We start from the raw sequence: 136,002 nt of genomic DNA, 5'->3' as shown, positions 1-136,002 counted from the left end.
GCTGAGGGATCCTGAGGGGCTGAGGGGTCCTGAGGGGCAGCTGAGGGGTCCTGAGGGGGCTTGAGGGGTCCTGAGGGGCAGCTGAGGGGTCCTGAGGGGCAGCTGAGGGGTCCTAAGGGAGCTGAGGCGTCCTGAGGGAGCTGTGGACACTGTGCCCTTCTGGGCCCCACCACCCTTTCCACAGGAGCCCACGTGGGCCATGTTTCCTGCAGGGAAGGCCAGGCCTCTGCTCCAGGACAGAGGGCAGCCTCCCTCCTCTGGGGCCTCCACCCTGCCCCTCGGTGCCCATGGTCACCCTTTGCCCTGCAGAGATCTGGCCACCAGAGGTCTGATGCCTCCCTGCCCTCGGGGCAGAACCTTCCCAGAGACCACAGCACAGCAGGCCTGATCCCTGGCCCTGGCCGCAGCTCACTCACCCCTGGACAGCTCCTGTGGCCTGCTGCAGCGGCCTCCCAGAAGTGTGGCTGGCCTCAGGCTGCCTGCCGGGAACCCCAGCTGCGCAGGCTCAGGCGCTGCCTCCCCCTTCTCTGCCTCTAGCCGCTCCCCCGCTCCAGCCTCCTTCCCCTTTCGAGGCTGAGGTTTTCTCTGACTGGAAGGCTGGCTGCTGGCCCCCAGCCAGCCCCATCCTGGGAAGGGTGCCTTCTTCCTCAGCCCTTCACCGCCAGCCACCGCCCTGGTCGCCGGGTCCTTTCCCAGCAGAGAGCAGTCCACCTCGAGCCCCTCTCCAGGGCCACTCCCCTGCTTCGGAACCTGCAGGCCCCCCGCAGGCTGGGCTGCCAGCAGGAGCTTGAAGGCACAGCTCAGTCTGGTGGGAGGAGGGTGGCAGCCTGCTGGCCCTGCTTCACACATGGCAGTGACCATCCAGCAGCTGGAGTCCAGGTCTCTGTGAGGGACTCACCTGCTCCTCACCAGGACAGTGGCCTCCTGCTGGCCGGCCCCAGGTGGGCTGCCTAGGGTGGCCTGGAAGTGGCACATCTACCCAGTGCCCAGGACACGCTGAGGCAGGTGGTCCTCAGTCCCTGGGAAACAGTGCCGGGTCCTTGCGTCCCCCTGCCATCCGGAACCACCCGCCCTGGAGACATGTCCCCTGAGGCTGGGCAAGATGCAGGCTGAGAGTTGTGGGCACTGACAGCTCAGGGAAGAGGAGCCAGTGAGATGGGAGAGAGCACCCTCAGAGAGGCGCTGGCCCTGACCAGCCAGGCCGGGAGCCCAGCAGGGTCGCTCAGAGAAGCCTCCTCGGGTGCAGCTCAAGGACCCCCGAGACCCTTCAAGCCCCCACGCAGGCCACTGGTCCCATTGCCTGTGTCCAGAGTCTATGCAGATAGTGGGGGGACGGGGCTTGCTGTCCAGTGGTCCCAAGGGCAGGGGGAAGTGCCCAGCAGGCAGGGGAGAAGGGCAGAGTGTCCACCTGCCCAGGCCTCCCCAGGGCACGTCCCCAGCACCTACGCCAGGCAGGAGCACGGGGACTGTAAAGGTCTCAAGGAGCCAGCAGCTGTGTTTTCACAAATGGAAGGATCAGCCATGGCATTTGTTTCTGATTAGACCATTACCCGGAGGAGGCGGCGGAAGGGGGCGCAGGGATGGGTGGAAGCTTCGGTGGCGCCTTGGTTTGTAGATCTGGCTTTACGACCATGTAAATATTTGTGTAGTCACCAAATTAAACTAAATTTGAAGAGGAATTCGTAACATCAAAAGCAAACTGAGGCCCGTTGATTTGCACTGTGTTGACAAGGTGACTTAACAACCTTGTTATAAAACCAGTCACCTGGCTGTGTTCATATCAGCCTCCCACAAAAATAACAGCAAAAAATGTTATTTTCAACAATAATTTTCCAAGTAAGCTAACACACGGTTTTAATTCTGTAACTATTTAACCCGAGGTCCTTGAAAATCATTGAACAAATCTTAAACTCTCTTCAGAAATCATGCTGTTGACAGTGGTGTTATGTTAGTACTGCGTGTCTTGATTTTTTAAAAAAAGACAGTTCTATCCTCTAACAAGACCTAAACAGTGTGATTGTTGGTTTTTGCATTGATGTGACAACATACCTGAGAAAAAGGAGGAGAGATTTTTCTTGTCTCCTGCCTCCAGAGATTGGTTGCCCAGCTCACTCACTGCTTTGGGTTTGAGGGGAGCAGAACATCATGGTGGAAGGACAAGGTCAAGAGCGCTGCTTAGCTCACGGCAGCCAGGAAGCAGAGGGTGGGAGAAGGGACCTGGGACAAGATATAGCCCCCAAGGTCATGCCCCCAGTGACCCACTTTCTCCACCTATAGGTTCCATCCCCCACAGTTCTCACCACCTCTCAATAATGCCATTGAATTGTGAATCCATCAATGGATTAATCCACTAACAAACTGGGAGCCCTCAGGATCCAGTCAATTCCCAGGCGCTCTGCCTATAAACACTGCTGTACTGGGACCAAGCTTCGGATCTGGGGCAGTCCAGATCCAGAGCAGGACACAGTGACGAGTGCAGTCAGTCAAAACCCTGGCCTCCGGATGTGTCTGCACGCTACTTCTCCTGCAGAGGGAGCAGGGCCCTGAGAAGAGGGCGCTGTGAGCCAGGCAAGGGAGAGTGAGAAAGGAGCCCGGAATGTCTGCTTGCTACAGGATGAAGCGGCCATTCAATGGTGAGGCCACATCACAGGGACTCAGACGTCCACTTGAACAGGCCCTCACTGGACAAAGGGTGCCTTGGACATCAGCAAGGATATTTGAATCCGTGGATCTGTGGAAGATGCTTGCCAGGAAAACAGCTCACTGTTTACAGACTTGTAAATAAAGGGAAGGGATCGAGACTCTGTCCAGCTTTCCTATATAAACCATCCTCCATGTGACCACATGGTCTGACGCCTCCTACCCAGGAGCTTCAGCTGCGAAGGGTGAAGAGGAGAGAACGCAGGTATGCCCTCCTGTCCACCACAGAGATGCTGGACCAGGACCAGCCATCCCTGCCTTCAGCTGTGCACTGTCTGTTGTCTATCACTAAGCAAAAAATCACCCCGAACAAGCAGCAGCTTGAAACAGCAGAGAGGCCCACTACCCGCGTCTGTGGTCAGGGGTCCAGGCCCGCACATCTGCCAAGCCCTCGGCCAGGGCTGCCGCGCCTTCTGAAGGCCCAGCCAGGAGAGGGCCTGCTTCCAGCTCACCCTGACTCTGCTCCTGATGGGCCGCTGGATGCTCCTGAGCTCCCCACCACCTGCACCCTCAGAGGTCAGTCAGCTCAGACGAGGCAACTCACTCCCTCAGTGTGACACAGGCTGCCCTCTCCAACCCTACCTCAGAAGGGACCATGCGTCCCTTTCTTTTTCAGGTATTCTATTTATAAGGGGTCCAGTAAGTCCACCTCATCCTCAAGGCGGGGAGGGGGATACATAAAAACTAGGGGCAGGGATCACAGAAGTTCTGCTTGTGGCTGCTGACCAGTCATGGTCATCAGTGGCTCCTGGTGGAAGGACAGGTCCCACTTATACTTGCCAAGAAGCCAAAGTCACACCAGAATCTGACAAGAGATCGATGAGTGATTGGCAGGCGTAAGTGTGCCAAGCTGAAAGCACAGAAGAAAGGCACTGGCTGCAGAGCCAGTCCCCAGCGATGACGCCAGGCCAAGCACGAGGGACGGCCCCACTCTGAGAGGCTGGGCCGCCTCCGGGGCCTGCTGGTGAGCACACGCAGATGCCAGAGCTGCAACATCACACCGTGGCAGCCCAGGGACCCGTCTGCCTTGCTGCTTTCAGGAGACCAACCGTCTCCTGAAACCTCAAGCGGGAACCTCAAGGGTGCGGGCCTACGGACCCAGAAGGCACGTGCCTTCTTTGGCAAGGATGTGGACGTGGTTGTGGGAGACCTGTATTTTTGAAAGTCCTTATCTTGGCTTCACACTAGGGTTTTTGTAGATAGAATAATATGATGTCTGGCATTTGTTTCCAGGTATTCTGGGCCATAGATGGAGAGTGGAGGAGCAGCACTGTCGTGATCTGGTCCTTGCCAAGGATAGGACAGCAGGCATGTGGCCTTACCCTGCCTCTGTTCATCTGTGCATGTTGGGAAATTCTTCAAACCCTCTGCTGCAAAGCCACAGAAGGTCTGGGAAGTGCATGGGACCTGCTCAGCAGCAGCAGTGCCGGAGACAGGGCTTCTCCAGGGTCTGGGGACAAGTGGTCCCTGAGCTTCAAAGGCAGGGGAGCAGCTGGAGAAGGGAATCATGGGCGAAGGGAGCCAGGAGTCACCAGCAAATGGGGTGGTTCCCTGCTGCACAGGAGGGCAGCTGCCAGGCCAGATGTGGCTGCTTGGGCCTGACTGGTCCAGAATGGGGTGTAATATGGCTTCCCCACATGTACACATGCACAGAGGCACATGCATGCACTGCACACAAGCACAAGATACAGTACACATACCCACGAGTGCACACCCATGCGCATGCAGACATGCACACATGCACACGAGGATTACATGGATACTCACGTCCACATGCATGCATACATGCATATACACATAAGGATATGCTGAGCAATAACCATGCAAACATACATGCACATACAGAAGCACACACATGCACACACTTGACAAGCTAACCCAGGGCAAGGGCCCTGAGTGGAGAGGCAGGGTTGCTGGCTCATGCGAGCTTGAGCCAAGAGGGCAGAGCCACCTCCCTGATTGCTCCCACCTGGGCTAACCCCAGGGCACTTACCTGCTGAGGAGGACTTGGAACAGGAGCTGATCAATGCCTGGGAGATACAGCCTGTTCCATGTAGGGCTCGGGGCGCTGGGGCAGCAGAGACCTGGTGGCTTCCCCCAGCTCATTTGGGTTCCAGCCTCTGCACCCCAGCCCCAACCCCATGGTGTATAGGTCAGGAAACCATGGCCCAGGAGGGCGAGCACCAGACTCACGTCCCAGGGAATGACCAGCTCAGGCCCTTAGACTGGGGCAGTAGCAGCCTGAACCATGAACCTGATGGGTCGTAGAGCCACGGACAGAAGCAGGGAGACGGGGCCTGGTGGGAACTGGGTGGGAGTGAAAGTCAGAGCAGGGAGGCTCAGCAATGCCTGTGAGGTTAGGGTTGGAGTGGAGGCTGGGGTCGGGGTCGGGGTCGGGGTCAGGGTCAGGGTCAGGGTCAGGGTCAGGCTGAGTCAGGTCAGCTTGGGCAGGAGGCTTCAGGAAACAGGTGGACTCTCACTGGAGCTTGCTCAGTCTAGCGAGTCTAAGACCCCTTCCCTGGATCTGTGCACGCACGCACACGCACACATCATGCACACGCGGATAACTCAGGGCCTATTTCACAGGCTGCAGGCTCCTGTCTGTTCAACCTCATTGGAACTCCCAGGCCTGCTCCGCATTCCAAGCCTGTGCGCCTCGTGGGCCCGCCTGCCTCGATGGACACAGCACTCCCAGCCCCGCAGACCTCCGACCGCGCAGACCTCCGTCCTCACAGGCCTCCTCCTCTCTGAGGTCAACGGGGCGTGAGGTTTGTGTCCAGGATTGGGTGCGGCTCCAGGAAGCTGGTGTGGTGGGGCAGACCTGCAGCTGAATGACAGACTGCAGACTGGGAGTCCTCCCTGTGCACGGCAGCTGCGTGTCGCAGCTCCCAGGGCAGGACTCGGGAGCGGCCACAGAGAGCCCTGCCGGTGGGGCGGGAGCCCACCGTGGCCACTGACCCAGCCAATGGACCGACTTCCCCTTTCAGCTCACCTGTGGAATTTCTGGGTTTGGCCTGGGCAGACCCTGTTTGCCTCCTTCAAAGTCCCAGCCGTGGAGGGTCAAGCAGGTATCAACGCCCCTGACGCCTCTCCTGGCAGTGCTCGCCCCACTGAGATCCCGCCCCACTGTCTCAGTCAGAGAAACAGCTCCTGAGGTCCCTGTGGACTCCGTTGCTGGCCCACAGTGCACACCTGGTCAGCACCGTCTCACCCGCCTGACTGCATCATGCCGACCGCACGTTCTTTCCTGAGTGGTTTTGATATGTTGACCAGATAGGGATGACACCCCTTCCTTCCTCAGGGGAGGGTCTGCAACTCGAGCTGACCCTCGACTTCCCCTTGCACTCCGTCTGCACTCAGCACCCACTAAGCCACTTCCTTCTGCAGCTGCATGACACACACTCACCTTGCTCAGCTCCCTCTTTGGTCTCCCTCTCACACCCCGACTGTCCTCCTAAATGTTGGGATTTGTCAGGACTGGGTCCTAGACTCTTTCCTTGTCCCACCGCACACTCACCTTGAGCAGAGTCCCCCTGCCCATTGATCCAACAACCAGCCCTAGGCATGACCCCAAACGGCCAGCTCATCTGGCCTGAGCTTGGACCACGCACAGGTCTGCCTCCCAGGCAACTCTCTTGATGCTTCAGAAGCTCTTTAAATGTAGCACATCCCACACCAACTACATCCCCTGGCTTCTCATCCCCTGCCCCAGCTGCCATCTCCCTGCAAAGCCTCCCCCCCAGGAGTGACACTCTGTGGCCCAGGTCAGCTGTGTCAGTCCTGACTCCTCCTTCCACCTGCTGCCTACTTCCAACTAAACCTTAATAAGATAGATCTACACGTGGAAAACCCTATAACAGTGACCAAAATGATAAGCAAAGAGGTATAATAAATAAACAAAAGACAGATCAAATGTAAAAGTATTCAATTGAATCCAAAAGAAGATGAGAAAAAGGGTGGTCAAACAACAAATAAGATGAATAGAAAACAAATATAGCAAGATGATAGACTTAAACCCAATCATACCGATAACTGCATTAAATATAACTGGTACACACAATTCCACTTCAAAGGTAAGGATTGTCAAAGATCATCAAACTGGATTAAAAAGCAAGATGTGACAATAAGCTGTCACCTCATACACAGCTTAGGTACCAAGAAAAGTTAAAAGAAATAGTGTAAAAGAAGAGGAAGTTTGTAAAACACAGCACTAATCCTAAGAAGCTGGCACATCTCACCAAAGTAGATGTCAGTTCAGGGAAAATTCCCAGAGATAAAAAGGAATATTGATAAAAGGTGTATTCATTAAGAATGTCAAACAACTCTAGAAGTACATGTATCTACTCACAAAGGTTTTTAAGTGAACTTAAGAGCTAGGAAGAACAATCTTTGATTGTGCTGGCATCGTGACACCCTCCTCTCAGTAGCTCAGAGCACACTGGACATCAATAATGACCATCTGTCCAGCTGGCCTACGCAGGACAGATGCCTGACTGCAGTGGACATGTGCTCTGTCCACGTGCACACGGAGCCTTCTCCAGAGCCTGTGCCCTGCCAGGCCCCGAGACAGCCCCACATGGTCAGCGTCAGAGCACGCTCTCTAAACACCATGCACGTAAGAAGAAGCCAGGAACAAGGCATGAGGCAGCCAGAGATGCTGACCAGCTGGAAGTCAGACACGCTAAGATCAAATAAGTGATTGAAGGGATTTTAGAAATAATTTAAACTAAAAACAATAAAAATAAAAGTAAATGAACTTGCAAATTTAAAAAAAAGAATATTTTGAACCAAATGATGATGAAAACAAAGCTTGTCAAACTGTAAGAATAGAACTGATGCTGACCTGGAAGAGATCACAGCTCCCAGGTTTGCTGTGCTGAAGCAGGGAGCCACAGCCAGTGAGCTCAGGTCGTACTCCAGGAAGCTAGGGAACCAACAGCTACAGCAACAAATCAAGCCCAAGTGACCAGAAGAAAGACACAAGAAAGAGTGGAACTTAACGTACCAGAAAAATCACAGAGCAAATTAATAAAATGAAAATTGGTTCTTTAAAAAGATCAGTAAAATTGATAATCCTCTGGCCAGACCAATCAAGGGAAATGCAGACGACTACCTGGAGGACTGAATGATAAGACTGCAGAGCCGACCATCCCTAGAAGACTAACAAAGGAACATTCTAATGACTTACGTGAACACACTTGCCAACTTAGATGAAATGGACACTTTTGAAAGTTTCAATTTGCCGAGATTGATACAGAGTACAAAATTTGAAAAACTTAGGTCTATTACAGTTGTTGCGTTTGTGAATTTACACCTTTTACAAGGCAAACCCTTGGACAGTGTCCCTGGAGAGACATGGAGGCGGCTCTGAACTTCAGGGCTCCGCGGGGCACCCAGGCTCCTGCAGCGCCTCCTGTGGTCACACCCATAAGGGCCACGGGCCACAGGCAGGCGGGGCTGCAGATCTGCTCTCCACCCTCTGCCCGCTGACCCCAGCTGGAGAAGGAGCACCCCTGCTGCCACCCCTCTGTCCATTCGTCACCTTGGTATCAGGTTCTCTGATCACCGGAGCAGAAGGCCCTCCCTAAGGGTCGTGAGCACCAGGGGCACAGGGGCACACTCACAGCTATGGTCAGGAACACACGCCTGCTGGGGGCCTTCGGAACGGACAGAGGGTGGGCAGTGAGTCCCAGGAGGTGGTGTGCCTCCCCCTCAGGGCCCTTGCTAGGCCTGGAGCATGAAGAGTGGTCCTCGGTCAACTGGAGCATAGTGACACGCCATCCCACCACCCAGGCACCGGAGGACAGAGCCTGAGGACTGGGCCCCGAAATATCAGCCACCACCCAGCCCAAGCCAGGCTGCTCCTTTCCTGCAGCAGGCCTCCTGGCCCACTGGGACAGCGTGTCCAGGCAGCTCCCGGGGCCCAACCAGAGCCCTGTCCTGACTGGGGGAAACTGCCCGTCTCCCGGACCCTGAGCCAAGAGACCTTGCATTCCCAGCCTGGATAGGAGGTGGTGCCATCTAAGTGGACACTGCCTGAACTTGCCAGGGATCAAGGAAAGACCCAGGGGGTCCTAGCTTTGACCAGATGGCCAACAGCCTGTGGTCAGAACCCTGCAGACCCTGCAGAGAGCTGCGGGCTGCTGAGTGGCAAGCCCAGCCTTCCCCTCGAGTGCCTTTCCTTCAAACCAGGAAAGACCTTTGCAGATGAAGGGGCTGCATCCAGGGCTCCGGGTCAGATCAAAAGACTTCAAGGTATCCCTGGGAATAAAATGGCTTTTCCATTAGTCTCAAATGGCAGCAAAGCTGGCTTAAATCTAGGGAACATTAGGGGAGAACCCCCCATAAAACCAAGGGAGGCATACACAGGACACCAGCAAGGCACAATTATGAACAGAGAGGTATCCGGGCACATCTGAGCACCGGGCCGACCCTGTGCTGCCCTCGGGGCGCTGCCCAGCCCCCCACCCTGCTGTGCCTCTTGCCTGTGAAGCCCTGCTCTGGCCAGGCCCGTCAAGATCACCTGCTCTCAAGGGCCCAGGACCCCAAACTCACCTCAGGAACTCTGTGGCCCCAAGGCTGTCCTGGGCCTGGGGGAGGGAGGGGAGTAAGGGCAGAGAAGAGGCCAGAGCCAGCACCGGGCAGGGCATGGCTCCCGGAGAAGAGGCCAGAGCCAGCACCGGGCAGGGCATGGCTCACGGAGAAGAGGCGAGAGCCAGCACCGGGCAGGGCATGGCTCCCGGAGGAGAAGAGGCCAGAGCCAGGCACTGCTCAGCAGCCCCAGAGCAGGAAGCAGCACACGGAAGGAGCCAGGCCAGCAGTATGGACCAAAGTCTGCCGGGAAGGCTGGGAGGAGGTGTGCTCAAGCACACACCCAGCCGGCTGGTCCGGATCTGCCAGGGCTGCCATCCCTTCCCTTCACCAGGAGACGGTCGTACCCACCACGTGGCGGCAGACCCTGGTCTGGGCCTGGCCCTGGACACAGCCCTGACACCACGGAAGGGCCGGACCCTGCCTTCCAGCGTCTGGAGAGCTCTGGGTGTCCTACTCGTGGCAGGGCTGGGGAACGGCCTCCAGGTTTGGCTTTCTCAGGGAAGCCCTGTTTGGTGGGCACAGGCCCTGAGGAGTCTGAGGGCTTGTCAGGGGGCAGGTGGGAGGGAGAAGCTCTCAGGCCACAGGGATGCTGCTAGGGTCTGCGTGCTTGTGTCCCCCAGGTATATGCCTTGAAACCCTCACCCCAAGGAGGCGATGTGAGAAGGCGGGTCTTAGGGGGTGACAGGACCACGCAGGTGGGGCCCTCGAGGGGGAGGTGAGCATCCATGCAGGAGACCCCAGAGAGTCCCCTCACAGTGCTGCAGGACACCCAGAAGACAGCCAGGAGGACGCAGCCCTCAGCAGGCTGAGCCTCCACTGTACACAGCACCCGAGGCGTCACAGGGTTTGGCCACCCAGAGTGGTGGGGTCCAGAGGCCTAAGCAAGTGAAGACCCTGAACACCAGACCAGGCTAAGAGTGGCAAGGCTGAGGGGTGCCAGGGACACCACAGGAGCCATGGGGTGTCGGCAGGAACAGCACAAGTCGCCACTCAGGCCCCACTTGGCGGAGTCAGTCAGGGACAGCAAGGGCAGCCTCTGTACCTCAGCCAGCTTTTCAGACCCAGAAATCCATGGGTGGAGGCAGCTTCCCGCGAGGAAGTACTGTCCCCACAGCAGGTGGAGCAGGACCACTCAGGACTCTGCCTCTCTCAATGGCTGTGTACTGGGAAGGGGACATCCAGACATTTTGAGAGCCATGGGGCACATAGGTCCCACCTGGGTGGACGCTCATGGCCCTTCAGAGTGGGACACAAGGGGCAGCTTACAGTACTGCCAGGATGAGCCTGCATAACCACGGACCCACCAGGTTCGCCATCTGGTCTCCAAACGTCTACCGGGTTGGCAAATGGGAATGACCTGCACCTTCGCTGCACATCTGTGGTCAAATGGCAGTCAGGAAGGAGGAGCGGGACACGGAAGCGGCCCCACACCAAGATAGCAAGTGAAAACTGGTGTCGGGAGGCTGGGGTCAGGGCCCCCAGCGGCTCCTAAGATACAGGGGGAGGTTGGCGCCATCACACCCCAAGATTCCGCATGGCCCTTGGACAACTGGACTCTCAGCTAGGGGGCAGCTGATCCTCTCAGGTCATGGTGTGCTGTCACCATTAGGGCAAATGTGCAGCAGAGGTCAGAATCAGCCCTGCCATCTTCCTGAGCAGAGTGACTGGCTCTGCTGTGGCCACCCAGGAGGCCAACTGGAATCTTTAAATGGATGGTCTCCATCCCACTGGATCCACACTGCTGGCTGTGCAGAGGCAGGTGTGGCAGGAGGCCACTCCTCCTCCTGTGCACTGGCTCAGGAAGTGGGGCAGCGGAGCTGGGTTCTAGGCCAGGACTTGCCTCATGGGGCCCTGGTCATCCCTGAGAGGATGCCGAGAGGGACAGGTGCTGTGCCAGGCCACCTCACCCCCATCCCGGCTGGGCCCCTCTGGCAGGCTGCCTTCCCGTCGCCTGGTGTACCTGCTGGAATTGTGTCCCCTGCTGGGAGCCCAGAAGGCTCCAGTCTGGCTCTGCACAGCTCAGGCATGCAGGCTGCCACCATGGCGTGGCTTGCTTTCCAGCTGCATCAGAACAATGTCCTCAGCGTGACCAACTAGCAGGACACCCTTCAGGGCCTTCTTTGGTTGTCAGCTCCTCACTCCTGGCCCTGAGTGCCAGCACCCCAGTTGCCCCAGCTCATCAAGGTCAGTGTAGAAGGCAGGGGACTTAGGAGAGCAAAGGAAAGGGCCTGAGTCAGTTCATGGTCACGGAGCAGGGAGAGCCATCTGCAGCTGGAGGGAAAGGGCGGGGCAGGGGGTTGACAGGAGGCCAGGACAAGGGCCATTTCTGCAGGCTGGGCCAGTGGTGGTCAGGACCAGCAGGAATGGAGGGGAGGCAGTGGACACAGGTCCATCCCTAGGCAGCCTCTACTGAACCACCAGGACTGCAGGGATGGCACCAGACTCTCAGGGCCTTCCAGTCACTGAGGGACACGGGCAGAAGAACTGGAGGGACTGGGGACAGCCAACCCCACCCAGCACATGAACAGCAACACCCCTCAGTCCTCCCTGGACATCTGGTGTGTGTAGCAGGGAGATGGGGATTGAGCCCGTGAGTCATCCAAACAACTGCAAGTGTGTTCTGTCGGACAGCACAGGTGCGTCCAGACCCACAGGGGCACCTGGACCTCAGTCCTCCTGCAGAGCCCTGTCTTGATGTCTGCTGCCAATGTCTGAGCCGGCGGCTACCCTTAGGCAGCACCTTCACCCTGGCTCCTCTCGCTGCCTCGTCCATCGGCCTCTGTGTTCCCTCAGGAGGCTTCACCCTGCTTGGGCCCCTCTCCTCCATAGGAGCCCTCCTGCCTCCTGTCCTGGGGCCCACCCTGTACCTGCCCCTCCAGACTCCTCTCCTCCTACACCCCAGCTCCAGGCCAGACTTGCCCAGCACCCCAGAGCCCATGTGGTCCTCACCCCACCTCAGCACCCATTCATGCCCCTTCCTGTAGCCTGCTCAGTCTTGAGCCTCATGGAAGAAGACCAACCCACAAATTGCTCACGTTTATTTACAAAGTCATGTCCTAAAAATATTTCAAGTAATAGAGTTCTCAGCAACGGCTGGCACAACACACTTGCCTGGTACCAGGCCTCTGCTTGGAGTTGGCAAGACCAGGTGGGAGGGACGCTGGGTCCCGGAATCTCCTGGTCTTGGGCACAGGAGTTCCTGCCCTCCTGCAGCACCTGCGCGACCCCAGGACTCCCTCTCTCCAGGACAGAGCACCTTGCTTGAGAGCAGCTGCCCTGCAGAGCTGAGCGGCAGTTGGAGGTTCAGTGCCGGCTCCAGCCATCTAGCTGGCTCGGGGGAGCCCCGGCTAGGCCTTCATCACTGCAGTAAGGGAGACCTGCAAGGGAGGGAGAGGCCCGGCTCGGGGCTGCTCCTGCCGCCTCCCCGAATACCCCCAGGGACTGTGACAGCCCAGCCCCTAGGTCCCTGGAATCTCTGCCCTGTGGCTCTCAGGCAGCTGGGAGGGGCTGGAGGGACTGGGACATGAGGCACCAAAGAGCTACAGGCAGACACACCGCACCAGGCAGGGGCGTCACGAACCTCCTGGAGGACCTGGCCCAGCGTCTCCTGGCTATGAATGGACCGCCTGTGGACAGAATGCGGGTCAGCCCCAGGCCTCGCCTGGCACAAAGGCCACCGCCCACCAGACCCTCCTCCCAGGCTTGGGCACGCAGTCCCAGGGCACCCCTGCCTGCCTCAGGTCCCCCCATGACAGGAAGTAGCCTGTGCGCGGGGCAGGCACAGCGGACCACAGGGAAGGCTGAGTGCAAAGGTGCCGAGACCCCTTGTTGGTCACCCCCAAGACCCAGAGCCCACCTGTCCACTCTGGTTGCTATGGTCACTGTGAAGGAGCCCTCTGTGTCAGGCAGGTAGGTGGAGGGCACAACCCTGTAGGTCCCTGCAGACAGCAGGCAGAGTCGGCTCACTTCCTGGGCGTAGCGATGAGGCACACAGCTCAGCAGCGGTTCCTGGAGCAGCAGGGGGCCTGCGCCCTGCCTCTCACCAGCTGCAGGAACCTGGAGGGTGCAGGGCTCGGCCTGGGGAGGCTGTGGGGCACTGAACAGCCTCCATTCATGTGGCCCAGGGAGGCAGTCTGCTTGTGTCATGAGATACTGATGCCTGGCCCCGCTAAGTCACGTGCGTCCCTTTTCAGGAGAGGAGCTGCCAGGCCCACCCACTGGACTTACCTCCTGCTGAGGCTGGGTTACCCTTGCCAGAAGGCCCTGGCAGTGGCACCCAAGCCCAAGGAACATCAGATCGGTTTTGCTGTAGACACCTACCACTGCCCAAACCCCACCCCAGAATGCTGACAGGCGGCCCCTGGGCACTGGTCCTTTGGTCTGAGCTCCTTCCTGGTGGCCTAAGCAGTGTGTAGCATGGGGCAAGATTCCAGAAGTCTTCGTCCAGTTCTCTGGGCTGCAGTGGTTCCCCAGAGAGGAGGGCATAGACCTTCTTAACCAGAAATCCCACTCTCTTCCCCAGGTCACCTGCAATACAGGCCCATGTGTCCCCACCCCCACGGCCCAGGATATCCTCCGCCATCGTCCTCCCTGAACAGGCACGGCCTGGGCTGGGAGCTTGGAACTGTTCCCACAGAACGCAGGGCCTGTGACGCCTGAGAAACGACCTCTCCTTCCCCCTCCAACTACAGATCTACAGGTGTGCCTCCCCGGCTCAGCAGGAGGGGTAAGAGAGAGCAAGGCGAGGAAGGCACCTGGGTGAGGTTTAAGACCCAGTCATCCCTGGCAGGAGCTGAGCCAGCTCCGCCTGCAGGTGAGAGCAGCTGGTAGAGCAGCCACTCGAGCAGCAGGGCCACCAGAGTGGCCCATGGAGAGGTCTCTCAGCGTGACCTCTGCTTCTGACCCTACCCCCTCTCACAGCTCACCTGGACTGATGCCCCCACTCCAGAAGGACGCTGGGGCAACTGTCACTTTCCAGGTCTCCCTCCTTCCTGTCTCACCGGGCAGGGCTGAGCCCCATTGCAGGCTGCTGCAGCTTCAGGTGCTGCCTCCAGCTGCCAGCCTGAGTGCACCCCCACCTGGTTTTGCATCCGCCTGGAAATCCTCTGCCTGCTGATCATAGTAGCAGCACCAAGCCAGCAGGTAAACTGTCATGGCGGTCGCCTTGTCTCAGCGAGGGCCTCTCCACTGCCTTCCTCTGGCCCCATACACCCCTTCTACCAGACCAGGCCATGGCCTCTCCAACCTCCACTGGCACCCACTGGGGTACAGCCTCTTGCCGGTCCCACCCAGAGCAATCAGTGACATGGGAGGGGCAGGTGGTGTGACCTGCGGTGACTCCTGGGCGTGTCTTTACTCCCGGGGGGCATGAGTACGTCCGGCCTCTGCCCAGAATCCTGAGCAGCCTCCAGGGCCTGGGGTCCTGGGGTGGGAGCCAGGCTCTAGGGAGAACTGACCCCAGGACACAAGAAGTTCTCAACCAAGGTGAGTGGCCAAGGGCCACCTGGGCTGACCCCAGCAAATACAGCCTAGGAAACCCAGAGGCAAGCCTCCTGTGAGACCAGACAGCTGGGTCGATGTGCCCAAGCGATGTAGCCCAGGCTCTGCCTCCCAGGCAGCTGGCTGCTGGGACAACATGGGACAGACGCAGGTTCTCTGGGGCCTCCCCTGTACCCGTCCCCTGCTGAGGAGCTCACCTGGAAAACATGGAAGCCAATGGGGTGCAGCTGGCTGTCACTGAGCTGGCAGTGCTGGTGCAGGGTGATTCGGATGCAGCGGGGACCAGAGCCCGCAGGGACGGAGAAAGGGAGGCAGGGGTTGCAGAGGTAGGAGGCAAAGTTCCTGCTGCCCCCTGCTGTCTGGCCTGCTCTCCAGCAGCCCCGCAGCTGCAAGGTCTCCCACTCGCCAGCAGGCAGGGCTGCCCCAGGGGAAGCGCCCTTGGCCACTGGCCTGACAGCACTGTTGAGGGACAAGCACAGAAGGGTGCTGGCAGCTGTCTGAGGAACGTGCCCGACCCAAGTAAGCTGCCAGAGTCCCACCCCTGGATGAGCCCTTGTTCCTAGTTGCTACTCGCTCCTCACCTGAGGGAGATCTTGCCTGTGGAGAAGACTCGGAGCAGGAACTGCCCTGGCATGTCCTTCAGGAAGGTGCTGGGGACAGCCAGGTAGTACCCAGGGGAGAGCTCACAGTGTAGATGGACCTCACGGTCATATGCATGACACACGGTGCCGGCCACAGGGGGGGTAGACAGGATTCTGGGCAGGCTGACCCGCCGTTTCTCCACCTACAAGAGGGCAGGCAGAAGCACAGTATGAGAGCCCAGTGCCCAACTCCTGCTTCCCTGCTCAGACAGAAAGGTCTCCGGGGCTAACAGGTGACAGTCCGCCAGCACCTGCACCCTCTCAGGCCAGCTGGAAATGTCAGACCCAGGGCTTCCCTGAGCCCTGGCACAAGAAAACAAATCTACATGGGTCTGTGCTCAAAAAGGTCCCTGGCCAGCAATGCTTGGGGACTATGGGAAAAGGCTCATTCCTTTCTTTGCAAGAGGAAAGGACTATAATGCAGCCATGCCCACAAAGGGCCAGGGAACAGAGGTGTGAGCTGTCACACCCTATGGCAAGCAGAGAGGCAGCAGCTCCTGGCCCAGCCAGTCTTCCAGGAAACAGTTTTATGATCTAGTAGCTGAGTGTGACAGAGCCTCAGAGCAGTCCACAAGGCTAAAGATCAGTGTCACCATCCCCGTGATGCAGGGAAGGGACTGAGGGAGGAGGCAGAGGCAGAGGGGCCGCTGGCGGGCTGCAGAGCTCCTCTACTGGAAAGCAGAGCCCAGCAGGCACTGTGGACAGCTCCTACAGCCTCTCCCCCTGGTTGCTGTCCTGCTCTTCTCTGGCCATTGAGGCACAGGGGTAGAGCTGGAGGGCCTCAGCTCAGCTGGGCTGTGGAAGACCAGAGTGTGAAAGCCCACAACAGCCAAGCAGGTGCGAGACAGGGCCCTGGGCAGAGTGCCAGCGTGCAGGCCTGTCCCCACAGCATTCACCTTCCAGATGTGCAGGCCCACGGCCTGGTAGTCCTTGGCCTGGTAGTCCTTGGCCAGGAGGCTTGATGGGGCAGGGCCACGGCCCACCAGTGCCCGGGCCCTGCCTGCTGGGTGCTTCCTGGGTCTCTGCAGAACAGCCACACACAGCTCACTGGGTTCCGAGAGCCTCAGCCAGTACTTGGGGTTGCAGGGAAAGCAGCTGTTGTTGCGGCAACCTCCAGCTGACTGCCCCACGACCCAGGCACCAGGCAGCGCCTGTGCGTGGCACAGCGTCTTCTCTGGCAGGAAAGAACCCATGTCAGCTCTGGGACAGCCCTGCTGTACCCACAGGCCATGGTGGGAGGCCCTCCCAGGATGAGTCAGTTAGTGGGGCCTGGGCAAGGGAGGTGCCCACGTGGGACTCACCCCCCTGCTTGCCCTACCTGTGTAAAGACTCTGTAGGTGGCCGGCCTCTGTGACTGGGTAGCCAATGGTGACCTCCTCAAACTCCCTGAGGAATTCCTCTTCCTCCACCCAGAACTCCCCGTCCTGGAGCTGAGACAGCAGCTCAGACTCCTCAGCTGGTCCCACCTGGCTCCACCCTTCACCCCTGCAAGGAGCCTCATTTCAGGGAAGAGCTGGCAGCATCAGCTGGGGGTCTGAGAGTCCCCCATTTCTGGCAGCCCCCATGATCCCACTTCTTGGGCCCCTCCTGTGTCGAGATGCCTCCTGAAGTGAGGGGCCCTCCCTCCAGCAGCACTCCCGGGAGCCGCTCCCCTTCCCCAGAGGAGCTTCCTGCCTCTGAACTGTCTTCCTGGACAGAACAACCCAGAAGGACATGTGCCCTGTGGTCTCAGGTGGAGCTGCTACGTGCACCTGGCTGTGAGGGCCACCATCATCTGGAGCTCCAGGTCTCAAGGGCTTCCTGGCTTAACTGGGTCTTTAAACCAAGTTCCTGCTCGTGGGTCTGCGGGTTCCCCCAGACCTAAGTCGCTGTGGTGCCACACCTCCCAAGAACTCCCTGAGGCCCTGAGCACAGTGGGAGAGGAGGGGCCAAGCAGGCCTTGCCAGACACAAGCACTGTACTGACAGCTGGACCCCCAAGGAACCCACAGGGTCTCACGGCCCCTCCTCCTGGCACTCACCCTTCTCTCCAGAGTCCCTGCCAGCAGTGCCGGCCCCAGGGGTTCAGAATCCGCAGCAGCAGGATGCCCTGGCCAGCTCGACTCTGGAGCTCCCGCAGATCTGAGACAATGAAGGCGTGGAACTCCCCCAGATCCCTGGCCCCTGCGTGAGGCAGAGCCAGGTACAGGAACAGCAACACACAGTCCCCACAGAGAGAACACATGGGTCCCTGCCTCCCTGTTGGAGACGTTCCAGCCCACCAGCCAAGGCTACCGGGAAGGCCCAGGACCACGGGAGATTCACTCCTAACTGCAGGCCAGTTAGCTCAGGAGTCTTCAGCAGCAGGCTGTGCTGTGTGAAGAGCCAGGTGGGCACTGGCTCCCTGTGCAAGCCACTCCTGTCCCAGACCTCAGCTGTCACCACACATCAGGGAAGGACCCCACTGCTACCACTACACCACCACTGACCGGCCTGCAATTGCCAGAACAGTTGCAGAGTCAGCTGGAAGCAGGGCCATTTGGACCGAGACAGCAGGGAGGACTGGAAGCCCAGACGTGGCTCTACCTGGTGAGACCACGGGACACATGGAAGCTGCATGGAGGAGTCAGGGTAGTTGTCCAGAGAGGGGAAAGGACTGCTGGAATGACTTCAGGGCTTGGCTTAGAAGGTACTGCAGCTGCCACTCTTGGGCTCCCTGTGCCCCAGCCCCTGCCACTTCAGGGGGCTCCAGCAGTTCTTTGCAGGGGCTGGGGCAGAGCCAGAAGTGCCAGGAATCAGCCCTACCACACTGGGGTGGTCCCAAGCTAACAACTCCAGGGAGCTGATGTCTCAGAGGGAGTCTCAGGGGCCAGACCAGCACCTCACAACCCTCAGACACTGGCTGGAGCAACATGACTGCCAACATGTTTCGGTCTATGCTGATGTTCATATTTTAAACCAAAATCATTATGAAAAATAATTCCACACCTAAATAAGAATCATAAAGATGCTCACTGCTCACTGAAGTATTGTTTATGATAAACAACAAGACCTTAAACATCCAAAATTAAAGGGAGGATTAAGAAAACCTTGTCAAGTCCATTAACAAAATAAAACATTGACCACATTCATATAACAGCACAGCAAAGGCATACAAGAAAAACAGAACAGAAGCTGGGCACAATGGTGCACACCTATAATCCTAGCAGCTTGGGAGGCTGAGGCAGGAGGATCAAGAGTTCAAAGCCAGCCTCAGCAACGCAAGGCGCTAAGCAGCTCAGGAAGACCCCATCTCTAAATAAAATACAAAACAGAGCTGGGGAGGTGGTTCAGTGGTTGAGTGCCCCTGAGCTCCATCCCTGTACAAAAAAACCCAGAAAACATGCATGTTTATGAAAAAAAAAAAAAAGTACCTGGAGAACTCACAGGCGGTTAGTTACACGTAGGTGACTTTTCTATAAACAAATGCCCCTTAAAGAGCCTTAATAAATTTCATTAAAATGGAAAACAGTTTGGATTTTGCAGGGTCACTAGTTGGGCGGATGGTGAAGGTGATCAGCCTCAGCTTTGCAGGACACAACCATGTAGGTTCTGCCTTGCTCTAGCTGAATAGACTGGCTGAGGGAAGAGGGACCTCTCTCTGGAGAAGGGACAGTAGGCGATGGGCATGTGCTCGGGACATCGAGGTAGGCAGTGAGGGGCCTGCAGCCACTCGCCTTACCAGCTCGGGGGCTGAGCACTGAGCAGCTGATCAGACACCGGTCCTTCAGGCGGAGCAGCTGCCGACATGTCCTCTGTTCCCAGTCACGACCAGGTCTGTCCTGCTGGCCACTGGTTCCTGCTAAGTCCTTCAGGCTCCACCTTTCTGCCAGGCCGCCAGTTAAGTCCACGAGGGCATCTGCCACCTGCCCTGCCCACAGGTGTTCATAGGACCCACAGACCCTAGGGGACCACAGCATCATGGAGTGGAGTCCACCATGAGTGGACCTTGCACTCCCCACTCCCTTGCATCTCGAGTCCCGCCTCTGCTTCCTACTGCAGTCTTCACCAAGTCTAGACTTGGTCTCGTCTGCACATGCCAATCAACTTTCTCAGGGGTCCTCTGCCCATGTGCAGAAACCTTCTGGCCTCCAGTGAGGGCAGAGTGTAAAGCAAGAGGAGGTGCAGAAACCCCAGTGCCCTCATCCAAGGAGCTCATCCACGCCCACCAACATCAATGACTCTCCTGGCCAGTCTTTCCCAGTATCTCTCTCTCAAATGCCTCTGGGTCAGTTCCTTCAGCAAGTTGCTAACCATCATGATCTAAGAGAAGCTATGCAGTCAGGACTCGCAAGGAGGACTGTGACAAGCAAGTGCTGCCACACTCAGGTGGCTCGCTCCTCCCCAACAGCTGTGCAGAGGCCACCTGTCCTGGGTGTTCAAGGACAAGGATGCGAAAGCACTTTCCAGCCAAGTTTGAGAGAGTGAAAGGCATATCTCCCTTTCTCCCTGCAGAGTGAAGCCTCCCCCTGGCCTGAGACGAGGGGAGGGAAGAGAGAACAGGACCAGGGACAGCCACGGGCCCCGGGCAGAACCTGCCCCTTGGCCCCCAGGCCTGGCTGCCAGACCCTGAGGGCTGCAAAGTGCTCTGTGGCCCTGAGTGGCACAGAGGGGCCTCTGGGGCAGCCCAGGCCCCACAGCTGTCCAGCCTGGGCCTGAGGCTCAGTACGACCCACGTACTTGGCATAGACCTTTTCCAGCAAGGGAAGCCAGAACACATCCTCTCTCTGGCAGCGGGAGAAGCAGAGTCTCCCTGCAAGACAAGGCAGACGGTCATCAATGGTCACCTCCTCCCATTGTCCAAACTGCCAAATTCGACAGGTGAAGAGGCCACAGTACGTCTGGTCAGACCAGCTTGGCTGTCCTGGAGGGAAGACCTACCGTGCACAGAGGAAGGAAGAGCAGAACATGAGAGACAAGCAGCACTGAGCCCCAGCATCCTGACCACAGGGTGCCCAGCAAGCACAGGTGCCTGCAAAGTGCAAGGGCTCAGTGATCTGCACCTGTGTCCACCCCTGCTCACTGCAAACTCAACCACCAGAAGAAACATGCATAGACTTTCCATCTGAATATTTTAGGACTGCATGCAGGAACACAGCATCCTCCAAAGTGGTTTTTTTTTTTTTTTTTTTTAAAATCAACCATTATGTTTTATGGTCAACTGTAAAACCTGAATCCAAACCAACTGACTTTGGCAAGTACAAGTGACTCAACTCTCAACAGAACTAGCTGTAAATAGCAGGTCCCAAGGGCCTAGTGGCCCTGCTGCAGCTAAACCCACTGTGCCCACTCCTGGTTCTTGGGACTTCAAAATCTGACACAGTGCTAGAAGGTGCGGGATCTGCACCGGCAGACTTGGTAAGGCACTGGCTCCACCACTCAGGGGCCAGAATGTGATGACCAGAGGACCAGCACCTGTCCTGAAGGAAGGGTCAAAGCCAGCAGGGCTGCACAGAGGAGAGGCATGAGAGGTATGAGCGCCAAAACACACCTGAAGCAGCAAGGGCAGGGAAAATCTGCACGGGCGTCAGTGTTGTGGCATCTGCCAGAACAGTTTTACCTCTCACGCTTTCACATTTAAAACTGTTAAAAACATCAGCTGGGCGTTGCAGCACAGGTCTATAACCCCAATGACTCAGGAGGCTAAGGCGGAAGGGCAGGAAGTTCAAGGCCAGCCTGGTCAACTCAGCAAGGCCCTGTCTCTAACAGAAAAATAAGGGCAGAGGTGTAGCTCAGTGGCAGAGCATTTTGGGGTTCGATCCCCAGTACAGGGGTCAATGAGTTACAGAAAAAGATGCCAAACCAGTCACACAGGACCCTCCTTCTGACCCTGGCCTAGCTAGGCTGGTGTGGTGTGGGTATGACGTGTTCCTCAGAGCCTCACATGTTGAAGGCTGGTCACCCGTGCAGCCGTGTTCAGAGGTGACTGGACCATGAGAGCACTGACCTGGTCAGCATGCTTATCCACTGAGATCCATATCTGATGGCAATACTGGGAGGTGGTGTTCTCCCCTGCCCACTTCCTGGCTGCACCAAGGAAGGTTTGCTTTGCCATACCCTTGCATGGGATGTTCTGCCTCGCCTCAGGCCCAGAGCAAGAGAGCCAGCTAACTGTGGGCTGAAACCTCTGAAACGTGAGCCAAAATAAATCTTTCTTTCTCTAAGGTTGATGAAAACAGCCAGTACGTGTCTTTTTATCCCAAGTGTGTGGCTCTGGCCAAATGGAGAACCCAGGACTCAGGAGATCTCAGAGCAGGGCAGAGACTCCAGATCTGGTTCACTCCTGCATGATGGGGACAGGCAGGTTGTCACTCGTGGCCTTGGAGCCCTCGAGTGTCCCACTAATCCTGCTGCGCAGCCACAGAGCCCCTGCAGCAGGGTCATGCTCCTGAAGGAGCTTCCTGTGTTTGGCAGGCAGGACAAGGAAGCCTGCACGGTCACGATCCTGGGCTAGGCGCCCCATACCTGGTCTAAGAGGTGCCGACTCTTCTGTAGGACAGCACAGGCACACAGGAACCAGCAGTCGCCCAGCAGCCCCTGCTTCACCTGTCCTTCCCATGCGTTATCTGGGAATAGCCGGGGCGCAGCACAAATGTCCTGAAGTGAAGAAGATATCCAATGTTAGCATAAGCCTGATACCTGTAGTCAAGGGCGGAGCACAAGGACCCAGGTGATGGGCTAGGAGGGGCTTTCGGACCATCTGAGTTTCCCCACCCAACATGAGGATCTGGGGGGGACGGCTGGCTTCTCCAGCCATTATCCTTTAAGACCTCCTATCTTCTATCAAATTCAAGGGTCCAGTTCAGACTCAGGAGTGTCTATCTCTACCCACCTTATCTATTGGCAAAACCCCAACTCCAGCTGAACCCAACCATACCCTTTCTCCAAATAACTAAGAACGGGTTTAGAAAACAGTTCCACTTCATAAATTAACAATAGCAAGCCTCCACAGGGTCCTCCAGACTGGTGGGAACCTTACCATTTCCCCAAAAGGCTCAATTTCCCACACCCCAAGACCATCTCACACCTGTCCTTTCTCCCTCAGGTCACAAAATGTTTATGCTGCCCTTGTTCATGCTCCTGAGCTGCTGACCTCCCTCCTGCTTCATTGGAAGCCACTAGTCAGATCCCTCCTGCCATTTACTCCTAGGCATAAGGTGGGGGCACTGTCTTTAAAACGTTGTCCCTCAGCATCACAGTCCCTTCCCCAATGACCTCCTCAGGAGCACTGCTGTCCCTGTGTCCTTCCTCCCTCATGCTCAACACAGGCCCTGCTAGGCTGTCAATCATGCCCCTAATGTCTCCATCAAGTCACCTCCATGGTGTCACTTCTGACAGCACCTACCACAGCCGGCTGTCCCCCATCCCCTGAAGAGCTGCAAGTCCTCTTGGTTCCCATGATCTACATGCTCCTCCAGCCCTCTCCCCTCACAGCCTGCTGCTTCTCATGCCTGTCAGGCACCTGCTTGCCCCACATACAACACCTTCGGTCTCCTTGGGCTCAGCCTCAGCCCCCTTCACTACCCAAACTCCCTCTTGAGATGCTCTTCCAGGCATTGGACCAGAGGCAAATCACCCATTTTGCTCCAATATCCAGAAAGAGGCCTCTAGCCCAGTTCTTCCTGATAGCTCCACCTGAACATGGGAGGTAAACCCAATTCCAGAGCACCCTAGTCTCTCCCCTGGACCACCACCAACCAGTTTCTCAGGTCAGATGATTCCTCCATCATCTACTTCATCAGTCACTACAGCCTGTCTAGCCCCCTCCTCCTTCTACTCCCAAGCCTTGCTACTGCTGCACCTTCACCAGAGCCTCCTGCAAGAGCCGCATGCACTACTGCCCTGGCAACCAGCCTCCTGCCCTGGAGCACCACTGAGCTTCTTTCTTTCCCAGTTCTGCTTCTTTCTTGTTGACTACTGTTATCATTATGAATAGATGACGGACTCAATACAGTTATGATATTTTAAAATCTGCCATAAAAGAATAAAAAGCTATTAAACACCTTTTAATGCCACCCTGTCATACTCTGCTCCAGTGCCCAACAAATGAACTTCTAAAAACGTAAGTCCATAGAATCACTCCTCTATCAAAAACTCTCTACTGGTGCTCATTGCACCTAAACTGCATTTTAATAAACCCCAAATTCCAAGGGCATGATTTACATGGTTCTTCATGATCTGGCCCTTGCCTCTTCCCAGACCTGCTCAGTGTTGTCCAAGAAAACTAGGCTGCTTGTTAAAGCCACCTCAGTCGCCAGTCAAGAAGTCCCCACTCTAAGGGCTGGTGACCATCCAGATGTCTCCACTAGGAATACATCCACGTGGGGAAGTTTGTTCCCCAGGCCCTCAATGGATAAACCACTTCTAAACATATCAATAAAGCCTAGGCTGTAGCTTCGAGTTGCTACGTAAAAATGTTTAAAATAAAATGCATAAGCACAAAATCCAAAACTGAACTTCTACCGCAGTGTTGCTTTATAGGCTTAGCCTGGCTCTTCCAGGAGGGCACAAGGGACCCTCACCGCCTGTGAGTAGCAGTCACAAAAGCAACAGAACAGGAAGGTTTGCAGCCAAAAGCGGCATGCAGACTGGAAGCCGGAGAAAGAAGCCCCTCCAGAGAAAACAAGGAGGGGCTGGGTTTTTCATCTGTTAAAACACCTCACCTCTTCTTGTGCCTTGAGCCTCCAGATCAATCAAACAACCTGCACCTGTAGGGCAAGTTCTTCAACTGAACTGAGACAAATTTTTCAACTGATTTGGAAACTCTAGCTGACCCGAACTTTTCTGCGCACTTTGCAATGGTTCTACGTTCACCAGAGTCCTGGGATGTGCATGACAACGGCCACGCGGTCCGTGGCTGTTCCAACATGCTCTGGTTAACCACAACGATCCAACTTCTGCTGTGCATCACCTCTGGGCATGGGTGTCTAGAATGCCGAGTCTGTGGGAGCAAAGGCAGGTTGATCCCTGTGGGGGATCACGAGGGGACCCGGCGGCGATATGCGGCGCTTACACTGCCCGTGTGTACGTGGTGGAATCGAACTGCAAACCATGCTTTCCACTCTCTTCTCCTGCATACCGGAACGACGTCCTCTAACTAAAGCCTCCTCTTGGTACGAACGCCCCGGGGCCAAGTCCCACTGGACGCCTCTGAGAAGCGCTCTGCTGGACTGGCTCCAGCTTCGCCGGAGCAGAGGTCCGCAGGTGGGGCGGCACCCCGCCTGGCTCTCTGGGGACCTAGCTCGTCCCCGGCCCACCGGAGGGGTGCTAGGCGCGCGCCGGCCGCCCGCCGCACCCGCCCGAGCCCTGCCCCGGCCGGGCCCCACCTGGGGCCGCCTCCACGTGATGTCCTCCCGGAACTGGGCCAGCGGCGTGGACAAGTTGAAAAAGAGCGACGAGTCGGAGGCGGGGAACGCGGCGTCCCGGAAGAGCTCCCGCGCCGGCGCCTCGCCCCGGCCCGCCAGCATCTTCAGCGCCCTGGGCTCCCATCTGCAGCCCGCGGGCCGGGCCGCCGCCGCCGCAGCTACCCACCGCCTGCCGCGCCCGCGGGACCTGCAGGTGCCAACCCCGCCGCGCAGCCCTCCCGCTCCGTCGCCAGGTAACGGCTGCAGCCAATCAGGCGCGTCGCTCAGGTCAGATGACGCCGCCCCCCAATCGCGCGCGAGCGTTGGCAAGTGCGAGCCGTACTTCCGAGCGCGGCGGGGGGAACTTCCGGGCTCGGGTCTCGCGAGGCTGCGCCGTCGCTCCTGCTGTCATTCTCCCGGAGCCAGCGGGAGCTGGAACCGCGCTGACCGAGGCTCAGCCACCCAGGGCCGGCGGGAATTTTGCCCTCGCGACGGTGAGCCCGGCTTCTCGAACTCGAGCTCTTGGAGTTATTGGTCGAGGTAGAGCCGCGGACTACAAATCCCAGCATACAACACTGCTCCCAGAATGCGCCTCTCCTTCCCAGAATGCGCCTCTCCTTCCGCAGCTATTGCGGCTGCGCCTGTCGGGGCTTCCGCTTGTTGGGAGAAATCAAAGAGAACTTACCTGGGCGGGTTGTGTACCCTCGACCGCAAAACTGGTGTCCAAAACTGCTGGGGCTGTGCCTAGGGGTCCTGGCGGACGAGCGCGCTGAGGGGCTTGGCGTTTGTCTCTAGGCAGTTGGGGTCGGACCCTCTGGGGTCTAGAGGGGCAGGGAATGCGGCCGCAGTGTTCTCTGGGTACGCAGATGGCCGGGCGTCTGGTCTTGGTGGCTGCATAGTGATGGGAACGTGCAGTTACAGCTCATGCCAGCTCCCTGCCACGGGGAAGCGAGGGCAGACACCTCACGACCGTCTCGAGGATTCCCCCTTGCTGCAGTTCCAGTCTGCCCATTGCCAGGAAGGAAGCCCGCTTCGTGGAAGCTGAAGCATAGGGTCAGGCAGTGGAGAAGAAGAGGGCCCCCATTCTAGTGACAACCGTCTGCTCCTGGTAGTGCGGCTCAGATTTTGCCTTTTCAGGCTACTTTATTCGGGCTTGGAATCTGAAAGGTAGTCAGAACAGTTTTCCTGCAGCGAGATAAGAAAAGTCCCTAGTGCTGGAAGAGAAACTGAACCTGGCCCAGGGCCCCTGCCCTTAACTTCTGTCTGCCTTGGAGTCCCAGATTCCCGCGACAGCTGCAACTTCCCAGTGAGAGACGGAGCAGGACCTGCATTGGCAACAGTGTTCCATGTGCCATGAGGCTGTGCTACCTTGACCTCGCCAGTCTCCCCGTGGTTTGGGACCCAGCATACTCATCTCCTTGTGGAGGTTCTAGAAGAGGTAGTGACCACATAGCCCAGTCCCTCTCTGGGATGCTTTTTGCTCCTTCAGCACTTATGATGCTGACTCTTGTCTGGCTGGTGGCTGCAGCAGACCTGAAAGGAATCAGGAAGGACCTGGGCTCTGTCTCACTTGGGGATCCTAGAGGAGTAAAAGACAAATCTCTTCCCTATCCTAAGTGCTGAGCAACTGGTTTACCCTGAGTAGTCAACAGAACTGAGGCTAACCTGGATCCAGACTCATCTGAGGCTTGCTGTGCCATTCACCCATGTTGACAAGCTCAGAAGAGCAAGCAGCTTTCCGTGACCACATCTGCATCCAGGGTTGGGCCTATGCCCACAGCCAGATTCCCAGGGTCTGGAAAGGACCAGGAGACTGCTGGTGCTGAGTAGGTAGCAACCCAGGCCTGCAGGATGAGTGAGTGACGGGCATTGCTTCTACTTTAGCTAGAGGTGGCATCAGGACAACTCTGATCTTCCCACATTCTTCCCTTTATGCCCCGTGGGCCTATCTACTCTCTCAGGGTACAGAGATGCTCCCTCAGCTGTTCCACCCCCAGTCCTGAACAGAGTGGGTCCCTGGCTCCTGGGGTACTAGGAGGGGTTGGAAGCAGCCTGGGGTGATGGTTTTTCATGCTAGTCCTCAAAACTGTGGGCTCTGAAACTGAGATGTTTATTTAAAGTCTTAGAGCCTTAACACAGGGAAGGAACACCTCATCATTGTGTTGTCTGAGGGTTCCAAGATGAGGAACCATCAGGCTATAGCGTTCTCCATGGCGATCCCCTTTCCAGCAGAGGACTGTGTCTGAAGCATACAACACTTCCTTCCCAAGCCCCTGGTGTCAAGGAATCTGAATTCTGCCTTCCTGGTCCATCATGCTGCCCCCACTTGTTTTGCCAGGATGTCTGCCCATATTTTTCAAGAGATGCTCCCACTGCCCTAGCCAGAGGGTCTTCTGCTGAACCTTCCTATCTCCATCTGTTTGGTGGGCAGTATCTGGGCGTTTCTCTCACTGGTCATGACATTCTCATGGACATAGAGATTGAAAACAAGTGTCCTGCCTGCAAATTGCTCATAGTTAAGTGGATAAGGGGAAGTAAATGGCAAACCTAGAGCTGAGGTACCCAGTGAGAGACACAGCCAGAGGAAAAGAGGGACATGTACTGCATTGAAAGCACAACCTTTCTGGGAGACTGCCATGTTCTACGTATCCCCCACACTGCTGCTGTCTCCTCTACCAACAAGAACCCTGGTCTCAGTTGTTTGATTTCTGGTAGCTAAGTTGTCTGGGGAATTCGACCTCTTCTCAGCTTCAAGGCCAGAAGTTCAGAAAGGACCATATGCCCCAACTCGGCAGTGAGACAAGGAGCAGTCTGGGGGCTGCTGGAAGGTCTTTCCCCCATCCACAGAAGACACAGGAGCATACATTCTCTTCTGCCTGCAGATAACAGCTTGTGTGGTTGGAGTGCCAGAAATATTACAATCGGCTTGTGTGTGGTTACATGGAGACAAGCCAGAGGATAAAGACCATGCTGCTGAGAACTCGAAGCAGAACGAACAAACCTGGGTCTCTGGCAGTACTGCTGAGTCCCTGGGTTGATCAGAGGCAGAGTCATCTCACCTGGGTTCCTGGGCATGTGGTACTATTGATGCAGCTTTACTGTTGGAGTAATTTTGACTTACATCTTTCATTGTAGCAAGACAGACTTGCAGGCCTTCTGTATTAATGATGTACAATTGCATAATAAGTTACCCCTAAACTTAGTGGCTTAGAACTGCCAACATTATCACAACTTCTGTCAGGAATTTGGGAGCAGCTCATGTGGGTGGTTCTGGCCCAGAAAGTCAAATGTCAGAGCTGAACTCATCTGAGGGCATGGCTACAGCTGGAGGATCCATTCCAGAGTCACATGATAGCCTCACCATCTGGACTCCCATGTGGCTGCTTGAGCATCCTTACAACATGGCCTTTGGTTCTTCTAGAAAGGGAGAGTGGAGGCTGACGTGAGTAGGCCCATCTCAGGTGCATGTTCTGTCCCTCCCACCTGGCATTATTGGAACAACTCACCAAGTCCAGCCATGCTAGGAGAGGAGTATAGATATTTGTGGCAATGTTTTAAGACCCCTGCAGGCCTGGGAAATGAGGTGAGGGGATGGCATGTGCAGAGGACCTGTGCAGCCACATCCTCCAGGGAGGGCCTGTGTGCCAGACCCAGGGCTCTTCTGTGGTTCAGAGGTGAGAAACTGGGACTTTAAGATGAGGAGAGAACACATGTTTGCATTTAAAAAGCTCTCCCACTGCCATGTACTCAGAGAAGCCCAGAGTCTAGGGCAGCAATGAAGGAGAGAGAGTCGGTATTTCAGGAGGCTCTTGGTGAGCTAGAAGTGTTGGTACTTGCCTGTAATCCCAGTTACTTGGGGAGCTGAGATAGGAGGATGGCAAGTTTGAGGGCTGCCTGAGCAATTTAGTGAGAGTCTGTCTCAAAAAATAAAAAGCACTGGGGATGTAGCTCAGTGGTGAAGCTCCCCTGGCTTCAATCCCAAGTATCCACGAAGAACAAAAGGCATCTGGTGACCAGTCATCACAAGGAGGAACTGTAGGTGCTGAGGGTGGTGGCACCACAGGACTGGAAGACAGATTACCTTTGGGCCCCCTCAGATTAGGAAGCCAGTGGGACAACACTGGGGATGCCCTGGTGTGACCTGGGCTGGGACAAACACAGCTTCGTTTGCAGATCCAAAATGCAGGGTAGTTGAAGCCCACGAACCAGTGCAGATGTGCAGCGCACGTGGCCCTGCTGAGGAGCAGGCCTGAGAGCGTGAGCCTGCTGGCACCAGCGCCCGTTGCTTCCAGAAAGACCTTGTCCCCAGAACCCTCCGGGGGTGGAGCAGTGGGAGGCAGGCGCTTGCTTTCCCACGGGGTACCTACTTTAGCAAGGACCTGGGCCCACAGGACCAGTTTCCACTATGCACATCCTGGGAAGGCCTGCCCTCCAAGCAGGAAAAGCAGCAGGAGCCTGGAACCTGTACCAGTGGGCCTAAGAGGTGCCCCAGGCAGCGGCCCAGCCTCCAGAATCCCCAGTGCTGTGAAGCAAAGATCACCTGACCCCTTTCGGAGCCCCTGCTTCCTCACCTACAGCCCCATGGTAGCGCCCGCAGGACAGTCTTGAGGATTAAATTAGGAACTGGACACAAAGCAGGTGGCCAGTACTGGGCCATAGTGAGTGGTCAGTGAAAGTGACATTCTTGGGCCTCCAGGGGTAGTCAGTGGCATTCACATCCTGGTCCTTGGAGAATAGTCAGCAACAGTTATAGTCCTGGGCTTCTGGGGGTTGTCAGTGACCCAAGCAAGAATCTCCCGTCTGGGAAGTTTTCTAAGATGGATACAGTAGGGATGGGGTCCTAGAAGCTTGGGTTCTCCCCTTCCAGACTGAAGGTTTCTGTTAGAGGACTCCTTCCATGCAGGACTAGAACAGGAACTATCTTGGTCTTTCCTGTAGCCCATAGTTGTCTCTCCTGTGCCGGCTCCAAAGACTTGAAGGAATGAGCTGCATTTAAAATATTGAGGTGCTGAGATTGTGTGATCCTCACACCCTGCCAGAGGTAGGCATTCCTGTCCTGTTTTATGAGTGAAGAACCCAAGCTTCAGAGGGAGCAGGCAGTGACTGAGGATCACACAGCAGAGCAAGGGTTCTTTTCTGGTGATATTCTAGATTGTCTTGTTTTTTTCCCCCCATTAAAAAAACAATATATGGTCCTTATAGGTTTTTTTTTTGGTTTGGTTTGGTTTTACTTATTATCCCAAGGTGTGTTCTTGAACTTCATTGTGAACACTGTGCAGATAGTCTCCACAGTTGGCTTCAGTCCTTAGAGGTGAGCAGATTTCAGATGTGGGCTGTTGCAAGCAACATGGTTGTTAAGTCCACCCCAGAGACGGTGGGGCTTTTGTTTGCTCACTCATTTTGAACAAAGTGGCAGTGATATCCTGAGCACTCTGCCCTGGCCAAGTCCTGAGCCGGCCAAGTCCTGTGCTGGGCCTGGCAGTCCTGGCCACACCCTCCCATGCGCCATGCACACTGGCCTGTCCCTGCCTAGCTCCACACTTGGCTGCGATTTCCCTGCTCTTAGGATTCTGTTCTCCTAGTGTCTGACCAAGTGTTCATTCATGGGGGAGGGTGTGGGGTAGCCTCAGCAGCTGACATCATATTCTTCTTAGTACAAGGACAGTCTTTGTTAGGAAACCTCTATGGGTACTTGCGTAGGTAGGCTTCTGAGGGCCTGGCTCCACCTGGCTGCATGGGAATGGCTGACGGGGAGAGCAGAGAGGTGAGGCTGGAGCCTCGGTGGGGTGAAGGGCTCTTGGAAAGGCCCCTAGGTATGACAAGAGGGACAGATGGCTGAGGATAAGGATGCCTTGATCAAATTCAACTTCTTTGTGTGACTTTATTGTGTACTTCTTGACTCCCAAGTCTTAAGTAGTTTCTACTACTTTTTTTTTTTGAAAAATCACTTTGTTCTATCTTGATATTCCAGCCTATGAATTTCCTCTTCATTGTGACTATTCTGCAGTTTTCATTTTTTCTTTTAATAATTGCCTTTATAAAAATTCTAAGGTCTTTTTTCATCACTACCTGCTCTTGCTTCACAAAGACCGAGTCCTATTGTATGGTTTATTTCACATGCACACAGACACATAGATACACATACCATTTGTCTAATACTTTAGTGTGCTCTAAAGCCCTCTTCTGATGATTCAACTCTGTGTCCTCAGGTCTAAGTTTGGTTGGCTGAGTATGTTATCCTTTTTCACATGTTTACTAACCCAGGTGAGTGACTCTCAGTTGTGCCTTATCTTTATGCTGGAAGTTCCCACTCATTCTGTTCAAAACCTTTGACCTTAGGAAGCAGTTACCATCAGTAAGTTCTAGGAAGAGTAGGGAAAGGGAGAGATGCATTTGGGACAAGTTCGACTTCACAGGACATTGACTGAGAGACTCAGAAAACATCACCTGGACCGTAAGGACTGGAGAGGCTCCAGGCAAAAGAGACTGCATATGTCAATTCATCCCCCTCCTCACACCACTGCCTCAGGCTTCAGCTCTGCAGACAGCCTCTGGAGGCCCTTGTCTTGCTCAAGGTCCGTCCCCTCTTCAAGACCACCCTGGGTCTGGGCATCACTCTCTCCCTCCTTGCTGCTGAGTCCCTACTCTGTTCTTAAACGCAGGTATTTCTCAACATTCTGGCCTCAGCTCTTCTGGTGGTACTTGGTGCTGTCTGCCAAATGCCCCCTGCATGGTGGGCCTGCCTGAGCAGGAGTGGTGCAGAGCTTCACCCCGTGTGGCACCTCCACAGCCCTCCTTCATCCTGGGACAGTGCCTGGAGACCCTCAGCGTCTCCTCCATGGGCACCCTGCAGCCCAGCGTTGCCTACAGCCCGGGTGAGACACGAGCTGTCTTGCTGCAGACACCAGTGCCCCAGCACTGTCCACGGCTCCGGCACCCTGCTGACAACACGGCGTGCACTGATCAGGCTGGGCTGTGGCTGTCAGCACACGGGTTTGGAAGGTTGGCTCGCCTTTGATGCCTCATGGAGCAGGTGGTGCAGGGTTGACAGGTGTGGCTGGTGGAAGAGGTTGGGAGATGGGGCTGGCGGTGAAGGCTGGCCACAGGCTGCCTCTGGCAAGGCCCTATGGGAGACGAGCTAATGCACTCTAGGAAAGCCATCGAGGCTGGCTTTTATCAAAGGACGCGCCTCTGCACCTGCTGGCAGTGTGCAGAACCAGGGCAGAATGGCATCGAGGGTGGTATCCTGGGTGTGCCCCACTGGGGCTGCCACTGCTAGGTGTCACTTCGGATGGATCCTAGCACAGTGTGGAGGAAGCTGGCGCCTGGGGCTGGGGTCAAGGAGGTGGGAGACCACAACAGTGTTGCCTCGAATAACTACCACAGAGACCAGAGCCTGGGGTTAGTCGGCCTGCAGACCTGAGGGCAGCTTTCACAGGGAAGAGCTGCAGGGGGCTTCTGAGAGTACCCCATGTGAGGGCGAGGCCCGGGAGATGGCAAAAGTGTGGGTCCTCCCAAGCATGGTGTCTGGTTCAGAGAACATGGCGAGTTGTTGGCTCTTGGTTGTGCCTGCCTGGCAGGGTTGAGATCAGGTGACCCCATCCTCCCTGTGTAGGCATGATTGCATTTGTCCCCTCCCTGTCCAATGCTTGGTGTGAGGGTTGGTGTTCCTGAATGGACAGGAACCCAGTGCTGTGGTGCACTATGCACGTGAACCATGTTATGGAAGTGACCCAAACCCTGGTCCCAAGCTCTTAGCTACAACTTGGGGGGGTACTTGGACTATCTCTCCTGGGGGGTGGGAGGGTATATCCTGAACAGGAAAGAGGGTGCCTGAGACAATTGGTGACCAGGGACTGGAGGGTGGCCAGTCAGCTGGGACAAGAGATGTCACCTCCAGGCCACAATATGTTACCCAGGTAGGAGGAACAAAGTTCTGTGTGGTTCAGAAGGTGGCCCTGCTGCCAGCCTGAGTCCTTGGTGACTAAGAGGAGTTGTGCCACCCACCACCTTGTAAGCAGAGCTGCCCTTGTCACAGTGGGGACATCAAACCCACCTGTGGCCTACCATCATGGTGGTGACCCTTCCCTGGGGGACGTCCCACAGTTCCTACACCCTGAACCTCCAGAACTCACCCCTGCTACTAATGCCTCCTCCTCGCACTCCACTTTAGAACAGGCCTGCCATCAAGGCCAAACTCACAGAGGTGACAGTCCAGAGTGAGGATGTGACAAGATGCCTCTGAAGGTCCCGAGGAGGCTATGCTCAGGCCCAGGAGGCCTGGGAGGGCAGGGGCCTGCTGCTGTGGGATCCTGGAGAGCTCTTGCCACCAGCCACCAGCCCCACATAGGGCAGCTGGGTGGAAGCAGAGGACAGGCATGGGACAAACAGAAAGGGAGCTTAGGTCTGCAGAGTGGAGTTTAATGGGACAGTCACTGTGGTGCCCCACTGCAGCAGGCCCAAGCTGCAGCACCCCTGCCTGCTGCCTCCCAGCAGCTGCACCCCAACAGCACCAGCACCACCCCCTCCTGGAGCCAGTGGGATGGCTGTGCGGCCACCCCAGGCAGCTGGGGGGACAGGCTCTCCTGGCCAACAGGCCTCTGGGGCCTGGATCCCATGTGCTAAGGGGCCAAGCCTCCATGGGCTTGAAAGGCTCTCCCCAGAGATGCCCATTCTCTCCTTGTGTCCCCTGCCCCCACAGTGAGGGTACATCTGTGTCCTTGTCCCTCTGCCAGGGGACAACTGAGGTGTCCAACCCCAGGGACAGTGCAGGGTTCCGGGGGAGGTGCACTTCAGGGGAAGTGCAGCCTGAGTCTGCAGACGTAAGGCACAGTGTGGTGGGCGCCATGAGGCTGCTGGGCTGTTGTCCCGGAGTGGTGTCCAGCAGGCGCAGGCCTCCAGGGCTGGGCACGGCTGTCAGTGTTGAGATGGGAGGCCTGGTGTACATGGCCAGTCCTGAGGCCCACCGTGCAAGAGAGCTGGGGCAGGGGAAGCCCAGGCCCTCGGGGCTGCCACTAGACACAATCCCTTCCCCAAGCCCCCAGCCTGGGAGAGCCCATGGTCAGGGCTCACGGCCCGGGCAGAGCTCACGGCCAGAGCCAAGGCGCAGTCATGGCGGCCCGGGCCACAGAAGGCACAGTTGTGGTGTCTGGAGGTTGAGGTTGGCCCCACGTCAGGGCTAGGCAGACACGTTGACGTCCCTGAGAGAGATGGTGCTGCTGGGGGCTTCGTCCCCAAGCAGCAGGGCTGCCGGGTCTGGCTCTGCATCCGCTCCAGCACTGCCCAGCTCCGTGCTGGGTTCAGGGCTGGGCTCAGCACTGGGGCCCAGGCCCTGGGACAGGATCTGCTGGATGGTCCTGCGCAGATTGGGGTGGAGCCGGCCCTGCGTCTGATAGAAGACCTCCAGTGCAAAGGACTTGAGGGCGCCGGTGCAGAGGTCCTCGTACAGCGGGATGGTGTACATGCGGGACATCTGTGGGGACACCAGGCCACACTGCTGGGCTCCCCAACCGCTCACGAGCCCCACCTGGCTGGAGACCCCCCCATCTCTGGACCTGCTCCCGCTGCTCCAGCAGGGCCTTGGCCTAGGCTTGCAAAGCCCATCGGCCTCCCCGGTCTCACACTCCACGCTGGTGAGGCCTCATCTCCAGGGAGCAGGTTGGAGGAGTGCGACAGGGAGGCCGGGTCCACAGGCCAGGACTGGCCACTGTCAGAGGAGCTTGGGTGCCCCTGTGTCCACCTTGGAGCTGATCACCTATAGGCTGGAGGCCCAGCCAGCTCCACGTCATGGGCAGAGACCTGTGGACACCAGCCCCCAGATTGTGCATCGATGGTTTGTCCAAGGACTGGTAGGGTCCAGGCTGCCCTCTGAGCTCTGATCTTGTACCTCTCTCTCCTGACGTGGGCCTGTTCCCTGCCCAGACCCCCAAACTTCCCACCCGGTTCTCCGGTATACCTGGCCCCGCCTGAACAGTCAGGCTGGAGAGTGAGAGGGTGGGCTGGGCCCTGAGGCGAGGCCACCCCCAGCAGGGACCCCAGGTGGGTGGCTGCACCTGGCTCTCCAGGAAGCGCCGCACCCTGTGGAGGTCAGGGTAGTAGTCGTTGCGGACCACAATTTGTAGCCAGCGGATGCGGATCTCAGCGTTCATAGAGTCCAGGAGCGAGGAGTAGCACTGGGACAGGCTCATCACCACCTCTGTGGGCAGCAGCAGGTCAGGCCAGGCGTGTGTCCCTCCCCCCAGGGCCACCCTGCTGGCTGAGGGACCCACCCTGGGGCAATGGGGACCCATCCAGGAGTCGGTCCAGGAAGAGCGCTGTCTGGAAGGTCCTCCACTTGGAGATGTCAACGGCACTGGCAGAGGCTGCTGCCTGATCCAGGGGCTCTGCGGTCCATAGCTGGAACAGGGCCTCCACAGGCCGGGTTAGGCTAGACCCCTGAGACAGGTCCGGCTCGGCCAGCGGTGGGCCTGTGGCATTCAGCCAGCGCTCAAACTCTAGCCCTGCAGGGAACAGCAGTCCTGGGGTCCCACCCAGCCTGCCCAGGGGACCCAGCCTCTGAGAGTGTCCCTGGGTAGATGGCTGTTTCCAGGACCTAAGGCCCCCAGGGATCGGTAGTTTGGGAAGGTCACTTCCAGCCAGTGCCTGCCACTTGAAGCCCCTGGAAAGACTCCTGTGGAGAACACAGGGAAGCCAGAGGGACTTGGATCTGTGTCCAAGAGGACCTCAGCCTCTCCGGGCCATCTGGGTAACTTCAACGTGGGAGGGGGCAATGTGTGCAGAAAGTGAAATTCCCGCTTTAAGGAGTGAACAGCAACAGAGGCGATCCGGGCCACTCCCCTACCCCCTGAAAATATTTGATGCACTTAAGGACCTTCCAGAATTTTGGGTCACCATGCCCAGATCTCCCAGCTGTACTTAACTGCCTTCCAGCAAATTCTGGCCCCTCCCTGGAGTTCAGGACCCTCTGTCCCTCCCTTGCCCCAAGCCCTCAGACCCTCTGGGAAGCACTCATGGGTGTGGTGTGAGCAGAGCCAGCTGGCTTCAGATGCTCCAGGGTGAACCCTGCCCCGCAGATCCTGCCCAGGTCCTGGTCCCCTAACTCGACCTGCTCAACCTAAGAGCCAGTTCCTCCAGGAGGTGCCCCCGTTCCCACGGTACTGGGTGTGGGGTCCATGTGGGTTAGTGAGGGCTGGCTAGATGTGACTGATGGGCTCTTCTCCAGGCAGAGCCCCCTCACCTGCCCGGCAGTCCACGCTCTGCTCCTTCAGCTCGGGGAAGAAGCTCAGGAAGGAGTCCAGCAGGTCCTGGGCCACCACGCTGGTGAACTTGTATTTCTCCACGTAGGCCTGTGTGAGGAGTGGCAGGGACTGAGTAGGCCTGGAGGGCTGGGCACCTGGATCCTGCCAGAGCGAGGGCCTCACAGCACTTCAGGGTGTGGACGTGGATGTGTGGGCGCCACCGAGGGCCTGCAGAGCGGCCCAGTGGAAGGGCAGGAGAGGGAGGAGGCGGTGCCTCAGCAGGCCAGGTCCCGGTCGGCCTCTTGGTCCCCATCAACTCCACCCTCCACCCCAAGACAGAGCCGCCTTGTGTGCCAGGGCTGGGCTCAGGCAGGAGGCGGCAGGTCCAGTCTGCTCACTCGGAGGAAGTCGTCGAAGCGCTGGGGGTCTCCACAGAGCTGGGAAAGGTAGTACACGAAGCAGTAGCCCTTCTCGTAGGTGAACAGGTTCATCAGGTGGCTGGGGTTCACTCCTGCAGGGAATACCTTGTCTGGGCTGGCAGGGGAGGCAGGCCTGTGGCCTGCACTGAGGAGCAGGAAAGGCAGAGGGCCACTGTCCCTCACAAGTCCAGGTTCCCACCAGCGCCTGGGTGTGCGGTGATGGGCCCGGCCCTGCCCTGCCTGGGGGCTCAGGCAACTGAGGGCCCACATGCCCCAGTGACAGGCACTCAGAGGCACGAGACAGTGGCAGGCCAAGGAAGACTGGAAGGCCTTCCCTGGCTGGGGTCACCCATCCTGGCCTTGGTGGGATTCAGCCAAAGTAGGAGACAAAGAAGCCCCGCCTGAGCAAGCCAAAGACAGGGAGGGAGGCCCTGAGGGGTGACATCCACAGGGGCCCAGGCCCAGGCCTGGTGGGAGCAGGCACCTGGTTCCAGCTTGACCTGCAGCTTGCTGACCGGACTGTCCTCTCCAAGAAGCCTCATCTGCCTGTGCAGGGCATCCAGGCGGAAGGCTGTCTCCAGGCAGGTGAAGGCAGCACCTGGGTGGGGAGGGGCAGGATAGGCGAGAGGAGGTGGTGGAGCTGGGGGAGGCTACCCTAGTGGCCGCCATGCTGGTCCTGGCTGCTCCCTGCCCTGAGTCTCATGGTCAGACCCCAGAAGACAGCAGGACACAGAACACAAGAGGCTGGGCCAGCTCTGTGCCCCTCACTGACCCAGGCTGCTCCAGACCCACCCTCCTCAGGTGGTACCGTAGGTCTCTGTGGTGATGCGGCGCTGCGCGTAGGTGGCCAGGCCCTCGCTGAGCCACATCTCCTCCCACGTGGCGTTGGTGACAGCATTGCCAAACCAGCTATGGGCCACCTCGTGGATGACGTCGATGACCAGGAACTCGTCACTCTCCAGGATGGAGGAGATGATGAAGGTGAGGCAGGGGTTCTCCATGGCCACAATGGGGAAGGAGGGCGGCAGGAAGACGATGTCGTACCTGCGTCCGAGAGCCAGGTGACGGGGGCAGCCGAGGCTTTGCGGCCCTTCACCTGGGCAGCACCCACCCGCAGGGAGTCCACTTCCTCCCAGGAAGAGTGCTGGGCCCAGGGAGTCCGCTTCTTCCTCCAGAGGCAGGGACGTGGCCTCCCTGGCATGGTGGCCGGGCCACCAGGGCACAGGATGTACCTGCCCCACATGTATGGCCCATACAGCCGCTCCGCTGCACTCAGCCACTGCTCGACCACGCCCGCCAGCTTGCTGGTGGCCATGGGCAGGAGACACGGTTCTGCCCACACGCGGCTCCTGCAGAGGGTGCAGAGGGTGGGCTGAGGCTCACCAGCACAGGCCTCCCTCTGCTCACCCAGCCGGGATGACTGCCCAGCCCACCACCCTGGACGGGGCCACAGTGGCCCTCCGCATGACAGGGATGGACCAGGTGTGACCATCCAGCCTGCTTTGTCTCTGGGCTGAAGGAACCTGTAAGGACACATGGCTTCCTGTGGCCTTGGACAGTTCAGGCCGTCTGGTCTAGAGCATGTGAAAGAAGAGGGCCTGCACCTGCAGCCAGGGGCTGGGCAGGCAGCTGTGGGCACAGTGCGGGCCAGGCTGCCGGGGCTCCGCCCGAGTTCTGGACCACTTTGGGCAGCAGCAGCAGGGCAGAGGCCCTACCTGGGTCCGATGTCTGCTGGCTTGAGGTCTCCGGCCACCAGGGCCACGAGGTAGGCGGGCACAGGGTGCTCCATGTGGAAGCGGTAGACGCCCTCCTCCTCCAGGTACACACTCTGGGTGGCACTCATCAGCACCTGCACCCCTGATGGGGCCTGCAAGGGGGGGCTGAGGGTGGGTGGCCTACAAGGCAGGGCACTCACCTCCCAGGGCAGGGAGCTGTGTCTTTGAAGGGTGATGCCTTGGTTTGGCCCCTACCATGAAGCCGTGTGTACTGCAGCAGGAGCTCCACGTGCCAGGTCCCCACCAGGGAGCCCCCTACCCTCCACTGGAGGCTCCCACAACCTAGGTGCAGGAGCTCCCCGTCCACAAGAGGGAACCCAACACCCCCGCAGGTAGCCCTGCAAGCCATGCTCCTGGCAGACACTCGCCCGGCAGGGCCTCATCCTGGTATAGGAAGGGCCCCCATCAGGGCTGCACCTGGCCACCCTCCCTACAGAGCTGTCCCTCTGCACAGTGGGGAGGTGGGCTTCCTCTAGGCACCTGGGGCCACAGCCCAGGCAGGCATCGGTGAGGAGGAGGTAGGCAAGCTCCCTTCTGACCAGCCAGGCCAGTGGGTTCAGCCCTTCACGCAGCCCCTGAAGGGCACAGGTGGGCCTGACCTTGACAACAGCTGAGTAGGTGCACTTGACGGCGGGCGTGTCAAAGCATGGGAAGAAGGAGCGGTTGCACACGGAGTGGCCCTGGGTGAAGACGAAGGGCTTGGCGTTGCCGTAGGTCAGCTCTGGGTCCAGCCACCAGATCTGCAGGCGGGCAGAGTATCAGCAGTCACCTGGTGTGGGGCGAGGCCAGAGCCTTGGGGCAGGAGCAGGACAGGAAGGCAGTGGGGGGTCTGTGAGGGGACCCTGCTGGGCTGTGGCAGGCATAGCTCCTGTTCACAGCCTGCACCTGCCCACCTGGTGTCCTCCCCTCTCCCCTGGGCAGTGGGAACAGCAGGAGCTGTTGGCCTGGAGCATGGCCTGCAGCCTCCCTGGTCCTTGCTCCAGGGAGGAGGCCATGTGTCTGGGGGCCAGCCCAGGGAAATCTCCAGTCCTGACAGGGAGAAGAGAAAGCCTTCCATGGCATTATCTGAGCCCCCAGGAAAACCAAGGCACAGCCAGAACCTGGGTCCAACTCCCACGGGCTGGCAGCCGATATGGTCTTAGCCAGGATCATGGAAAGGTGGGAAAACCAGAGCTTCCTGTGACCAGCACTGGCAGGGAGCCAGCCTGTGCTCAGGGCCAGCATTCAGGCCAGGGCAGCCAGACAGTAAGTGAAAGCCAGGCACGAAGCTCCAAGAGGGCAGGAGTGGCCTCGGAGGGCTGCTGGGGCTGTATGGAGCAGGGCTGGAGTAGGGTGACTTGGCTTGCCCCCAGTGCCCTGCCTCCCGTATCACTGCTGCGGACTTTCTGTGCCCCGAGGCCAGGCCAGGCCCACCTCCACTGAGGAGTCGTCACCACGCAGCCACATGCTGCACCCTGCACCCACCCTGCCCTCTGTTAGGACGACTTGATTGCTGAAGCAGACTGAATTGACCCACTCTGGGTTGAGTGCACACAGGTCACAACTGGAGACATCTCCGACTCTTCTCTAATGAGCCGGCAAGTCTGGAATCAAAGCTGTCTGCTACCACGGAGTAACAGAGCCCAGACCCGGGAGGCAGCCACCCTGTAGCCCCCAGGCCCGGTGGGGCTACCATCCTGAAGGACCCAGACAGGGGGGCTGCCTGGCCTGCAGACCCCACATTCAGGTGGATCCCAAGTCCGGCAGGGCTGCCTTCCACACAGACCCGAAAGACTCCTGTCAGGTGACAGATTTCTTCCTTCTGGCTGCCCTGTCCCTGTCTCTTTGTCATAGCAAACCTACAATGGTGCCTTCCTCTTTCTGGTGGGCTCCAGGCTGCCCTAGAGACCTGTCTTGGGACCTTGTTTCAAAATGAAGCCTCCTGGTCCTGCCCCGGCGCTCTGAGCTCTGCAGGCCAGAACCCAGGAACCTATGTGGAGGAGTGTCCCTGCAGTGAGTGGATCCCTGGCCATAGTGGGAGGACAGGCCCTCACCATCCTCCGCGTGCATCGGCTCCCCTCCTGCCGCGCCTCCCCGGTGGCCCCTCAAGCTCTGCCCAGCTCTCAACCCTGAACCTCAGTGGTATGTCTAACCTAGATTGAGAGGCTGGGCCCTACCCCAAAGGTGGGCCACCAAGCTCCAGTGCACCCAGTGACAGCAGCTGAGCATCTGGTGGAGAAGGAACAGGTCGATGGGCTCCAGACACTGCAGGTCAGGAAAACAGCTGTTCTTGCTGGGGTGTGAGGGCATGGACCAGTCTACAGCCCCCTCTGGTAGGGCCTGCTGGCAGGGTGTGGAACGATCCCAACTGAACCCCCACTTGGCAGAAGGACAGGTAGGGGCATGAGCCCTGAGCCCTGCAGTTCTCGCATGCAGTGGTGGATGTGCAAAGCTACAGGCCACTCTGCTTCTGCAAATGGACTAGCTCACGTTGTCAAGCCCAGCCCCCAGCCCACCAGGCTTGGATCCACTCAGTCTGAGGGGACCACATCACTGTTCCCTGCCTGAAACAACTAAGGGGAGCAGCGTTCATGGGCAGCCCAGAAGCAGTGGGCATGCTTTGGGCACTGGCCCTGTCTGCATCTGTCTGTCTGGTGAGGGCCAGAGTCCCTCCACTTGGCTGGAACTTGTAGAATAGACCCATGGGGTCCATATTCACAGATGGAGGCCAGGGAAGGAAGCTGTCCCTCAGCTCCCACCTGTCATGTAGAGGCACCTGACACCTACAGAGCCCTGGACTGCACGCACAGGGCTAAGCAGCTGCTGGCAGACCCAAGTGAGGAGGCAGGCTCTGCTCAGGGTTCCTGGGAAGGTGTAGGAGGCCCACAAGTGTAGGTCTGATCTGGACTTTTTCTGTCCAGGCGTCACCCTGAACCTTCCTGGTTCTTGGCCTGTCCATTTGGGTGTCTCAGGCAGCAAGAAAAATGGACCCTCCCAGGGCTTCTGGAGTGGTGCACATGCTGTGTGTGTGCACAGGCTGTCACCTGTGTGCTAGCCATACTGCTGGGACCTGCCAGGAAACACATGCCTTGGGAGTGGAAGGCCCTGCTCCATCCACTGGCTACGCAGTCACAATGCCTAACATGGGCCACATGGCTTTTCTGGCAGGTCCTCTGGAGTGGTGGGCGCCTTGTCCCAAAAGCCCTCAGAACCTAGTGCATGTGTGCTGGAAGCAAGAGGCCCACCCGCCTCAGCATACTGCCAGCCCAGCCCCAGGAGCCCAAAGTCAAGCCCACGGTCCAACAGCCTCTCCTCTGCCTCCCACTGGGACCGGCCTTCCCTCAGTTCATCTCCAGAGAGGGTGTTCACACCCCCTGAAGGTCCAGGTCACCTGGAGGCCCTCTACCTCTGGCATTCCCAGCCCCTCAATGCCAGGCTCCAGCAGAGGTATGGCTTGTCTTGTGCCCAGCAGAAGCTGATCTTGTACCCAGACAGGGACAGATCATCTGAACGGGAACCTCGCTGGGTGACATGCTGTCTCATCCCCACTGGACCTGGACCTGGAGCTCTATCCAAAGTTCCGAAGGGCTCACAGGAGGCAGCTGGGGATCGCAGAGGGCACCAGGGCAGGACGCCAGAGCCAGGCTGCCCCCGCGCTCTCGGCAGGTGCCCCAGGTGCAGGGTGAAGATTAAGGTCTCCCGGCCTGGCAGCGCGGCAGCAAGAAGCCTCCTGGAGAGCCCCGGGGATCCCCCGCCTCGCAGCCCCCGCGCACACCCGGGAGGGACTCACGGCAGGGGCGTCGGTTGAGGTGTAGCGCAGGATGACCTGGAAGGGCTGGTGCGCCTGCAGCTCGGGCGGTAGAGTGACCGTGAGTGAGGAGCCATAGTCGGTGAACGGGTCCAGCCTGAAGGCTAGAGGGCAGGAGGCGGGTTCGGTGCCGGGCCCCTCGGGAAAGGCGGGCAGCGGGGGCGGCGGGGGCCCCGGCCCGGGGGCGGAGAAGGCGAAGGCGCAGGGCGTCTCGGCGGCGGCGGGGGCGCGGCGGAAGGCTGCCGAGTGCAGGCGCAGGGCCGGGTGCGCGTCGAGCACGAGCGCGCGGGGCGCGGGCCGCAGCGCGCACAGCTCCAGCACCAGGCAGCCGGCCAGCTCGCGCGCCTCGGGCCGCAGCTCCAGGCCCAGCTGCAGGTGGCGGAGGCGGAAGAGCTGCGCGCTGGAGGCCGAGGCCACGTCCAGGGCGGGCGGCGGCTCGGGCGGCGGGCGGGCGGGCGCGGCCTCCGCGCCGGGCGCCTTGCGGCAGCAGCACTGCGCCGCCATAGCCGCCGGCGCTAGGTGAAATCCATGGGCTGCGGCCGCGCCGGGCCGCGGGCAGCGGGCAAGGGGCGCCGGGCTGCGGCGGCGGCGGGGCGCGGGCACAACAGGAAGTCGCGCCGGGAGCCGCCCGGCCCGGCCCCGCGCCGTGCGCCGCCCCGCTTGGGCTCCGCTCGGCCGCCGCCGGGGGCGCTGTGCGCGGGGCCCGGGCCTGTGCGCCAGCGGGGTGGGTCGGGCCCGGGACGTTGGGCTCTGTGTGGAGAAGCTGCTGGAACCAGGGCGCCGTGATCCGGGGCCCAGTGTTTGGAGCCAGGGGCCGGGGCGCGTGGGGTACCTGTGCGCGCTCCCTAGTTCTGCGCTCTTCACTTTCCACCTGGTCCGCGCAGAGGAGCCCCCGGAGGCGGGGTCACCGCGCTGTCTCAGGACATAGCCCGCCAGCTCCTGCAGCAGCGGCCGCTGGGCCCGGCAATGCCAGGGGCACCGGGACGCGGTCTGCGTCCGGCGAGTGCCGTGTGGGGAACTCACCGCTGACTGTCCGTTCGCGGGTGCGGACCCCGGGAGTGATTCTGGTGGTCCCGAACCACCTCCCTGCGAGCCAGGCAGTTGGCCTGTGTCTGGAGCGCGGTGTAATAGAGCCCAGGAGCCTCAAGGCTGAGCTAGCAAGTACCACAGCCCTTGCATGTGCGGCTGTTTATATTTAAATTAAGTACAATGAAATTCAGCTGTCAGTTTCCCAGCCATATTTCGGAATCTGTGCGTTGCGGGTGGGGTTGGGGTGATGGATAGCGGACGGAAATGCTCCCATCTTTAGGGAAAGTTCTGTTGGGCCGCGCTGCTTTAAAAGCTGACACGACTGGGAGGGTAGACTGTTTGGAACCGCATTCTGTGCTGGCCGGGCCAGATTTCCCAGGGCCCAGCTTGGACTCAGGCCTGGACTCAAAGACCTTCTCACCTGGTCTGCCTGATGTCCAGATCTGCCTGATGCCCAGCACAGGCTGTGGAGAGGTGTTGAAAGCAGGTTCTAGAGTAGCTTTTTGGATCCCAGGCCTTTCTTCTGCTGGATATGGTGTGGCTGTAGCTGTTACGCCACCTGCAGTTCCTCTCAGTGCTTGACAAGGATTCCGCTGAGTAATAAAGATGTTTGCAAAGTCTTATCTCATTGGGAATTTGGGTTGTGGGCTTTCCTTCCTTGCTTGCTTAATATGTGTAGGTTTACTATTAACGTTTTATGTATTTTCCCTGAAAATAGGGGTCTTAACAGAACCAGGATTAGAACATAAAAATCAGACTTCTAATGGAACAGTGATTTCAGATTTAGTCATTTGCTATGAAACTCTGAGTAACCAAGAGTGCTATGAGAAAATACAAAAACAGATTCCAGCTGCCAATCCCCTGTTGACTACTCTCAGATGACCTGAAACACGTAGGCAAAATGATATCATGTATTTGTTAGCTTAAAATGTCTAGCATTGATTAACTACGGCAGTAGTCACACAACTGACGTTTATTCAACCCTGCTGAACTTGCTTTAACCTTTATGATCAGTTAAATATTAATGTCTTATTGTTTATAGGTTATCTCAAGTAAACAATTACTAGAATAATTAGAATACTTATTGTCTAGTCTGGTAATGATCATACAAAATATTGTTTTTCTCCTTGTGACTTTTCCTGTTCTGAAAAAACATGTGTAACTGCCTACCTTGTAATGTATAAAAAGCTGGCTGGGAAAAATAAAATTTAGAACTTAGCATCCATTCCTTGAGTTTGTGTTGCTTTGTTCTCCACCTCGCCGACGCCTAGTCCACCACCTGTGACCACCACGACCCCCGCTAGGGCTGGACCCCGGCATGTAGCTTCATCCCTAGGTAGTGCTTAAGCTGCCTGGATCCAGTCTCTCAACCAGTAACCAATATGGTCCTTCCTGCTGCCCAGGTGGGAAGACCCCTTCCCTGCTGTGGGGCGTGAGTGCGTGAGTGCGGAGGCATCCCTTTATACTTCCTGTGGCTCCTCGGGTCCCCACAGGACCTCTTAACTGAGGGAATACTCCAAACTCCAAGAACGCCAAGGCTCGGTCACTGAGGGGCAGGGGTCAGTCCTGATCCAATATAGGAGGGAAGAGAACTGGGGTGGGATGGCACTGGGCTGCCTTCAGGTGATCAGTCGCCTGGTGACCCAACGTCCTGCCCAGATGATGGCCCTGGATTAGACTGTTTTAGACACCGTCAGTTTAACCACATCCTCCAGACCCTGCCCTGGCCAGTAGGCCTGGGTCTGGAAGGACTTCAGGTCCTGCTGCCCTTCTTGCCATTAATGGAGCATGGCTCCTGCCACCCTAGTCTCCCTAGTTGGACTGGAGGAAGACAGGGGTGGGGGTCTCATCCCTTCCCTCCTGGAGAGCCCCGGCCACCTCCCCACAGCTGGTTCTGCACATGGGAGAGTGGAGTGGGGCAACCTTGCCAGTCCTAAGAAGCTGTTCTGTCTCTTCCCCAGCTGGGCAGGGCCAGGCCTCCAACCCACATTGATGAGGTGCTAACGCAAGGAAATCTGCAGAGAGTTGAAGCCAGCTCACCAGGACACCCTTGCAGGTGCTGGAAGCACTGTGTGACTTGGGAAGCCAGTAGGCTGCAGAGGCAAGCCCACAGGTGCTTCGGGCAATGCTCCCACCCCAGCCTGCCTGGAGTGCCCCCTGGCTGCTGGACTCAGCATTGCGCCCTAGCCCCCTGCAACCCCAACCTTTGTCAAGAGGAACCCCAAGTCAGGACTGACCTGGGTTTCTCCCAGGGGAATTTTACTACTCCAGCCTTTTGGTGGTCAGGGTCAGTGAAGCAGCTCTGACATGCCGCACATGCCGCATTCTAATGCACAGATGCTGCTCCCTCTTTGACCTGGGAGGGTACCAAGATGGGTAGGGTGCCAGCTGGCTGGCAGGATAGCAAAGGCCTCCAGAAGGAAGTGGTATTCATTCAGAAGGGCCTTACTGTCCTTGGGACTCTGATAGCAGTAGCAGCAGGATCACTCTCAGAATGGAGCTGGTGGATAATGTCTGAAGTGACCCACAGAGCCTCGGCCTGGCCTGGGTCCTGTGGCCCTTCTACCCTTGTCACCTAGGGAGGTCAGGTGGTGTGTCCAGTCCTGAGGGGAGGGCACTGGAGGCCTCACTGAAGGTATCATGAGCAAGGATCAGCCAGGCACACTGGGTAAAACCCTGGGCCCAGGTTCCTGCTTCCTAGCGAGCACTGCAGCCTAACCAGTCAAATGGAGACAGGTCAGTAGCTCCCACAGGGTTGTTGGGAAGGTGGGATGGCTATGAGACCAGGGGAAGCAAACCCAGCAGAGGCAGACTAGCCAGGCTGCCCAGCCGTCCTGTTCTGACTGCAGGTCTGACCACGGGGATGGAAAGTGCTAGCAAGTAACAATGAGCCGTGCTAGGTGGCAGCCTACCCAGCAGAAACCTAGGTGCAGGAGTACAGAGGCGAGGTGGGATGGGCCCCTCACTACTGTCCCAATAACTCGCTCATAAACTGTGCTTCCTATCCTCCCAGCTTCATTCCCAGGTGGAAAGCTTCCACCTGTAGACAAGTGTCCTCCTTGCAGGAGGGTGACACCATCTAGCTATTTGGACTCCTCAAGGGGGAGTGAAGCTTTGTGCTGATCTTGGGGCAGGAGGAGACCCTCCCAATGCTCAGGTTGTGTGGTGCAGGTGTGGAGGCCATGGTGCCACTGCAGGCAGGCCACTGGGCCTCAAGTGAAAAGCACAGCCAGGGGAGCTGAGGCTCTGCACAAGGGTAGAACAGGGAAGGAGTGGGAGAGGCACACGAACGCCAACCACCGCACTTTACTCACTGCTTCATACATATCAGCCACTGACGGCTGTGTCTGATTCATGGGATCATCCGGGTGCTGTCCTCCTTCCCCACCATCTTATTCAAGGAGGGTGGATTGTGGCTAATTTCCTAGCAGTTTAAAGGCCAAAGAACATCCAGATGCCCTGTCTGAATTAGGAGTCCACCCTCCCCGGGGAGGGCCGCAGTGCTGGGGGAGGCGCTCCAGCCCTTCTGTGCGCGGCGGCACCTGCGAGCCTCAGCAGCGCGGGCCCTCAGCTGTGGGTCCCGCGCTCAGTCCTGGGGGGCCGGGAGAGTTCTGGCAGGCGGAGGTTCCCCAGGCGCTGGCAGCTGGGAGCCGGTCTGGTTTAGATTTGACCAACACCTACGAACAAACGAAGCTGACGGAGGGCGAGAGGAAGGGAAGGTCCGTCTCGGGCAGTCGCTTCCCAGTCCCCTCCTCTGAGCTGCACCTCAGGAAGATGCGGCTTGGGGGAAGTGGAAGCCCAGCCGCGAGGGAGGGCGAGGGCACGGCCCGCCTCCCATTAGCAAACGCCCTTCCCGCCGGGCTGCAGGAGACCCGGAGGCTACGGCCCGGCCAGCTGGAGTCAATGCCGCGCGCTTCCGGGGTCAGCGGGCTCCCGGGACAGGCGGGGCTGGGCCTGGATGGTCTGCTCGTACTTCTCGAGCTGAGACCAGAAACCCGGATTGGGTTCGGCTACCGGGCGGGCCCTCTTGACAGTCTGCAAAAAAAAGAGGAACCGAACGTCAGCCAGCGCTCGCCGCGCAGGACTCGGGCCAAGCCAGCGGAGCCGAGGGCCCGCCCCGCCGGAAGACCAGCCGGGCGGAAGGCCCGCCCCGCAGAAGAGGCCACGCCCCCAGCTCAGACCCCGCCCCCGAGCTCAGACCCTGCCCCGGCCAGGTCAAGCGGCCTGCCCGGGGGGTGGACTCCACCCTGCCGAAGACCCAGCCTCGAAGGCGGGTCCCACCCGGAAGTCCCCACCTGGAAGGCACGCTCCAGGCTGAGGCCGCGGTATCGCATGAGGTAGGCGGTGCAGACGGCTGCTGAGCGGCTGCGGCCGTTCTTACAGAAGACCAGGCAGGCGCCGCCGGCGCGCACCGCGGCCTCCATGGCGGCGCAGGTGGGCTCCAGGTGCACCAGCAGGTCCTCGGCCGGGTCGTCGAAAACGGGCACGCGCAGCTCGGCCACTCCGGGCGCGCTCGGGCCCGGCTGCAGGCGGGAGACGTTGACACATAACGTGACGCCCGCGCGCTGCAGCAGTTCCGTGGCGCCCGCGGCGCGCGCGTTTCCGAGGAAGAGCGCGTGGGCGACACGCGTGAAGGTCGGCGGCGCGGCCTCGGTGGACCCGCAGTGGGCAGCTCTTTCCGGGCCCATCCCAGTGTCCGCCCCGAGGCTCTACTTAGGAACCCGTGTCCCGCCCGCGCCTGGGCCGGCCGGGCGGGATTAAGGGTGGGGCCAGCCGTAGGTGGCTAGGGTGGGACCTAGCACTGGCTCTCTGATTGGCCGTGACTTGGGCGTGGTCTGGCATTGACTCTGATTGGCCGCGGCCTGGGCGGGGCCTGGCATTGGCTTTCTGATTGGCGGAAGGCGGGCTGGGCGTTCCCCACTACCTGGAGCCACGCGGCCCTGCAATGGAAGGATAGTTGGTGGACGTGGACTTTGGGCCTAGACCGAGGAGCAGTTAGTTCGCGACACTGACCAGCGCCCTCCTGGGCTTTCGTAAAGACTTCGTGGTTGTCCTTTGGGCTGCTGATAGAAGGGCCTCCAGGTTTCCTGTTTTTTTTTTTTTTTTTGGTTGTTGTTACAGCGTTATGCCTTTTTATCTATTTCTTAATTGTCCTTTGTCATCTTTGAGTTTATTTTCCTTTTTATTGTAAAACATGGTTCATATAAAATAAAACTACCATTAGTTTTTTTGTCATTTCTTCATAGGCCAGGATTGTTTTTGTTTTTCTTAATAACGTTGGGGGTTAGCCCTGTGACTTTAAATTTATTTAGAGTGGCTTAATGTTGATGGAGTTGCCATTTAAAATCTCTTCAAACAGGGCGCATTGGTGCACACCTGTAATACCAGCTGCAGTGCGAGGCCCAAGGCAACTCATGAGACCCTGTCCCTAATTTAAATACAAAATAGGACTGGGGATGTGGCTCAGTGGTTGAGTGCTTCTGAGTTCAATCCCTGGCACACACCCGCTCCCCCCAAGAAAAAGATCTCTTCAGCTGGGCATGGTGGTGCACCCCTGTATTCCCAGGGATTCAGGAGGCTGAGGCGGGGGGATCAAAAATTCAAAGCCAGCTTCAGCAACTAAGCTGTGCCCTGAGCAACTTAGTGAAGCCCTGTCTCAAGATAAAAAATAAAAAGGGCTGAGGATGTGGCTTTTGTTAAGCACCCCCTGTGTTTAATCCCCAGTATGGAAAAAAAGAAAAGAGAAAGAAGATCTCTTCAATTGATTTTTTTCTAATCCAGTATTTCTCAGGGAACAGTTACAGTGAAGAGCAATTCATAGCCTTACAGACTGTTTAGTTAATTGCAGTTTCAATTTTATTCTAATAATAGTAAAACCATTTCCTATTCCTCTCTGTGTTTTGCTTAAGATTTGAAACCATTTTGCCAGAAATCATTCTTCACCACCCCCACCCCAACCTAGTCTTAAATACCTCTGACAAAATGTGTCTGTACAATCCCCTGGTGGTCTGCCTTCTGTCCTTTCCTGCAGCTGCCAATCATTGATAACTGTCAAATCTTTATAGCCCTGGGGGAGCTCCTCTTGAGCTAACTACTCAAACATCTGAAGCCATGTCTTCACTGGCTCCAGTCCCATTCCCTGGAGGCCTTACCAGCACCCGTTTCCCCTTCTCCACCCTGAGGAAGGGGCGTTTTCAGAATTCTTCCTAATCTTACCAAATGAGCAAATTGTCAGGCTTGCCACATTTGCCAGTTTTCTCCACTCTTCCTTCCTTCCATTGGGTAGTGCATCCAATTCCTAGAGCTGCTGTGGCCACACAAGATGGCTGCCTCACAACAGAAATGTCTTCTTCCCACTGTGTCGCAGTCCCACATCTCCTCATAAGGACACTGGTCATTGGTTTAAGACCCGCCTGTGTAGCCTCATCCTTACTTGAGCATGTCTGCAAAGACAACCTCCAAGATAAGGCTGCGTTCCCAGGAATGGAGGGGGGACTGTAACTTATCTTGTGGGGAGGACACCACTCGACCCCCAAGAGGTGGTTCAGTTTCACAGGTTTGTAGGGCGTTTTGAAGTTTTAGTTGACCGTTTTTCTTCCTCCTTTCTGTGCTGGGATTTGGACCAGAGCCTTCAGCATGCTTGGCAAGCACACTATCACTAAGCAATGCCCCCATCCTTGACTGTTTTACATCTCTTAACAAATGCATTTTAAACAGCTCAGTTTGCCTCTGCTCAGCTCCCACGATGCAGCTGGAGTGAGCAGGGCACGGGGAGATGCCAGGGGTTGAGAGGTCAAGAGTAGAGGACCCAGGAACCAAGATGTGGTACGGAGGGGCTAAAGAGGTCAAGGGAATAGACAGGGACTGGAGCGTGTAGGAGGGAACCCTAGGACGGCAGAGTCCTGGCTCTGCTGCCTTAGAGCAGATTGCTACTGGGGAGTCCTGGGGGCGTGGGCTTCTCGTGCTCTTTCCTCTGGTTCTGGCAACGCCATTCTTGCCTCAGAGGGCCGGTCCTTGTTGCAGGAGGGCTTTCCACCACCGCTGCGCCTCTTCATGCCCCAGTACAGCTCACACCCCCCGAAGCCCTGCTCTGGAGTCCCTGTCCCTGAGGGATTTCCCTGGCCTCGCCCCGCACCAGGCTGCGGCTCCCACTGTGCCCTCCGCACACCCGTTTTACCAAAGCCCCGCTTTGCAGTCAGGCAGGGCTTGATCAAGCCTTGGTCCCGAGTTCTAGCGTGACCGCGGGTCTCAGCTTCCCCCGTTCTCCCTCCTCGCGCATATTGGTAGTACCGTGCTCAGAGGCTGATCCACGGTGTCGCTGGAGACACTTGAAAGTCCCCAGGTTGGTTCAGCTACCGCACTAGCGGCAGAAGCAGGACTGTGTAGCCCTGCGCCGGGATTGGTGGAGGCGGAGCGTGGCGTGGCACGGGGTGGGGCCAGAGGGCAGGGCAGCCCTGCGCGGGGATTGGTGGAGGCGGAGCGGGGCGTGGCACGGGGCGGGGCCATCTCCTGGGGAACCCGACGCTCTTCGCCAGCCCCTACTCCACAGTGTGGGCGTTGTGCTGGTGACCTCGGAGCCAGTGGTTCTAGCTCTCTGGACTTCGGTGCGACTCCCAGGGCTGGGGTGGTGGCACTGGGCTGGTGTCCGAAGGGACAGGGGCGGTCCCGGGGCGTGGGCAGGCTTCTACGTGGGGTCTCGACCTTTGAGGGCCAGCTGCAGGGACAGCTAAGCGGCCAGCGAGGTGCAGCTACGGGAGGACGTGGTTGCCGGATCTGGGCAGAGGCACTGTGGGCGCCCCCGGCCTCCGCAGCATCCTGAGGGCGGATGGTGGTTCCTGGCTCTGCTTCCAGGTTCAGAGGACAGACATGGAAGTTGGTGACTCCTCGGTCCCCCTGGACTGCGCACCCTCAAAGGCTTACAGCTCCAGAGGCGCACTGGAGGGGCAGAGCGGCCAGTCCCCTGCTGCCAAGGGCCAGGAATCCCTGGACAGTTACTCTTTCTTCACTGAGAGGTGCAGGGGACCCTTGGGCAGGGAGGTCAGACCATGACCCAGGGGCCCAGAATTAACCGGGATGCACAGTTGGGGCAGAACTTAAAAATCTCTACAAGTTATATAAAAACTAGTCTATAAAGAGAGAAAAGTCTCAAATTTGTCTTAGCAACCATTGAGGGAAGTGTCACATGGGTGACTGGAATCCCATGCTCCATCTGGTCTTGTCCCTTCTAGCCTGCCACACTGCCTTCCTGCCCATTTCACTTCTGAGTGGATGGAAGGGACAGTTTTGTTATGGGGTAAGCGTTTCCCCAAGTCGTCACAGCTCCTTCACCTCTGTGTTGTTAACAGTAGGGCTACTCCAGGACAAGGGCTGACCCAGGGCCTTATCTGTAGCATCTCATGGAATCTACCTGCAACTGACCCTGTGGTATCTGTCTGTGTGGATCTAAGGCCTCTGGACCTCAACATCCGGGTGTTAAAGCTCCAGCCCCAGTGTGATGGTGTTTGGGGTGAGCAGGGTTAGATGAGGACATGGGTGGGCTCTATGATGGATCAGTGCCTTACCATAAGAGGATAAGGGGCAGCACTTTATTCTTAGCCAGTCTCTGCCATGTAAGGTCACTGCTGGGAAGGTGTTGTCTGTAAGCCGGGAGAAGAGCCCTCACCAGGAACCAAATCTGCTAGCTCCGTGACCTCAGACTTCCAAACTTTAGACCTGTGAGAAATAAGTGTCATTGTTTAAGACCCCCACCCCATCTGCCCCCAGGCCATGGCAGTTTGTTACAGCTGCCCCAGCAGACTAACAGAGCTTCCATTTTACAGATGAGGAAACTGAGTCATGATGGGGGCGAGGAGCCCATCTAGGCCAGCTGGCTGCAGGGGAAGATTCTGGTGGCCATTTCCAATGACCCTTCAGGGGACTGTAAGCTGACTGACTATGTTACGATTTTCTTGATTGACCTTAAAATCATCTCCATTTTTCTCAGGAAAAAAATCGCTTAGACATTTCTACATCTCCTCTTCCCACCGTAGGTTATCTTCCCCGTTATTATTGATCTTTGTTGAACAGGCAGTACCTGTCCCATGTTGAAGGATGAGGAAATACAGGTGTTTAAGAGTTTGCTAGGTCAGTTGTAACAAAGCACCAAAGTCCAGTTTTGGAGGAGGAAGTCCAAGACTAAGGAGCCAGCAGGGTTGGCTCCTCCTCTCCTTGGCTCGTAGATGACCCTCTCCTTCCTCCGCTCACCACATTCTCTTCCTTGTCGTCATTTCACTGGGTCCCAGTGTCCCCTTCTCATGGGGGCACCTGTTGTTTTGGAGTAAGGCTCATCTAATGACCCCACTGTAAGGGATCACCTCTGTGAGGACCAATCTCCAGATGAGGTCTCCTTGTGAGGAGCTGGGTTTTAGGACTCCAACATTAGTGTGTTGAGGTGGACACAATCAACCTGTAATAGCAGGTACGCAAGAGAGAAAACAAGCCCAGTCCACGCCCTGGTCGTCGCCGTGGCTGTGTCAGCTGTCTGTCTTTCTTTATGCCCGTAACGATATGCCAAACATAGGCCTGTGTTCTCAGCAGGAGAACACCACTGCTGGACATATGCCATTCTTAGCCTCTGTGGGCCACAATCGGTATTGGGGGCTGGCTGGTGGAGGGGTCCGGGTCTGAGTGTTCCCAGGCCCAGTGCTTTTAGCCAGACTTTGAGACAGGTCTCTAGCCCAGACACCAACATATAGCATCCCAGGGAGTCGGGAGGGCGTTAGAGTGTGTGTGTGTGAGGGGTATCCATGTCTAAATTATGATGTGTACCTTTAGATAGCAAGAACAGGAAAGAATCAAATGTACCTTGTGCCCACACCTGACTGTGCACCTCAAGAATCATATGCTAGAGCTTTTACCCCAGGTGGTGGTATTTGGAGGTGGCATACTACTGTGGTCACCACCCACTCTGGACAGGTGCCCTGCAAGCCTTTCAGCTTCTGTTGCCGCTGCCTCCCTCTGCTCTCTTCCTAGGGATGGGACAGTGGCCCCCAGAGAGGAAGGTGAGGAGTCTGAGAGCCCCCTGAGGGAACAGGACCTGAAGGAAGCCTACATCCAGCTTGTCCATGGTGTGCAGGAGTGGCCAGACGGCTGTGTTTACCGAGGGGAGTTTGGGCTCAACATGAAGCTTGGATATGGTGAATTCTCCTGGCCCACGGGTGAGGTAAGTGGCTTGAACTGCGGCTCCCACTACCTTCTGCAGGGCCTGGGGCTGGGCCTCTCTCCTGAGAACCAGGTGATGGGAATCTCTGGACACCTCCACAGGAAGGATGTAGGCTAACACCTTCCTAGGTGAGGATGCCCAGAGGAAAGTTCCCCCAGACTCCCAGCAGCACATGGTTTCCTGGGGTGCATGGGAAGAAATTTGGGAAACTGATTTAAGAAAAATTCTTATTCTGGGCAAATGTTTTTAAATTGTGAATTGTGCAATAACTTGTGTACATACACTGGCGAAATTGCCTTGTGTTTAAGATAAAACAGATGGCGAAGCACATTCTTAGAGAGAAAATGAAGACACATTCTTGCTGTTTGTGCTAGGCCATGCCCAGGACCTCAGGGGCCAAGACCAGGGACCCAAAGCTGTTTGTGCCTCCTGGTGCCTGAGGCTTGGAGCAGTAGCTAAGTGTGCAACAATTCTGGGGCATGTGCTGGGGGCTCAGACCATCTCCCTGTGGGATGCAGGGTCTTGTAGATGTCCAGTGGAGGATTCTGCCCTGGCAGTGCCTGGACACAGTGCAGTTCGGCTGAGACCTTGTCAGGAGGCGACTCAGGGCTGTGTGTATTTGGGTGTGTTGAGAAAGTGCAGGGTGGTCCTGGGATGCTGGAGCGCTCTGGGCAGTTGCTGGCTGGAGTGACCTCTCAGGGACTCATGGACTCATGGCTTCACCCCTCTGTTCCATGTGTGAATCTGCCTCTGGAGATTTGGTTTCTCTGACCTTTTGACCCAAGGCTGGGGACACCTGGGCCAGCTCTTACCATTTGCCTTGGCTCCCCAGTTAAAGAAACAGTAGATGAAACGGGAACCTCTCAGCCCCAGTTCCAAAGTCTTGTGAGCCTGTTGGTCAGCCCAGCTTGGGTCTGGTGACTGCTCATCCTGACACCTGTGGTTTTGGATGGGACCATGACAGACACAGCTGTGGTCACCTGCTATTTTCAACAAGGGTGGTTCAGAGTATAGGTGTTGCATGGAGGGTGGTCAGGCCATGCAGGGACATACTTGCCCGGAAGAGAGCACAATGGGGAGAAGATCGGGGCGGGGGGTCTCATGACAGAGTCTAAAGAATGTGAAGTGTAGGGCTAGGAAGAGGGCCAGGAGTCCCCCAAGATCACAGAGCAGGATTGTCTGCACAGACCAGGGCCTGTCTACCTGAGTGCACCCCAAGCTCAGAGGAGATGCCTGGGCGCCTGACCAGGGCCTTGGCGGGTGCTGAGCTCTGAGATGGTGGTCTTTGGCCCTCGGCTTGTCTCTCTCTGACTCACATGGCGTTTGCCCGGGCTGGTTCATCGTTCACAGTCCCTGGTTCACAGTCCTCCTGGACCCAGGTTTTCCCAGGGATAGGAGAACATGGCCAGTGTGTTGAGGAGGGGGCGGGGGGCAGCTTCGTTATTGCTGGGACAGGGGCTACTGGGTGCATGGCACAGATGCCGCCCAGCTGCAGCAGCTCGTGACCCAGAGAAGTCAGAGGAGAAGAGAGCTCCCCTCTTGCAGATCCGAGCACACTGACTGTGTCTGAAACACATTATGCAGCCGCGTCCGTTCTGAGGCCTGAGGAGGGGCCGAGAGGATGATGGCTGCATCCCCCACCTGTGTTCCGAGGATGGCGCTGAGTCTTCCACACGTGGAAGTGTGGAAGGCTGAGGGCTGAGTGTCCCCACCATGGTTTCCTTTAAATGACCTGTAACTCGTGATCTGTGTGTGGGAGGGAGTGGACTCTGAAGCTGCTCCTGAATCCTACGAATCGTGTGCTTTGGCAGAAGGTGACCCCATTCTGATTGACTCTCTGCTCACCAAGTGTTCTTCATGGGCCAAGCTTTGTCACCAATGGAACCCAGATTTAATCCAGTAGAAACAAAAATGGCCTTTCTTGGTTCTTGTGACTAAAAGTTGAGGGGTAATGTAGGCTCAGGCTGGGCTGGATTCAGGAGCTCTCATGATCCAGTCATATCCCCCTCTTTCTGTCTTCACAGGGGGGCCAAGACTGGCCTTCCGCTGGCCAGTCCCTAAGGGCTGCTGCACACACTCCTGAATGAAAAGTCCCTAGCTGAATGCAGGTGTGCCTTAGGGTCAGGTCATGTGACCAAACCAGTCCAGGCTGGAGCTGCGGCGAGGAGTCCTTGTGGGCCCATGGGGTCTTGCCTCTGCAGACAGGGCAGTCCTCATGGCCCTCCTGTGGGGTACTCTGTCTGGTGGCCTGAGTGCTCAGGCCCCGTCTCTTCTAACATAGCTGGACCACGGGATGGGTGTGGCTCAGGAGAGGTTGGCTCAGCACACTCACCCTGGTGTTCATGGCTGGGCAGGGGAGCACCAGCGCCCAGCCCGAGTCCCAGTCCTGAGAAGTCCTACCCTGGCAAGAGCCACCTCCCCTGCCAGCCAGCCTCACCTGATAGGGTGCCCTTTGGGGTGGGCCCAGGATTCCTGAGTGGGGAGGGGATCCTGCCCAGATCCAGAGTGGATGTGATCCATCTTTCCTGATGCCCCATCTCTAGCCAGTTCTGACACCTCCAAACTCCGCAGCTGAATAGAGAGCAGGAGAGGGGCGTGGTTGCCAGGGCCTGACTGCCAGGCTCTGCCAGTGCTTGGGGTAACCACTCTCATGCTCATGTTGGCCACCTAAACTTGAAGGGGGCCCTGGGGCCAGGCACCCGGGAGGCCTCGCACATCCCAGCCCCATTTGCAGCAACTGGGTGTGGTGTCTGGGCTCAGAGGGCCACTGTCCTGGTCTGAGTGCCTGAGGGTGGCCGTTTCCCAGGCACCAGGCCTACTGACCTCTCCACTTCACAGACCTACCACGGGCAGTTTTACCGGGATCACTGCCACGGCTTGGGCACCTACATGTGGCCCGACGGCTCCAGTTTCACGGGCATGTTTTACCTTAGCCATCGAGAAGGCTATGGCACCATGTACACGAAGACAAAGCTTTTCCAGGTGGGGAGCACCTGCTGCCAGGCAAGGGGATGGGCCCTGTGTGTGGAGGCGAGGGGCGGGGCCACCTGTTTCTGGAGGGGCAGGGCCTGTGTGTGTGGAGGTGAGGGGCGGGGCCTGCGTGTGTGGAGGTGAGGGGCAGGGCCAACTGTTCCTGGATGGGCGGGGCCCACGTGTGCAGGTGAGCCCTGTGTTTAGAGTACTGTATAAAAAGATATTCAGGTCTCCAGGAATTTAATCCCATTTATGTTAAAACTAATTCATCCATTCGTAATTTAGGTTACTCATGAAAACCAAGGTGTCAGAAGAATCCTGAGATGACATGGGCATTGTGTTTTAAACATTTTATAGAAACCAACTCTCTGATTGGCTGGCCCCTAGAAGAACGTGGGTTAGTAATATGAGAGGAAGGCATCTTTACCCTTTCCAATTTAGATTGACCCTTTCTGTTTAAGTTTTATTTAAGTCACATGAATGTAAAGGCATTTGGATCCCTTCATTTAATTTATGAGTACTCATTTATCTATAAGCCATTTTGACCAGGTATGTGATATGGACACAGGCTTGTGTGTAGATGTGACCTGACAGGTGTGCACACGTTCACATAAAACACAGCAAACAAAGATTTGTAGCTCTTTACCAGGTATTAAATTCCTACAGGTAGGAGGCAAAGGAACCATCAGAGTTAACCCCTCAGAAATTAAAATAGAGCCTGTTACAGATTTTCACAGCACGACCCTGACGTGAACAGGCCAGTGCAGCTGGGAACATTGGGAACAGGGTCTGCGGCCGTGGTGGACGCTGAGATCAAAGGTTCGGGGGGCCCCTCGTCCTCCATGGAGCAGACTGACTCCCACCATCATCACCGTTCATTTCCCTGCTTGGGACCCTTCAAAGGAAGGAGGACCTGTTCACACGGCGTCTTGCCATTGTCCTCCCTGCCCTGGGCCTAGAGTGTTCAGTCCCCGGTCTCGGTTCCTATGACTGAGCCCCTGTGCACTTGACCCCATGTTGGAGGCCTCTCACACTCTGGGCTCCCGTGTGCTCTTGCACACCCCCATCCTGCTCTCCGGGCTGTGGTCTCGAGTTTCTCGGTCACTCTCACGCCACCTCTGGGACTTCCTGACCTCCAAGGAAGGACTTCTCTATCTTGAGCTCCAGCAGGTTTTCCACCTTGTTCCGAGCACAGAGGGACCTGGTGGCCACGGTGCTTGCTTGGGCCTTTCCCCATGTGGCTGATCCGCTTTCCATATTGTCAGCCACAGGGATGGCAGGTTCCTTCCCCCACTGCAAGGCCACTGCCACAAGGCAGCAGGCGTGTCTCTTCCAAGGAGGGCGACCCCACGACCCCATGGGGCAGAGGGTGGAGCCCTGTGCTGGGCCCCAAAATCGTTAGACATCCAGGAGCATGAATGAGATGTGTGTTCCCGAGGGGGCTGGCAAGACACACTGCTTCTGCAGAGGGACTACTGAGCAGATGGGGCTATGTTGGAGCCTACATCCATGTTCAGGCTGAATACTCTATTTTGAAAATAGAGCACTCAACTTTCTGTCTGATGCTAGTAACTGATGATGTTGGCATTTTCCTCATTCTGATTTGCTGTCTGTGTGTCTTCTGGGTAAACTGTGTGTTTGCACGTCACACTTACTACGTTGGTATGTGTTCTTGTTGGGCTCTGTTCTCCAGAATCCAGAGCTCTTGGTATATCTACTGTGCCACGCAGCATTTGCCAGTGATAGGATTTGTAAGGATTTTCCCTGAGGATGGCCTGCCTTTTCATTTTCTCGACAACATTTTTAAAAAAAGCAGACTTAATAAAAGTGTGATGATATTCGACTTATCAAAGTTTGTTCCTTCGCTTCTGCTTTTCTTGATTCCTGTTTAATAAGTCATACTGGGGCCGGGACGTGGCTCAGCGGTAGAGTGCTCACCCAGCAGGCGAGGCCCTGGGTTCCATCTCCAGGACCAAAGGGAAAACGAGATAAAGAAGGAGAGGGACCAACAGCGACAGCATGGTCACTGAGGCTTTCGTCTGCTTCCCTCTCAGTCTTGTGGCTTTGGCTCTCCATTTAGTTCTGTGATCACTGATTAACTTTTGGTTTTGTGTGAAGCAGGTGAGTTCCTCTGGCACCTTCCATTTTGAAGGAAGTCGTCCGCTGCTGCCTGGCCCCGGGGGTGTGTGCACAGGAAAGGCAGACACTCGCCTCCCCAGTTCGCCACAGCGTTGGAATGCCCCGCTCCATGGTGACGGGCGAGGGTTGGCCTTCTTCGGTGTTGAATGCTCCCATGTTCTCAGCGTGTTGCTGAGCCCAGTGGGCAGGCTTGTGGCGCCTCTGGTGCCTGCTGGCCGGCCTTGGGGCAAGGACTGGGCGTCTCCAGCAGGCTCGCCTGTGGGTTCCGGGGTCTTAGCTAACAGCTGCCTGTCTTCTTGGTACTTCTTTTCTCTTAGGCTGGAACTTCATTTGTAACCGTGAGCAAAATCCTTTGCTCACTGCATTTCATCAGACGTGTCAGTGCTCCTGGATGGCAGCTGGACAGTGCTGTGCCGTCTCGATTTCTGCTCGGGTCACACTCTTCCCATTCTTCTCCTCCCTCAGGCTTGTCCCAGGGGCTGTGGACCTGAATGGCGGGTCTGGAGACACACGTGTATTTCCTCTCAGCTAAGCCACCACCTGTGCAGAAGGCTCTTCTTGTCTTACCTATTTTAGGGATTTACTTTAAAAATCTTTCTTTGATTTTATTCTGTAATCATCTAGAAAATCAACCTTGTTTCAAAGTCAGCCCAGGACACGGATTTGCCCAGCTCAACTCCTACATCTGCGTCCTCCCTTGCCCCAGATGACTGTTGTTTAGGGTTTGGAGTGAATCTCTGCATGGGCAGAAGACAGACGGGTGTGGGCGTAGGCTCCACTTCCTCTCTGAGCAGTGGGAAGGGCGCCTACCTGCAGCCTCCTGCCCTCCTGCAGTTGGTTTGAGGGACTGGCCATGTGGACGTTCCTCAGTGGAGGGTTTTCCAGGCCCATCTCTCTGCGTTTTTGGTGCCCTGGAGGGGGGATATTTGATCAAAAGGTGCGTTTGGAGAACAGAGCTTCCAAGCTTGTGCTCCGTTGTGCTCTGTGGACGACGGCCTTCCTGTGGTTGACCTTTGGTCATCAGTGTGATTTGCTGTTAGAAATACTGTTGTGGGCAGGAATTTGTGCATGTGACTCTGCTGACACCTGTTTCCTCTCACTGGACTCCTGAGTTGAAGGACCGGCTCGAGGGCATTAGGGAATGACCTTGGGCTCTGCACAGGCGCAGGGTAACCTGCCCCTTACTGGCCTGCAACACCTGCCCTTTCATGCCCCACCTCTTGGTCTTCGTCCTGTTCTTGCTGCCCACTCCCCAGGGGCTCCCTAAAGCTTCCCAGCTGAACGTGCACCCACCTGCTGCCCCTGCAGGCCCCAGCCCTCACCCTCGCTCCTTCCACACCCTGTGACCTCTGGCCCCCGAATCACGGCACGGCTCTTTTGGGACTGCCCCTGCCACCTGCCTCAGCGGCCTCGCCCAGCAGGTCAGCCTCATGTGGTCACTTCCCAAGTCAGCCCACTGCCCAAGGCCTCTTTCAGGCTGCAGCTCTTCGTGGGCAGGGCTGGGTGACCCGAGCCCTGGCATCTCCAGGGCCCTGCTCAGGACTGCAGGCGGGGTGCCCAGTGGGGGTGTCTGTGGGTCTGACGCAGGAGGCTGAGGCGGAGGGCACAGGCTTCCGGTGGGGTGGGCACAGGCACCCCACTGCTTTGTCCCAGGTTCTGCCCCTTAGCTTGCTGCCCCAGGTGCCCTGCAGTGCTGCCTCAGGAGGGCGTCTTCTTGGGGAAGCGGGGCTCCTTGCTGCATGCCCACGCTGACCCTGTGCTGCCTCAGGAGGGCGTCTTCTTGGGGAAGCGGGGCTCCTTGCTGCATGCCGACGCTGACCCTGCGTACTCCTTCCTGCCAGAGGCCCTCCCGGCTCTTTTCTTTCCTCTGATATCCTTGGGGTTGGGGAGATGCTTCCCAACGACATGGAAACATCCGGAAAGGCCTGAAACTTGTGCTGCCTGCTGGGGTCTCCGGAAGCAAGGATCATCTCTTGCCCTTCTTTCTTTCTTCCTCCTCTCTCCCCCTCTGTCTGCCCCCTGCGAGGTTCACACCCATCATCAGGGTCTCTCTGACCCGCTGCCAGCCTCCACCTCCCATGCTGCTGCCTGGCGGAGCGGGTGTGGGCAGGCCTGTGGTGTTAGTGTTTGAATGCTGGGACCTTCTGGGAAACTGAGGCAGCGCGAAGACCCCTCCTCCTTCAAACCCCGATAAAGTCACAAAGATTTCCGTCTGTTGCTCAGCGTGACAAGCATGAGTTCATTGAAGGAAAAGGGAAAGGGGACACTCAAGGGAGAGCGTGGGTCCTCTCAGAGAGAAGAGGGACATGCCTCTCCCACCTCCAGTTTTCCTGGGGTCCCAGAGAAGTTTCTAGAAAGTACCACCCAGGTCCACCTCTTGACTTTTGACGACAGCAAGATGACATCAGACTTTTAAGTCCCCACTGTGGTGGCAACTCTGGGTCACCTTGGCGCATGCCGACCGGTTCTAATTGGACTTTTTTCACAGATTTTACGGTTAGGAGGAACCACCCTTACCTCCCAGAGCTTCCGGATCTGGTGGCAAAGGTCTCCCCTTCAGGCTAACTTGGGTCCTCTCATCCGCATTACTTGGGCCTGCATTTCTCCTGAGAGAACGGGCAGTGTGCCGAGGACAGTGACATACCCCGTCCACTGAGGCCAGGCAGGGCTGTGGGCAAACTGCTTCTTGGAAAAGAGGGCACGTGGGGTCGGCACAGCGGGCCCCCTTTATGGAATCATTTCCTTAACCTGTGTGCCCACCACGTGCATCTGTCTGTCCCCGTCATTAGGGGACCAAGTGCGACAGCTGGCTCACCTCTCTGCTGTGCGGAGCCAACATGCAACATCAGCAGTGAGCGTGGAGAGGCGTCAGGGGGGCCTCAGCAGTGTTCTCCCAGCAAAGCCAGCTCCCAGGGGGGCGTGGGCCGCTCACCCTCAGCCGTCACCCTCTGAGCATTCTCCATTCCTGATCGTATCACGTGCTGAGGAGAAATGGCAGAGGGGCCTCTGGGCGAAGAGTCCACATTGTGAGGAGTGCAGTAGACCACAGGCCACCTCGCGGAAGGACGGGTGGAGCACTCCGTGAGGCGGGGCCCTGCAGCGCTTTCTGAAGGGCTTTATCTGTAACAAACGCACAAACAAGAAAGGGAGAGCAGCTTCGAGTCATTTAAAGGTGGAGCTGCTTCTCCCCAGGTGTAGGCGCTTGTCCTGTGTGACCCTGGAAGGAAGCCACCACGTCTCCCATCTCCACTGCGTGGTCCCCACTCTCTCCTCCAGGCCTTTCTCCAGGGGGCCTCCCAAGTTCTTGTTGCCCTCTGTCCAAGAGCCAGCCTGTCTTGGACCCCCTGCCCAGCGTACCCCATGCCTCAGCGAGTGTGTGCTGAATGGATGAGCATGTTTCTTAGGAATGTATTTTCTTTTGATTTTATAAAACTGACCATGAAGTGGGCAACTGTCTCTCGTCTGTCACTCTTCCCTGCAGGGGCTGTATACAATGGATGAGCGGTTTGGGCCGGGTGTCGAGACCTACCCCGATGGCAGCCAGGACGTGGGGCTGTGGTTCCGGGACCAGCTCATCAAGCTGTGCACGGAGGTTCCCAGCAGCTTCTCCCTGCTCAACTTCCCTGAGTTCTCCATCTTTCTTCTGCGCTCCCGGGAGAGAATCCGTCTCTCGGAGGAGGAGGAGGTGGAGTGGGGCCCGCCCGAGGGGCAGGACCCCTTCTTCTACGAGTATAAACGGTTTCTCCTGAATGACGACCTGAGGCTTCCTCCAGAGACGCACGTCTACTCCACCGACAGCAGACACCTGCCCCTGACAGCCTCCTTCCGCAGAGAGCTAGACGCCCGGATCTTCGCTAATGAGATCCCGCCCTTCATCGAGGATGGAGAGCCCTGGTTTATAACAAACCCGACTCCCTTGTTGGTCAAAATGCAGACACAGACTTACAAGTTCAGGTGATGGGTCTGCCCTCCTCCTCTGTCCCGGGGCCTCTCACTGGAGAGGCACCCCTCTGAAGGGGTTTGAAGTCTCTCAGCCCCCAGCTGTCACTCAGGGCCTGTGAACTCTTGACGTTGTTCACCAGGTGAATGTGAGCGTATGGCTCTTTACGTGTTTGACACGATCCAAGAAGGAAGGTGGAGAGGAAGTCCCCACTGTGCTTGTTAGCTGAGTGTAGGGGCCAGCAGAGCTGCAGGCCACCTGTATCTGCACAGGGGAGCATGGACTCTGGAGTACTGCTTGTCCACTCTCTGGGGAAGGAAAGTTTGGAGATTCCTTGGTTAGCAGGCAGCCAGGAGAGCCCTGAAGCTGGGAAAGGGTGTGACTGAGGATGAGCACTGACAGTGACTCCGGGCTAGAACTGTGTGCACTTCCTCTTCTGTAGGTCAGAATCAGTGTCCCTGAGTCCAGCTGCATGTCTGTGATTAGAAGTTCTATGAATCAAGTCCCTGCATAGGTCGAACATGAAGAGAAGGGATTGTAAATATCGTCACATCAATGCAGGAGCTGGCAGAGGGCAAGCTTTCATTCATTCAACCAGCTATCCATTCATGTAATCAGCAGTCTATCCATGCCACCGTTAACCCATTAAAAAATTCAGCCACCCCCTCATCCACCCACCCACGCACTCATCCACCCACCTATGCACTCATCCATCCACCCACCCACCCACGCACTCATCCACCCACCCACCCACCCACGCACTCATCCACCCACCCACCCACGCACTCATCCACCCACCTATGCACTCATCCACCCACCCACCCATGCACTCATCCACCCACCCACGCACTCATCCACCCACCTATGCACTCATCCATCCACCCACCCACCCACCCACGCACTCATCCACCCACCTATGCACTCATCCACCCACCCACCCATGCACTCATCCACCCACCCACACACTCATCCACCCACCTATGCACTCATCCACCCACCCACCCACCCACGCACTCATCCACCCAACCACCCACACACTCATCCACCCACCCACCCACGCACTCATCCACCCACCCACCCACCTATGCACTCATCCACCCACCCACCCACCCACGCACTCATCCATCCACCCACCCACCCACGCACTCATCCATGCACCCACCCATCCACCCACGCACTCATCCACCCAACCACCCACGCACTCATCCACCCACCTATGCACTCATCCACCCACCCACCCACCCACGCACTCATCCACCCACCCACCCACCCACGCACTCATCCACCCACCTATGCACTCATCCACCCACCCACGCACTCATCCACCCAACCACCCACCCACACACTCATCCACCCACCCACCCACGCACTCATCCATCCACCCACCCACCCACCCACCCACGCTCTCATCCACCCACCTATGCACTCATCCACCCACCCACCCATTCACTCATCCATCCACCCACCCATCCCAATAACCTCTTTATCCATTCATCCATCTACCCACCCATCTATCCATCAGTGAATGTAGACTGAGTGCCCTAATCAATGACAGCAATTGAGTACAAAAGTTGTCATAAAACATGGGTTGTTGATTGCAAAAGGGGGCTCTGTGCATAGGAGGCTTCAGCGTTGTATGGTGGTTGGGCCATGAGATGTGTGTGTTCTTTACTCAAATAGAAAAGCAAGTGAGCAGAGAGTAGAAGGTGGGTGCTTGGTGCTGAGCAGTGGACCCGTGTGTGCTGGCCTCCTCCAACCCAGGGCCCTTGCTGTGGGAACCTGTGTCGCAGCCCATGAGTGGCTCAGATGAATCAGATGCTCAGGCTCCCCTGCAACCAGCACATTCCGGCTGGCATGGACACTTAGTCTGAGCATCTTTACCCCCAGGTGACGTGTCCCCACCACTGTGCTCCATCCTGACCATGACTGACTGGCAGTGCAACCACTGGGGCTCAGGGTGCCCAAGGAGTAGCTTGTTGGGGTAGCGGAGGATTCAGGAGAGCAGGAGTCACAGGGAGATGGTGCCTGGGGCCCTCTCTCATGGAAGGTGTTGGGCCGTTGGGTGACCAGGGCCTGGTCAGTGGTCACTGAAGCCTGCTGTGTTGCCAGGAACAAGAAGGCTCACACCAGCTGGAATATGGGTGCCATCCTGGAAGGGCGCCGCGATGGCTTTGCACGTTCTGGGCCTAAGGAGCGGCTTTCCATAGAGATGATCCTAAAGGCTGAGGAAGGGGACCGTGACTGGATCTACGGAATCCTGAAGGACGACCTTGCCCATCCGGACGTGGCTGATGCCACGGGCTACACTGTGCTTGCAGCGGCCGCTGTGAGCCCCCGCCACCTGGGGATGCTGAGGAATGCTGAGACGGGGTCTCTGGTGGGCGGGACCCTCTGCTGCTGCTCTGCAGAAGTAGAGGTGCGGGAGGGCAGTGCGTCCACTCCTGCTCCTGGCCAGCGAGTGTGAAGCCACCCACTAGGGCTGACCCACAAGGTCCAGAGGAAGAGGAGGGCATGCTGACCCTCACACCCTTTGTCAGGCTTGAGCTTGTCCCTTCACCAGGCTCCTTGGGAGCTCGCCACAGCCGGCCAGCACGTGCGCCTCACAAGGGGCCTCCTCACCCCTGCCGGTACCCTCTGCTGTCCCTGTGAGCCGGGCCTTACCTTCCTCTAGGCACACTGTCACATTGACGTGGTCAGCCTCCTCCTGGACCATGGGGCTGACGTGAACAAGTGCACGGACGACGGCCTCACGCCGCTCAGCATAAGCTTCCTCCTCTACTATCCCAGCGCGTCCTTCAGGCCCAACGTTGCGGAGAGGACCTTGCCCCAGGTCGGCCCTGTCAGTCACTGGCTGCCTGTCCCTGCACCTGAGTGTCCACCTGCACCGCCCTCCTATGCAGACCAGGCTCTCATTGGCTGAGTGACAGGTGGGGGAGGGGTGCAAAGGCAGAGCGAGGGCTGCCCGCTGTGTCCTGGATGTGACGGCAGGTGTCCCTCTGAGCCACACGCAGCAGCTGGGCTCGACCCTTGCTGTGCTGGTCAGGGTGGTGCCACGGCACAGCCTTGTTTACCGGGTTTCTGGTGGGCCCTGTGGTGCCGCAGTCGGAGGGCCCCTGCTCTGAGGCTCCAGGCAGAAGTGAGCCTCAGCAGCACCACCGGGCAGGAACATGATGCAGGCCACAATGTGACTCTGAATCTGTGACTCAAAGTTTCCAAGTAGTCACGTTACCAAAGTGTGCTGGGTGCAATTTATTTTAATAATGCATCTTATTCAGCTAAAGTACCCCAGATACGGTCCTTCCTGTGTGTAGTCAGTGTGGACAGCATGAGCGTGGCCCCACTGCTGGGTCTCAGTGCTGGATGGGCCGATTCCTGAGCTCAGGAGCCACGTGCGGCACTGCGTCCCTGGCGGTGGCCAGCTCGGCCTCCTGTGAGGTCTGTGGCGAGGTGGGAGCAGCTGCTGTGGTCTGGGTGGGCACTCTGCCTGGCTCTGCCAGGGGCTGCGCCCTCACTGTGGTGCTGCAGGCTGCCCGCCGGCCTCTTCCAATCTGCTTTCCTGGCGCTCTCCAAAGGCACCTCCAAAATGCCCAGTCGCCCCGAGCTGCCTTCCGGATGTGAATGTGGAGTCTCTCCATGAGGCCAGTGTGCCCGCCCAGAGCCTGGAGGAGGGCAGCCTGTCCCCGGGCACACGGCAGTCTCCAGAGTCCACCGGTCAGCAGAGCAGCCCTCCGAGGGAGGAGTCCCCCTCCATGCAGGGCAGCGCCAGCGACGGGGACAGAGAGCTGGGGGAGAAGGCGGAAGCCGTGGACGTGCGCACCCTGAGCAGCGAGGAGTCCAACTTCCAGTCCATGGTCTGCATGTACAACTACTCCATCCGGCTCTCCAGGGAGATCCTGGAGAAGAGCGCCCAGGCCTATAGCGTGCTGCAGGGGCCCTGCCTGGACAAGGGCACCGTGCGGAGGATGGCACAGTGCATCGCCAAGTAGGTCTGCGTCCGGGCACGGGGGCGTGTGAGGCTCCCTGCAGCACAAAGTTGTCTCTGCAGGTGTGAGTCCGTCCCTGGGTGTCCACAGGGCCAGCACACCGCGCTGACGAAGCCTGTGCTGAGCCCTGCGGTGCAGGTCCGTCCCTCAGCAGAGTGGGGTGTGTGTGGGGTTCCACTGTGTGTAGTGTTCGACATTTGCTGCGTGTTGTCTGTTGTGTGGTATGTGTTGTGTGTGGTATGCAGTGTGTGGGGTATATGTGTGCAGTGTGGTGCATGTGTCGTTGTGTTCTGTGGTTTATGATCTGTGGGGCATGTGGTATGTGTTCTGCATGTTGTGTGAGGTGTGTGCTGTATGTTGTGTTGTGTATGGTGTGTAGTGTGTGTCGTATATGTGTTGTGGTGTGAGGTGTGTGTTGTGTCATGTGATGTGTGTGGTGTGTAGCATGTTTAACCTGTGTGTTGTGTGTGTGGCATGCATTGTGTGTGGTCTGTGCTGTGTGAGGTGTGTAGAATGTGGCCTCTTTTATACGTGCGTTGTGTCATGGCATGTCGTATGTGTGGTTTGTGTGTCATGTGTGGCTTGTGGTGTGTGGTATATTATGTTGTGTGAGTGTTGTGTGTGCTGGCAGGTGTGGGGGCAGGGTGACTTCCTGTCAGACTGCGGTGTTGAGTGTGACTTGGTGGTGTTGGAGGGGCTGGCCCACCCTCGTCCTGGCCTCCAGCGACCCCAGGGAGGCTGAGCGCCCAGCAGCCCAGGCTGTAGCCAGCAGGGGTGTCCACAGGGGATGGTGTGGCACGGCCGCCCTGTCCGCCTCCCGGGTGGGGACTGGGGAGTCCACAGGGGATGGTGTGGCATGGCTGCCCTGTCCGCCTCCCGGGTGGGGACTGGGGCGTCCACAGGGGATGGTGTGGCACGGCCGCCCTGTCCGCCTCCCGGGTGGGGACTGGGGCCTTGGAAGTCTGTGAAACTTGGGGTGCGGTGTCTGTGGGGCCCACGCCCAGGTAGCACTGCCCGCCTGTCCTGGGGGTCCTGTCCTGGCAACTGGGTTTGGGAGTGCCCTCACCTTCCCTGTAACCTGTGACCCCTGGTGCTGATCCCTGCAGACAGAGAAACCGGTGGCTGACCATCCAGCTGCTGCTGCGCCGTGGTGCGGACCCCAACCTGTGCAGCGTGCCCATGCAGGTGCTGTTCCTTGCCGTGAAGGCTGGCGACGTGGACGGCGTGAGGCTGCTGCTGGAGAAGGGGGCGCGGACTGACATCAGGTACCCACCACAGGTAGGGCCCGGTGCCACCCACACCGTGCAGCTGGGGGTGGAGGCGGGGTCTGCGCTGTGTGGCGGCCCTGAGCTGAGGGAGAGGCGGGGCAGCAGTGGCCGGGTGGCCGATGGTGCGTGGCGCGTGGCTTCCCAGCTCGACCAGGATCGCAGCACTCAGGACACACCTTCTGCAGGAACTCGCAGGGAGCTGGGGGCCTGCACTTCCCGGGGTGTGCGCAGTGGTGTCCCACCCCACGGTCTGGCCAGCAGTTCACTTAACTGAGGAAAAGGTGGCCTTCCTGTCCAGACCCCACCCCACACTTCCTTTCTAGAGACGGCTTTGTGTGCTATGCCCACGGGCCTCCTGCGCTGCCCCCCTAGGCTTTGGGGCCGTGGGGCCAGTGCAGGGTGAGCCTGTTCCTGCCCAGATGGGGGCTGTTTACAAGCGTGTGCGTCTTGCTGGTGACTGAGCTGGGCCAGTCCAGTGCCGTCCGTGAAGTCGGTGCTGCAGTGTGTTTGTGCCTCGGGCTCTTTGGGTTTTCTTCTTTGGCCTCTTGTTCATGCCCTGTCCCTTGCGCAGGGAGCACTCTAGGCTCTGAGGCCCTCCAGCTCTCCTGCCGCACAGCTCTGGGAGTGGTCCTGCCCCTCATGGCCTCCTTTTCCTCTCACCTGGCGTGTTGGTCTTATTTCTTCCTGGTCCTCAGTTCCACGCCTAGGGTTTTGGAGGAGCAGCATTCAGACCATAGCAAGGTCCCCGAGGGCTCCTGCTGTAACCCCACGGCAGGGCCAGGGTAGGCTGCCTGCAAACATGAACAGTCCTGTGGAGTAGAATAAGCAAAGCTGAAAACAGCCTCAAGTCAGTCCACGCGCTGTTAAGGTTCATCTGCACCAACTTGAAAAATCTTGAAGAAAAAGACTTCCCGGTACTCAGACCACAGAGGAGGCCAGGCCTGCGCAACGTGGTCACACCTGCAGGCCACACACGCACTCTGCGGCTGCTTATGTGGCAGACCTTGGGGACTCCACATCAGTGCACAGGTCTCCTGTGCTCCTCTGGCCCTGCTGGATGGCTGCCCCACCTCGCCTGCGTCTCCACTGAGACTGCGGTGCTGTGACCCAGGGCGGCCCTCAACAGCCCTGTGTGGTCATTGCTGGGAGAGTGCACCCCCACGGCGCTCTTGCTGGCCGCATGCCTTCCGGCAGAGCAGGTGCCTACTGTTCCACAGCCTCAGCCTGAGTCGCGCCTGCCCCCGTGGGTGAAGGGGCGCCTCTGCGGGGTTTGACCTTGTGTTTCTCCTGTGGGTGGCGAGGCTGAGCCTCTGCTCCTTAGCCCAGCCTCACGTTGCTGGAGCCACACTCCAGAGGCAGTGGGTGTGGGAAGAGGTCCGTGCAGCTCGCGGTTTGGAGGTTCCCGTGCCTGATCTTTGGGATCCGGGCCAGGGTGGTGCATCAGGAGCCAGGACACAGAGAGAGAGGACAGGCTTGGATCCTGTGTCCCTCTTCAAGGCTCAGCCCCAGGACTGCCCACTGGGCCTGCCTCTGGAAGGTTCCACAGTCTTCCAACAGCACCTCCATGGGGCCACGCCACTGACCCCTGACCTCGGGAGGACACAGCATTTCAGACCACAGCACTCATGCATTTAAAGCACCAGCATTTCACTGTGAACTGCCCCAACTTCCCCTTTACCCTTAGGGCTGGTGGACCACTCACAGCAGGGCCTTGTTGGGACTCTGTGCAGAGCTGGGCACAGTGACCTGCGGGCAGCAGAGCAGGGCTCCTGCTTTTTTATGTGGAATGACTGGAAATCCCAAAGCATTGCCAGGTGTGTGAGCAGGATGCTGACGTTGGCAGAAGAGCACAGTCTTCTCCAAGGATGACCCTGCGCATTAGGGCATGCTGCGGTTTGGCTGGCAGAGACAGAATGCTAGCGCTTCAGCTGGGCAGAACTGTGTTGGGTTAATCTAGCCATGCACTTATTCTCAACAGGGTATCTCAAATATATAAGGAGAAATAAAGCAGATGAAAGAATCCCCAAAAAGCAAGATGAGAGGCTCTGGCCTCCCCTCTGCTGCCTCCTCTGTGTGAGGCACAGGTCTGCCTCACACCGTGGCAGCTGTGCGACCTTGGTCTGGCAGTGAGTTTCAGGGTTGTGCTCTCGGTGTGCTTGTGCCTGGCACATTCGCTTGGCTTTTCTTGTGTGCTCTCTGTTGATTATAGTCTGATCCTCCCTGCTGAGAGGATCTGTAGTGGGAAACTGGGTCTGTGTGTTACCAAAAGTTCATTATTCTACCCTCTTGCTTGATTAAAACTCCTATTCAGAACTGTTTCCCTGAGATCTTTGGTGATGTTGCTTCGCTCCTTCCAGCTCTGTGGGCTTCAGGCCCAGTGTGACCCTCTCCTAATTGTGCCTCTGCAGGAGACCCACTCTGCCTCATTTGCTAGTGGCTCTTGCTTGGCACTGGTCAGTCTGGGTCTGTGAAGTATTCTTGTATTATCTTGTGAGTACTTCTCTTCTTTTCACCTCCCTTTTTGCTGTCCTTCTGGGGCTCCTGTTGGATCTCTTACATGTCTCCCAATTCTTTCCTTTTGTTCTGTCTTGATTCTGGGGTGTGCTTTCCATTTCTTTGTACCTCTGTCATTTGGGGAAGCTTCCTTGGCTTCATCGTCCCCCGATTCACCCTTCAGTCAAATCTGTTCTGTCATTTAGCTCAATGATTGTCATTTCAGTGGTTTTATTTGGAAAGTTAGAGACTTCCAGGTGGTGTTGTGGATGGGAGGTCCTGCTGACCTTTCTGATGGTGTGAGGCCATGATCACTGGGAAACTGCAGGCCTCTTGGGGTGCTCACGTGGGCCACACTCCTGGTGTGCGGGTCATTGGGCCCTCAGTGTGCTTCTCCCTGGTGCAGGGTGGGGCTGGTTCTCGCCTGCGTCCTTGTGCTGTGTGCTCAGGGGGTGTTGGAGCTGTTGGCTCTGGCTGCACAGGGTTCCCCAGAGGCTGCCGTCAGGCTGCAGACTCCTGTCCTTCCTGAGACAGTGTGGGAATGCAGACACTGCACCACTCCCTAACTCCACCAGGGGCACCTCAGCTCCTCTTCCAGGTCCTCCGACTGGCCCTCCCACTGCTGACTCTATCTGTGGTCTGGGTCATCTGCATCCTCCCTTAAGGGCTTTGAAGTGCTTTCCCCTGGGGATGCCTTCCTGTTTGAGCGAGGTCCTGTTTGGGGGCCCTGTGCTGGGGGGAGGGTGGACAGCACCACTGGGATGTGGGCAGGGCTCTCTCAGCTGACAGTGCTCCCTGTGAGGGCGAGGTTCCCTGTGATCATCTCTGTTCTGCCAGCACTGTGGACAGTCCTCCTGTGACCTCCAGGGATGCCCTGGGTGAGAACATGCAGGTCGAAGGCCAGTCAGGGGCCACAGGACTGTGAGTGTGGTGGCATCTGAGCCAGGGCCAGGAAGGGCTTTCTTAGAAGAAGGTGTTGGACAGTGGTTTAGAGTCAAGCTGGTGTGGGCCCAGCACTTGTGAGTGTGGCCCTGGACACATACAGATTGTGTGGCCTGTCAAGCATTTCCTGTCCATCTACTTGTTAGTGGGCACTGCCTCCCTCTGCCCTGTGGGCCTCCTTGTCCCGTAGGATGTGGGTTGGTGAGGAGAATGGTGCTAGGAAGAGGGCATCCGTTCCCCCAGGCCAGGCAGAAATGTCCCTGGCATTGACCCTATCCACCTGGGGCTCTCACCTGCCTGGCTCCAGGATGGCCTGCCTCACCCCATCCTCACTTCCTCTGCAGCTGGGGGCCCTGACTCCACTCCACATTGCTGCTGCCCTTCCAGGGCAGGAGGGGGTCAGGATCACAGAGCTGCTGCTCCATGCTATCACCTATGTGGATGCCAAGGCGGCTGACCAGGACCACATGTACAAGCTCAGCAAGGTGCGGCTGCCTGAGGCATGGGGGCAGGTCAGGGGTCTGGGGTTCTCTCTGGGCCTGCATGGGTGGTACAGCTCTGTGCTCAGCTGAGTTCGTAAGGCCCCTTCTGGAGTAGGCACAGAAACAGTGTGGGTGGAGCAGAACCACCGGTCACTTGAGCAAATTTAGCCAGCACATATGTTAGACACCAAGGGCAAGATGAATCAGGAGAAATCAGTGAGTGGAGTCCCTATTTACCCATGCAGTTCAGCAGAGCTCAGGGGTTCTTGCTGGGGTAAGGGTCCTGCAGGACATTCAGGCAACCTTTAGAAGGTCTGTCTTTATGTACATGTCCCCAGGACCAGTCTCCTCAAGCAAAAGCCCCACTGCTCACAGAGTCTGCTTTCCCTGGCTGGGCCCTGCCCACTTCCCACCCAGTCTGACAGCTGCCTCTCTGCAGCCAGGGTTGGCCTCTTGTAGTTCCCTACCCCATTTCCACTCATCTGCTGCTCTCTCAGAAGGTAGGGTCCTGAGCAACTCTGAGCTGCAGAAGTGCCTGATTGTCAGGGATGCTGTTCCACCTTAGCCTGTGTCCTTCTCCTTGGGAAGGCTGCTGGCCTGTCCTGGCTCCTTATGCCAGCAAGGACAACATGTCAGGCAGCACTCAGGGTTCAGGGGACCCACATCTTCCAGGGTTTGTTCAGGTGGGCTGGTGCCCACAGGCCAGGAGCTGTGAGAGGGGAGCAGGGCAGGGTGGCATGCTTCTGGTTGAGGTTTCCCTGGGGTGCAGCTGCAGCAGCCTCTGAAGGCTGGGATGGGGCTTGAGCTCTGGTGTGCATGGAGGACAGGTGTGGTGTGTCCAGGTGGACTTGTGCCTCTAGTTCACACTATGCTGCAGTCTTCTCTACCTGTGAAGACTTGCTGGGCTTTCTGAGCTCCCAAGGACCCCCTACCATGTGCCATTGGACCACATCTCACTTCCCCTGCAGGGATCCAAGCCCCCAAGGGTGGAACACCCTTGTCTTCCTCTTTGTGCCCACAGAGCCTCGTGCAGCCCCTGGGGTGACAGAAACTGTTAGGCACGTGCACATGCCAGGTGTGTGGTGTGCATTTCCTGGTGCATGGGAGCCCTGAGTGGAGGGCACGAGGTAGCTCTGGCAGGCACATGGAGCCAGGCACAAGAGGGTTTTGAGGGGTGCAGAGTGGGCAGGAAACTTAGTGTCTTGGGTGCTGTGGTGTGCTACTCATAGCCTCCCTGGCCAGCAAGTGGCAGGTCCCTGGTCATTGGTGGGGGGACTCGGGCCAGGTCTTGAACCTTTCATTTGCACCCAGCTGGACCTGCCGCCCTCAAGCCTGAAGCTCAACAATGAGCTAGGCCCACCCAGCACCTACTACACCATGAACATGTGTATCCCTGAAGAGGGAGGCAGGACAGCTCTGCACGTGGCCTGTGAGAGGGAAGACAGCAAGAAGGTGAGTGGCTGCAGGGCTCTGGCCTAGGTCTACTGGCCTGCCCAGTTCTGGGGATGCTTCGTGGAAAGTGTGTGTGCTCATCTGAAACTAAGCCAAAGCTGGAGCCAGGAGGATGGGAAGACGGGCAGGTGAGGAGCTCGAGGTCTGTGGTCCCAGAGCCTCCGTAGTTTCCTGTGCCATGGTGTGTGTGTATGTGTGCAGCTGTGCTCAGACCTGTGTGCATGGACACGTCTGTGAGCTTGTCCTTGTGGGTCAGTACACGTGCGTGTACAGCAGATGGCTCAGGTGCGGAATGGGCACCCTTGGTGCGCTGCCCCTCCCTATGGGGGTCCTGGCTGCTGAGGTCCAGGCCAGTGGTTCTCACGATGCTGCCCCTGGGGTCAGAATCAGCAGCATGGCCACTCCAGTGCTGCCCAGTGGAGTGGAATGCTGCAGGTCAGAGTGACAGGAGACAGCAGGGATGCCATGCTCCACCCAGCAGGCTCCCAGGCCAGGCCAGGACATGCCGCAGGCAGGCCAGGTCCACACGGGCTGTTCAGACAGGTGTGGGAGCTGCTGTCCTGGGCTGACTATCCTACTCTGCCAGCCCCTGTCAGCTTCCACCGTGCTGTCTGACTGGAGGCCCCAGGGTGGCCCCAGCCTCCCGAACCTAGGGTGGTGTCCCCGGCCTGGCAGCACTGCCTCTGGCTGCGTGCTGGAGCCACTTGGAAGAGACCGGGTAGCTCAGTGGGTGGGGAAGTTAGAAATCAAGACTTGCCCCTTGGGGGCCTATGCAGTTAGCCATGGGGCACATGGGGACTGAGCCTCAGTTTACCCACCTAGGAACAGGGTGATAACCTAGCTGGGAGCCTGAGGGGCAGGCCAGTAGGTGACACTGAGCCCGGGAGGGGCTGGAGGAGTCAGAGGTGGCAGCAGACCAGAGGGGAAGGAGCAGGTCCCCATGGCCCACTGCTGGCCACGTCCAGAGGCCTCAGCAGAGTGCCCAGGGGAGCCCCTGGTGAGGAGGAGGGTGCCAGCCCTGCAGCACTCCTGGGAAGAGCAGGACCGGGAGGTGCAGAGTGCTGCTCAGGGGGCGCTGCAGGGTACAGGCCCGTTGCTTGCGTCTGAGCAAAAAGAAGCAGAGGTGTCCCCTGGGAGGAGGGCGGAGTGCTCAGAGCATGGCCACCTTCCAGCATGATGGGGCCTGTGGGTCAAGTGGGGCCCTGGGAAGACCGTTCCTCCCGTGGCCTGCCATGTGTCAGGCCCTGCTAGTGTGGGCGTGGGGTCCTGAGTTCCCTGCTCCTTTGAAAGCAAGCTTTAGGTCACTCACGCCTCAGCGTCCTTCCTGTTGTCCATCTGGAAATGACGAATGTTTAGAAAACACCTCAGTTTGAGGATTCACCCACCCACACCTCTGTCCATCTGCGTCTGGAACACGGTGGCCCCTGGCGCTGATGCGGAGTGGAAGGGGCGTGGCTTCGCGGGCTTCATGGCATATGCTTGCTGCCCCCGCAGGCGCTCCTGAGGAGTGGCTGCCCCGGTAACCTGGTGTGCTTCCTCCCTCACAGTCTGCCAGGGACATAGTTCGGCTCCTTCTCTCCCACGGGGCTGATTCCAACCTGCTCTGGAGTGGCCACTCCCCGCTCTCCCTGTCCATCGCTAGTGGGAATGACCTGGTGAGTGCTTCCACACCAGCGATCGTGGAGGGTCCTTGGAGGGTCTTGGAAGTTACCTTGGAGGGTCCTCCAGGCCCTGCCCCCAGCCAGTGCCTGCCCTTCACTGAATCTTCTTTATTGAGCATCTACTGTGTGCAGGCAGGCACTGTCACGGACAGTAGGTGTTGAAGAAAAGGAACTCTGCTCCCAGGTTCCAGCCGGGGAGCAGACCCTAACCCGGGGCACAGCATGGCTCAGAAGATGGTGGCGGGACATCCAGGCAACTGGTGTGCTCTTGACCTGAACTGGGCCTGTCCAGGGCTCAGTTCTGGCTAGAAAGCAGGATAGGAGCCAGGGCCCTTGAGCAGCTGTGTGGACTGTCCATGGAGAAAAGGCCAGAACCAGGCCGGGGGTAGGATCCTGCTTTTCCCTAAGGAATCTCCATGTGACCGCTCCACCAGCATGGGCCTCTGGGGGGCTGCATGGAAAGTGCCCAGCTGGTGGCTATAGGGGACCACAGTATGGGGAGGGGACACATGGCCACTGAGGAACCCATCTGTTGCAGATTGTGAAGGAGCTCTTGTCCCAGGGAGCTGACCCCAATCTGCCCCTGACCAGAGGCTTGGGCAGCGCCCTGTGTGTTGTGTGTGACCTGGCCTATGAGCATCAGAGGAGCACTGACAACAAGATAGCGCTGGTGAGAGGTGGTGAGGAGGGTGGGCGGGGCCTGGGATGGAGGAGGAGGTAGGCGGGGCCTGGGATGGAGGTGGAGCGTGGGCGGGGCCTGGGATGGAGGTGGAGCGTGGGCGGAGCCTCGGATGGAGGAGGAGGGTGGGCGGGGCGTGGGGTAGAGGCAGAGGGCAGGCTGGCCACCCTGACAGAGTGTGCTAGGCTGAACAAGGATGTGACCATCCGCCTCACGGTGCTTGGATGAGGGAAGGTACAGGGCAGCTGAAGCAATCTGGCCCTGGGGCCGGGTCCCATGTGTCCCTGGGCTTCCTGGACCCGGGCCTGTGAACAGGCTGTAACTGCTGCATAGAAGGAGGTCTTGGGCCAGCACAGCTGTAGTTATGCTCTTCTGGACGCTGCGACAGAAGACGTCCACTCGAGTCGTGGGTGGAACGGGGCCTGGTCCACAGCACTGGGTTCTGGACTAGGGGTTTATGTGCCTTGCTCTGGACTCAGGGCCAGCAGTGCTGCCCACTCCCACTGTGCCATCTGCTTCCACTGACTATGAGGGACAGGGAAGGCTCTGGGGACGCTTTGTTTTGTCTGACTAATCGTCCCTTCTCTGTCCAAGCGGAGACCGTGGAGTTGGCCTCTGGGCCCTCAGGCACACCTCCTGCACGAGACCTCCAGACCCAGGCCCGAACATTAGCTGACTTGACTTTCCTCCATATATTTGATTCCTTACCATTGATTTGCTAAATTTAAACTCACAGGAAAGTTAAAAGAACAGTGGAGGGAGCCCACAGCCCTGTCCCCGCCTCCCCGGGCCCTGGCCACCTCCACTGCGCCTTGTTTCTATGAACTTGAGGCCGCCAGGGACCTCCTGTACGCCGTCAAAGCAGTCACGCCACCTTTGCCTGTGGTGACTGGGTCCTTCACCCAGCAAGGCCTCGAGGTTCATCCTCCACACAGAGTCGGCCTCTCCTCCCTTGCTGAGGCCGCTGGGCACCGCTGTGTGCAGGTGCATCCTGTTCAGCCCGCCGGGTGGGCCGCGAGGGCTGCCCCTCATTGGCCGTGGTGAGTCTAGTGCTGCTGTGAGCTTGGCGTGGAGCTTGCTCTTGGTCTCCGCTTCAGTTCTGGGGTCACACACCCAGAAGAGGAGGGGTGGGGTCGGGTGGTGACCCTTCCTTGGCTTCTCGGAGGAGCCTCTGCATTGCTCTCCATCCCCACTGACTCCCCATCAGGCTCAGGTGCCAGGTCTGGCCCAGGGTGTGGTTCTGCTTTCCTGGAAGCCGTCCTTGTGGTCCTGGCTTTGCCGTGTGCTTCCCGGCGCCTCCTGCCTGGGATGCCTTTTCCTGTGCTGGTCGGCTTGCCTGTGGTCCAGCTGGTGGCATGTTTGAGTTCTCTGTGTGTCTGGTCCTATCCCCACCAGCCCTAGGCAGATGTCCTTGTCTTGCGGGGCTGTGGGGTCACTCTGCTAACAGCACCTTTCAGCGCACATAGTCTTCTGATTCTTGTGAGGTCCAACTTGTCTTTTCTTTCTTTTTGTGCCTTTGGTGTCTTATCTGTGAACCAGTGTCAGATCTAAGGCATGAGCTCTGCCCTCTGCTATCCTTGAGCTTCACGGGTTAGCGAGGCCTGGCCCGCTGGGGGACCCTGTGCATTTCCCCTCTTACTCTTCATGAGGACTCTGGAAGGTGCTGGGCCTCCTGGCCCCAGAGATGCTCCTGATGTGGTTGCGACAGAGGGTGTCACAGCTGCTTGGGGGGCGTTGGAACCATCTCCCTAGTTCCTAAGTGTGGTACATCTAGCTTGGGCTGCCCTGCTTTCAGCATGGACCTCCGAATTGACGGGCAATGGACTTTCTGGCAGGACTTCCTGCTGGTGGCCTCGCTGCCTGGGTCCTGTCTGCTGTGTGGTTCTGCCGTCCAGGCTCAGAGAGCCTGCTCTTTCAGCGGGGCCCCCTGTGATGCCATGCCGCACCTGGGCTTGCTGGGGCTGCGGTGGCAACCAGAGACCAGGAGCAGATGCCTCTGGGCTCCGGGGCTGAGGCCCAAGGTCGGGGTGGGCAGGATTGCTTCTGCTGAGGCCAGGACGGCTCCGTCCCCGCTCATCGTCACCTGGCCATTTGTGTGTGCACAGCTGAGTCCAAATGTCCCTTTTTATAAGGAGAACGATGGCATTGTGTTAGGGCCGACCACGATGGTGCCCGATCCCTTGCAAAGACCCTCTTTCCACATTCGGCCACATCCCTGTACCCGGGGAGAACTTCAGCCTCCTTGGGGCACAACTGAACCCTTCACCCAGGGCTTTACATCGTATTTCCTACCTCCCTTCAACGCAGTCCCAGGTGAGCCATGGGACACACAGGCCCAGGCGGGAGGCTGCAGCCTCCACAGCCTTCTCAGAGACTTTCCTGGAGTGGACCACAGGGTTCTGGAGGCTGTAGGAACCACCCTGTGTGTGAACTGGGGTCTGCTCGAGCCTCCGTCTGCCCCTGGCCATCTCGGGGTGGGGGCTGTGTGGGCACAGTCACTGCAGAGTGAGTCCCTGCCTCACTGTGGCCCATCTGCAGCCAGGGGACAAATGACGCCTCTCCCAGATGCTCCCAGCCCCTGCCACGGGCAGGTCCATCTTGGACACAGGGTGCAGAGCAGGCCCCTGGGAAGGCGCGTGCTGTGCCACCTTGCCACTGTGCAGCTGCTGCTTGGGGCAGTGCAGGCTTGGCCAACTGCACCCTCAGCTGCAGGAGGCACAGGCTTCTCCTGGGATCTCAGAGGCTGAGCCCTCTGCCAGGGCCAGTTTCTGGAGCATGCCCACAGGGCTCAAGAGGCATGGAGGAGAGGGTCACTGGGTGGAAAGGCCTGCTGGTTGTCATTTACCCCCAGAAATCAACTGCCAGACCACCCCAGGGAAGTGCACAGCCTGGGCCTTGGCAGGGAAGTGTGGGCCACTGGGTGCCGTGAGGCAGGACGCCTGCTGGACCCACGCTGTCCTGGGGCAGGTGGGCGTGGTGGCGTGGGAAGCACTGCCTGCTGCCGGTGAGCACCCTGGTTGTGCACAGTGGGATCTGCTGGGAGCACCTTCTGTGGCACTCCTTGCTCAGTCACTTTGCCTGGTCCCAGGGTGGTTTATAGCAAGAACTGTCCAGGGCTGGATAGCAAGAACCCAGGAGCATAGGGCTGTCCTGGTGAGGGACAGGCAGTCAGTCAACGGTCACTGTGGGGAAGGAGAGGGCGACCCTGGGCTGTGAAGGCTCCAAGCCAAAGCACACCTGCATGCGTCCAGGGATCAGAGGTCAGTGTGGACAGGCAGGGAGCAGCCTGTGGAGACACCATGCATGGGATGCAAAGGTTCAGAGGGGCAGGTGCTGCTCTTGGAATGTCTGGCATGTAGGAAGGAGCTGGACAATGTGGCCACAATGCAAAGTACGAGGCTCCAGGGCCTGGGATCCCTGAGGAGGGCTGGCCACACACTGCCTGGGCCCGCTGCCCAGTGGGACCTGGTGCCAACTGAGGGAGGCCCAGGGGTCCTGCACCTTGTGGCAGGTCAGGGGCTGGTCATGCCCCCAGACAGCATTGTGCAGGAAGGGCGAATCCACCGTCCGTCTGCCTGTCAGCTGCCTGCACCCCACCACGCTCACCGCCCCATCTGCCTGTGCCTGCTTGCTATTTATCTGCATCACTGGGGATTGAACTCACGGCCTTGTGCATGCTAGGCAAGAGCTCTGCCGCCAGGCCATAGCCTGTGCCTCTCTTCTTTGGAAAAGGGCTAGACCAGGTGGTGGACTTTGGAGGGCTGTCCAGCCCTGGCATTTTGGAAGGGTATCATGGCTCCAGCAGGAAGAGGCACTGAGGAGAGGGGATGGGACTCTCATAGGGGGCCGGGGCAGCTCCTTCCCGGAAGATGGTGGGAAGCTGACTCCTTTGCCCAATGCCTGGCACAGCCTCACTGCTGCAGTCTCTGTGTGCTCCACCCCCAGCCCCTCAGCACCAGTGGGGGCCCTGCTCTGGCCAGACTGGCTGTGTCAGTGGTGGTGGCTCTCCCAGGGCCAGGTGCCGCGCCCGCCATGCTGCGCTCAGAGCATTGTCAAGAAGCCGGGGCTCCTGGATTTGCGCAGGATGAATGCTAAACGCAGCACAGAAACGCCAGGCCCTCCCTGGGGGAGTCATCCTCGTCCCTGGATTGTGGTCCTGCTTGTACTAGCAAGTCAGCCACACTCCACCAGGCAGCACCCTGCGGCTCACGCCTGGTGTTCACGTAGCCGCACAGGGCCCACCGGGCCTCCTCCTCCTCAGCTGGGGTGGGGTGGGTGGTGGCAGCTCTGTTAGGTGCCAGGTGCTTTGAGTGGAATTGATGGTAACCCCTGAGCCAGGATGTTGCTGCAGTGTTTGTGCATGTCTGGGCACCACACAGGAACCACAGGCCCACAGCCTTCATGCACGGCACTCACGGGCCCGCCGAGCACCCCTCGTGTACAGGAACGCACTGCCTGGCTTTTGTCTTCACGCTGCACACCCCCAGACTTTGCAGGCTGCCTGGAGCCCCACAGGGCCGGCCGGCTGCTGGGCAGGCGCCCCAGAGTGGTGTCTCTGGGAGAGGCTGAGATCAGCCCCGTGGTCCTGTTTGTCTGTTTCTCCCACACACCTGAAAGGCGGTGACCATGCAGAAAGCAGGTGGCCAGGCCCTTCTGGGAGTCCTGCTTTCTCCCTGGGCTGCCGTCTGGCTTTCTAGAGTGTGTCTCCAGAGCCTGCTGGCTGTGGCGGAGGGTCACTACAGCGTGGGGGCTGCCTCACACGGCCCAGTGTCGGGGTGGCTCTGACGGCCCCCGCAGTGGCCTTCCAAATTTGATGGGTTCTGTCCCTCACAGATTGACCGGCTCATTAACCATGGGGCTGACATCCTGAAGCCCGTGATGCTCACACAGGGAGACAGGGTGGCAGTGGGCACAGCTGTGGACTATGGCTACTTCAAATTCTACCAGGTATGGCTTTGTCATCCTGAGCAGGGCCCAACTGGGGACTAGGCTTCTCTCAGACAAAGCCAGGAACCCTGCAGCCGACCCTGGCCTTTGTGACAGGAGACCCCACAATGGCGAGCGTGTGCCATGTGTGAGCGTCTGCACCCTCGTGTCGCTAGAGATGGAGTGGCGGCCGCTCAGCCCGTCACTCTGCAGTTGAGGCTGGGTTGGGGACAAGGCCCTTGGTGCTCTGAGACTACCTGGAGGGGTGGGGACAGCCCCAGCCCAGGATGACCCCGCAGTGTGCCACAGGACCGGAAGATTGCCCACTGCCCCTTCCACGCGCTGACGCCCACGGAGCGGGAGACGTTCCTGGCCAGGAAGAAGCTGCTGGAGTACATGGGTGTGCAGCTGCGGAGGGCAGTGCTTGCCAGGGAGAGCCAGTGGGATGCCAGGGAGCTGCAGCTCAGCAAGAGAGGTGCGTGGCGCAGGCACACCCAGCGTGGGCCCCCCACCGCATCCACCGCCACCCCACACCTATGTCCACGGCTGCCCCCACCCACGTCCATGGCCACCCCACTTGCATCCATGGCCACCCCACACCCGCGTCCATGGCCACCCCACTTGCGTCCATGGTCACCCCCATATCAAAGTCCATGGCCACCTGCAACCACACCCACTGCACACCCCTGTCCACAGCCACACCCACATGTGCCCACCAACCACTCCCTCCTAATCCCTCCCTACCCTCCCATCTACCCAGCCTCCCCACACCAGTGGCCTGATATGCCCACCCTCCACATGCCCCAGCCCTCCCATGCCAGCCTGCCCACACACGTCCACCTAGCAGCTGCCCACATGCATGCCTCCATGCCCACGATGTCCCACAGACTCCTCACCCTTCACCCCCCTGCCCGCACGCCCAGCCCCTCCTCAGCCCTCAGGCACACCCAGCATGCCACACAAGCAGGGAGAGCCCTGCCACTCACCCTTATAGCCAGCTGCCCTCCTCGCCCAGTACCTATCAGCCACCCCCAGAGGTGCCCCCACACCACACCCCACTAGCCACTCTCCTGCCCCCATGTGTACCCACCCTCGTTCTAGCGCTCTGCACCGCCCACTCCTGTGCCCCCACGTGGCTGCCCACTTTGGCACACACTTCACATATCCCACAGTCCACCAGAGTCCACCCCAGAGCCTTCTCACGTACCCTCGCAGACACATGGGTGCCCACCACTGTGTACACCCCTGCCCAGTCGCAGAGGCCCCCCCAGCACCTCCGCACCCTCCACTCCCAAAGCCCACACCAGCGTCCACTGTACCCACAGGCACCTGGCCGCCAGCCATGCCCACACCTGCATCCTTGCCCACACACGCTTGCTCCTGACAGGCGTGTCCTCCTGTCCATGTGCCACCCACCTTGTGCCTGCTGCTGAGGCTGCATCCTGGCTGGTGTTGCTGCAGTCCTGACCTCCACTCACACACGGCCCCCTGAGGGACACAGGCTCTGCCCTGGGCGGGTGCCACCGAGATTGCTGGGCTCTGGACCCTCTCGCGCTTGCTCACAGGCGAGGACCCAGGCTAAGGAGACCTCAACCCCTGCCTCCTCCTTCCATCAAAGTGGGTCCTGAGCTGGGGTGTCACCCTAGAGATGCCCGCCATTGCTCCCGCCCCAGCTACAGAGCCTTGGCATCAAGATTTTGCCCAATTGAGGACCACCCTGTAAAATTTGGAGCTTTGGCAAAGAAACTGAGTTCTTTTCCAACAAAGCATGGACAAGTTCATGCCTAATGGGGAGGCAGTGGGAGGGGCTGGGGATCCGCTGGAGACATGGGGTGGGAGGCAGTGGGAGGGGCTGGGGATCCGCTGGAGACATGGGGTGGGAGGCAGTGGGAGGGGCTGGGGATCCGCTGGAGACCTGGGGTGGACTTCAGCATGGTCCATGGCCAGTGAGCTAGAGAAGGAGCGAGTGGGGGCCGTTCAGGGCCAGAGCAAATCCCATGCCCTCGCCGTGGGGACAGTGCCCCCAAGACCTCTAATTGGATTGGTCCACCTGAAGAGCAGTTTATATCTGCAGACAGTTTTGAAACCACTGGAGCAGTCAGCCCACAAGGAGTAGAGCTGATACCTGGATATGCTCAAGAAGACAGACTGCCAGAGGAGTCTGTCCACGCCACTCCCGTCCAGGGTGCACCCAGGAGGGTCAGCTCCAGGAGCTTCACGTTGTGGCGGTGAGGTGTAGACTGCACCATGCAACCGGCTGGTCACTAAATAAGCAGGCAAACAGCATCACGAAGCCTGGTGGGGTGGGGGCAGCACCTACGGCTGCCACAGTGTGTCAGCTACGGTGCTAGACAGCACGTGACCATAGGTCCTGCAGACACACCCAGGCACATGCATGCCCTGCAGAGGCCAGAGGCCAGAGGCACAGGCACAGGGAGGACTCACAGCAGCCTCATGGGCACGTTCAGTAATCGAGAAAGCTTGATTAAGAAGCAGTGAAGGTGTGACTGAACATCCTGGCAAGCAGAGAATTTTGACATAGAAAGGACCCAAAAAGGGCAAAGTGGACCTCTGAACCTCAAACTCCTGCAGCCCCAAAATGGAAACCTTGGCTAGAGGGTCCCAGTGTGGCAGGAAAAAGGAACCAAGACACCCGAAGGCCAGTGACCAAGATGGCGCTATCTGAAGAGAGGAAAAAGCAGGAAGGAGGATGAACCACACTCAGTGACTGGCACTCTGTGTGGCAGGACTGCCAGAGCAGGTGGGAGCAAGCAGTACCAAGTGTCCAGCAGGGGCAGCAGCTCCAAGTGTCCAGCAGGGGCAGCAGCTCCAAGTGTCCAGCAGGGGCAAGCAGCTCCAAGTGTCCAGCAGGGGCAAGCAGCACTAAGTGTCCAGCAGGGGCAGCAGCTCCAAGTGTCCAGCAGGGGCAAGCAGCTCCAAGTTTCCAGCAGGGGCAGCAGCTCCAAGTGTCCAGCAGGGGCAGCAGCTCCAAGTGTCCAGCAGGGGCAAGCAGCTCCAAGTGTCCAGCAGGGGCAAGCAGCACCAAGTGTCCAGCAGGGGCAAGCAGCACTAAGTGTCCAGCAGGGGCAGCAGCTCCAAGTGTCCAGCAGGGGCAAGCAGCTCCAAGTTTCCAGCAGGGGCAGCAGCTCCAAGTGTCCAGCAGGGGCAAGCAGCTCCAAGTGTCCAGCAGGGGCAAGCAGCACTAAGTGTCCAGCAGGGGCAGCAGCTCCAAGTGTCCAGCAGGGGCAAGCAGCACCAAGTGTCCAGCAGGGGCAGCAGCTCCAAGTGTCCAGCAGGGGCAGCAGCTCCAAGTGTCCTGTCGCCACCTGTGGCAACAGTCACACGGATATCGTTACTGCCTGCAGCAACAATTGCGCGGGTATTTATGGGAGGTGGACTGGAAACTGAGCTACTTCTACTATCTTTCTTTTTAGTGGGCTGCTTTCTTGCTTGTTAGTTTATAGAGGAAGAGAGGCTTTGAGAGAAGAGAGAGAGAAAGGCTTTCTTTGCATAAGAGAGAGTCTTTGCTTAAGAGAGAATCTTTGCTTATTGGAGAGGCTATACTTTCAGAGATGCTACTTCTTTTTAGTTCTACTGCTTCTTCTTAAAGGTGCATCCTATATCCTGTGTCCTAAAGGTGCATGCTAGAAGTGCGTGCTAAAGGCGTGTCTATGGTGCATCCCGCGTACTGCGATCTGTGATCTGTGATCTGCCATCTGCCTTCTGCGATCTATTAGAGGTGCTGCTTACACGCTGCCCAGCGATCTAGAGGTGTGGCTTATCCGAGGTGCTTCCTATAGGTGTGTGTCTTATATACCTAAGGCAGCCAATCAGCTTAGGATTAGCACAATTGAGGCACACCCCTCGGTACCAATCAAGAAAGAATGAGGAATATCTGTTGACCACTAGTGCAGAGGAGATATTAACTAATCAGGCAAAAGTAGATCACGCCGTGTTAACACCAACTATGCGCCACCTCTTGGCTCAATGCCAGCCACCATCTTAGGGTTACCCAAACATGTCTTCTGCAGTGTCCAGCAGGGGCAAGCAGCTCCAAGTGTCCAGCAGGGGCAGCAGCTTCAAGTGTCCAGCAGGGGCAAGCAGCTCCAAGTGTCCAAAGGCAGGCAGACACACCGCTTCACACATGCTGCAGGGCTTGGTGGACACACCTGGAAGATCTGGAAATCTAGGAGGGAGAGACATGGAGACCCCAAGAGATAGGTCACAATAAAATTCCAGAAAACCCAGGCCAGGAGATCTCCAGAGCAGCAAGAGGAGAGCGGCGCCCAAGCACAGGGAGATGGCCAGGTCTGCAGCTGGCTGCTTATCAGAAACGACTGAGTAATGAGGGAAAAATCAGAACATCCCACATAAGCAGGGTGGGGACGATCTGTTCCCAGGAGACCCCACTGATGAGACGTCCCAGGGGATTCTGACCAAGCAGGTGGATCCAGACCAAGTCCAGGGCTGCACAGAGAGGGGAAGCCATGTGCTTGCTCGCTGCTCATTTCCTGTCTTATTTGGCAGCAGTCATAGTGATAAGTAATTTCTACTTTTGATGTGGTGGCACGGGGGATGTGGACCTACCCTGCAGCGAGAGGGAAATGTCAGGACAAAGCAAAGCACCCAGCCACCGAGATCTCAGCAGATGGTCCAAAGAGCATGTGACATAGAGAGATCTTTATTCAGTACAATCAGCTAAGACACAGGGAGCACAGGGTGGCAGCCATGCCAGACCGAGACCCACACTCTTGCAGCAAGACCCACACCCACTCAGAGGCAGCAAGCCCCCTCCAGGCTGCTGTGGCCAAGGAACCCACAAGGAGGACTATCTCTCCAGGAGGGACAGATGTCACTGACCCACTCCCGTCCCCAACTGCCTCTTCTGCAGCCAGGTCTGGACTTTGTGAACCTTACCGTGTCTGGGGGCTAAGGCTCCATTCTTATGCTCAGTCCCCATGCACGGGACGGATGCCAACCCTGCATATAGTGCCACCGAGAGCCTTGGTCTCAGGAGTGAGGCAGGCTTCCTGCTGGAGGGCACGCTTGGAAGTCGGTCTACCTCCCTTCCCTACTGAGTCTCAGTTCCCAACGTGGGGGTGTCACCAAGACGGAAGTGTGTCACTGTCCCAGCACCCTCTCCAGAGCCATGGCTCAGGGAAGTACCCAGAGAAGCACCTCATGACACGCAAAGCTCTGACTCTGCCCAGGAGGGCGACTTCCTTGCAACTGACCATGAAGTTCAGGCCAATGGTGCCTCGTCACTGGCCTCCTGGAGGCCACAGCAAACAGCTGGTGGATGGGTTGCAGAGATCAGCCAAAGTATGATGTGGCTAAGGTGCTGGAGAAAGCTGGGCTCAAGCTACTGGAGAGTCCTCCTGGTTAGGGCCCTGGGAGCTGATTTGCCCGGGTCGGTCTTTGCAGCAATTTATGTTCTAGGGTTGGCTTGAAACCCTGGAGCGTCGGTCAGCAATTAGCAGAGCTGAATGGCAGGGTCTGTCAGGGCAGGGCCGGCCAAGGAGAGCAGCCCAGGGTGACCATGGCCTTGTGCTGCAGGGGGAAGTAGATGTCGTGAGTGAACTCAGCTGGTCACTAAACAAGCAGGCCAAGAAGCATGACCAGCTCTCGAGCAGGGGAGGACCCAGGGGAAATGGCAGGGCCTTGGTGCAGGGGAAGCCGTGGTCGTGAGCGGGGAGGTGAGAGAGAACCTGTGCTGGCCTGTGGCCAGGGGCCCACGGGGTGGGGACAGTGCTGGTTGGGCAGGAGGTTGCAGAAGGGGCGTGACAAGAGCGGAGTCGCTGAGGTTGGCCCTACTGCGGGCCTGCTGGGAAGCCCTGCAGCTCGGGGCCCTGCCCACTGGGTGCTGATGTGGTCTCTCTGACGCAGCCGAGCTGGCTCCCAGCCACAGGCTGAAGAAGAGGAGCTCCATCGTGGCCAAGACCCCAGCCAAGGAAGGGCAGGAGCAGTGAGTGCGGTGGCCCCTTCTTGGGGGAGGGCATCTGTGGCTTGGATGGTGCTGCTGGGCCTGGCCGCCCCGCCCTGTCCTGGTCAGCCCTGAGTGGCATGGCCTCCCCAGGCAGCCCCACTCCTGGGCGGGGAATACGGTCAGGATGAGGGTCTCAGGGCACACTCATGGAGCTTCCAGGGCTGCCCCAGGCAGGCTGCAGATGGGCTCCACGTCCCGCAGGAAGGCGGCCATCTCCCCCAGAGCAGGGTCTGAGCACAGGCTCTGCCTCCAAGATGTCCCCAGGCATCTGTCTCCTGGGGTCTCTGTTGTGGAGACCTCTGTACAGGCATGGTGTCCCTTAGAATGAGAGCAGGGGCTGGACCTAACTCTTGGGGACATCCTCATGACTCATCCCTAGGAACCAGAGGCAGGGACGAGGTGACCAGGGGCAGGCCCCAAGATCCACCCCGGGGAAGCTGGCTTCTTCCACCCGCTCCGCACACAGGCATTTCCCCAAGTGCTTGGGGGTCCCCTCAGCCCCTACCCTGTGGCCTCATGATGGTCCCCAAGTGAATGCCCACTGTCCGCAGAGTCAGCCCTCATGGCAGGAGCGTGCAGGTGGGACCCAGCACCCTGTCACATCGGTTCCTTTCTGAGTGGCACTGTGCTAGATGGCAGCCGCCTATGGAGGGGCGGCAGGGAAGGCCCAGCAGCTCAGGGGCCCTTGCTGGCTGTGTCTCCCCTGACCCTGCGGCTCTGTTGCAGCCTCCCCTTCTTCAAGTTCTGCTACCAGTGTGGCCGCTCCATCGGGGTCCGCCTCTCGCCCTGCATCCGCTGCTACGGGATCCTGACCTGCAGCAAGTACTGCAAGGCCAGGGCCTGGATGGAGTTCCACAAGAAGGACTGCAGCGACATGATGGCCGCAGGTGGGCCTCCTGCCTCCTGGCGCCCTGTTCAGACTGCATGGCGGCTCTTCTTCCTGCCCCCTGGCGGGGGGCATGCCCCTGTCCCCACAGAGCTGGGCATGCTCTGCTGATCCTGCGCTCTGGTCTCGGGGTCAGGCGCTCTCCTGGACACCAGTCCCCAGGGAGCCCGGGCCCTGGGCCTCTCTGGTCAGTTCTGGAGGCTTCTCTCCAGCACTCCCTCGCAGACCCCCTGGCTCTGTGGATGTCCACAGTGTCTTCTAGAATCAGCCTGGTCTGCCCGCCCACCCTGCCTTGGTGCCATGAGGGGCAGCAGAGGGAGGGGCACGATGGCACCCCAGGTCGGGCACTCCCAGGGGAGTGGAGGCCGGGTGCTGTCTCGGGGCTGCCCCTTGGGGTCCCTGCCCTGGAGCACTGCTCTGAGTCCATTCGCTGGACACCTTCAGTGTGGCATCCTCCATAAAATGGGGCTTTCAGCCGCAGCACCTGCGCAGGGTGCACCCAGGAGCTGGCTGCCCGCTGGCAGGCCTACTGAGTCAGCTCATGAAGCGCTGAGCAGAGCACAGGGCTGCTGCCGTTCCCCCGGGGGCGCCACACCCCCATGTGAGGGTAGGGGAGTGGCACAGGGCAGGACCCTGGGCCTGCCCTCCCTGGAGTGGTCCCGGCCTCGAGGGAGAGGCCAGCAGGCCCCTCACCCTCCTGCGCCTCTTCCCTCCAGCGCCGCACTCGAAGGCCGTGTTCAGGGAGCCAGAAGAGTATCAGTGAAGGAGCCAGCTTTGCCCTGCGCCTGGGGCGGGCAGGGCCCTCCCGGCTCACTGCCTGGGCCACCCCCAGGCTGCTGGCCCCTGCGGTGATTAATGCAGGAAGTGGCTGTAGCACCTCCCTGCTGACCGCACAATAAAGTGGCCCACAGCATGTTCCTCCCCGTCTGCATCCACTCCGCCCTCACCAGACCTCGTCCTGCGACCCAGTCCTGTGTGGGCACCAGCTATGTGGCCTCACCGGCCTCCCACAGGCCTGGCCCTCGCTGTGCCTTGTTCTTTTGAACAAGGGGAAGGCTGGGAGTGTTATAGGAAGCTCGGTCCTTGTCCCCGATTCAAATCCAGTAATTGAAGACATGGTTTTGATAAAAAGGAAAAAGAAGGTACATTGCTTTGCTAGCAAGGGAGAAGCCCAGGGCTCCTGTCCTGGAGGCTGGGATTCAGCCATCGGGAGAACGGGCTTCTACAGAGGCTGCATTTCAGGTCTGCCTTGTCAGGGCCACGACTCACGGTGGCCTTGGGGAGCCGTTCCCTAGGTCCTCTGCAGCCGTCCTTGAAGCCTGAGTTACTTTGTTCCTGTGACATGTGCTTGGGGACAGGCTGGGAAGAAGAGCCATCGAGCTTCCCCCAGGGCTGGGCGGGAAGGGGAGAGGGGTCAGCTTTGAAGCAAGCCCCAGTGCAGGGCAGCGGGTCCCGTCCATAGCACGGCATGGGCCCTGGACGAGAGGGTGAGGCGGGCAGCAGGGGCTCTGTGTGTGCAGAGGTGGCCCCGGGAGACAGGGGCTTGGGCTTGCTCCTATGTCTGGCAGCTCCCTGCTCAGGAGGGAGGCGGGTGTCCCAGTTCCTTCCCTTGGCACAGGCTCCATATGGGGCTCAGGGGTCCATTTGCTAAGTGTCTGGGGACAACTTGTACAGAACCCACCATGATCTCTGTGACCAGCAGGGAGGGGACGGCAGCCATGCTGTGTAGACCAGGGCTGAGGTCCACACCTGCCTCTGCAGACCCAGGGAGGAAGGTGGGCAGTGAGTCATGAGGTGGCTTGAGGGGCAGGCTGGGCAGTGAGCACCAGGGGCAGGTGGAGCTGTGGAGGAAGCGCCCTGAGCAGTGAGGTGCTGCCCAGGCTGGCTCCTGCTGGCCAGCAGTGCTGCAGCAGAGGTGTCTTCCCATTTTCTTGGTTTCTGTCCGATGTGGGCTCTGCAGGCCAGTCCTGCTGGACTGTCCCAGGCAGGGCTCCAGTAAGCCAGTGAGGGGGCCTGGGCAGAGGGGGCCCCCTGCAGGAGCTCTGCCTCCCAGTGCTCAGGGCTCCCAGCAGGGATGGCAGACCAGCCTGTGCGCCCAGGGCTGCCTGGTTGTCAGCAGGGTCGCCGTGACCAGGGCGCAGTGCTGGGTCAGGAAGATGCTGCTGGCCTAACCTCTTATCTGAAGCTACACTTGATTCTGCACATGAGAGAACAGATAAAGCACCAGAAAGCAAATGCAAAGGTCAGATTCTGACCCCGAAAGTGGCTGCTGCCCATCTGTGCATACTTCCACTCCCACTCACGTCTCCGGGCACATAGGCAGGCGTGCACAGCACATGTGTGTGAAAGTGGGGTGTCCTCTGCATGCTGCATACAAGACCACGGACATTGTTTATGCTCTTAAGGATTTTTCTGGAACGCCATCTTCCCCAATGAAATAGCTTTACATTTTTATTCTGATTGTGTGTGGAATGTGCACTTCTTGTTAAGGAAGGAGACAGGCAAGAACAGGCGAGGGCCTCCCTCAGTCTTGCGAACAGTGCTGGACCTGGTGCGCGTTCCTCCAGGTTCTGGTCTGTATGTGCGGTGCTGTGCACGCCCAGCCCTCCATGCGCACCTGCCCTCTCACACACCCTTCTGTTGACCGCCGTCAGGGCATCCTGGTTATTTTGTGACCCCAACCTGCCTTCTACACCAGTGGGCTGTCATTTCATGGACTCTGTGGCTGCGCTTTGGTGTTGGCCTGCCCCGGCCTGCAGGGGGTCCTCTGCTCCTTCCGTCTCTCCGTCTTTTTTATTTTTTATTGTAAACAAATGGGATACATGTTGTTTCTGTTTGTACATGGCGTAAAGGCGTACCATTTGTGTAATCATAAATTTACATAGGGTAATGTTGTTTGATTCATTCTGCTATTTTTTCCCTTCCCCCCACCCCTCCCACCCCTCTTTTCCCTCTATACAGACCTTCCTTCCTCCATTCTTGCCCCCCTCCCTAACTCTAACTCTAACCCTAACACTAACCCCTCCCTCCCCCCATTATGTGTCCTCATCCACTTATTAGTGATATCATTTGACCTTTGGTTTTTTGAGATTGGCTTATCTCACTTAGCATGATATTCTTCAATTTCATACATTTGCCTGCAAATGCCATAATTTTATTATTCTTTATGGCTGAGTAGTGTTCCATTGTATATATATACCACAGTTTCTTTATCCACTCATCAATTGAAGGGCATCTAGGTTGGTTCCATAGTCTGGCTATTGTGAATTGAGCAGCTATGAACATTGATGTGGCTGTATCTCTGTAGTATGCTGATTTTAAGTCCTTTGGGAATAGGCCGAGAGGTGGGATAGCTGGGTCAAATGGTGGTTCCGTTCCAAGTTTTCTAAGGAATCTCCACACTGCTTTCCAGAGTGGCTGCACTAATTTGCAGCCCCACCAGCAATGTACGAGCGTACCTTTCTCCCCACATCCTCGCCAACACCTATTGTTGCTTGTATTCTTGATAATCGCAATTCTAATTGGGGTGAGATGGAATCTTAGGGTGGTTTTGATTTGCATTTCTCTTATTACTAGAGATGTTGAACATTTTTCCATATGTTTGTTGATTGCTTGTAGATCTTCTTCTGTGAAGTGTCTGTTCATTTCCTTAGCCCATTTGTCAATTGGATTATTTGCATTCTTGGTGTAGAGTTTTTTGAGTTCTTTATAGATTCTGGAGATTAGTGCTCTATCTGAAGTATGATTGGCAAAGATATTCTCCCACTCTGTAGGCTCTTTCTTCGCATTGCTGATAGTTTCCTGTGCTGAGAGAAAGCTATTTAGTTTGAATCTATCCCAGTTATTGATTCTTGCTTTTATTTCTTGTGCTATGGGAGTCCTGTTAAGAAAGTCTGGTCCTAAGCTGACATGTTGAAGATCTGGACCTACTTTTTCTTCTATAATTTGCAGGGTCTCTGGTCTGATTTCAAGGTCCTTAATCCATTTTGAGTTTAGTTTCGTGCATGGTGAGAGATATGGGTTTAGTTTCATTCTGTTGCATATGGATTTCCAATTCTCCCAGCACCATTTGTTGAAGAGGCTATCTTTTCTCCATTGCATATTTTTGGCCCCTTTGTCTAGTATAAGAAAATTGTATTTATTTGGGTTTGTGTCCGTGTCCTCTATTCTGTACCATTGATCTACCTTTCTATTTTGGTACCAATACCATGCTGTTTTTGTTACTATTGCTTTGTAGTATAGTTGAAGATCTGGTATTGTGATACCCCCTGCTTCACTCTTCCTGCTAAGGATTGCTTTAGCTATTCTGGTTTTCTTGTTCTTCCAGATGAATTTCATAACTGCTTGCTCTATTTTTGTAAGGTACATCATTGGGATTTTAATTGGAATTGCATTGAATCTGTATAGCACTTTAGGTAGTATGGCCATTTTGACAATATTAATTCTTCCTATCCAAGAACATGGGAGATCTTTCCATCTTCTAAGGTTTTCATTAATTTCTTTCTTTAGTGTTCTGTAGTTCTCATTGTAGAGGTCTTTCACCTCTTTTGTGAGATTGATTCCCAAGTATTTTATTTTTTTCGAGGCTATTGTGAATAGGGTAGTTTTCCTGATCGTTCTTTCCAAAGATTCATCACTTATGTATAAAAATGCATTAGATTTATATGCATTGATCTTATATCCCGCTACTTTACTGAATTCACTTATGAGTTCTAAAAGTTTTCTGGTGGAATTTCCTGGTTCCTCTAAATATATAATCATGTCATCAGCAAATAGGGATAGTTTGAGTTCTTCTTTTCCTATTCGTATCCCTTTAATTTCTTTGGTTTCTCTAATTGCTCTGGCTAGAGTTTCAAGGATGATGTTGAATAGAAGTGGTGAAAGAGGGCATCCCTGCCTTGTTCCAGTTTTTAGGGGGAATGCTTTCAGTTTTTCACCATTTAGAATGATATTGGCTATGGGCTTAGCATAGATGGCCTTTACAATGTTAAGGAATGTTCCCAGTATCCCTATTTTTTCTAGTGTTTTGAGCATGAAGGGATGCTGTATTTTATCAAATGCTTTTTCTGCATCTATTGAAATAATCATGTGATTCTTGACTTTAAGTCTATTGATATGGTGAATTACCTTTATTGATTTCCTGATGTTGAACCAACTTTGCATCCCTGGGATGAAACCCACTTGATCATGGTGCACTATCTTTTTAATATGTTTTTGTATGCGATTTGCTAAAATTTTGTTGAGAATTTTTACGTCGATGTTCATTAAGGTTATTGGTCTGAAATTTTCTTTCCTTGATGAGTCTCTGTCTGGTTTAGGTATCAGGGTGATATTGGCTTCATAGAATGAGTTTGGGAGGGTTCCCTCCTCTTCTATTTTATGGAATACTTTGGGAATTATTGGAATGAGCTCTTCTTTAAAGGTTTTGTAGAACTCGGCTGAGAACCCATCTGGTCCCAGACTTTTCTTTGTTGGTAGGCTTTTGATGACCTCTTCTATTTCATTACTTGAAATTGGACTATTTAAATTGTGTATGTCCTCCTCATTCAGTTTAGGCAATTCATATGTCTCTAGAAACCTGTTGATGTCCTCGAAATTTTCTATTTTGTTGGAGTATAGATTTTCAAAATAGCTTCTAATTATGTTTTGTATTTCAGTCCTGTCTGTTGTGATATTTCCTTGTTCATTCTGAATTTTAGTGATTTGGGTTTTCTCTCATCTTCTCTTTGTTAGTGTGGCTAAAGGTTTATCAATTTTGTTTATTTTTTCAAAGAACCAACTATTTATTTTATCAATTTTTTGTGTTGTTCCTTTCGTTTCAATTTCGTTGATTTCAGCTCTGGGTTTAACTATTTCCTGTCTTCTACTACTTTTGGTGCTGGTCTGTTCTTCTTTTTCTAGGGCTTTGAGCTGTAGTGTTAGGTCGTTTATTTGTTGAGTTTTACTTCTTTCATTAAATGCACTCCATGAAATAAATTTCCCTCTAAGTACTGCTTTCATAGTGTCCCAGAGATTTTGATATGATGTTTCTTTGTTCTCATTTACCTCTAAGAATTTTTTAATTTCCTTCCTAATATCTTCTGTTATCCATTCATCATATAATAGCATATTGTTTAATCTCCAGATGTTGGAATAGTTTCTGTGTTTTACTCTTTCATTTATTTCTAACTTCAATCCATTATGATCTGATAGAATACAAGGCAGTGTCTCTATCTTCTTGTATTTGCTAACATTAGCTTTGTGCCATAATATATGGTCTATTTTAGAGAAGGATCCATGTGCTGCTGAGAAGAAAGTGTATTCGCTCTTGGTTGGATGGTATATTCTATAAATGTCCGTTAAGTCTAAATTATTGATTGTGTTATTGAGATCTATGGTTTCTTTGTTCAATTTTTGTCTGGAAGATCTGTCGAGTGGTGAGAGAGGCGTGTTAAAATCACCTAGTATTATTGTGTTGTGGTCTATTTGGTTTCTGAAATTGAGAAGGGTTTGTTTGACATACATGGATGAGCCACTGTTTGGGGCATAGATGTTTATGATTGTTATGTCTTGCTGATTTATGCTTCCCTTAAGCAGTATGAAATGACCTTCTTTATCCCTTCTGACTAACTTTGGCTTGAAGTCCACATTATCTGAAATGAGGATGGATACTCCAGCTTTTTTGCTGAGTCCATGTGCATGGTATGTTTTTCCCCATCCTTTCACCTTTAGTCTATGAGGTGAGTCTCTTGCAGGCAACATATTGCTGGATCTTTCTTTTTAATCCAATCTGCCAGTCTATGTGTTTTGATCGATGAATTCAGGCCATTAACATTCAGGGTTATTATTGAGATATGATTTGTATTCCCAGTCATTTGGTTCATTTTTTTTTTAATTTATTTTTTGACACGACTTGGTTCCTCCTTTATTTGACAATTCCTTTAGGATAGTTCCTCCCTTTGCTGATTTGCTTCTTTGTTTTTCATCTCTTCCTCATGGAATATTTTGCTGAGAATGTTCTGTAATGCTGGCTTTCTTTTTGTAAATTCTTTTAGCTTTTGTTTATCATGGAAGGATTTTATTTCATCGTCAAATCTGAAGGTAAGTTTTGCTGGGTATAAGATTCTTGGTTGGCATCCATTTTCTTTCAGGGCTTGAAAAATGTTGTTCCAGGCCCTTCTAGCTTTTAGGGTCTGGACTGAAAAATCTGCTGATATCCGTATTGGTTTCCCCCTGAATGTAATTTGGTTCTTTTCTCTCACAGCCTTTAAAATTCTGTCTTTATTTTGTATGTTAGGTATTTTCATGATAATGTGCCTTGGTGTGGGTCTGTTGTAATTTTGTGTATTTGGAGTCCTATAAGCCTCTTGAACTTGATTTTCCATTTCATTCTTCAGATTTGGGAAATTTTCTGATATTATTTCATTGAATAGATTGTTCATTCCTTTGGCTTGTTTCTCTAGGCCTTCCTCAATCCCAATAATTCTTAAATTTGGCCTTTTCATGATATCCCATAGTTCTTGTAGATTCTGTTCATGATTTCTTACCATCTTCTCTGTTTGTTCAGCTTTGTTTTCAAGGTTAAATATTTTGTCTTCAATGTCTGAGGTTCTGTCTTCCAGGTGTTCTATCCTACTGGATATGCTTTCTGTGGAGTTCTTAATTTGGTTTATTGTTTCCTTCATGTCAAGGATTTCTGTTTGGTTTTTTTTCAATATCTCTAACTCTTTATTGAAATGATCTTTTGCTTCCCGTATTTGCTCTTTTAACTGTCGATTGGTGCGATCATTCAATGCCTGCATTTTCTCTTTCATCTCATCGTTTGCTTCTCTGATCATTTTAATTATGTACATTCTGAACTCCTTTTCTGTCATTTCTTCTGCCATGCTGTCATTGGGTTTTATTGATGTAACATCTAGATTTGTTTGGGGCATTTTCTTTCCTTGTTTTCTCATATTGTTCGGGTATCAGTGGACCGCTGAGATATTGCAGATTTCCTCTATTGACTTACAATGTCCCTGAAGATTTCTATATATATCCCCCCTTAGCCTTCAGTAGGCTGAAGTCTTGGAGGAAGTTGATAATGCGGTGCTCCACAAGGAAGCTGCCTCTCTAGGGGTGGTGGCCTTCAGGTGGGGTATTTTCCCTGCTAGTGGGCAGAGGTGCCTCCACTTGTTGACCAATGGTCATCCAAAGGGTAACTAGGCTGTGGGCTGAGGCAAGGCCTGTTTGGGCCTGTGTCTCTGGTTTTACCGTCCTTGTGGGAAAACCTCACCCAGCAGGGAAGACTCACCTGATGGGGAGGTCTCGCTGGTCAGTTCCCTCCTAGAGGTTCCCCTCAATCTACAACTACTGCATGGGCTGGGCTACCTTCCTCTGCAATGTTCCCAGGGGCCCGGCCCTACCTCCTGGGCCTGGGAGCCTCACCCTTCGCAGATGAATCTCCTTAGATTGCCCCTCCTCAGAGAATCTGCCCGCATTCCTGGAACCTTCACTCCATGCCTAAGCGTGTCTCTGTGCGGCTCTTCCACCAAGAATCCTCCTAGGTCCTGGGACCCTGCTCTGCACCTAATCGCCTGGCTATGCGGCCCCTCCTCTGAGCAGCCACCTGGAGCCCGTACAGTAGCTCCGAGTCCCAGTGACCCGCCGCACGCCTCTTCCTCCAGACAGCCGCCCAGAGTTCTGGTGCGGTCACTAGGAGTCCAAGCAACTCACTGCACGCCTCCTCATCCCACCAACAGCCCGTAGCCCTGGGCAGTCACTCCGAGTCCAAGTGACCCACCCCGTTCCTCCTCCTCCTCCAGGAAGCCCCCCAGGTGTTCAGAAGCGGTCACTCTGAGTCGCTCTGAGTCGCTCTGAGTCCACGTGACCTGCTGCACGCCTCCTCCAGGCAGCCGCCCGGAGCTCTGGTGCGGCCACTCAAGACCAAGCGACCCACCGCGCTCCTCCTCCAGGCAGCCCCCTGGTGTTCAGGAGCAGTTGCTTTGAGTCCAAACAACTCACCACTCGCCTCCTCCTGTGAGAAGCCATCTGGAGCTTCAACGCAGTCACTGCGAGTCCAAGCGACCCACCGCGCTCCTTCTCCTCCTCCTCCTCCTCCAGGCAGGCCCTGGTGTTCAGGAACGGTCGCTTTGAGTCCAAACAGCTCGCCATGCAGCTCCTCTTCTGGCAACCGCCTGTAGCTCTGGTATGGTCACTCCAAATCCAAGCGGCCACACTCCTCCTCAGGGCAGGCCTCGGTGTTCAGGAGTGGTTGCTCTGAGTCCAAACAGCTCACCGAGCAGCCCCTCCTCTGGCAACCGCCTGTAGCTCTGGTGCAGTTGCTCCCAGTCTAAGCGCCTCGCCACGCTGCTCCTCCTCCTCCTCCTCCTCCGGGCAGGCCCCGGTGTTCAGAAGTGGTCGCTCTGAGTCCAAACAGCTCTCCTCGCAGCCCCTCCTCTGGGCCGCCGCCCGGAGCCCCAGTGGTTGCTCTGAGTCCCAGCGCTGTGCTGAGCAGCCTCCTCTACGATGCTCCCAGTTGTCCGAGTTCACTGCTCCAGTGGGGGGAGGGGTGTCTCGCTGGGCAGCTCTACTTCACAAAGCTCCCTTGTTCTGGGACGACTGCCCCATCCGGGACGCCTCCCCAACAGGAGAGACTGCTTTGAGTTGGTCCCAAGTCTCTCAATATCTCCTTTTTTGAATCCTGAGTCCTGGAGCAACATGAAATGCAGCCACCCTCTAGGCCGCCATCTTGAAAAACCCCATCTCTCCGTCTTTGAAGGATATTGTGCCCACAAATCTGTGGCCTGCTTACCTGTTCAGTTGCACTCCAGGAAACTAGGCTTTCTGGTTCCCCAGGGTCAATCCTGTGCTCTCAGAGGTTCCGGGGCACCGTCAGTGTGACCGATGCCCGTGGACGGGAGGCCTCTCCTTTTCCTGGGTGGTCTCTCCCCTGATGGGGAAGGACCCTACAGCGTAGCAGCCCCTCCCTGCCTCCGTGTGACCCTCTCTACATGAAAGCTTGAGTGCTGTCGAGTTCATCTGCCCTACCTTCAGGGTCAGGCTGACCGGCAGGCACAGGGAAGCATCCCCAGGTGGGGCTGAGGAGCGGGAATGACCCTGCCCAGCCTTCACAGCCATTTCAGTGCATTGCTATGCCTACCCGTGCTTTTAGGGTCAGCCTAGAATTAGTTTTGTGTAAAGTAGGAGAGGCATCTATTGAGGTCTGTCCCAGATGACCAGTGTCCCCGGGTGTGGTCCCCATCTCTTGCGTGCTGCGGTGGCTGTCCTGCTTCTGTGGTCTTGACCTGAGCTGGTTCATTTCCGTGTCTGCCAGACAAGCCCCCACCCCGCTCTTCTCCTCACACCCCCAGCTGTTGGCACGTTCTTTCAGAGGAGCTGGGGTTTGTCCAGTTCAGAGCGACTTTCTCTCTTTCTGGCCATCCTGCCTGGTTTGATGGGGAGACGGCGGCAGGGCTGGTCCCAGGTAATGGAGGATGGTGGTCGTCTTCCCTCGGTGACCAAGGTGTTTGCGGTCCTGTACCCCAGAGAGCCCTGAGCCGGAGGGAGGCCTCCTGAGGCCTTCCTGGGCTCCTTCTGCGGAAAGTTCTAAGGTGGACGTGTGCTCGATGTTGCTTTGCTCCTTCATCTTGAAGGGTGGAGGCTGTGTGTCCGGAGTCCAGCCACTCTGAGTGGACCTGCCTCCCTCCTGGCTGGTCACAGTACTACCAGCCCCTGACTCTGGGCACGCGTGGTGCTGTTGGACAGGCCAGGGAGGGTGTCAGTCCTACTCAGGAGCAGGCAGGCTGGGCGGGGGCCTGGGCCTGGTGGAGGGGCTCCTCTGCCGGCTCTGGCCCTCCTCTCTGTCCCACTCAGCATGTGCTGTGCGTGTCTCTGGACTCCCAGCACCCCCTGTGGCTCTCGTGGCTCAGCCCTGGACTCCCAGCACCCCCTGTGGCTCTCGTGGCTCAGCCCTGGACTCCCAGCACCCCCTGTGGCTCTCGTGGCTCAGCCCTGGACTCCCAGCACCCCCTGTGGCTCTCGTGGCTCAGCTCTTTTCTGTCCCCACAGCCCCCTGTCCTGCCCCAGGCTTGGGAGGGGAGCAGGAGTGTGGGGGCAGCTTTCCTGCCAGTCCATGTGGAGTTGGGACAGCGGGGCAGGAGCTGGCCTCTCTCCTGTCCCTTGTGGTCTTTGGGTCAGGGAAGCAGGGCGGGTATCTGTACGGTCATCCTGCCCCAAACCCATTGCCATTCAGCTGCTGGACCTCACCTGCAAGTTCTAGCCCTGCCACGCAGTGCCCTCTGTTCTAGGGCCAGCACCTCCCCTGAGGTGCCCACCTGGGTGAGCAGCCTGGGGCCCTCCCACGCCTGGACCTGCACGCCCGGCCAGGAGTCCCTGGGGTAGAGACCCTGGGCGGGCGGGGCAGAGGGCCTGGAGGATGCCGCCCTGGCTGGTCCTGCTTAGAGGAGGCACATGTCCAGCACCCCATGCCAGGCGGTGGGCTTGCCAGTGGGGCATTCAGAGGGGCCCAGAGCCAAGGACTGTCACAGCAGCCAGAGACGTCCAGCCCTCCAGCTGCTCCCGAAGCTGCTCTCCTGAGCGTATGCTTGCGGAACAGTGCCTGGGACCAGGATGAGGGAGGGACCTGAAGGGCGTGGTGGCCACAGTGTCCCCGTCCACAGATTTCCACTGCCTAGCTCCACACTCCTGAAGGTGTGAAGGAAAATGGAGATGGGGGTCAGGTGGGCAGGATCAGGAGCAAGGTGGTCCTCATGAGACGGGAGTGGAAGGCTTGGACTTCTCTTCAGGAGGCTGGAGAGGGGAGGCTGCTCTGGAGTCTCACCCCCTGGGGCAGCGAGGGAGCACACCCTTGCACCTGCTGGCCAGAGGCCCAGGAAGAGCATCCCTGAGCCTGCTGTGGCCCGTGCAGTCCCCCACCCCACAGATCCATGCCTTCTGGGACATCACCTCTCACTCACACTTGTGACCCAGGTTGGGATGGCCCAAGTGGCCCCTGCCCCTCAGTCCCCTTCCCAGGGGGCTTCTCAGACTGCACACTGAGTCCCAATCCCCATGAGGCCTGGCTTCAGGGCCGGCTTTCTGGTAGGAGACCCTCTCTGCTGAGCCCTGGTCTGGCATCTCCCCAGTGTGGCTCCGCTGCTGCCGAAGGTCCTGCTGTAGGATGGGGACCCTGTAGGTCCGGGGGTGGCTCTGTTCCCTGGCCCTTCTCCCTCCTGCCTCTCTGATGTCCCCATGTTCCTGAGCCCTGGGGAGCCTGCAGGCCCCATGTGCATGACACGGAGGTCTTAGCCAGTGGCTGCAAAGGGTCAGTTTGCTGAGGATGGGTCTAAGAACAGCCCCTTCCTGTGGCTCAGGATAGGCCCAGATGGCCCCTGGCCCCTGGCCTCTGGTCCCCTGTGGCCCTTTTTCCCATCATCCCTGATCCTCCAGGCTCCCCTCTCAGCCCCCTGCCTGGACTCTGAGTCTCCTCTTGGGGGGACTCAGCCCCCTCTCAGGCCATCCTGCCCTCTGTCTGGGTAAGAGGTGGCCTGCCACTGCCCTAGCCCAAGGAGGCCTCTTGGGGTGGGGGAGGCTGGACAGGGAGGGGAAGAGGGCAGGATCGGGAGATGTGGACGGTGCCTCCAGAGATCAGGCTGGGAAGGGAAATGGGGCAGAGGGGTGAAGAAGCAGGCCAGGGAGGGATATGGTGACTTGGGAGATGGTGAAGGGGCTAGCAAGCAGGGTAGCAGAGTCTGGGGTGGACGTGAGGTCCAGCAGGCTGTGGTACTGAGGGCCTGGTGGGCCCCAGAGAGACCGGCAGAGCCAGTGGGACAGGAGCAGGACTGGAGATAGATGGGAGCAGGGAGCATGGACCCCACCATACCGGGCCTCTCAGGAGGTGGCATCTGCTCTGGGGCCTTGGAGGAGAGGCTGGGAGTGGGAAGGGGTCCAGGGGGCACCAGGCACAGGGTGGCTTGCGTTCCGCCGTGGAAGGCTGTGGTGGAGACAGGCCTGGAATCTGCAGGCCTCGGGGTTCCCTGTGGAAGCCAGGGGCTCCTGTGTTCTCTGGGTGGCCGGGAGTGTTCTGCCGGCAGCGTAGCCAGTGTTGCCCGCCTTGGGCCTGATGGCCGGCTGTGAGGCTGGGCAGCTGTGGGCACAGGCTGCCTCCCTGCTGAGTTGGTGGTTGGAGTGTTTCCTTAGGGAGCCTGCAGCCCCCACATAAGCTTCCCCATCCTGCAAAGCCTGGGTCTGACCCGATACGACCCGGCCGAACAGAGGGTAGCGATATCTAGGAGCCCCGAGTGTCCGCTCTGGGACGGCAGCACGTGCCGTCCCCTGCTCTGGGGCCGACTCAAGCAGCGGGCGCAGGACGCTGCCTTGCAGGTGCCTTGTCTTGCCCGTGCTTCTGCCTCTCCCGCTCCCGAGCCCTGTGCGGGGCGCTGTAGGAGTGCACACTCACGGTCCCAGTTCAGGTGGCGCGGGCCTCTCCTTCGTGACTTCCTGCAGGAAGCTGGGCCTCCTGGGGTACACACTGGACCTGGAGCCCGAGTCTGGTGTGCTGTGGTCTTGCTGCTGCTCCTGTGGCCCTGCCTCAGTGGTGCTCTGGGAGGTCCCCATAGCTCGGTGGCTTGTGACTCACTGTGGCTCCTTGCACGCGGTAGGGAATGTGTGAACTGGCAGAGCGTCCGCCTTTCCGTTCGGGGCTGAGGGTTTGCACCTCTGGGAGAGTTGGCTCCACCCTGAGGCTGGACATGTCTCTGGTCTTCTCCTTGCTGAAGGGTTGCTTCCCCAGGTCACTTAGTTTTGGTATGGCGTGGGGACCCTGTTTCAGCCTTTCCTGTGGACAGTCAGTGGCTCACTGTGTTCATGTGAGAACTCTTTGTCCATCCACTCTTGACCTGAAAGTCACCTCTTCCAGAATGCCATCCAGATGAAGCCAGACGGTGGTGGCCCCTGGTGGCCTGGGGGCTTCCATCTCTGTGGGGGTCTTCATTCCAACACCCACCACAGTGGTCTGGCTTGCCCTCCCACTTGGTCCCTATGCAGCAACTGCAACGGCCCCTCCTCCTGAGGACAGTCCACACCCAGGCCTATTTGGGGCTTTTGCTCAGCTTTACGCAGGTGTAATCACATGCACGATCGCATGTGTTCTGGAGATTTCACCTCTGCATTGTATCATGGCCACAATCAAATCAAGCAACACACCATCACCACAGTCTGGGCACGTGAGCTTCCGTGTGTGGCAAGGCCAACGGGCTGGACACCACCGTGTTCCCGATGATCGCATCCCCACTGCATCCACCCCAGAGCTCAGCGTGCCAACTGGGGTGGGGCCCTCACCAGCGTCTCTGTTTCCACCCAACCTCAGCCACCACGGGGGCTTCCTCTGTGCTCCTGGGAGTCTGAGGTCTGGGATTCCTTTGGATTTGTCTTTCTGTTGTTGGAAAAGGCGGATACCTCTCCTCATGGCTGGCCGTTTTCTGTTGTGCCCCTGCACACGCTTCCCTCCTGCACCGTGAACAGACCTGCGGGTGATTCGTGGGGGTTGTGGGGGCTGCAGCCACAGTGAGAGCAGGGGCCTCGGCGCACTGACCCCGCTGCAGGGTCGCGGGTCGCTCGCGGCTGTCTCAGGCGTGGTTTCCTGCTGTGGCTGCGCAGCCACGGGTCCACGACACACGTCATTCCTTGCTCTGTGTCCCGGTTCCCTTGTCTTCTGGGTAGTGGCCATCCTGATGCCCTAGCAGGGGTCAGATGCATCTCGCTGTGGTCGACCACCTTCCCAGGATGATGAGTCCTTTTCGCATACCCGTTGGCCATTTTCTTCAGAAAAATGTCTCTTGAGTCTTTGTCCATTTTAGAATCAGGTTTTAAGGTCATCGAGCTGTGAGTTTCTTCCGTGTGTAGGATGCTGACCCTTGTCCTCCATGTGGCCATGCTGTCCTCGACCAACGCACAGGTTGCCTTTCACTGTGTTGGTTATTTAATTTGCCGTGCAGAAGCCTTTTCCTTTGATGTAGTCCCACTTATTTAGTTTTGCCTTAATCCGTAGATTGTTTTTGGCTTGTATTTGGATTGTATTAACAGTGTGAATTTTTCCAATCCAGAATATGAACTATCCTTCCATTTATTTGTGTCTTCTTCGATTTTTATCACTATTATTTCTAACTTTTAGTTTATATGTCTTTCACCTAGTTGGCTAAATTTATTCCTAAATATTTTATTTTTAATGGTATTGCAAATGGGATTGTATTCTTAATTTCTTTTTCAGATAGTTCACTGTTAGTCTATAGAAACACAATTGAGTTGTGATGTTTTTGTATCCCGGAACTTTACTGAATTTGTTTATTAGTTTTCACAGTTCTTTGATGCATCTTTAGGGAAATACATATAATCGTGTCATGTGCAAACAGAGATAACTTAACGTCTTCCTTTCTAATTTGGATGTCTGTTATTTCTTTTTCTTGTCTAATTGCTCTGGCAAGGACTTCCAGCAATATGTTGGCTGTAAGTGTGAGTGTGGGTACCCTGTCTTGTTCCTGATCTTGGAGGAAGAGCTCTCAGCTCTTCACCCTTGAGTGCATAGTTCTGAGCGTGTCATCTATGGTCTTAGTATGTTGAGGCACATTCCTTACATACCTAATTTTTTGAGAGGCTTTTTTCTTTTTTTACCATGAAAAGATATTGAATCTCGTCAGATCCTTTCTTCTGCCTCAGTTGAGAGGACCATGTGATCCCTGCCCCTCCTTCTGTTAATACAATGCGCCACACAGATTGTGTCCCAGGATGACCCACTTGGTCAGTGTGCAAGCCTCTTGCGATACTGGTGTTTTATTGAGGATCTGCCATCTCCCGGCTCCGTGGGAAATTGCCTGCGATTGTTCTTGCGATGCCCTCGCCACGCCTTCTCTGGTTTTGGTATGTGGTGATGCTGGTCTTGTGCATTTGTGAGTGTTCCTTCCTGTTCCATTTGGGGAGGTTGGGTATTAATTCTTTAAACGTTTGGTAGGATTTCCTGCAATGCTCTCTTGTCCTGACTTTCCTTGGTTGGGATGTTTTTGATTGCTGCTTCTACGTCCTTGCTTGGTACTGGTCTCCTCAGCCTTTCTGTTTCCTCCATGATCTGGTCTTGGTAGACTGGATTTATCCTCTTCGAGGTCATCCAGTCCACACGAGACTCTTCGCAGCCATCTTGTAGGATTCTTTCTACTCCTGTGCATCATTTGTAATGTCTCTTTTTACATTTATAATTTTATTTGAGACCTCTCTTTTTCTCTTAATCTAGCTGAAAGGTTTATTAATTTTATCTCTCAAAAAATTCTTAGTTTCACTGATATTTCCTGTTGTCTTTCCAGTCTCTGTTTCACTTATTTCTGCTCTAATCTTTATCATTTCCTTCTTTCTGCTATTTCTGTGCTTATGTTGCTCGTTTCCTAGTTCCTTGAGATGTGAAGCTAGGTGGATTGAGAACTTCCTTCTTTCTTAGTGTAGGCATTTGTCACTGAATGATTCTTAGAATGTTGCATCCCCTGAGTTTTGGTAAGTCATGCTTACATTTTTATTGGTCTCAAGATTCTTTTTAAAATTCCCTTTTAAATTTCTTCTTTGAGCCATTGGTCACTCAAAAGTGTGTTAATTTCTACATATCTGTGAATTTTCCAAATTCCTCATTATTGATATGATTGCATTATGGTGGAAAAGATACTTGATGTGATTTTAATGTTATACTTGCAAAGACTTGTTTTGGTGTCCCAATATATGATCTATCCTGAAGAATATTCCACGTGTGCTTGAGAAAAATGTCCATTTTGTTGTTGGATGAAATGTCCTGTATATGTCTATTGGGTCCATTTGCTTTCAAGTGTTCCAGTTTTCTATCTCCCTATCGATCTTCTCTTTGGATCACATGTCTGTTGTTGAAATGGGATAGTAAAGCCCCTTACTATTCTTTTTCTGTACTCAGGATTGAACCCAGGGCCTTGTACATGGTAGGCAAACACTTTATTACTGAGCTCCATCCCATTCTCTTTTTTTCATTTTGAGACAGGTCTTACTAAGTTGCCCAGGCTGACCGCACACTTGCTGACCCTCCATCCTGCCTCAGGCTCCAGGCAGCTGAGCTTAGAGGTGTGGGCCACCACTGGCTGAAGCCCCCTCCTCCCACTGTGGAGTGCCTGCTCCTCCCTTTGGCTCTATTCTACCTACTGTATGTATTTAGGTGCTCCAGTGTTGGGTGCATATGTATTTAATTGTTGTGTCCTCCTGATGAATTGACCCTCCTATAATCACAGTCCTCCGTGTGACTTTGACTGATACAAATAGAGCCACCCCTGCCGTCTTTTGACTGCTATTTTATGGAATAAATTTTTCCTCCCATTACTTTCAGCCTGTGCATTCTTAAAGGTGAAATGAGTTTCGTATAGGCAGTATATAGTTGGGTATTTTTAAAAAAGTACCTTCAGCTACTCTGTATTTTGATTGGAAAATTTAATCCACTCACTAATTATTGACAGGCAAGGTCTTACTTTTGCCATTTTGTTGTTTTCTGACTGTCTTGCATCTTCCTTAGTGATTTGTTGGTTTCTTTTAGTGATATGCTTTTATCCCTTTCACTTTTTTGTGTGTGATTATTGTGAGCCTTTCACCTATTAATAATAAAAAATATCTATTAATGTACCTATTACTAATAAAAATAAAGAGAATTGTTTTATTGATAACTTTTTAATTGCATACAGACTCTGCACTTCTGCTCCACACCCCCAGGCGATCGATGTCACACCTTATATTTTTTATAACATTGTATGTCCATTAAGAATTTAGTGTAGCTATAGTTTTTAAATTTTCATTCTCGAGTTAAGTGTCTTATACACCATTGTGGCTGTGTGAGCATATTCTGGTCTGACTTTGTGGTAAGTGATGGAGAGCCAGCCATGTTTCCATACTATTTAGGGCCATTTCCATGTGAAGAACATTGAGGATTCCTTGTGAGGCAGGAGCCATAGTGAAAACCCTCATCTCTTGTATGTCTGGGAACATCTTTTTCTCTCATTTGCTTCTTTGCCAGGTATGGTATTCCTGTTTGGCAGGTTTTTTCCAGAACTTTGAATATGTTATCCTACTTCCTCCTGGCCGGCCGGATGTCTGCTGAGAAGTCTGACGATAGCCTCACCAAGGTTTGCTTGTATGTGAGGAGCCTCTTCTCTTACTGCTTTTGTGATTCTCTTTGCCTTTGACTCCTGAGATTTTGATCGTGATGTCTCAGGACATTCTTTATTGGGTTGATGTTGCTTGGAATCCTTTGAGCTTCATGAATATCGAAATTTGGCTACTTTTCAGCCAATTGGGTGGTTTTCCTTCTTTGAATAGGCTTCTGGGGCCTTCGTCTCTCTCTTCTCCTTCGGGACTTCTACAATTCACCCATCTGCAGGCTCCTATAGATTTGCCATTTATGGCATCTATTTCTCCTCCTTTTCTTTTTGATAACACAAGCACTTATTTTATGGACCACTTCAGTTTGCCCTCTGTCTGAAGCTTCAGGGTGCTGGATCTAGGTCGTGCTGCGTGTTTTGAAATCTGTAAGATTTTGGCTGGCTTGTTTCTCTGCTGCCCACAGATGGGGTATGGAAACAGGCTTGTGCTGAAGGCTCTGCTCCTATTTTCAGGCCACATCAAAGGAGGGAAATGTTTAACTTACTGAAGTCTCACTTTGTGGGCTGAGTGATTCATTTGTCCTTGTGATCTTTCCGTGGTTTCTGTAGTGACGTGAGGTGGGAGAGGGTGGGTAGAGGTGGGCATCGGCCCCCATTCTGGATGTGGGGGAGCACTTGGATAACAAATGGTGTTGCTCCACAGAGGTCCTTGTCCCTGGTATGAATGCTTAGAGGCCTGGGGGCGGGCAGTGTGTGTTGTGTGTGTGTGGGCACATGTGAGTGAGCATGTGCGGATGTGTGCAGGCATATGGGTGTGCGTGTGTGCAAGTGCTGTATGAGCATATGGTGTGTGCATGGCTGTGTGTGCATGTGTGTGTACCTGTGCATGGGGCATGGGCGACCACACTGGCCTGTCAGGATGGCCTTTGGGTGGTGTGGGGTGCTCAAGGAGGGGACTGAGGAGCTGGCGGCTCTCTACCCACCAATGTGGGCTGGTCAGGATGTCTGGCTTTCTGAAACCCCATGAGGAATGGAGGTCTGGGGGCCTCTTCCTGGCCAGCTTCTTGGGACACCAGGGCAGGACCCAGTGAAGCCAGCTGAGGTGGCCCCACTCCTATCTGCTGGTCCTGCACTGGACACCCATCCCATCTGGCTTCTTTCTCTGACAGTGAGGATGGACTCACCCAAGCTCACAGAGGACTTGCAGAAACAGCCAAAGAAGGTGGCCTTCCCGAAGTCCAAGACCCTGGTGCTGCCCGGCCGGATGAGATGCGACAGTCCTGCCCACACACACCAGTGAGCAGCTGCTGCCCAGCTGTCTGCATGGCTCTGCGCAGCCCAAGGCTGCTTCTGGGCCGCGGGAGAGGGAAGAGCACTTCATCACCACCTGTATCCCAGGCGGGTGGCTGGGCTTCCCAGGACTTGAGGGCAGGTGGATGAGGGACAGCTGGCTGCTGCAGGTATCCCCAGAAAGGCCTGTGCTGGGCCCTGCGGAGCATGTGCCCTTGGAGACGCCCTCCCTGGGAGCCGTGTGGGGCCTTGGTGCCTGGTCCTGCCCTGTGCGGGGGTCCTGCTCAGACTCACAGCTGTCTCACAGGGTCCGTGTTGGAAATGGTGAAGCGCCTGCCAGGAGCACCAGTGCAGGCTGCAGAGCCCAGATAAAGTAGCCTCGATGGCCACGCCAGGGAGCGGTGCTTCCTTTCAGCGCCTCTGCGATGGCTCCTCAGTCTGGGAGCCAGGAACAGGTGACCCACAGGAAGAGGGCACCCCCTCAAAGCAAGGGTGGGTGGGCAGCTACAGCCTTCAGGGTATGCAGGAGCTGAGGCTTGGGGAGCAAGGGCCTGGGCCATCGGGACGCCTCGCTGGACAACACTGGTCCCTATAGCCTGGCCTTGTGGCCATCTCTGCGGCCACCTGGCAGGAATCAGAACCTGCCTAAGGGTTGGAGGACCGCATTACGCATCCAGAGAGGCAGTGGGCAGAGGTGGAAGGGCCTACGAGGCTGTCTGGAGGTTGGTTCTGACCTCTCCCAGCCACACCCCCAAGGGGTGCTCGATCAAGGACAGAGGGTCTGGCCAAGGACTGGAGACGCAGACAAGCTAAGGAGCCCGTGCAGCAGGCGCCTGCGCATGGCAGTATGGGACTCAACCCAGGGGCATTCCAAGCTCAAAGCCCTCCCCGCCCCTGTAGACCATAGTCCACGCCCCAGAGCACACCATGGCCCTGGCTCACACAGACTCAGCAGCCACACCAGGCTTGTCCTGCAGTAGGTCTCCAGCCTTTTATTCACACAAGGACTCAAAGAACACGTGACCTGGTGACCCGCCGGCTCCAAGTGGCCAGGGGCCTGTGAGGAAGGACATGGCAGGATGGCCACTGCCCTGACCAGTGGCTGCTCAGGGTTGCCCCTTCCAGAGAAGCACGTGGGGTACCACAGTGCCACCCCTGGCTGTCACGTGCAGTGCCAGCGCTGCCCCTGGGGACGGGGCTCTGTCCCAGGTCAGGGTCAGCTCCAGCCAGCTCAGCCTGCATGGCTCTCACAGGGCAAGTGTGCCAAGGCCTGACCCCACACGTCCAAGGACCAGCTTCAGAGGACACCTGCCCTGTGCCAGGAGACTGGACCAGCCACACAGTCTCCACCCACTGTGCTGTGGGAAACCTCCCGAGCCCAGGGACAGAGTGACCTTCTCAGGGCCCACTGGACCAGGACCACTGTCCCTGGCTGTGGCAGCTTGATGTCCCCCAGCCCCTGTGGTCCTTCCCATGCAGGGTCCCCTTCTTACAGGACACCAGCCCCCATCCCAGGGCTTGCTGGCCTTGGAGAGAGGGCACTGCTCGGGCCTAGGGAGGAGCCCTGATGACCTCAGCAAGCTGGGCACACTCAGTTCAGGGCCAATGAAGGGTCCCAGGGTCCACGCCGGGCCCCAGGACCTTCACCGCCTTGGGAGGACCGAGACGCAGGTCCCAGTGCAGGGACAGAAGTGTCTGAATGTGCGTGTGCTGGAGAAGCCCTTGACTGTCAGGCCACGCCTGCCCCTGCCCCTGCCCCTGCCCCTGGCCTGCAGGCCTAGTCTCGTGGCCCCGAGTAACCCAGCATCCTGTGGCCAGCCGAGAGCCCCAGGTGCCCGTGCCCCAGGGTGGTCCTGGATGGGATGGTGGTAGGAATGGCCGGCTGCTCCCCAGAAGTAGGGTTCCTCATGCAGACCTGGACCCCGAAGGCCTGCCTTTGAGCCCATGTGAGGGGCAGACCCTCCTGCTTCCCTGGGTGTTGGGGACAGCACCCCACCCACAAGCAAAAGCACGGCATAGCAGAGCCCGTGTGGCTGTGCTGGCATGGCCCCAAGGGTGGACCACATTCCCTGGGATTCTGAGGTGACACAGGAGGGGGGTCCCTGGCCTCAGAGCCCCGCCAGGTGGAAGGTATCATGCATAAACTCAGGGGCCCGCAGAGCTCGGTCAGGGACCCCCGACACCCTTGGCGTATGCATGGGTGGGCCTGCTGCTGTCTGAAGCCAGTGGGGTCCAGCGGGAGTCCCCAGCAGAAGGCAGGCAAGGAAGGCACAGGCTTGCTCGAGGCCTCCAGTGGGACGCTGCGCAGGGCCACCTCCTTCGTGAGCCTCAGGGGTGTGGGCAGACAGAGGTGCCCCTGAGGCCCCTGAAATCCATGGCTTTGGGGGACACTGGCTCCCAGCTGACCTGAGGACCTCATACAGAATTAAAAGCCGGGGTGGCAGGGGAGGCCAAGCCCGGGGCCAGGGCCCCACGCGCCCTGCCCAGCACACAGAGCTGCTGTCCCCTCGTCCTGCCCTGGGCTTTGTAGGCCCAGGGGAATTAAATATCCTGCTTTGCGCTTTGGCAAGGCCAGTCCTCGGCCTCACCCCTGAGTCAGGCAGTTACCGCCACCGGGGCCTGGCTGCTGCGAAAACCGGGACCAGGAGCAGCAGCAGGAGGGCTTGGGGCTGGGGGCAGCTGGCGGCTGAGGTCTTCTGCCCCTCCTGCTCGGACAGGCCCGGGAGCGCGTGGGTCAGGGGTGTGCGGGAGCTGGACCTTGTCTTGCTGACCCTCCGGCCGCAGATGTCGTCTGGGCAGCCACCGCCGCTCCCTGAGCCGCTGCCGTCGTCACCTGGGGAGGAGAGGAGGCTCCAGCAGGCCGCTCCCACCCAGGGGCCCCAGGGCAGGGGGCCCGGGGCCCTTCTGAGTGAGCCCAGGTCCAGTGAGACCAGCTAAAGCACCTGACCTGCAGGACTTGTGCTCCTGATCTGTTCCCAGGGTGGTCACCTCAGCCATGGCCAGTGGACGTCCTGGTCAGGGCTCAGCTGCTGCAGGGACACAGGTGTGCTGTCCACACCCAGCAGCAGCAGCACCCTAGCAGCCCGTGTGGACCCGCGGCCCTAGCACCCGAGCCCCCCACCCCCAAGCCCTGCAGGGCCCTCACTGGCATCCTGGAAGTCCACGTCGTTGCCACCGTAGGCGCCACGCAGTCGGTTGGTCATGATCTTCAGCTGCATTATCTGCTGCCGAATGGTCATGTCTGGCTTGGTGATGTCCACTTCCACTTCAGGGTTGTTGATCTGGTTGGCCAGGCCGTCCCCCATCACCTCGGGTAGGTACCTGGAGGCAGGGCAGGTAGGACGGGGGAGCCCCAGTCACCGCACGCTGTGCAGGCGCCCTGGCCTCGCAGGACATGCTCCTACTGCCCCTAAGCCCAAGACCCCCAGTCGGCCTTCAGGGCCCAGGGGCAGCCGCACAGGCCCTACTCTGGGGTCTCCGCCCTCAGGTGGCCAGGCGAAGGCATGGCCCCGTCCCACTTCCTGTGCCTGCTGTGAGCTGCGTGCAGGACACGGCCAGACGCGCCTACCGGCCCTTGGCCATCCCGTTCCAGCAGCGGTCATCACTGGCAGAGCTCATGGCCATCTTCTCACTGCACAGTGTCCCTGGGAGGCTGATCCAGAAGTCCTGCATGTCACGGAGCTGGGCCTTGGCCTCGGAGACCTGCCAGGCAGCAGTCAAGCCACTGGGCAGCACAGCCCCCTGCCCCCGCCTGCCCCCCAGACTCGCAGCAGTGGAGGGACTCACCAGCTTCTCCAGCGTGCCCGTGGGGGGCTTCTCCTGCAGAGCCAGCTTGCCCCCGCGCCGTTTCTCCTCAGGCCCAGGGCCCTGGGGGTTGACCCTGGGGTTCCCGCAGCCCTGGATGACCTAGAGACACCACAGCAGTCCTGGAGGGCAGCAGGGGCCCTCAGGCCCAGGGGGCCACAGCTGGGGTGCTGCCTCCCACGCTCATGTGTCCCCTGCCCGCACCTTGGCTGTGAGCGTGTCCCTGTTGTCCTGGAGGGCACTGATGGCCTCCGCCAGCCATAGGTGCACACTGCCGATGACGTTCTCTGCACCCGACGGGCCCCAGAACTTGTCAGTGATGAGCACCATGGAGTCTGGCACAGACGTGAACATGTACACAAACACGTCACGCACATGTCACAGCAAAGACTCAGGCGCAGACCCACACCCACGTCCAGGGCAGAGGTTCGTGCCAATGGAGGACATCTGTTGTCCTCTGGCCCAGCTTGTGTCCATGTATACACTGTGCAGGCCCGTACACATCAGAGCTTGCCTTGTGCCAGCTCAAGTCCATACCAGCTCTTCTGTATGTCCACTTGCTGGACATTGGGCACATGTTACGTGTGCACATGTTGCTAAGTTTTCTGTCATCTCGTGCCATCAACTGCATGTCAGCACGATGTGCCGGCATCTTTCCTGACCTACCTGATGCCTCCAAGTGCCTGCTAGCTGACGTGTGTGGTGTGTGCGGACTCCAGTGCCAGCAGACATGCGTGTGAATCCTACAAGTGTGTCTCCCACCTGGGGCAGCACGTGGATGTACAGACACACGTGACAGCATGCACAACACTGGCCCAGTGTGGCACATGATCGTGCCAGCTGCACGTGTGCCAGGCACGTGAGCTCACATGTGTGCAGGCACTGCTCAGTGGGGCAGGACAAGGAACTGCAACCCCACAGTGTTCCCCCTAGTCACATACCAACGGGGACACTCAAAAGGAACTTGCCCCTCAACCCCACAGCCCCACACCCGGATCTGGACCTGGGTCTCCCTGCTGGGCCAGGGACCACCTGCCTCCCAGGACCATAGTGGAGCTCTCCCAAGGCCAGGCAGGGGGCTCACCTAGGAGGTTCCTCCACTCGGCGTCCAGGTCCGCCTGGTTGGCTAGGCAGCCCTTGAGCACGTTCCGGCAATAGCCAGGGCAGGGCCGGGCACCAGGAACGCCCAGGCAGTGAGCACAGTAGACCAGCTTCATGACAGCCCGAGAGCACTCGGGGCCCAGGGGCACCTGGGGAGTGGAGGCCACGTGAGCACACCTGGCAGGCTAGGGGAGCTGCGGCCATGACCAAGCCCCGGAGGGCTCTGCATGGAGTCAGAGGTGATCTTGGCTCTGCCTGACACAGGGTGGGACCTTGCCTGCCAGCCCTGGGCATTCATTTCAGTGGTCACAAGGGTCACCACCCTTGATGGGAAACAGAAAGTTCTACTGTGCAGATGAGCAACCCAAGCCTCAGCCATGGGGTGAGGTGCTAAGGATCCTGGTTGGATGTGGGGCAGCTCACATCCAGGACTGCACGGAGCTATGGCTGGTGTCCTCCCGCCCTTCCCCAGGTGGGCCTGGCAAGGCCCCAGGACCCCACCTGCTCCACTCCATGAACATGTCGTATTCTTCGAGGATCCCCAGCCCCACAGCCAGGCTCAGCCCCAGCCCTGGGCCTCTGGCCCTTCCCCATTCTGCCAGGGCACAGCCTGGCCAAGGATGGGACTGGGCAGCAGGTGGGCTGGCCAGAGTCTGTGGCCCAGCGTGGAGCTCACACCTGTGGACAAGCCATTAGTATGTCTGGGCAGCAGTGAACGGTAGCTGTGATGTCCCAGGCCAGGGGCTGCAGTTCAGGGCAGGGGACACGGAGCACGTGGGGCAGGGCCCGGGGACGCGGGGGCTCCGAGACACCTAGCAACGTGTGTACCTGGGCCACCTTCCGGACCACCTCGCTGGCCACGCCCAGGCCCTGCACGAAGGAGCGGGCGGCCACGAAAGCGCGGGTGGCGCGCAGGCGCAGCTCCCGCGGGGCCTCCCCGAAGGGCCGCAGGGCCTCGGCCTGCTTGCCCAGGCAGTCCAGGTAGTCCTCGGGCAGAAGCAGCTGGGGGTGCAGCTGCCGGAAGAGGCGCTCGAGCAGGCGGGCCCAGAACTCGGCCAGCGTCTCCTCCAGGTGCAGGTTGGCCCCGCGGTAGTAGAGACGCAGCTCGGCGTACAGGTCGCGGAAGGCGCGGGCGTTCTGGGCGTAGAGCTCGCCGAAGGCGTCCGGGAAGGCCTCCTGCAGCGAGCGCTCCGAGTCGTTCAGCAGGCTCTGGAAGTGTCCTGCACACAGCGTGGGGCCTTCAGGGTCCGTCCTCTGCCCATCCACCCAAATGCCCTGGCAGTCCATGGGACAAGGGGGTCCAGAGGGAAGTGTGGTCACCAGAGCTGCAGCGGCTGGCCGCACAGCCTCCACGGGGCTCTTGGAGAGCTCGCCCTCCTGGCAGTGGGTGTGCAGGCCCAAGGGGGGAGTCCTCTCTCAGGCCACAGCCCCTATGCCCGTATCCTGGGGGTGCTTTGTGAGTCAGTGACCCACTGGGCACTCCTGGAGGGCTGCTGGTGGGTGGGCTCCATGGGGGTGGAGGGGCCACCGTGACCCTGCTCTTCTCTGCCTTTCCTGCCATTGCTTCCCTCTCTCCTCATCAGCCCTGTGCTCCCCGCTGCCCCACCAGCCCACCCGTCCATGTCTGTCCCCTTCTCTGCTGCCTTCCTGCCCCTCCCTCCCTGCCTCTGCCATGCTCCAGGATCCAGGATCTGTGTTCTTAGCACAGTCTCGAGCTGGCCTGTCTGAGCCCTCCTGCAGCCAAGAGCCTCGGATGGACACCTCCTGGCAGGGTCGGGGGACAGGGTGAGAGCAATGCTGCAGACCCTGTGGTTTGGGGAAATGCCCTTGTACCCCTTGTGCCCAGGATGGGACCTGGAGAGCCCTCATGCCCTTTGGAAGTAAGACCGCAGGGCCTGTAACTGCTTAGACCTTCTAGAAGGCTTGGCTCGGAGGGTCAGGATCCAAGCACCGAGACCGGGCTGCAGGTGAGGCCCCATCGCCACTAATGGGTCGAGGCCCTGCCTGTCCCCAGGGACAGTCTGCTGTGGACGGGGTCAGCGGTGGGGTGCAGGAATGCCAAGAGGGAGATCCAGAGGGCCTCCAGGAAGCTGGCCTCGGTGCCTGTGCCCCTCGCTCTGCAGGCTCACTGTCCCAGTCGCTGTCCTGGGAGCATGTTCCTGTTCCACGTGGCCTCAGGGAAAGCACCTCTGCCTGGCAGCCCCCATGGAGACCCTGACTGTGCCATCTCGGCTCACAGTTCACTTCCTGGGGGGACACTCCTCATCCTGCAGCAAGAGCCCTGTGGGGCCATGAGGTCACTCTGCCCTTGGCTGTGAGGGCTGCTGCTCTCTGCTCAGACCGTGAGAGGCCCAGTGAGGGCCGAGGAATGAATGATGCCAACACAGCAGTTGCCTGGCCTCCTGAGGCCACCGGAGGGCCACTTCCTCAGGCCCCAGCATCTCCTGTTCCTGGTGGTAAAGGGCAAGGGGTGGCACCCCGGGGCTGGCACCCTGCAGCCGCTCCCCCTCCAGTCGGCCTCAGGGAGAAAGGCCTTGGGTGCCCCGCCTCCCAAGGGGTGTGGCGGAAGGCGGCCATGAGATGGGGCACAAGTCCGACCCTCTGCGGGTGCTCAGGGGAGTTCTGCTGGGGACAAGGAGCCACCCTGAGGGCAGAGGTCCCCTGAGGGCTGATGGGAAGGACGGCCTTTGTTGCCAAAGGTGCACTGGTACTCAGCCCTACCAGGTGGACCCAGAGCAGATGACTCCGGGGTTCACAGAGTCCCCGCCTGGGGCCACTGCCTCTGGCCCCAGACTTACCATCAATGCTGTGCAGCTGGGTGGCCAGTGTGGCCTGCAGGGCGCGGCTGCTGTCCCGGAGCGCGGTCTCCAGCTCTGTGCGGCTGCGGTTGGCCAGGTTCTCTTCCATCTGGCTGGTGCAGCAGGTGTAGCCCTGGGGGCAGATCCGCAGGTGCTCACCTGTGGGGAAGCGGGGCGTGAGGGAGCGGAGGGGCTGGAGGCTGGGAGCCAGGAGGACTGCCTTGGCTCTCCTGGACAGGACAGCAGGATCGCAACCTGGGAGTGCCCAGCAAGGACAGTTCTGTGCTGGCTAGAGACACACCCCACAGCACCCTAGTGTGCGTTCTGGAGGAGACGGGCATGAGGTGTGTGGACGCCAGCACTGACGGGCCATCTGACTGTCCTGAGCCCCACTGGGTACCTGGCACCCTGTCCCAGGTTGCCCTGCTCAGCGGCAGCTTCCAGCAGCATTATGGTGACACCACACAGCAGGACCTCCAACCCCCATGGGGAGCGAGGACAGCTTGTGCCAAAAAGTCCGCAGTGCATTCGCTGGACTATTTAATACCAGAGACAGGTGCCCGGCCTCAGGGTCCTCTTTTAAAGATCTCTGCTGTACAGACCAGGACACCAAGGTTCTTGGCCTCGTGAGGAGACCCACACCCACTGGGACACTGTCCACCAGGCCAGTGGGGGCTGGTGCCCTCCTGGGTCAGGGTTTGGATGAAGGGAGACCAGTGAGAGGGTGAGTACCCAACAGGCAGCCGAGTGGTTGAGGCCTGCTGTGACCCTTCCAGACTGGGGTCATGGGAGGACGTGGGAGGAGCCCGACCTCTGGGTCCAGGAGGGAGCGGGGAGGCAGCTGAGGACCCAAGTTCAAGGGTGGGAGGTGGGCAGCTGCCCATGTACTGTGTGGAGGACATCGAGGTGACCTAGAGAGGCAGGAGGGTAGGGTGCAGTTCTGCTGGGAGATGGGGCCCAGGAATCCGCTGACCAGGACCTGAGCCTCAGACCTTGGCCGAGAGGTTCCCTCAGCCTCTAGCCATAAGAGGGTGTCATGCCACCTTGGAGGCCTCGGGCCCAGGAAGCTGCCTCCCATCCAAGCCAGCTGGGGTTGGGGATTAGGACTCCACAATCATCCTGAGGCTGGGTTCACCCTGAAGAGCCTGCTGACATGAAGGGTCACAGCGTGTACTTGTGTCCTTGGCATCCCCAAGGACAGCACCCAGGGGAGGTCGGAACAGGGGATCCCGGCGAGGGGCTCCTGCTGGTGGTAGTGTGGACCGACATGGATCCATGCAGGCCCCGGGCTGCCTGGGGGGGCAGAAGGTCCAGAAGAGCCCACCGGGGATGTGGACAGATGGTTCCTCCTTCAGCACAGTTCCTGCAGGGCTGGGGTCTTGGCCTGGACCCCCTCCTCATCCTGTTCTGAGGCTCTCGCCCAGCCCCCCACAAGTGAGCCTCCACCCCACAGCCCCAGTGTTCAGAGAGGGGAGCAGGGGAGGACGAAGTGGTGGCCTTGTTCCAGGACACCCCGGTTCCCACGGGTCTCAGAAGAAAGGGGGCTGCTGTGTGTGGGCGTCTGGGGGAGGCTGCAAGTGCAGGAGCACCTACTGACCGCACGGGCAGTCCTGGTCTAGGCCCCCACCTGGTGCCCTCCACTCTGACTCCTTCTTCCCAAGTGGGGTGCCTGTCCTTGAAGGGACTGTGTCCCAGGAACCAGCATGCCATGCCACCTGCGGAGGCCGTGGTGCCCAGACAGGGCTGGGAGCTGGAAGCCCACTCTGGCCACAGGAGCCCGAGGCCTGTTGGGGGGCAGGGCTGAGTCGGTGCCAGGCCTTTTAGGAGGGGGCCTGTGGGAACCAGCTGGGGTCCAGGGTCCGTTCTGTCTGAGAGCTTTACCGCCTGGCAGAGCAGGGGTACCCCAGCCCTCCAGGTGGGGAGGGCCAGGAGGCCAGACTCCACCAGCCACCTGCTGCCTGCCCTTCACTGATTCAGCCAGGCCCACACCCTCTCGCCTTCAGTCTGCAGAGCAGGAGCCCCTGTACCTGCTGGCCTCCTGCTGGCCTCCAGGCCACGGCTCTCTGGGCTCAGCAGACACAGGAGTCTCCCTGGGAGTGGAAGTGTGACAGCAGGTGGTGTTTACTCGAGGGGGAGGTCTTGAGCTCTCTGTCTCACGTCAGACAAGGATGTCCCTTTCCAGCAGGGTGGGGATAACACCCTCTGTGGGGTCTACCCTGAGGGCGGCTTGGCTGAGTCCAAGGCACCTAGGCCAGCTGCTGGGCACATGGTGCAGCAGGTGGGCAGGCCAGCATCCTCAGGCTGGCGCAAGACTTAGATCAGAGGACTGGGGCTGCCAGGTGGAAACACGGGCACTTGAAAGCAGGTCACCATCCCTGCTGGCTCCTGGTGGGTCGAATCCCACCCAACCTGCAGATAAGAGGTGGCTCATGGAGAGGAGAGGCCCGTCCAGACGCCTGAGAGCACGGGAACGCCCCCACTCCATGCAGATTCTAGGTGGAGCTCCTCTGCACTGCTGGCCGGCACTGGGAGCAGGGCACTCCCTGGGCCTCCTCTGCAGCCCTGGTCCTGCCTGGCCACCTGGCCCAGCCAGCCCGGTGACCTGCGCTGTTCCAGCCGCCCTAGCACAGCCCCCGTCCCTCCCTCCCTCCTCAGACAAACACGGGAGTGAAGACACGGAGCCAGAGCTTGGGCGCCGGCCTGAGGCCTGGGCAGGCTGGGCCGGGTGGCCCCCTGAGGCCCGCTGCACCCTGGAGCTACACGGCTCTGCTTCCATCTGCTGAGCTCTGGCCGGCTAGACCCGGACCCACAGGCCAACCTGCCAGAGCCGGACGTCAGACCGCAGAGGGGGCTCTGCAGGGCAGTGGGGGTCTGCCTGGAGAGGGCAAGGGTCAAGCCTGGCTGACAGGACTATGCTCGCAAACCTTCCTGTCCCCACCTCTTCTCTAGCTCAGGCCCTGAAGTGTGTGCATGTGTCTGGCTCCACCCCCGGCCTGTCCCCTCTGCAGGAAACCCGAGGGAGGTTCTCCATACTGAAGGGATGTCCGCCAGCAGCCCTCCTCCTCCAGACCCAGGAGCCATCAGCACGGCCCTCCCCATGACTCCTCCCATCCGTACTGGCCAAGGTTGCCAGGCCTGCTCCTGGCAACCTCTTCTTTTTTGAATCAACTATGCCTCATCCTTCCAGAACTTTCTCTCCTGAGAAAAGTTCCATCTTTGGGATACTTCCATCTTGTGATACTCCCAGTTTCTCTTTTCTTTTCTTTTTTTGTGGTGGTGGGGGGAGTTATTCACGGCAGGTTTGTCTCCACCAGTCCCTTAGAGCTTCCCTCCAGGCTCAGCCCCCAGATCCAAAGTCTGGTTCCTGCTCCAAGACACCAGGCTGCCCTCTTGTTCATCTTCTGTCCAGATTCAGGCCCCGTGGATTACCCCAGGCTGTTTCTCAGCAAGACCCCCAACAGGCCCAGCCCTGCTGCCACCTGCTGCGCCAGCCCCGTGTCTCTGGGCTTGAACAGCCTACCCATGGTCCTTCATAGCCAGCCCAAGCTCCAGCCAAGATGGCTATTCTGACAGCATCTGAGGTTGGACACACACTCACTTATCCAGGCCACTCCAGCAGCTGCCTGTCACTGGTGCCACGGAGCCCTCCCGAGGAGACTGCAGAGCGATGGCGCCTGGCCAAGCCCTTTTCCCCAGACGTCCACACTCACATGGGTTGTGCAGACAGGAAGCCTGAGCCCCCAGGCACTCTGCACCAACAGACCCACTGCCCCGGAACACCATAGTTCAGTGTGGACAGCTCTCCGCACCATGGACATCAAAATCTGCTAAAGGGAGAGGAGCAGACATCCCCCCACTCAGCTCTGGACCCCCACAGTGGCCTTCTGCCTGACTGACCCGGGCAGGGGGCTCTCCCCAAGCACAGCCCTCTTCCCAAAGCCTGCCAGTTCCCCCTCTGCTCCTGGGCGCCATCTAGAGGATTCTCCCATGTGGCAGCCTTCCACCTGCCAGGAGCTGGGAGCACTGGACGGACGGCCCAGGGTTTCCTGGGGACCGCCCACTGCCCAGATTCTGTGTTTGCCCCTGTTCTCCAAGAAGCCTGCACCTCTGGCCTGTCCCTGTGGGCAGTCAAACCTGAGCACTGACTGTCTGACCAGGAAGGCAGCATGGGACCCATCTGAGGGCAGATTGGTATGTCCACTCCTCACAAACTCCATCAACAGCACCCCCAATCCCTGTCTGCACCCCAAAACGTGCTTCCCTTCCCTCACCAAAAACCTCACCACCCCAAAGCCCCCATCTCTATTTCACCCAAATGGCAGCATCACCAAGGAGCCCCTCCGCTGGGCAGCGCCTCCATCACCGAGGGGAGTCCACAGCTGACCCTGCATTCGCTGGGAGTGTCCGCTCCAGGCCCGGGGGGCTCCAGGCACCCACCGCTGCCCGAGGGGCAGCTAGCGCCAGCCTGGCCCTCGCGGCTGAACAAAGGCTCCGGTGACACTAGAGGCTGCCCCGCCGGCCAGAGGCTCCTCCCGGGAGCGGTCGCCATGGCCCTCGGACCGAGTGCGCGAGCCGGAGCAGGACGGGGTCTGAAGCAGCCGCTCGCCGCGCCGCGCGGAGGGGGCGCTGGCGCAGTGGGCGCGGCCGGCGCGGGCGGGCGGGGGCGGCGGGGCGCGGGGCTGCGGCAGGCGCGCGGGCGGCGACGCGATTGGCGGGGAAGGGGCTTGCCGCAGTGGGCGCGGCCGGCGCCGAGGGCCGGTGGGCGGGCGCGAGGGGGCTGCGGCAGGAGGGGGCTGCGGCAGGCGCGGTGCAGGGCGAGGCCGGGAGGCTGGGAGGCTGCCGGGGCGGCGCCAGACGGAAGGGTGAGGAAGGGATGGGGCGCAGTGACGGCGGTGCAGCGGAGGATGGCCGGGGAGCGGGTGGGACGGCGGCGGCCAGGGCCGGGTCATCCCGCCCGCCCGGCGCGGCGCCGCGCTGCGCTCCCTTCGCGGCGGCGGCTCCAGCTCTGGCGTCGCAGCGCTGCGGCGGCTCCGGGTGCGGCCGCGTGGGGCCTGAGGGGCCCGGCGGGGAAACACGGCGCAGCCGGACGCGCTGGAAGGGCTTGGAGGACGGAGCCCGGGGGCGCGGGCTGCCGAGGACCCCGCGGCCGCCGCACCGGCGCGCAGGGCGGAGGGCGTCTCCGCGCGGGGACGCGCCTCTTCCCGCAGCCCGCCCCGCCGCGCCGCGTCTCCCTGGAAACGGCGGGCTGCCGCTTGGAGCCCGCTCGGGCCCAGTGCCTCCTCCCCGCCCCGCATCTCCGCGGGCAGGGGCACCAGGCCTCCTCCGCTCCCGCCTTCTGCAAAGCGGGCTCAGGCTGGGCGCCTCCGCGGAGGGCGACGGGGTGGGATCAGGTTTCTTCGCTGGATGGTGAGTGGCATCTGACCACTCACTCTGGACACTCAAAAAGCCACCGTGGTCACCCCGCAGCCTCCACCCGCCTCCAGTTCCAGGGCACCTGGGCTCCACTCCATAATCACCTGCTCCCAATATCCTGATCTGCGTTCCCCCAGAAATACCAGCCCCCACCTGGCCACGCCCTTCCCCCCAGTCCCCATCTCCTCCCGTCACCCTTCCACCTGTGAGGTTTACGCTGCAGCTGTGGTCTCCCCACTCCCGCTGCTGGACATCACCTGAGCGGCCCTACCACCAACACTCTGCTCCTCGGCAGGCCCAGCAGGGGGAGAACATCCCCTCACAAGCCTCCACAGCATCTGGGTGCCTTTCTCAGACTACTGGCAGTCTGCACCTGGGGACGGAAACCTGCGGGCAGGAGCCAAGGTCCCTTGCCAAGGCTGGCCACACACTTAAGATCCCCTGGGGAGAGAAATTCAGATAACTTGAAAGGCTGCCCTCTTAGCTGCCTGCTCCCTGCCCAGGATACCCCTGCACAGGCCACCCTGCCAGCAAGCAGCAGGTCTGGCATGGCAGAAGGCCCAATCAGATGTGGCCAGGTCCCTCCAGCAGGCTCCCAGGCTGCCAGCCTTCCTCAGTGTCCCTGGCTCATGCTGGGCCTCAGAACACACTGAATATGAAGCAGACCCAAGTGTCCTGGTCAGCCCACTCAAGGCAGGGCCTGGGGTACTCACCAGAAGCCTCACCCACAGGCCAAGTGTAGCCCTGATTTCTCCTTCCTGGCCAAGCAGCTGTGGAGGGTACTCCCTGGGGGCCCATCCATATGCCTGTCCCTACAGCCAGGCAGGAGCAGCCTGGCTGTCCTCCTGGGGCTCTGCAGAGGGAGATATAGCTTGCCACCCCCACCCCTGCTGGGGCCCCAGGGCAGCTGAGGAGGCCCACAAAGTAGACGGGTCCTGCTCCCTCTGCTCTGTCCACACAGGACATCCTGGAACTGCACTAGGGCAAGCAATGCGGGCCACAGCCTGCCCTGCAAATGCTCAAGAGGCAAAGCAGCATGAACAGACAGCTGGGCCGGAGCCCAGAGCAGGCGCACAGCGCCTCACGCCCGGACTGCAGACACAGCCCCCGGCCTCTGCCTCCCCAGCCTGGCAGCCACCTCTGGGCCCAAGGCCCCACAGCCCTCCCTCAGGGCCTGTGACCTGTTTCCTGCACCCTGTACCTCACCTGCCCCCTCCTGGGCTGGCTGAACTCCCTGGACGCTTTCTGGGCCCCTCTGGATTGGAGCACCTGCCTGGTCTCTGTCCTTCCTGGGGCTCCCTGGCTTTGCCAGGGGAAGCTCCACGTCCTTTCTCTGGCTTCTACTCAGCACTCTGGCTGGGCCTGGGGCTGAGTACACGTGTACATACACGTGTGCAGTGGGGCACTGGGGGGAGGGAGACCCCTTCCCCTCAAGCAGGCGCCCCCTACACAGCATCCTGTGGCTTGGGGAGCTGGGAACTGTGAGGGGCGGTCTCTAGGGCCCCCACAGAGAGGCCCTCCATTCGGAGGGTTCGTGCCTCTGGGTGGCTTGTGACCCCTTCATCTTCTTCCACCATGATGTGCGTGCCCAAGGTCACTGGCTGGGAGCGGCCCAAACAGCCCTGGTCTCCTCTGCCTCCCACCTCAGCCTCCCTTGGTTCCCAGCCCGGGGAATTCCTAAGCAGGCAGGTGAGCGGAAACAGGAGGCGACATGCCCTGGGCCGTCTCCCCGGGTCCTGCTGCCAAGGCCGCCCAGCCAGGCAGGTGTGTGGGCTTCTGAGCGGCAGCCCCGCCCTGCCCTGCAGGCCTGACCAGGGAAGGGTGGCAGATAACAGTACTGATGCCAGTGGGACTAATTTCAGATGAACAATGAGTCATACTTTAGTGTCAAAATCTGGCCCTGAAGATGGATAGCAGGGACCTGAACAGATAACGGCACACCAGTGTCCACAGCGCTCACAATGGCCGAGAGTGCAAAGAGCTGTCAATCAGCACTTGAATGGAAGAACAAATTGCAGAACCACAGAATGGAATACCACTCAGCCTGACAGGAGGACATCCCACGGTCTCTGTATGGTGGACGACCCTCAAGGGCGCTACGGCAGTGGGCGCGCACTGCAGGACTCCACTCACACGAGGCCCCTAGAGCAGAGAGCAGGACGGGGCTGCCAGGGACTTGGCAAGGGGAGTGAGGACTCTGGGTTTACCGGGGACAGTGTCAGTCTTGTGAGATGGCCGGACAGTGGGGACGCTGGGGACACTCACTGCACAACACATGGATGCACTTCACGCCACTGCACTGCGGCTCAGAAGCAAACGGGCAAGGTGCCAGCCTGCCAGCATGGATGTCTCACCACAAGGAGGGCAGACCACCCTAACCCACCTACAAACAGCGGGATCCACGTGAATTGAACATGTGGGCATGCTCACGCTAAAAACGCCACCGATTTGAAATCAGAACAATTGGGACACGCTACGCTACAGAGCGAGTGTCGTCCACCTCCACGTGATGGGCTGTCCTGTGTTTTACTGTTGAACCCGGTGGTCCTTTGTGGGTTGTAGGCGGGGCCTGCCTGCAGGCACTCGGGCCTCCACACCTGTGGCACCCGTCACTGGTGGGTGTCCAGGCACGTACACACATGCCTCTGGCTCCCTGCTCGGTCCTCACACCCTGCCAGGACTTCTGTAGGAGGTGAGGCGCGTCAGACCTGGGGAGCTGCGGCCTCCTCTACATCGACCTCTGTCCACGGGCAGCAGGAGGCCACAGACGGACACACAGGCTCAGTGTCTGTGGCGGGCACTGTCCCAGTCTCTGGGCTCATGTTGACCCCCTGGGAGTGCCGCCCTCTCCTCCCAGAAGGGGGGACTTGAGCGTCCCAGGCTTGGCCAGGGCTGGGGACCAGGACTCCCCAGTGTGGAGATAAGCATCCCTTATAAAACCAGGGTCCAGGGGGCCTCACCTGGAGCCAGGTGTGGCCTCCCACGGGGCCTGCATTGTTGCTGCTGGTCAGAGCAGCTTACCTGAAATGCCCTCAGGCAGTGGGGCAGGAGCCCCAAGGACGTGCAGGTGTCTGCCCAGCGGCAGGTCTGCAGAGCCGTCACTGGACTGCCTGTCCCAGCCCCTCACAGGTGGGCGCATGGCCTGCTCCCTCCTCAAGCCTCAGCTTGTGTCTCAGGGCTGTTCATGCTGGAAGTCCCTGTGGAGGCAGGGGCCACCCCCAGGCACTGAGACTTGGCTACAGCCTGTGGACACTCAGATGGGGCCTGGCAGGCAGAGGGACACTGGATCTGTGACACAGTTGGGCAGAGGAGGCTCTATGGCTTAGGGAGGACCATCAGGGCCCAGAGGCAGACAGCTGAGAGGAGGGAACCAGCCTACCCCATCCCCAGACAGGGTCAGAGGGCAGCGCAGGGAGCGGGCAGGGCCAGGAGGCAGGATTGGAAGCCCAGGCCCCGCCCAGGCCCCTTGGCACCGTCTCCTGCCCCTTACTACCCTGGGCTCCCTTCCTGGACTCCAGCTGCTGCCGCCACCCTCCACAGCTGTCCCTGGGCTACACGTGAGCTCCCCTCAGGAGGTCCCTGGCAGTCAATCCACCTGTGCAGCTAGCAGCAGCATGGACACTGCATGCTAAGGTGACCCAGGTGGCTTCCAGGAGTCAGCAGCACTGTGAAGTGGCCAGGATCTCCCAGACTCCTGGTTCCTTAGCCTAGCCAGGAGCACACGGGCCCGACCTCCCTACATGAGGGAGAGAGAGACTGGAGAACGAACAGGCCTCCTCTCACCTGACAGTGCTCACCCACAGGACATACAACAGGCACAGAGAGGTTCTGTGATCTGCCCAAGGTCACTCAGCAAATGAATGCAGAGCTGGCACTTGAGTCCAGGCAGGCAGGATGGTCCAGCAGACCAGGCTTGGGATTCCTTTGAGGATCCTCTCTCTTTGCTAGGATGATGGCCACCAAGAACAGTCATTGTCCTTAAGAGAGACAGCCCTCAGCCAAGGGTGTGGCTTTATCCTGGCAGGCTACTCCTTTAGATCCTAGTGTTGTGCACTGACATGGACAAGCACACACAGCTGTCCACACTCGGACTCTCTCCTCTAGGCCCTCCTGCCTAACACACCCCACTCACTGTCCGTCCTGTCCCCGAGACAGAAGCTCCTGGGGGAGGATAGCGCACACTTGACTCATCTCTGCTCAGAGGAGGAACAGATGTGGGGATCCCCCAGGGCACCCCACACGTGACAGAGCAGACTTCCGGTCACAACCATCCTTCCCTGCTTCTGGCCACTATGCCCTCAGCCCCTGCCTGCCCCTCGACTGGCCCCACCTTTGCTGCTCTGTGTCCAGTGAAGCCCACCCCTTCCAGGGCAGCCCCAGGGTGGACTGTGCTAAAGGCTTCAGGACCACTAAGGGTGGACGTCCTTCCTCCCCTCCACAGTGTGGCCTTGGAGCAGGGCTGAAGCAGCCTCCTGCTCTCGCCCCACCACCCTGCGAGGGACCAGGCCGCTGGGCCTCTCCTGCTCCTCTGGCCACGTGTGTGGGAGTCCAGTCCTCCGCCCTTTCCCACGTCTCCCCTCGGGTCCTTTCAGCGACATGCCCAGCGCCACGCAGAGCTCCTGGGCTCAGGCTGCTAACTGCTGGGCAGTGCGAGGCCAGGCTCCCGAATGGCAGAGGTCCTTGCCAGCAGCCCTGGTGGGCCCTTCCTGACCCACTGGGGAGGTGGCGGGGCCGCTTCTTAAGCCACACAAGGCCAGGGCTGGAGCAGGTCAGGACCACCAGCAGGCTGGGCTGCATCTGGGGCCTGAGCCTGTCCTCAGGCAGGGCCCTTCCTGCCCAGCCTGGGGGTTAGGGTCACTCGGTGGATGTGTGACTGTAAGCCTCTCCTGCAGATGTTGGGTCCACTGTCACTTCCCTTTACTTTTAAAGGACACGAGCAACACATGGTCACTGTCCAAGCAAGGCCACTCGCAAAAACCTCTGATGCTCCTCAGTCCTGGTGCTGATTGCAGGGCGCCAGGGATCACCTTGTCTGTGGCTTCGCTTCAGCACCAAGAACAGGGCTTGGCACACAGTAGACACTCAGGTACCCTGGGGTCATTGGCACACACACAGTAGGCGCTCAGGTACCCTGAGGTCATTGGCACACACACAGTAGGCGCTCAGGTACCCTGGGGTCATTGGCGCACACACAGTAGGCGCTCAGGTACCCTGGGGTCATTGGCGCACACACAGTAGGCGCTCAGGTACCCTGGGGTCATTGGCGCACACACAGTAGGTGCTCAGGTACCCTTGGGGCATTGGCACACACACAGCAGGCGCTCAGTTACCCTGGGGTCATTAGCACACATTCAGCAGGCGCTCAGGTACCCTTGGGGCATTGGCACACATACAGTAGGCACTCAGGTACCCTTGGGGTCATTGGTACACATACAGTAGGCGCTCAGGTACCCTTGGGGCATTGGCACACACACAGTAGGTGCTCAGGTACCCTGGGGTCATTGGCACACATACAGCAGGCACTCAGGTACCCTGGGGTCATTGGCACACATACAGAAGGCACTCAGGTACCCTGGGGTCATTGGCCACACATACAGCAGGTGCTCAGGTACCCTGGGGTCATTGGCACACACACAGAAGGCGCTCAGGTACCCTGGGGTCATTGGCACACACACAGTAGGCGCTCAGGTACCCTTGGGGCATTGGCACACACACAGCAGGCGCTCAGGTACCCTTGGGGCATTGGCACACACACAGCAGGCGCTCAGGTACCCTGGGGTCATTGGCACACATACAGCAGGTGCTCAGGTACCCTGGGGTCATTGGCACACACACAGTAGGTGCTCAGGTACCCTGGGGTCATTGGCACACATACAGCAGGTGCTCAGGTACCCTTGGAGCATTGGCACACACACAGCAGGCGCTCAGGTACCCTGGGGACATTGGCACACACACAGCAGGCGCTCAGGTACCCTGGGGTCATTGGCACACACACAGCAGGCACTCAGGTACCCTGGGGTCATTGGCACACACACAGCAGGCGCTCAGGTACCCTTGGGACATTGGCACACACACAGTAGGCGCTCAGGTACCCTGGGGTCATTGGCACACACACAGCAGGTGCTCAGGTACCCTGGGGTCATTGGCACACACACAGCAGGTGCTCAGGTACCCTGGGGTCATTGGCACACACACAGCAGGCGCTCAGGTACCCTTGGGGCATTGGCACACACACAGCAGGCGCTCAGGTACCCTTGGGGCATTGGCACACACACAGTAGGCACTCAGGTACCTTGGGGGCATTGGCACACATACAGCAGGTGCTCAGGAGGGACACCCCTTTAGAGGCCTATGACCCTCCAGGAGGTGGGTACACCTCTTACTCAGCCTGATACTGGGCCCCGCAAGCTTGCCAGGTTGCTGAGCCCTCAGGTCTACCTAGCTCGCGGCCCAGCATGGCTTGATCTCTGTGCCCTGGGCCGTGCCATCTGGTGACCAGTTTCACAGCTGTGGTGGGTGACCGCAGTCACAGTGGTGTTCTACTGGTGGCTGAGTCCTAGGTCCAGAAACACCATGGGACAGTGGGCAGAGAGCTGCCCCTCGGCTGGGAGTCATTCCTTCTCAGCCACCTTGACCATCTCTGAATTCTGTGTCTGACCCTCACCTGTGCCCAGGCTGGCAACTGCGTGCTGGTCCGCCCAGCCTGCTGCCCTTTTGGAGCTGACCTCTGCAAGCCTCCGAGTTCCTGCTCCTGATCTCACCATATCACTGTGGTGCCAAAGGACTTTGGCAGCAGCTCCTGATTGGGAATACCACCTGGCCCCAGGAGGGACCTCTGCAAGGTGTCTGACCAGTGGCCCTATGCCCAGAGCGCCCACCCCTGGACGGGTAAGCACCAACTGAACACTGTCTCTGCAAGAGAGGATGCCAGGCACGTGGGAACGTCCCACTGCACCCCAGCACTGTGGGCAGAGTGACACTGGGCCTCTTTCTTTATGACACACCGTGTGGTCCAGCGTGGTCTAAGCTCCGTGGTGACCGCGACGTGTGAGCGCCTGAGCCCACCCTGGTGGCAGTGGTTCCCTCCGCTTTCCTAGGGCCTGGCGGATGGTCAGAGGGGGTGTGACGTATCCCTGGGCCCCAGAGCATCGGGGCGCTCATGGCCCCAACACTTGAGGACAAACTCAGACATCACCCGTGGCTCACCACAGGGACAGCTGAGACACCCAGGATGTACCAGACGTGGGACAGGCCGATGGCCACCCATAGGCCACCGTCTGCCACAGCCCAGAAGCTACCCTTGGTGTCTCAGGGATGTTGTCCAATGTGGTCTGAAGGTGCTTCCCTAGCTAACTGAGCTCAGGGAGTGGTCCACCAGGAAGCTGGTGCACCCAAGGCCCCGGTGTCCCCAGGAGGGAGACCTGCGCCCATACCCTTCCTCCCAGGCAGTCCAGCAGGGCTGGGCAAGGCGTGGGGTGCGGAAGGTGCCTGTCAGGCCTAGCCCATCAGATTTCTGGAGAGGGTTCTGGCTGCAGGGACAGAGGATGAAGGCCCTGTGCCTCCCAGTCTGGCCAGCTCTCCCTTGTCCCTCATGAGGCAGGACATAGGGTCAGGTATTTGGTGACCATTGGAAGGGCCAGCTCTGACCCTAGGAGATTCACCTGGGTGTGGCTGGCTGGAGGTGGGCTGGCCTGGCCTTCTATGCTCTAGCCTGCTGGCTGGCCATCCTGCCTGTGTGTCGCCCATGGCCCTTCCTGACCTGGGTGTGTCCACAGCCCCACTTCCTCCTGGCCCTACCTGGCCTTCCTGGTTCCGGCCTTGGGCTCCTCGGTCCTCTGGTCCCGTTTACACCTGGGGGAATCGATGCCCGAGTCCCAGCTCTCCACTCTGACTGGACCCCACACTCTGGACACATGGCCCTGAGCCCACAGGACAAGCCCACTTGGAAGTCACAGTGCTCTGAATGAGGAAGTTTGATGGCCTCCCTTGTCCCTCACAGGTCAGCACCACTAGCAAGCACCCCCACAGGCACTAGGCAAGCCTGGGTTGAGGCAAGTGGGTCACTGGGCACGTGGGGGGCAGGCTGGCTCCTGCCATGGCCCCACCTGTGCCCTGGTCCCTCTCTGGGACCAGTCTCCCATCTGCACACTCAGGGTGTCCATCCCTGGCTGGCTGTGCTGTACACCCAGCTGGCAAGGCAGAAGTCCCTGGGCTAATCTGGGAGGCCGACCCTCTTGGCCTCCACCTCCCCACCAGCACCAGCCTCTAGCCCAGGGTTCTGGTTTACTGGCTGCTTCTTCCAGTCTGGTCTATGGACTGCTTGCAAAGGGCAGGTCCTCTGTGCTGGCCCTCTTTCCCCTCCTGAACCCTGAGGGACGGCTTCTCTGAGACGCAGCAGGGGCAGCAGGCAGGGCCCAGGGCCTCTGGGGGCTGAGGCAGGCTAGACGGTGAGGGAGCAGGGTGCTGGAGCCCCCAGGGACTGCCCTGCCATCTGCCACGCCTCCAGAACCCAGGGAGCATCCCCTCAGGCGAGCAGGGGGCCTCCCTGGCCAGGTCTGCCTCGGGAGAGGATGCCACCCACAGGCCTGCGCTCCTCTGCCCACCCTGGGAAGTCCAGCCGAGGACTGAGTGTGGCACCTGGCTTGGAGGTGCTCCCACGCCCAGGTGGGGACCCTGGGCCTGCCGGGGACCCTGGGCCTGCCAGGGCCCCTTGCTGCCCACCCACGCTGGCTCTGACCTGCCACATGAAGACGCGCTGTCAGGTCAGCAGTCACCAGCTTGGACCACTGGTGGACCACCACCAGGCCAGTACTCGAGCAGAGGGCGCACAGGGAGCAGGCTGGAGTCCAGGCCTCCTCGCCTGTGGGGACCGGGCTGTGCCCCAGACTGCTGCGGGTGGGTGGGGCAAAGGGCAGGCAGAGGGGCCACCTCCCCACACTGTGGCCAGGGTCTCGGTGCCAGAGACCAGCAGAGGCCATGGTCCCCTGTGGCCCTGTCCTCAGGGGACCATAGTCACGAACACCCAGAGCCCAGAATCTCCAGTGGGGTGGGAGGCGGACCTGGCACCCTCCTCACTGAGCTGAACGGTCACAGAGATGGTGGGTCACCGGCTAAACCCAGGACCCAGAACAGGCCCACGTCAGGGGGCGGGGTCTCTGCAGATGTCACTGGTCAGGACGAGACCACCTGGGCCCTGGTCCAAGATGACTGGCACCCTCATAGGAAGGGGAGCCTGGAGGCAGGTGTGCAGGCCAAGGCGCCAGCCAGCCCCGAGCTGGGCGCAGAGGAGCCGCTCTTAGCCGCCAAGGGGGCCAACACCTGGGCCTCAGACCTCCAGCGCCGGGACGGTCCAGTCCCCCGGCTCTGTCTGCAGCTCTGTGATGGCAGCCCCGGGAAGCCAGCAGCTCCCAGCCTGCGACGCCCGGCCTCGCCTGGCATGCAGGGGGAGCCTGGAACACTCCCCACCCCAGGGGCACGAGGCCCACCCAGGGAGGGCAGTGCTAACGAGAGCCCAAGTGTGTCTGGGAGGCCAGGGACACCACTGGGGACGAGGCCTGAGGGACGGGCACTGGGCGTCAGCCCTGGGATGACCAGGATGGCGAGAAGCAGGAGCCACTGGGAGGGGACAGAGGCCACGGCGGAGGAGAAGCTGAGGCTGGCCCAGCCCCCTGGGGCTCCTGCACCCACCCAGGAGACCAGCTGTACTGCATCTGGGCAGGGGTGTGTGCCCTCACCCAGCACAGGCCTGAGGACCGTGAGGAGTCAGGGCAGCCCTCACCTCACACCAGGCTGCCCTGTGCTCCCACCAGGACGGGGCATTCCCAAGTCCAGCCCCACACCAGGTACCTGCCCAGGCCTGTTCTGGACAAGCAGTCCAGAGAGGCTGCCAGAAGCACCAGGTGAGGCGCTGGGCTCCAGGCAGGTGTCCCAGCCCGGGCCCTTCATGGATGGGTGGCTCAGGGTCCAGACCAGGAGACAGTGGGCCAGGGTGGGCCTGGGCACAGGAGCTCCTCTGGCCCCCTTCCAGGCCTGCAGGTCCTGAGTCTTGACCTGAAGCCACTTGGAACCAGGCTTTGGGAGGACGGCCTGGTTTAAGGGAAGGTGTCACTTCCCATCACCGGCACACCCAGGCCCAGGCGAGGCAGACGTGGTCTCAGGCCCAACCGATGCCCCTGTGGTCCGAGCAAGCCCCTCTCCTGTGGTGTCCTCACCCAGTGCCTGCCTGGGGCTGACCCCATGCTGCGGGCACCATGGTCCAAACAGGTGAGCTCACACTCACTGACCCCTCCTCCCGCTCTGGGCCCAGGGTCCCTCCTACAGGTGAGCTCACACTCACTGACCCCTCCTCCTGCTCTGGGCCCGGGGTCCCTCCTACAGGTGAGCTCACACTCACTGACCCCTCCTCCCGCTCTGTGCCCGGGGTCCCTCCTACAGGTGAGCTCACACTCACTGACCCCTCCTCCCGCTCTGTGCCCGGGGTCCCTCCTACAGGTGAGCTCACACTCACTGACCCCTCCTCCCGCTCTGGGCCCGGGGTCCCTCCTACAGGTGAGCTCACACTCACTGACCCCTCCTCCCGCTCTGGGCCCGGGGTCTCTCCTACAGGTGAGCTCACACTCACTGACCCCTCCTCCCGCTCTGTGCCCGGGGTCCCTCCAGGAGGTCTCCAAGGTCCAGGCAGGTCTGTAACCAGGAACCCGTACTGTCCCTAATTAGCAACAGCATTAGTACCACTGTGGAACTACTGTCCACCAACAGACCAATCCATCTAGTTTCCTTGACTTTACCACCTAGGAACAGGGCATCTGTTCACCCTTCCTGGGGACTTTGCCCATGTGAAACAGCTGGTATCTCCCTGCTGGGGACATTCTGGGGCTTCTCCTTGGGCTGGCCAGTAGCACAGCCCAGGCATCCCTATGTACACCCTGGTGCTTGGAAGTGGCCCTCCTGGCTAGGGCTGGGCCAAAACAGCTGAAAGCTGGCCTCCACCTGAGGGCTGGCAGGAGCCAGGCAGGACGTGAGGTGTGAGTCAAAACAAGTTCCAATCCCAAGAGGTGGAGCCCAGGGTACTGGTCCTGAGTGAGGAAGCAGTCAGGTCTCACTGTAGGTCTCCAGGCTGAGATGGCAGAGGGCTTCTGGAAAACATGGAGCCAGGGACAGGGCAGCCTGAGCTAGCTTTATTGGGCAGCAGTTAATACCAAAGGCTTTGGGGTCAACCGGACTGAGCCTCAAGAAAGTTATGTGGCTTCTCTGGGCCTTGATTTCCATTTGTGTGAAATGGGTCTATACAGGCCTCTCTGTGACGCACTGACCAGACAGTAAGAGGAAGACTGAGGCATGCTGAGTGCTGTCAGCAGCTGGACACTGCACCCAAGAGGGCTTGCATGGCCTCCTCAGGCCTGGGGTGAGGAGGGATAGGGCCCAAGGCTGTGCCCCCCTCTCCTGGCAACCTCAGACGACCGTGGCTGCTCCCCTTCTGTGAGTGGAGAGGAGAGGCACAGGAGGCTGGGCAGAGTCTCCCACCTGGAGGAACAGGCGCCTGGCCCATGCCGGAGGCCAGCACTGCACCAAGGACCCAGTGGCTGCACTGTGCAGGTGGCCCTGTGAATGGCAGCTCCCCTGGTCACCCAAGGCCTGGTCCTCATGCTGGGGATGATGAAACAGCTTCTCCTTGCAGAGTTGGAGGCTGAGGACCACCTTGGGGACCCATGCTGAGCCACATGGTGGCATCTGTGCCTGACAGGGCAGGGCACAGAGAACCTTCTAATCTGCGGAGGGGCAATGGGCCAGGTGGCTTCTGGGCTATCCAAGGCCACATTTTCTGGGATGTGGGAAGGGGCACAGTCTTTAAGGATCCTCCCCTCAGAATCTGAGCTCACCACCCAGCTCTGGCTGCACAGAGGACATTCCTGCTGAGGGCCGGGGGTGCCCCTCAGGCTAGCAGTCAGTTGCCACCCCAGGGCATGGGGGAGGGGACACAGGACAGCTGCAAGTCCCCTCTGTCCTCCAACCCCAACACTGGACCTGTAGGCCCTTCCTCCTCTGCACCAGGCTGGGAGATCCCAACAAGTCACCCTCTATTCCCCTCCCCAGCATGGTAGGCAAGAAGCAGGACAAGCATGGGCTCAGCCCACAGGGGTTTTCCAAGAACCCACTGAGGGCCAGCAGCCAGGCATAGCTCTGTAGTGACAGCAGAGAACCAGAAAGGCGCAGTCCCTGCCTCCAGGGACCCCAGTGAAGGAGCAGATACAGGACAAGCCACACAGATTAGGAGGTGAGGCAGGTGCTCAGGGAACACCTGTGGGCTGAGACAACCTGCCAGCTCAGGCAGAACCCCTCTGGCTGCGGGCCGTGATTCAGCAGGCGGCAGGCAACCCCACCCAGCCAGCGCTTTGGAGCACCCTGGCTAAGAGGGCTGCTGGCTGCATAGCCTTGGTTCAGCTGCTGCCTCCCTGGGCCTCCTTCCTCCCAGGCAGCCATGGTTGCCACTGCCTGGCCAGGGGTCCAGAGAAGTCAACAATGCCCGGCTCTTCGGACAATGCTCTCTTCTTGGAGGCTGGGAAGGCCAGCCATGTGCACAGGCCGTCTAGCCTGCGGGAAGTGCTGGGTGCCTGCCCCACCCGCAAGCTGACCCAGGGCAGAACCCCAGCAGGCCTGGACTCCAGGCCCACACCCTCTAAGGAGAGACTCTTCCTTCCCAGTGAGGCTGCGGGTACCCAGGATTCAAGGCACAGGAGAACCATGCCACCAGGAGCCACCAGAGGGCGCCCGGTCCCAGGAGGCTGAGCCTGGTGGCACAGAGCGGGAGGGGATGCTGGGCTTGGCTGTCCCTAGGGCTGCCACTCCCCTGGGAGGTCACCCTGTTCCCCTCAACGCGCAGGCACCTACAGTCTCCCCAGGCCCTGTGCCCCACAGAGTGCTCGCCTGTTCTGCAGGCTGTAGTGGAGCACAGTTCCAGGGCTTCTGGGGAGAGCAGCATGCCCTCAGAGGTAAACCCACAGGGAAGGGGCAGCCCTGCCCAAAGTCCAGCCCCCATCTTACATGCCACGGGAGGACGCACTTGATCCTGAATCCACAGCCAGTGTGACCCTGAAGACACCGCAGGGCAGCCACGTGCCCCAGCTGAGGGACAGCGCCCATCACGGACGCCAGGCAAATGCTCTGCATCTGCATCCATAACCCACTTCTTCCCCACCCCTGGGCAGCAACACCCAGGCTCTGGTCCTGGTCTGGGTCCCGTCCTGCCTCTCCAGTCTGCCCTCTGTGCCCTTGGTGGCTGCCCACTCCGCCACTCTGTGTCTAACTGGGAAGAGCAGCAAGTTCAGCGAAGTCCACAGGAGGCACAGGCTGAGGGGGCATGGATGTGCTCACGAGGGCTGTGGGCTTGACGGCTTCTCTGAAGAACCCCTCCAAGACCCCAGGCTGGGTTCGGGAGCAGCTGCTCAGCCACCCTGGTGTGCGATGTGTGGGGGGTGGATTTCCACAGAAAGGCCAGGGATGGGAACAAGTTCCTCTTTGGGCAGAGCATAGCCAACCGTGCTGCACACCTGGGTGCCACCTCTCCCACAGAGCCCAAAGAGGTGCAGGAGGCAGACTTGACAATGACAGGCCACATCTTCAGGAGGAGGCACAGGAAGGCCTGTCCTGGGACCTATAAACAGTCAGGCTGAAGGGAGATCTGTGGGTCGTGCCTCCTGGGAGGCAGAGGTCCAGAGCCTGGCTGCCTCCTCCTGTCTGCAGGTACCAGAGATGATGCTCACATCTCTCATTCAAGATGCCACTGTGTGGTCCTCCCACAGTGCCAAGTCACCACCTGAGTTCAGCCCCTCCTGGGCCCGTCCTGTCCCGTAGCCAGCAGAGGACCCTGGCCTGCTGTGCCCTGGCTCACTGTGCCCCAGGGAAGCTGCACAGACCTAGGAGGCTCGCATATTCTTGAGAGTAAAGTCTGGGGTCTGTCCGGAGGACACCGGGTTCCACAGTCCCAAGATCACATACAGTTCTGTCCCCAAAGCTCCTCCAGCCGGCAGGGAAGGGAGGGGAAGGGCAGTTCAGCAGGCAGCTGCAGGGCCGAGGCTGCGCCAGGAGGGCCGCTCTTCTTACAAAGAGATGACAAGGCCCCTGGGCGGGATCCAAGGCGCCGACCACCTGCAGCTGGGCTCGCGGCTTCGGGCAGCCCCATGTGCCGGGTGGACCCGTGAGCGGGGGCTGGGGCGCCAGCGGGCACAAGTTCCTCAGCTGGAATCCCTGTGAGCCATGGCACAGGTCGCACAGAGGCGCACAGCTCGCTCACCACTTCTCCCACCACCAAGCATGAGAGGATCTGCCCACAAACCCCACCTAGGCTGCCGCTGCGGGGACCCCGCGGGAATCCCTGGGCAGGACCCCTGACTTCCCCCTCGAGTTCCACACAGAAGAGTTCCTAGTTCAGGCTACGGTCATCGGCCCAAAGCCCCACCGCGCCGAGACCCGGCAGCGCCCTGGCCGGCGGCCGGGCAGCTCCCGCTTGTCCCACGGCGAGGGCGGCCGGCACGCTGCCCCAGAGCTGCGACTGCCGCCCTGCCAGCGCGCTAGGCCGAACACGCTGCTCCGAAGGAGCGCACCGCGCGAGGGGGAGGCGAGAACAACTCGGGGAAGGGACCAATGCGTCGGTTGGGGGCTGGGGGCGACCAGGCCGGGCCGAGGTATGGGGCGAGGACCGTGGGGGTACAGGCGAGCGGAGGCGCAGGGAGTCACTCGGAGCCCAGGCAGTCGGGCGCAGGCGGCGGGTTCCAGCGCCTGGGACAAGTGGTCGCGCAGGGCAGACGAGGGGAGGGCAGGGGGCGCAGAGGAGACCTCTGGCGCTCTGGGGTCCCGGGCCCACAGCTGGGCCCTGCGCCGCGCCCTCACTCACCCGAGATCTCCGCCTGGGGCACGTCGCTCAGGCTGAAGCCCTTGGCCCCGTAGATCTGGCGGACTTCGCTGCAGCTCCGGCTCTTACTGGCAGGGTCCCCGCGGGCGCAAGCGACGAGCGCGGCGGCCACGCACAGCAGCCACCAGCCTCGGGCCCGGAGCTCCATGGCGGGGCCGGCGGCGCCCCCGGCCGCCCGCGCGCGCCTCTCTCGGATCCCGGCTAGCCCCGCGCAGTCCCCGCCCGGGAAGGGCAGAGCCAAGGTCCCGGCGCACACTGCTCGCGGTCCAGAGAGGCGGCGGGGCCGAGAAGGCGGAGACAACAAAAGCCGGCTGGGGCGCGCGGGGCGCGAGGTCCGGCCGCACGGTCGGGCCGCCCAGAGCGCGGCAGGCGAGCGCGCAGTCCCAGCTCGGCGCCTCCCCCGCCGCCGGCCCGGCCCCTCGGCGGCCGCGGGAGAGGGGCGGGGCGGGGCGGGGAGCGCAGGGAGGGAGGAGGGGAGCACCCGGCGGGGCGGGGTGGGGCGCGGCGTGGGGGCGCAAGCGGGGCGCACCGTGCGCTCCTAGGCTCTCGGGGGAAGCGCAGGCCCGCCCCGCCCGCACAATTCTGTGGACCGCTTGGTGAATCAGAAAGACCAGGGAGGGGCAAAGGCTGCGTCCGGGGTCCCCGAGGGCGAGCCCCAACGCCCAGCGCCCAGGGCGGAGGCACCACCACCTGTGGGGGTGGGGGCGTGGGTGGGGGGGCCGCTGAGGCAGGGCTTCCCCCGCCGGACGTGACATCACGCCCTCCGCGCGCCAATCAGGGTCCTCCCCGCCCCCAGCCGAAATCAGCACCCCTCCCGGGCTCCACATCCCTGGCTCTGCCCGGCTTCCTGCACCCAGGCGGAGTGCTGTGCGCGCCGGCTCTCGCAGCGCCCGTTCCCCTCTGCCGCGCTGCGCACCTCCGTCCACCGCCTGCCTCCTCGCTTGACCCCGCGCCAGTCTTCCCTCCCCCGTCCTCTCCAGCAGCCTCTTCTCGCCACAGTTCACACCTGATGTTTTTGTGGGGGAGGGTGGGAGCTGTTCGCGGGAAACTGGCCAAGAAACTAGCCCTCGCCGGCTCTCGGTCTGCGTAGAGGCAGTCGTTGGAGATTGTCCGCGTGTTTTGGTCCGGTCCACGTGACTCTGGATGCTCGAGAAACAAAAGCGATGGGGCAGAGGCGGGTCTGTAGGCTTGGCTGCCGGTGGCGGCCGGTGACCTCTGGAGAAGGGGTAGGTGGGATCGACAAGTCAGATTGTGGCGGAGTGAGGGCGGCTGGGCGCCCTGCGGGGCAGGCGGTGCCCTTAGCTGCAGAGGCGACAGGGCGGGACGGTCCGTGGTAAGCGGGTGGGGGTGCCCAGTGCATCCCTGTTAGTGCTGGTATCTGGCCGGCTTCGCTTCTTCCAAGCTGTGGTCCCGTCCCCCTTTCCCTCCTGTTTTCCCCTCTGCGGTGTGTGCAAAGGCCCCAGAGACCACCGTGACCTGGACCAGTCTGAACCCAGTCGCTGGACATAGAAGGAGAGCACATAAGTTGGCAC

At 58.3% G+C, this 136,002-nt stretch overlaps 6 protein-coding genes across 24 annotated transcripts in view; 1 reads left to right on the top strand and 5 right to left on the bottom strand.

The window, feature by feature from the left end:
- GPR35 (G protein-coupled receptor 35) overlaps positions 1-11,884 on the bottom strand; it is a 20,253-nt gene extending 8,369 nt beyond the window's left edge. The window contains exons 1-2 of one of the 5 annotated variants that reach the window (XM_079133949.1): positions 11,255-11,884; positions 4,694-4,820 (exon numbers count right to left, since the gene is read on the bottom strand). In XM_079133949.1, coding sequence (XP_078990075.1) covers positions 4,694-4,820; positions 11,255-11,336 — 209 coding nt within the window. In that variant the 5' untranslated portion in view covers positions 11,337-11,884. Of the gene's footprint in view, positions 1-416; positions 1,540-4,693; positions 4,821-5,692; positions 9,301-11,254 lie in introns of those variants that run through there. The other 4 variants (XM_079133950.1, XM_079133953.1, XM_079133951.1 and 1 more) reach the window with 4 other exon arrangements.
- A 433-nt stretch (positions 11,885-12,317) lies between these two features.
- CAPN10 (calpain 10) lies at positions 12,318-25,073 on the bottom strand. 5 transcript variants are annotated; one of them, XM_079134882.1, is made up of 12 exons: positions 24,778-25,072; positions 21,917-22,048; positions 20,132-20,328; positions 19,134-19,354; positions 17,455-17,596; positions 16,753-16,919; positions 16,331-16,608; positions 15,375-15,577; positions 14,991-15,252; positions 13,151-13,350; positions 12,875-12,920; positions 12,318-12,671 (listed from the first exon to the last, which is right to left on the bottom strand). In XM_079134882.1, the coding sequence occupies exons 1-12, from the start codon at positions 24,916-24,918 to the stop codon at positions 12,642-12,644; spliced, it is 2,019 nt and encodes a 672-aa protein (XP_078991008.1). In that variant the 5' UTR covers positions 24,919-25,072; the 3' UTR covers positions 12,318-12,641. The 5 variants fall into 5 exon arrangements, with proteins under 5 accessions (XP_078991008.1, XP_078991010.1, XP_078991011.1 ...); XM_079134884.1 differs by having other exon boundaries at positions 20,132-20,204; positions 24,778-24,917; XM_079134885.1 differs by lacking the exon at positions 24,778-25,072 and adding an exon at positions 24,465-24,750 and having other exon boundaries at positions 20,132-20,204.
- An 8,122-nt stretch (positions 25,074-33,195) lies between these two features.
- Positions 33,196-42,922, bottom strand: RNPEPL1 (arginyl aminopeptidase like 1). 2 transcript variants are annotated; one of them, XM_079133928.1, is made up of 11 exons: positions 41,981-42,922; positions 38,826-38,966; positions 38,167-38,318; positions 37,684-37,800; positions 37,260-37,495; positions 36,936-37,049; positions 36,431-36,543; positions 36,032-36,140; positions 35,064-35,294; positions 34,848-34,990; positions 33,196-34,267 (listed from the first exon to the last, which is right to left on the bottom strand). In XM_079133928.1, exons 1-11 carry the CDS (start codon positions 42,515-42,517, stop codon positions 33,974-33,976), a joined length of 2,187 nt encoding a protein of 728 aa, XP_078990054.1. In that variant the 5' UTR covers positions 42,518-42,922; the 3' UTR covers positions 33,196-33,973. The 2 variants fall into 2 exon arrangements, with proteins under 2 accessions (XP_078990054.1, XP_078990055.1); XM_079133929.1 differs by having other exon boundaries at positions 41,996-42,906.
- Positions 42,923-46,552: 3,630 nt separating this feature from the next.
- On the bottom strand, positions 46,553-48,357 carry DUSP28 (dual specificity phosphatase 28). The gene is made up of 2 exons (XM_079133646.1): positions 47,338-48,357; positions 46,553-47,077 (listed from the first exon to the last, which is right to left on the bottom strand). Exons 1-2 carry the CDS (start codon positions 47,728-47,730, stop codon positions 46,943-46,945), a joined length of 528 nt encoding a protein of 175 aa, XP_078989772.1. The 5' UTR covers positions 47,731-48,357; the 3' UTR covers positions 46,553-46,942.
- On the top strand, positions 47,259-106,599 carry ANKMY1 (ankyrin repeat and MYND domain containing 1). 10 transcript variants are annotated; one of them, XM_079133638.1, is made up of 18 exons: positions 50,604-50,646; positions 50,894-51,054; positions 53,054-53,243; positions 56,082-56,225; positions 61,837-62,309; positions 64,405-64,621; positions 64,967-65,125; positions 65,868-66,277; positions 67,385-67,556; positions 71,326-71,466; positions 72,775-72,915; positions 74,463-74,570; positions 75,115-75,246; positions 80,089-80,202; positions 80,491-80,656; positions 86,068-86,146; positions 86,894-87,054; positions 106,327-106,599. In XM_079133638.1, exons 2-18 carry the CDS (start codon positions 50,909-50,911, stop codon positions 106,455-106,457), a joined length of 3,084 nt encoding a protein of 1,027 aa, XP_078989764.1. In that variant the 5' UTR covers positions 50,604-50,646; positions 50,894-50,908; the 3' UTR covers positions 106,458-106,599. The 10 variants fall into 10 exon arrangements, with proteins under 10 accessions (XP_078989763.1, XP_078989766.1, XP_078989770.1 ...); XM_079133636.1 differs by lacking the exon at positions 50,604-50,646 and adding an exon at positions 50,660-50,784; XM_079133639.1 differs by lacking the exons at positions 50,604-50,646; positions 106,327-106,599 and adding exons at positions 50,660-50,784; positions 87,770-88,078.
- Positions 106,600-107,982: 1,383 nt separating this feature from the next.
- Positions 107,983-134,904, bottom strand: GPC1 (glypican 1). Its single transcript, XM_079133941.1, has 9 exons — positions 134,453-134,904; positions 114,151-114,309; positions 112,181-112,572; positions 111,336-111,501; positions 110,456-110,586; positions 110,234-110,353; positions 110,016-110,149; positions 109,593-109,768; positions 107,983-109,280 (listed from the first exon to the last, which is right to left on the bottom strand). The coding sequence occupies exons 1-9, from the start codon at positions 134,616-134,618 to the stop codon at positions 109,051-109,053; spliced, it is 1,674 nt and encodes a 557-aa protein (XP_078990067.1). The 5' UTR covers positions 134,619-134,904; the 3' UTR covers positions 107,983-109,050.
- Between the last annotated feature and the right edge of the window lie 1,098 nt (positions 134,905-136,002).

The sequence above is a fragment of the Sciurus vulgaris genome (genome assembly GCF_902686455.1).
Source record: "Sciurus vulgaris genome assembly, chromosome: 3".
Classification (NCBI taxonomy): domain Eukaryota; kingdom Metazoa; phylum Chordata; class Mammalia; order Rodentia; family Sciuridae; genus Sciurus; species Sciurus vulgaris.
This window is presented reverse-complemented; position numbering and strand designations above follow the sequence as displayed.

Coding starts and splice junctions, on each gene's coding strand:
- CAPN10 (XM_079134882.1), bottom strand. CDS start 24,918: ATGCTGGCGGGCCGGGGCGAGGCGCCGGCGCGGGAGCTCTTCCGGGAC. Junction 22,049..24,777: donor TCACGTGGAGGCGGCCCCAG/GTGGGGCCCGGC, acceptor TCTTCACTTCAG/GACATTTGTGCTGCGCCCCG. Junction 20,329..21,916: donor GTCGGCACCTCTTAGACCAG/GTATGGGGCGCC, acceptor TGTGCACGGTAG/GTCTTCCCTCCAGGACAGCC.
- GPC1 (XM_079133941.1), bottom strand. CDS start 134,618: ATGGAGCTCCGGGCCCGAGGCTGGTGGCTGCTGTGCGTGGCCGCCGCG. Junction 112,573..114,150: donor CCAGCTGCACAGCATTGATG/GTAAGTCTGGGG, acceptor CGCTGTGTGCAG/GACACTTCCAGAGCCTGCTG. Junction 110,354..110,455: donor GGGACACGCTCACAGCCAAG/GTGCGGGCAGGG, acceptor TGGTGTCTCTAG/GTCATCCAGGGCTGCGGGAA.
- ANKMY1 (XM_079133638.1), top strand. CDS start 50,909: ATGGAAGTTGGTGACTCCTCGGTCCCCCTGGACTGCGCACCCTCAAAG. Junction 72,916..74,462: donor AGAGGGAAGACAGCAAGAAG/GTGAGTGGCTGC, acceptor CCTCCCTCACAG/TCTGCCAGGGACATAGTTCG. Junction 74,571..75,114: donor TCGCTAGTGGGAATGACCTG/GTGAGTGCTTCC, acceptor CATCTGTTGCAG/ATTGTGAAGGAGCTCTTGTC.
- DUSP28 (XM_079133646.1), bottom strand. CDS start 47,730: ATGGGCCCGGAAAGAGCTGCCCACTGCGGGTCCACCGAGGCCGCGCCG. Junction 47,078..47,337: donor GCCTGGAGCGTGCCTTCCAG/GTGGGGACTTCC, acceptor TTTTTTTTGCAG/ACTGTCAAGAGGGCCCGCCC.
- RNPEPL1 (XM_079133928.1), bottom strand. CDS start 42,517: ATGGCGGCGCAGTGCTGCTGCCGCAAGGCGCCCGGCGCGGAGGCCGCG. Junction 35,295..36,031: donor GAGCGTGGACTGCCGGGCAG/GTGAGGGGGCTC, acceptor TGTTCCCTGCAG/GGCTAGAGTTTGAGCGCTGG. Junction 34,991..35,063: donor TGGGTCCCCATTGCCCCAGG/GTGGGTCCCTCA, acceptor TGCTGCCCACAG/AGGTGGTGATGAGCCTGTCC.